The 144,179-nt window shown below is 40.2% G+C and overlaps 4 protein-coding genes and 2 long non-coding RNA genes across 8 annotated transcripts; all 6 read left to right on the top strand.

Annotated features, from left to right (window-relative positions):
• Positions 1-36,880: 36,880 nt before the first annotated feature.
• LOC308251420 (olfactory receptor 7D4-like) lies at positions 36,881-39,226 on the top strand. The gene has a single exon (XM_080674806.1). The coding sequence runs from the start codon at positions 37,550-37,552 to the stop codon at positions 38,486-38,488; it is 939 nt and encodes a 312-aa protein (XP_080530932.1). The 5' UTR covers positions 36,881-37,549; the 3' UTR covers positions 38,489-39,226.
• A 2,792-nt stretch (positions 39,227-42,018) lies between these two features.
• Positions 42,019-141,511, top strand: LOC308251435. The gene is made up of 3 exons (XR_013960923.1): positions 42,019-46,617; positions 46,857-48,228; positions 140,284-141,511. It is a non-coding gene; the product is annotated as an uncharacterized lncRNA (long non-coding RNA).
• Positions 76,743-95,079, top strand: ZNF699 (zinc finger protein 699). Of its 3 annotated transcripts, none has more exons than XM_080674787.1 (6): positions 76,743-77,168; positions 80,315-80,396; positions 81,822-81,948; positions 85,741-85,851; positions 86,260-86,443; positions 86,798-95,079. In XM_080674787.1, the coding sequence occupies exons 2-6, from the start codon at positions 80,349-80,351 to the stop codon at positions 88,251-88,253; spliced, it is 1,926 nt and encodes a 641-aa protein (XP_080530913.1). In that variant the 5' UTR covers positions 76,743-77,168; positions 80,315-80,348; the 3' UTR covers positions 88,254-95,079. The 3 variants fall into 3 exon arrangements, with proteins under 3 accessions (XP_080530913.1, XP_080530912.1, XP_080530914.1); XM_080674786.1 differs by having other exon boundaries at positions 86,795-95,079; XM_080674788.1 differs by having other exon boundaries at positions 77,128-77,168; positions 80,315-80,400; positions 86,795-95,079.
• Positions 95,232-104,026, top strand: LOC308251436. The gene is made up of 2 exons (XR_013960924.1): positions 95,232-96,874; positions 103,775-104,026. It is a non-coding gene; the product is annotated as an uncharacterized lncRNA (long non-coding RNA).
• LOC308251431 (olfactory receptor 7E24-like) lies at positions 123,110-124,039 on the top strand (the record flags this gene model as incomplete). Its single annotated transcript, XM_080674818.1, has 1 exon — positions 123,110-124,039. The coding sequence occupies one exon, from the start codon at positions 123,110-123,112 to the stop codon at positions 124,037-124,039; it is 930 nt and encodes a 309-aa protein (XP_080530944.1).
• On the top strand, positions 133,675-134,697 carry LOC308250590 (olfactory receptor 7E178-like; the record flags this gene model as incomplete). The annotated part of the gene is made up of 1 exon (XM_080673278.1): positions 133,675-134,697. The coding sequence occupies one exon, from the start codon at positions 133,675-133,677 to the stop codon at positions 134,695-134,697; it is 1,023 nt and encodes a 340-aa protein (XP_080529404.1).
• Positions 141,512-144,179: the final 2,668 nt, after the last annotated feature.

The following is a 144,179-nucleotide window of genomic DNA, read 5'->3' as shown; positions in this document are numbered from 1 at the left end:
TCTATATGTCTGTTCTTGTGCCAGTACCAGGCTGTTTGGAGAACAGTGGCTTTATAATACAGCTTGATATCTGGTATTGAGATCCCACCTACTTTGTTCTTCTTTCTCAGGATTGCTGCAGCTATTGGGGGTCTTTTTTTAAATTACAGATGAATTTTTGGAGAGTTCGTTCTAGGTCTGTGAAATATGCTGTTGGTATTTTAATGGGGATTGCATTGAATCTATAGATTGCTTTGGGTAGAATGGACATTTTGAAGATGTTGATTCTACCAATCCATGAACATGGTATGTTCTTCCACCTGTTTATATCTTCCTCTATCTTTTTTTTTCAGTGTCCTGTAGTTTTTTGCATATAGGTTTTTTACCTCTTTAGTTAAGTTTATTCCCAGGTATCTTAATTTTTTTGGTACGATGGTAAATGGGATTGCTTTTTTAGTCTCTCTTTCTGTAAGTTCACTATTGGTGTATAGAAATGCCATAGATTTCTTGGCATTAATTTTGTATCCTGCTATCTTGCTGAATTCATTTATTAAGTCTAATAATTTTTTGATGGAGTCTTTAGGGTTTTCTATGTACAGTATCATGTCGTCTGCGAATAAGGAGATGACATGATACTGTACTTCTTCTTTTCCAATTTGGATGTCTTTTATTCCTTCTTCTTGTCTGATAGCAATGGCTAGTACTTCAGTACTATGTCAAACAGGAGTGGTGAGAGAGGGCATCCCTGTCTTGTTCCTGTTCTTAGGGGAAATGATTTTAGTTTTGCCCATTGAGTGTGATGCTGGCTGTGGGTTTATCATATATGGTTTTTATGATGTTGAGGTATGATCCTTCTATTCCCACCTGGCTGAGAGTTTTTATCAAGAAAGGGTGTTGGATTTTGTCAAATGCGTTTTCGGCATCAATTGATATGACTGTGGTTTTTTCCCCCTCAATTTGTTTATGTGATGTATCACGTTTATTGATTTGCGGATATTGTATCATCCTTGCATCCCTGATATAAATCCTGCTTGGTTATGGTGTATTATCTTTCTGATGTACTGCTGAATCCAATTTGCTAGGATTTTGTTGAGGTTTTGGAGTGTTGTGATTTTATTGTCATTAGTTTCCAGAATAATTTTTTTATTTTATTTATTTTTTTAAATTTTTTTATTAAGGTATTATATGAGTACATATCTTATCATTGCCCCCCCCTACCCCACTCCCATACATGCCCTCACCCCCCAATGTAATCCGTTGGTTACTCTTATATGCATGCATACAAGTCCTTCAGTTGATCTCTTATTTCCCCCACCTCTCCCTAACCTTCCCGCTGTAATTTGACAGTCTGTTTGATGCTTTACTGCCTCTGTATCTATCTTTTTGTTCATCAGTTTATACTGTTTTTCATTATCCCCAAATGAGTGGGATCATGTGGTATTTTTCTTTCATTGACTGGCTTATTTCACTTAGCATAATGTTCTCTAATTCCATCCAGGTGCCTACAAATGGTAATAATTCCTTCTTTTTTATGGCAGCATAGTATTCCATTGTGTAGATGTACCATAGTTTTCTGATCCAGTCATCTGCTGACGGGCACTTAGGCTGTTTCCAAATCTTAGCTATTGCAAATTGTGCTGCTATGAACATAGAGGTGCATATATCCTTTCTGATTGGTGTTTCTAGTTTCTTAGGATATATTCCTAGGAGTAGGATTACTGGGTTAAATGGGAGTTCCATTTCCAGTTTTTTGAGGAAACTCCATAATGTTCTCCACAGTGGCTGCACCAGTCTGCATTCCCACCAGCAGTGCATGAGGGTTCCTTTTTCTCCACATCCTCGCCAACACTTGTCGTTTGTTGATTTGTTGATGATAGCCATTCAATGTGAGATGGTACCGCATTGTCATTTTGATTTGCATCTCTCGGATAATTAGTGACTTTGAGCATGTTTTCATGTGTCTGTTGGGCTTCCTTCTGTCTTCTTTCGAAAAGATTCTATTTAGGTCCATTGCCCATTTTTTTATTGGATCATTTATCTTCCTTTTATTAAGTTGTATAAGCTGCCTGTAGATGTTGGAGATTAAACCTTTATCAGTGATAACATTTGCAAATACGTTCTCCCATACAGTGGGATTTCTTGTTGTTTTGTTGATGGTTTCTTTTGCTGTGCAAAAGCTTTTTTTTTTTTTTTTTAATATATTTTATTGATTTTTTACAGAGAGGAAGGGAGAGGGATAGAGAGATAGAAACATCGATGAGAGAGAAACATCGATCAGCTGCCTCCTGCACACCTCCTACTGGGGATGTGCCCACAACCAAGGTACATGCCCTTGACCGGAATCGAACCTGGGACCTTTCAGTCCGCAGGCTGACGCTCTATCCACTGAGCCAAACCGGTTTCAGCAAAAGCTTTTTATTTTGATGTAGTCCCATTTGTTTATTTTCTCTTTGGCTTCCATTGCCCTAGGGGCAGTATCAGTGAAGAAGTTCTTTTGGCATATGTCTGAGATTTTGCTGCCTGTGGATTCCTCTAGTATTTTTATGGTTTCCTGTCTTATATTTAAGTCCTGTATCCATTTTGAGTTTATTTTTGTGTACGGTGTAAGTTGGTGATCTAGTTTCATTTTTTTGCATGTATCTGTCCAATTTTCCCAACACCATTTATTGAAGAGACTGTCTTGACTCCATTGTATGTTCATGCCTCCTTTGTCAAATATCAATTGCGCATAGTGGTTTGGGTCGATATCTGGATTCTCTATTCTATTCCATTGATCTATATGTCTGTTCTTGTGCCTGTTTGAGAGAACAGTGGCTTTATAATACAGGCTGTTTGGAGAACAGTGGCTTTATAATACAGCTTGAAATCTGGTATTGAGATCCCTCCTACTTTATTCTTCTTTCTCAGGATTGCTGTGGCTATTCGGGGTCTTTTTTTATTCCAGATGAATTTTTGGAGAGTTCTTTCTAGATCTGTGAAATATGCCGTTGGTATTTTAATGGGGAGTGCATTGAATCTATAGATTGCTTTGGGTAGTATGGACATTTTAATGATGTTGATTCTACCAATCCATGAACGTGGTATGTTCTTCCATCTGTTTACATCTTCCTCTATCTCTTTTTTTCAGTGTCCTATAGTTTTCCCCGTATAGGTCTTTTACCTCCTTGGTTAGGTTTATTCCTAAGTATCTTAATTTTTTTTGGTGTGCTGGTAAATGGGATTGCTTTTTTAGTCTCTCTTTCTGTAAGTTCACTATTGGTGTATAGAAATGCCATAGATTTCTTGGCGTTAATTTTGTATCCTGCTACATTGCCGAATTCATTTATTAAGTCTGTTAGTTTTTTTATGGAGTCTTTCGGGTTTTTTATGTACAATATCATGTCATCTGCAAATAAGGACAGCTTTACTTCTTCTTTTCCAATTTGGATGCCTTTTATTTCTTCTTCTTGTCTAATTGCAATGGCTAATACTTCCAGTACTATGTTGAACAGGAGTGGTGAGAGTGGGCATCCCTGTCTTGTTCCTGTTCTTAGGGGAAATGGTTTTAGTTTTTGCCCATTGAGTATGATGTTAGCTGTGGGTTTATCATATAGAGCTTTTATTATGTTGAGGTATGATCCTTCTATTCCCACCTTGTTGAGAGTTTTTATCAAGAAAGGGTGTTGGATTTTGTCAAATGCTTTTTCTGCATCAATTGATATGACTATGTGATTTTTATTTCTCATTTTGTTTATGTGATGTATCACGTTTATTGATTTGCGGATATTGTACCATCCTTGCATTCGGGGGATAAACCCTACTTGGTCATGGTGTATGATCTTTCTGATGTACTGCTGAATCCAATTTGCTAGAATTTTGTTGAGGATTTTGGCATCTACATTCATGAGGGATATTGGCCTGTAATTCTCCTTCATTGTGTTGTCTTTATCTGGTTTTGGTATTAGGGTGATGCTGGCTTCATAGAAGGAGCTTGGAAGTGTTCATTCCTCTTCAATTTTTTGGAATAGTCTGAGGAGGATAGGTTTTAGTTCTTCCTTGAATGTTTGGTAAAACTCTCCTGTGAAACCGTCTGGCCCCGGGCTTTTGTTTGCCGGAAGCTCTTTGATGACTGCTTCAATTTCTTCCATAGTTACTGGCATATTGAGCTGTTTAGATTCTTCCTGATTGAGTTTTGGAAGGTTATATTTTTCTAGGAATATGTCCATTTCCTCCAGGTTGTCCAGTTTGTTGGAATAGAGTTGTTCGTAGTATTTTTTAACAATCCTTTGTATTTCGGCGGGATCTGTTGTTATTTCACCTCTTTCATTTCTGATTTTGTTTATTTGGGTCCTCTCTCTTTGCTTCTTGGTGAGCCTGGCTAGAGGTTCATCAATCTTGTTTATCCTTTCAAAGAACCAGCTCTTGGTTTTGTTGATCTTTTGTATTGTTTCTTTGATCTCTATGTCGTTTATCTCTGCTCTGATCTTTATTATTTCCTTCCTTCTGCTTACACTGGGCTTTTCTTGTTGGTCTTTTTCTAACTCTTTGAGTTGTTGGGTTAGGTAATTTATTACCATTGTTTCTTGTTTTTTGCAGTAGGCTTGTAGAGCTATGAACTTCCCTCTCAAGACTGCTTTCGCTGTGTCCCATAGCTTTTGGATTGTAGTGTTTTCATTGTCATTTGTTGCCATGATGTTTTTTTATTTCTTCTTTGATCTCTCTGGTAACCCAGTCATGGTTTAATAGCATGCTGTTTAGTCTCCATGTGTTTGATTTCTTTGGGTTGTTTTTATTTTAGTTGATTTCCAGTTTTATGCCACTGTGGTCTGAGAAGATGCTTGATATTATTTCTATCTTCTTGAATTTGAAGAGACTTTGCCTATGTCCCAACATATGGTCTATCTTTGAAAATGACCCATGTGCACTTGAGAAGAATGTATATTCTGTGGCTTTGGGGTGAAATGTTCTGAAGATGTCAATTAATTCCACCTGGTTTAGTGAGTCATTTAGGATTGATGTTTCTTTGCTGATTTTTTGTTTAGAGGATTTGTCCAATGGTGATAGTGGGGTATTAAAGTCTCCTACTATGATTGTATTGCTGTCAATCTCTCCCTTGATATCCTCCAGGAGTTTTTTTATGTATTTGGGGTCTCCTGTATTGTGTGCATATATGTTTACCAGAGTTATTTCTTCTTGTTGGATTGCTCCCTTTAGTATTATGAAGTGGCCTTCCTTATCTCTTGTTATGTCCTTCACTTTGAGATCTAATTTGTCAGTTATAAGTATTGCTACCCCAGCTTTTTTTTCAGTTCCATTTGCCTGGAAAACCTTTTTCCATCCCTTCACCCTCAGTCTGTGTGCATCTTTTTTTTTGAGGGGGTTTCTTGTAGACAGCAGATATATGGGTCGTGTTTTCTTATCCAATCCGTTACCCTATGTCTTTTGATTGGGGCATTTAATCCATTTACATTTACAGTTATTATTGATAGGTACTTATTTGTCGCCATTTTTATTCTTTACCCCTGTGTTCCTTCTTCGCTTCCTATTTCTGTTTTTGTTTTTTTTTACAGCAGACCCTTTAGCATTTCTTGCATTGCTGGTTTGGTGGTAATAAATTCCCTTAGTCCTTTTTTGTCTGTGAAGCTCCTGATTTCACCTTCAATTTTGATTGATAGCCTTGCTGGGTACAGCATTCTTGGATTCAGACCCTTCCTTTGCATGACTTTGTATATTTCATTCCATTCCCTTCTGGCCTGATGAGTTTCTGTTGAGAAATCAGTTGCTAGTCTGATGGGGGTTCCTTTGTATGTAACTGCTCTCTTTGTCTGTCTCTCTCTTGCCGCTTTTAAGATTCTTACTTTTTCGTTGGTGTTTGCCAATTTAATTATGATGTGCCTTGGTGTCGGTCTTTTGGGGTTCATTTTGCTTGTGATTCTGTGAGCTTCTTGGATTTGTGTGTGTTTTTTCTTCCCTATATCTGGGAAATTTTCTGTCATTATTTCTTCAAAGAGGTTTTCTATTCCTTGCTCAGCTTCCTTTCCTTCTGGAACCCCTATTATGCGGATGTTGTTTTGTTTCGTGTTGTCCCAAAGTTCCCTTAAGCTCTCCTCCTGCCTTTTAATTTTTTTTTCTAGAAGTTGCTCTACTTGAGTATTTTTTCCCATCTTGTCTTCTAGCTCACTGATGCGGTCCTCTGCTTCTTCTAGTCTACTCTTGATGCTTTCTATTGAGTTCTTTACAGCAGCGATGTCATTTTTCATTTCTTCTTGGTTCTTCTTCATTTCCTCTTGGTTCTTGCTCATATTGTCGAATTTGTCTTCCATTCTTTTCAGCCACCTTATGACCATTTCTCTGAATTCTTTCTCTGGAAGGTTGCTTGCCTCCATTTCGTTTACTTCCTTTTCTGGTGATGCCTGCTTTTCTTTCATATGTGGGCTGTTTCTTTGTCTCCCCATGGTCTCCCTTCTCTGGATGTCTGGTTATGTAGTTCTCTCTCTCCTTTCAATGGTGGAGTGTAGAGCTCCTCTGAATCTGCGTGTTTGTGCCAACTGGGGACCGGTGTTCTGGGGTTCGCAGCTCTTCCGTGGGTGCCACAGTTGTGGATTCCCAGGCTTCCAATAGCTCCACTGTCCCGCTCAAGATGGCGCAGATTCCGCGTCCAAGCCCGCAGCTCCGGGAGGGGACCCAGCCTCAGTGGGGGCTGTCAGGTCAGGGGAACCCCCTCTAGCAGTCCCCCACCTTCTTCTGGAGTTTAGCTGTCCCCTAACTTGCCAACAAACACTCCTCATGCGACCCTCATCTGTTCTCTCTTTCTACTCCGGGTCAAGGCTCGGAACACTTCTGTCTATTCCACTTCCATTTTTCCTCCCTCCAGTTTCCAGAACTTTTAAAATTTCTTCTTTGATCTCATTGGTAACCCAATCAATATTTAATAACATGCTATTCAGCTTCCAAGTGTTTGAGTGTTTTGGATTGTTTTAATTGTAGTTTATGTCTAATATTATGCCATTGTGGTCTGAAAAGATGCTTGGTATGATTTCAATCTTCTTGAATTTGGCAGACTTTGCTTGTGACCCAGTATGTGGTCTATTTTTGAAAATGTCCCATGTCCACTTGAAAAGAACGTATATTCCGCAGCTTTGGGGTGAAATGTTCTGAAGATGTCAATTAAGTCCATCTGATCTAGTGAGTCATTTAGGATTGTTGTTTCTTTGCTGATTTTTTTGTCTAGAGGATTTATCCAGTGATGTCAGTGTTGTATTAAAGTCCCCTACTATGATTGTATTGGTGTCTATCTCTCTCTTGATATCTTCCAGGAAATTTTTTATGTATTTGGGTGCTCCTGAATTGGGTTCATATATGTTTACCAGGATTATATCCTCTTGTTGTATCGATCCCTTTAGTATTATGAAGTGGCCTTCCTTATTTCCTGTTATGGTCTTCACTTTGAGATCTATTTTGTCAGATATAAGTATTGCTACCCCAGCTTTTTTTTTCATTTCCATTTGCCTGAAAGATATTGTTTTATCTCTTTACTTTCAGTCTGTGTGAGTCCCTTGTTCTGAGGTGGGTCTCTTGTAGACAGCATATATATGGGTCATGTTTTTTTTATCCATTCAGCCACTCGATGTCTTTTGATTGGAGCATTTAGTCTGTTTACATTTAAAGTTATTATTGAAAGGTACTTGTTTGTAGCCATTTTTATTTTTTTGAGGCTGTGTTCCTTCTTACCTTTTTGTTTCTTCTTTTTACAGCATTCCCTTTAGCATTTCTTGCATAGCTGGTTTGGTAGTGATAAACTCCCTTAGCCTTTTTTTTTTTGTCTGTGAAGCTCCTGATTTCCCCTTCAATTTTGATTGATAGTCTTGTTGGATAGAGTATTCTTGGATTAAGTCCCTTGCTTTGCATCACTTTGTATATCTTCTTCCATTCCCTTCTAGCTTGATGTGTTTCTGTTGAGAAATCATTTGATAATCTGATGGGGGATCCTTTGTAGGTAACTGTCTGTCTCTCTCTTGCAGCCTTTAAGATTCTCTCTTTGTCAATAACATTTGCCATTGTAATTATGGTTTGTCTTGCTGTGGGTCTTTTGGGATTCATTTTGCTTGGGACTCTTTGTACTTGAGTAACTTTTTTCTTCCCCATATCAGGGAAGTTTTCTGTCATTATTTCTTTCTTTTTTTTTAAAAATATATTTTATTGATTTTTTACAGAGAGGAAGGGAGAGGGATAGAGAGTTAGAAACATCGATGAGAGAGAAACATCGATCAGCTGCCTCCTGCACACTCCCCACCGGGGATGTGCCCGCAACCAAGGTACATGCCCTTGACCGGAATAGAACCTGGGACCCTTCAGTCCCCAGGCCGACGCTCTATCCACTGAGCCAAACCAGTTAGGGCTGTCATTATTTCTTCAAATAAATTTTCTAATCCTTGCTGCTCTTCTTTTCCTTCTGGCAGCCCTATTATACATATATTATTTTGTTTTGCATTGTCCCAAAGCTCCCTTAGGCTCTCCTCCTGCTTTTTATTTTTTTTTTCTCTAGCTGCTGTTCAGATTGGGCTTGTTTCTGTACCTGATCTTCTAACTCACTGATTCGGTCCTCTGCTTCTTCTAGTCTACTGTTGAAGCCTTCCATGGTGTTTTTGATTATAGCTATATAACGTTTTTTCATTTCTTCCTGATTTTTGCATAGGTTGCTGATTTTCTCATCCATCCGGTGTATGAACTCTATGACCATTACTCTAAATTCTTTTTCTGTCATGTTGCATGCTTCCGTTTCATTTATTTCCTTACTTGGCAATTCCTCCTTTTCTTACCTCTGGGGATTGCTTTGTTGTCTCCCCATTCTGACTATCACAGAAGGTTCAGATGTCGAGTTGTGGGAGCCTGGACCGTGTACAGTGGGAGTTTTGCACCCCCCAAGTGTCACTGAAGAGCTCTGATACCAAGATGTGCAGTTGCTGTGGGTTGGTGGGAACCATGCTCGCCCTGGGCCACAGTAACAGTCGCTTAGTGTGGCCTCATGTGTGCACCTAGAATCAGGGACCCTGCCTGCGCCACGTTGAAACAGAGAACCCACTGGCATGTGCCAAAAATCAAAGTCCCCTATTGGTGCCAGGATTCAGAGGCTCCCTGTGTCCATGCTGAGAATCAAGTATCAGAGTCTCTGTTTCTTGGTGCTACCTCACACTGAGAATCAGGTCCCTGTGTGCACATGCGCCAAGAATTGAAGTCACTGGCTCTTAGTGTGAATGTACTGGGAATCAGGGATCTCAGGTGCATGTAATGAGGAATGGAGTCTAGTCACTGGTGGTCAATGCTGTCTCTTGTGTGGAGATTCAGGGTCCCCGATCTGCCCGGGAGACCGGGTTGCTCAGTTGCACTGTGTTGGCAGGAGGTCCACTTCTGCCCTGCGGTAAACAGCCATCTGTGTGTGCTTGCCCTGAATCAAAGTCAGGTGGCTCTGCCCCTTAGTGTGGGTGTGGGGTCTGCTCACGTGGGTGTGCAGTGTGGAAAACAAACTCCCTGTGTCCATGTACCCAGGCTCAAATTTAGCTCTGCCTTCCTGTGTGGGCACAGGGCCTGGTCGTGGGGAACAAACTCCCCAAGACCGCACATCCAGGTTCAAATTCACTGCAGCCTCTCTGCTAAGGTGCAGGGTCTGGTCATGCAAAACAAACTCCCTGGGTTTTCACCCCCCAGGCTCAAATTCAGTGCTATCTCCCTGTGTGGGCATAGGATCTGGTCACAGAAGACAATCTCCCCAAGGTTGTGCACCTATGCTCAAATTCAGGACTGCCTTCCTGCCTAGGCGTGGAGATGAATCACGGGAAGCAAATTCCCCGAGTTCGCAAGTCCGGGGTCAAGTTCAGTGCTGTCTTCCTGCCCTGTGTGGGCATGGGATCTGGTCGCAGAAGACCACCTCCCTACAGATGAGCAGCTAGGCTTGAATTCCGCTCAGTCTCCCTGGCTGGGCGTGGAGACTAGTCGCGGGAAACAAACTTCCTGTGTCTGACACCAAGGCTCAAAGTCAGGCAGAGTCACCACTGCTTTGTGTGTGCAGAAAGCCTTATTGTGCAGCTGGGGTCTGGTAGTTTTTATGTCGCTACCACAGGGGCAGAGGGGGAGGGGGATTGGCTTTGTGACTCACAGAAATCGGTGGCCGGGTGCCTGGAGTCCTGGTGTCCCTGGGTCTGTAGCTGTGGTGGCAGGTCTTCTACCAGAGTGGCTATAGAGTCCTGGTTTGCTTCTGAGACCAGACTGGGTGATGGCGAGGCTAGGATCCTAGTCTCAAGCAGTTCTGTTCTTCAAGATGGCGTGGTCTCTGTGCCGCCGGTGTCCTCCCTGGAATGTCTGCGGCGGCCGCGGGGTTTTGCTGTCTAAGACTGCCTGGATTGGCAGCCCCCTGGAAGAACTGCAGGGTCTAACTGTCCCTATTTCACTCACACACAGACCCACACATGTCCACACACACCTCTATTGCTCCCTCACTCTCTCACACACTCTCCCTCACTCTCTCACACACTCTCCCTCCCTACCTTCCTGCCGGTCGCCATCTTGCCTCCATAAAAGTCATCTTGATCAGTGAGTTTAGCCATGTGTAGAGGTGAGGCTTCAGCTTTATACATTATTTTTGTTTTGTTAAGAAACCAAATTGGGGGGTGGAGGTGTGCAAAAAGGGTTGATGGTGGGAAAAGGGGACATATGTAATACTTTCAACAATAAATATTTTAAAAAATAAAATTGAACAAGTAAATTTGAAGATATAATTTGGCTTAATTAAGTGATCCATGAATCAGGCTGCATCCCATAGAGCAAGTAAGGGTGCTAGGAGGGTGGGGAAGAGGAGCTATTGACAAAAGAAAATAAAAGATTATATTTGGGCCTGGACATCTTTTCTTTAAAGGAAGAGAAGGGTGTTGATATAAGAAATGTCCAAAAGTGTAGAGAATTTTTGAGAGTCTATTTGAGCCAAACTGAGGACACATGCCAGGTTGTAATATCTCAAATGCCCAGGAGAATAGATTTTGCAGATGTTGTTTTTCTTGATCAACTTTTAAACTTTCATTTTTTAAATCATTTTTTTATTTTTCAATTACAGTTGACATATATTATTATATTAGTTTCACACCCAAGTGATTAGACATTACATAACTTACTAAGTGATCATTCTGATAAATCTCACACCCTCACACCCATCTGACACCATACAGAATATTACTGACTATATTCCCTATGCTGTACTTTACATCCCCATGACTTCTGTAATAACTAATTTGTACATCTTAATCCCTTCACCTTTTTCACCCATCCCACCACCCCCCCTCCTATAAGGCAATTATCAAAATGTTCTTTGTATCTGAGTCTGTTTCTGTTCTTCTTGTTCATTTGTGGGTGTTTTTTTTTTTTTAGATTCAATTGTTGATGGACATGTATTTATTGCCATTTATTGTTCATATATTTTTTATATAGTTGTTCATTCTTTTTTTTTTTAAATATATTTTATTGATATTTTACAGAGAGGAAGGAAGAGGGATAGAGAGCTAGAAACATCGATGAGAGAAACATCGATCAGCTGCCTCCTGCACACCCCCTACTGGGGATGTGCCCGCAACCAAGGTACGTGCCCTTGACCGGAATCGAACTCGGGACCCTTCAGTCCGCAGGCCGACGCTCTATCCACTGAGCCAAACCGGTTTCGGCTAGTTGTTCATTCTTTTAAAAATGTCTTAATTGATTTCAGAGAGGAAGGGAGAGGGAGAGAGAAATAGAAATATCAATAATGAGAGAGAGTTATCAACTGGCTACCTTCTGCACACTCCTTATTGGGGATTGAGCCCACAATCCAAGTATTTGCCCTGACAGGGAATAGAACATCACCTCCTGGTTTATGGGTCAACACTCAACAACTGACCCAAACTGGTTGGGCTTGTTCATATTTTAAAATATTTCTTCTTCTTCTTAAAGAAGACCTTTTAACATTTCACATAATACTGGTTTGGTGGTGATTAACTCTAACTTTTCCTTGTCTGGGAAGTTCTTTATCTGTTCTTTAATGCTAAAAATTAGCTTTGCTGGGTAATCTTGTTGGTAGGTCCTGCTTTTCATCACTTTGAGTATTTCTTGCTAATTCCTTCTAGCCTGCAAAGTTTCTGTTGAGAAATCAGCTGACAGTCTTGTGGGAGCCCCCTTGTAAGTAACAACTACTTTTCTCTTGCTGCTTTTAAGATTCTCTCTTTGTCTTTAGTCTTTTGCATTTTAATTGTGATGTGTTGTGGTGTTGGCCTCTTTGGGTTCATCTTGTTTGGGACTCTGTGCTTCCTGGACTTGTATATCTATTTTCTTCACCAAAACTTAGGGAAGTTTTCCGTCATTATTTTTCAAATAGGTTTTCAAATCTTGCTCTCTCTTCTCCTTCCAGCACAACCATGATGAAAATGTTGGTACACCTGAAGTTGTCCCAGAGGCTCCTTACACTGTTCTCATATTTTTGTATTCTTTTTTCTTTTTGCTGTTCTGATTGGGTGTTTTTTGCTTCCTTATATTACAAATTGCAGATTTGATTCTCTACTTCATCTACTCTACTGTTGATTCCCTGTAAATTCCTTTTCTTTTGTTAATCCTCACCTGAGAATATTTTTTTTCCATTGCTTTTCAGACAGAGAGAAGGAAGGAAGGAAGGAAGGAAGGAAGGAAGGAAGGAAGGAAGGAAGGAAGGAAGGAAGGGGAGAGAGATAGAGAGCAAGAGAAAGAAAGAGAGAGAAACATCTATGTGAGATTTCACATTGACTGGTTGCCTCACGCACCCCAACTGGGGATGGGGAGTAAACCTGCAATCTAGGTATGTGCCCTTGACCAGGAATCGAATCTGTGACCCTTCAGTGCATGGGCTGAGGCTCTAACCACTTAGTGACACTGGCCATGGCCCTTGTGAATTACTCTTCATTTCTGATTAGTCCTTTTTTATGCTGTTAGAGGTTCTTACTAAGTTCAGTGAGCATTCTTACTAGTATAACTAGTGTTTTGAACTCTGCATCTAGTAGATTGCTTGTTTCCATTTTGTTTAGTATGCTTTCTAGAGTTTTACTCTCTTCTTTCATTTTGGACACATTTCTTTGTCTCCTCTTTTTGGCAGTCTTCAAGTGTTGTTTTCTATGTATGAAGTAGAGCTGGTACATCTCCTAGGCTGGGTAGAGTGGCCTAATGGAGTAGGTGTCCTGTGGGGTCCAATGGCACAGCTTCCCCCGCTGGGTATTCAATGTGCACCTTTCCCTGCCCCGTGTCATCTGTGTATACCCTCTTCTTGTAGTTGAACCTGGATTGCTGTTGACACATCAACGGGAGGGAGTTACTCCCAGGCTGATCAGCTGCAAGGAGTGCCTACAGCCACTGACCTCTAATCACTATGGGAATCAGCTGTGCAGGGCCCCACTCCACAGAGCTGCAAAGCAATCTGCAGATGGCTGCTACTTGTGCTGGGCTTGGAGGAGCCAGTTTTGCAGGATTTTTTTTTTAATGCATTTTAAATTGAGGAGGGGACTGAGGATGACTGGGGAAAGCAATGTCAGGATTTAATTATAGGATAGCTAATAAGATTGTGTGCTCTCTTGAGGGTTAATACCTCCTTCAAGGGCATGACTTCTGGTATTTCAGAGGTGTGTTAACATAGATGCACAAGGAAAATGGACAGGGCTTGCTTAAGGCCAAGGTAAATCTTTTTTAAAAAATATATTTTTATTGATTTCAGAGAGGAAGGAAGAGAGAGATAGAAACATCAATGATGACAGAGAATCATTGATTGGCTGCCTGTTGCACGTTGAACTGAGCCCGCAACCCAGACATGTACCCTTGACTGGAATCAAACCTGGGACCCTTTGATCTCCAGGCCGACGCTCTATCCACTGAGCCAAACTGGCTAGGCCCAAGGTAAATCTTTTACTAAAAAGTTACTGGTGTGGGGCATGACTACTCACCATGATCTGCCCAGTTAGGAATTTATGATCAGATCACCCTGTGAGGTTACTTTCTGTGAAATCCCTTTTTGTTCACAGTACTTGACAGTTTAATACATGGATATGCTTTTTGTTGTTGTTGTTGAACATTTAAATAATTAGGGAAACTATAGATTAAAAATATCAAAGTACCAAATATCAAAGTGCCAAATGTACACAAAACACCGTGTCTTGCCTAGCTGGTATGGTTGAGAATCAACCCATGAACTAGGAGGTCACAGTTTGATTTCTGGTTAAGGCACATGCCTGGGTTGTGGACTTGATCCTCAGTGGGGGGCATGCAGGAAGCAGCTGATTGATAATTCTCATCACTGATGTTTCTCTCTCTACCTTCCTTTCTCTAAGTCAATAAAAACATATTTTAAAACAATAACAAAAACACAGTGTCTTGTTTTTCTCCAGAGACCTTTGTGTTACCAATGGTTGTATGACCTTGCAGCCATTTTTTTTGTGTGTGTGGAAAAATACACATAACATAAAAGTTACCTTTTAACTTTTTCTGAGGGTACTTTTCAGTGGTATTAAGTACATTAACATTGCTGTGTAACCATCACCACTACCCGTCTCCAGAACTTTTTAATTTTCCCAATTGAAACTGTACCCATTAAAAAAAACTCCCCCAAACCCTAATTTCCTGTTCTTGGTAACCTCTATTCTATTTTATTTCTCTATGAATTTGATAGTTGTAGGTACCTCATATAAGTAGAATCATATAATAGTTATCCTTTTGGGTTTAGCTTATTTCACTTAGCATAAAATTTTCAAAGTTCATCCATGCTGGAGAATAGAATTTATGTCTATAGTTACTTCTATATCTTCAACCAGCAATTCACAGGATTGTAGCCAAGAGACACCCTTGTACCTGTGCAGATAGATGATGGATAGATAGATGGGCAGGTCATGGTGAATAGCCACACCCCAGACCTATAACATTTTAGTAAAAGGGTTATCTTTGCTTTATGCAAGCCCTATCCATTGTTTCTGTGCATGAGATTAACATAGTTTTGAAATAAGACATAACCACCCTTAAGAAAGCACATAATTTTGTTAATTATCTGTATAGCAATCCCTGCCTTGCTTTGCCCCCCTCCATGTAATCTTCCTCACAGTCCTTCCTTTATTTTACATTTCATAAAAGAAGCTGTAAAACTGTTATTCTGTGGAGCATTTGAGATCTGGTTTTCTGGCATGCATTGTCAGTTTGGCTCAGATAAAATCTTACAAAAATTCCCTACAGGTTAGGACGTTCTTTATATCAACAGAGTTATATACATTTTATTTATCCATTCATCTGTTGATAGGCACTGCTCAGAAAATGCCAGACAGAGACGTGATGCTGGAGAACTATAGGAGCCTTGCCTCGGTGGGTAAGGCCAGCCTTATGTCTTCATTGGTAGATTTTTGCTGCAAATATTTCTTAAGCACCTGATATGCTCCAGGAATAATTTTTGGTCTTGGGAAGAGAATGGTGAATAAAGATATGTGACTCACACTTTGAGTAGTGGCAGTATAGAGCAGGGGCAGGTACACTTTTCCTTAAAGAGCCAGAGAAGAAGTATTTTCAGGCCTATAGGGTCTCTGTTGCAACTACTTAACACTGCCAATGTAGTGCCAAAGCAGCCACAGATGGGACTTCCAGAAATAGACAGGAGTGAGTTACAATAAAACTATTTATAAAAATAGGTGGCTAACCTTTGGGCTATAGTCTCCAATCCCTAGTCTAATGCTTTCTCTTGAGAAGGAAGATTCCTCCATCATGATGACTTTATTCTCTTCATGATAAGAAGCTTAGTTCTCCTGAAGAGTGTGTCTGTGCTTGGATCTAAGGATCCCCGATTCCTGGAGGGTGTGACATTAGCTAGTTTGAGTTTTGGGTCCTGGGTACCATCAAGCACTGCTCATGGGGTCACACATGCCCGTCTGCTGAAAATGTTGGCTCTGGGGGGAGTTCCCTGTTCACGCCTTCACATTCCTCCTATGTGTGCAGGGTATAATTTCTCTAAGTCCAATGTGCTTACCTAGGCAGAGCAGGAGTTGCTGAGGAACAAGGAGAAGAGAATTCTCCAACACCCCAGTGCAGGTGAGCCCTGGGTGAAAGGAGCCCCTTTAGGGACTTTATAACATGTTATTTTGTCTGAGAGATCATCTCAGCCCACTTGGGGTGAGTTTCCTCTGGAAGTCTCAGCTTTCCTTTCTCTCCTCCTCTCTTTTCTCTCCTGCTTTTCTTTTGCTCAGTGAAAGATTTGTCCTGTTTCCTGTTTCCAAACATTTCCATCTTTGTAAATGAAATGTTACTTGAATATAGCCTTGCCTACTTGTTTGTCCATTTTCCCCCCATTCCCAAACCTCGCTTGCCTGATAGTACCCTCTACCAGACTATTAGCTACCATCTCATTTTTGACAAAATTATTTCTTAGCAAGTCACCTGACATTTTCCACCCCTTGTTCCTGTCATTGTCCAATTCTTCACATTGCTAAAATCCTTGAAGTCTGCCTTTAACTGCTTGTCTATTCTTCCCTGTCATATTGACTTCTCATGCTTAGGGTAAAAAAATTAGTATGGACCTAGTTATTTAAAAAAATATTTGTATTGATTTCAGAGAGGAGGGGAGAGAGAGATAGAAGCATCTATGATGAGAGAGAAACATTGATCGTCTGCCTCCTGCATGCTCCCCATTGGGGGTCAAGCCCACAACCCAGGCATGTGCCCTGACTGGGAATTGAACTGTGATCTCCTGGTTCATAGGTTGATACTCAACCACTGAGCCATGCCGGCAGGGCTAGCTTAGTTTTAAAAATTACCTCTATCTCATTTATTTCTTCAAGAACTTAGGTGTTTTTTTTTTTTTATTAATTTCAGAGAAGAAGTCTTAACTTAGATTTAAAACCAAAGAAACTACTGCAAAACAACCCATCTACTAGCAGGAAAAGGGAAAGGCTGTCCATGGCCCATTGCTGGTTTTCTGCAGTGGAAGGATGGGATTGCCTTGAGGTAGAAGAACAGTACAGCCACAAGGAGAGATAGTTGGGGCCAGTTACCTTCACCCAAGAGAAGTCATTTCTTAGAAGTGTCACTGAGTTATGAGTTTGGGGAACATTCTATACCAACTTCAATATTTATTCATAGGGAATTCTCACAAGTAAGCATATCCACAAATATGACTCAGAAAGAGAATATTAACATGTAATTCAGTTTTTGTTTAAATATCAGAAAAAAAGTTTGTACATAATAAGCCGTATGAATGTCATGACTGTGATAGAACCTGTGGCAGAGTATTCACGTTAATTTGAAAGAATTCAAAGAGGGTGGAAGCAGTAGGCATGCTTGAAAATGGTACCAACTTCTAATTGGGATTTTTCTTTCTTGACACTTCAGACTTTCTCTGGGGAAGAATCCTTGTGAGTGCATTGGAAGTGAGAAAACCTTTAGATTCCTCTATCCCTTAACTAATTGGTATCAACTCAACCTGGAGAGAAACTCCATGAATGTGGAAAAGTCATCAGAAGAAATGGACATTTTTTTTTTCCCCAAGAGAAATTACACCAGTGAGAAATGCAATGAATGTAAAGAATGTTGTTATCCTTCATCTCTTAAAATCTATGCTCAATCTCATGCTGGCGAGAAACCATATAAATGTTTTCAGTATGGGAAAGCTTCATCCTTTAGGACACACTTTGGAACTCACACTGTAGAGAAACTGTAGGAGTATTAATCAGTGTGAGAAATTCTTCAGATCTAGCTCAAGCTGTCATACACCAGAGGGTACACACACTTGGGAGAAACTGTATGAATGCTGTGACTGCGGAAAGGCCTTCACCAGGAGCAGTGACCAGACTGGGGAGAAACTATCTGTGTAGTGACTGCAGTTCCATCCCATGGTACACACGAGAACCCATACTGGGGAGACGCTCTACCAATGCTGTGACTGTGGAAAAACCTTCAATAGGAACTCTAACCTGACTGCCCACAGACGGGTTCATACAGGGGAGAGACGTACCACAGATGACTGTGGGAAACTTCAGTAGTCACCGATGCCATAGGAACATGTGAGAACTCACAGTGAAGAGAAGCCCTAGGAATGGAGCATGTGGGAAAGCCCTGTTGATCTCACATGTGAGTATCTTCAGCCTGGGGAAGACTTCTGCTGGGACTTCACCTTTGCACAAGGAAATTCAGAGTGGGAGAGAGAGAAATTTTATACATGTTGCAAATGTGGGATTGCTTTTTTTAAAAAAAAGTTTAATTCTTAAAAATCTTTTTTTGAGGCAGGAATCACCAAGTTTTCTCATGGAGTACAATTTCTATTGGGTACAAATTTATTATTAGCATTTCCAAACAAAAGGTGTCTCCAGGACTGGCCTCGCATTAGGAGTGTTCTGGTTCTTCTGCAGGAGAAGTTTGGTTCTGACCTCTGCTAGCCTCTCATTAGTCTCATATAGTTTATTTGCCAATGACTTTCTACATTCATTCTGTTACTTCTATGTAGAGTTGCTTATATTTTTCTAATTTACCGTCTTGAGTTGTCATGTTGGAGAGTTCAGATTCCAGATCTTTAATTCTGAGGTCAAACTACTTCTTGTTGAAGCATTATGATTCTCTCTTTACTGCTCTGGAGCTTCTTGAGGTAATGCTGTGACTTCTGTTTTAACATATTAGTCTGAATTTCCATTTCAATTATATTTGCTTTTAAATCTCCAGAGAAACTCAGCTCTTCATTTTCACATTCATTTAATTTCCTTTTTGTAATTTTTAAGAGTTTCTTACATCTGGTCATCTCTTTTTCTAATTCACCATTTTTCTTCATTTCTTGATGCAAGCTATATTGCAGAGATAAGTTAACTCAATGTATTTCAACTGTTCCTTGTCATGCTGAGACTCTGGATGGTTCCAGCAGAGTCAGCAAAGGGGGCAGAGCAGGAAGTCTTGGTGGCCCAGCAGCTCCCTGCGCACAGTGGCTACCATAGTGCCTTTCACCCCATTGTTTGGGATTGCTTATTTTTCAATCAAGTGTCTTATCCTTAAGTTAGAAATCTCATTAATTTTCAGTCTGTGTTTTTTAATATAAGCATTTAAGGCCATAGATAGCCCTTTAAATACCCCTTTAGCAACATTACATGGTGATAAAAATGATTACTTATTTTTTTGATACCTTCTTTTCATATTTATAAATGCTCTAGACACTCAGGCACAGAGTAAGAATGGTTTACATTACATTTTTCAGCTATTTTTTTATAAAGTAGGTTTTTAAATTTTAGAGAGAAGAAGGAAGAGGAGAAGGGAGAGAGAGAGAAATCCATCAGCCACCTCCTGCATGCCCTCTATTGGGGATCAATCTCACAACTGGGGCATGTGCCCTGACCAGGAATCAAACCAGTGACCTCTTGGTGGATGGGTCGACGTTCAACCATTGAGTCACACTGATGGGGCTCCAATGTGTTCTCTGATATTTTTAATTTTTTGAGTACTTGATGCCTCAAGCTGCCCCCAGGGAGTTATTGAGTTTGCTAACGTGGAGCCGACACATGGCGGCATTGTTGGCCACTGCATTTGTTGGGTCAATCCTTAAAATTTCTGTGAAGAATCTGTGAGCTTCTGCAAAGTTATTCTGACTGTGGTGAAGAAAAGCTCTGTGTTTTTTTTTTTTTAAACCATTATCTTCCCCTACAGTCCATCTAGTTTCTGTGTTACTTTCTTCACATCTTGATAATACTTTTCAGCCATTTTTAGGTCTCTAGTATGAAGGAAAATTCAGAGATTTAATGAGAAGCTTCTGCTTGGGGTGGCCCTAAGTGACATAAATTTGGGTTTAGGATTATGCTTAAAGTATCCTCTGGAATCATTTCCTGTGTAAAGGATGTGTTCCCTTTATCAAATATATCCACCAGCACATAGTCCCAGGGAGTGCATGCCTCACTTGGCTCGCACAGCTGACCTGAAACTGAGGTCTGTCCTTAAGTGGAATAGGTGAACACCCTCCCATCATGGAGGCTATCCGATGTGCCTCTGGTGCTTATTTAGGCCTGAAGTTCTTTCTGCTTCCACCTTCTAAGTAGCAATTAGTATTTCACCTGGACTGTCTCTAACTAATGCTTTCTTCTTCAGAAGCAGGCAGTTTGCCATGGAGCACCTCACTTGGCCCAGTTGGGACCTCTGCAGTTTCACAGAGGTGTACTCTGACCTGCCTGCTTACTGAATGTACTTTTTTCCATGGCCAGGACTAATGGTCAATTTTGAGATGATGATCACCTAGAAATTATGCTTGTTCTTGGAGTGATTAATTCCTGGGATTATCTGGTGCAGGCGGGCCTTCTCCACCAGGCCTTGTTTTGTAGGCAAAATTTATGTCTCCATCTGTAATTATGTCCTTGAGGACCTGGCAGTAGTCCACCTTCCATATAGCCCGATTGTCCCAAAACTTGTAGGCAAGAATAATGGCTCCCAAAGGAATCCTTTTCCAGATAGTGGGACAAATGTCAATCTTGGCATAACTCAGATGCCTTTCCAAGTAAATCAGTCCATTGCACAGTTAGCTGTTAGCTGTGTGGCTCTGAAAACAATATGAAAATATTCTGTATATAAATTTGGGTTTAGGATTATGCTTAAAGTATTATCTGGAATCATTTTTCGTATAAATGGGTGTGTTCTTTCATCAAATATATCATATGATCTACTTCCAGCTCTGTTCTTTTCTTATTTTTTGTTCCTGAGGGGTTGCACCATTCCTGGCCAGGTGGATGCACAGCATGGATGGAACAAGCTCCGATTCCATCTCTCTCCTCCCAAAATCCATTCAGATAGAGAATGGATCAGACGTTAAACTGATAAGAACAGATATCTATGCTTTATCTTAGGCAAAAGGCCAAAAAGCAATCCAGCTCTGTTTTTTATGAGGAAATATATTTCTAAGGCCACACATTGGACTATGGTTCTAAAATTAGGCTGGCTGATTGTGCTGTCATGTAGGAATATTGTTGAGCATGAGCTAGCTATACTTTTTAGTAAGGCGCACTGGAAATACATGATTTAAGTAGTTCCTCTTTTCTTGCTCATCCATTTCAGATTTGTTCAGAAAAATTGTGCTTGTCTTTGGGTGGTCAGAAGGGTTTGATTCTAAAGGTAACTCTTTGGGCATCTCCTGGTTGCTCAGATGCTGTACATAGTGGCCCTGGAAGGCTCCCAAACTCAACTTGGCAGGCTCCAGGGCAGCTGGGGCTGGTAGAACTGCCACTGAGTCCTGGTCTCCACCTCATAGACCTCAGACTCATTGTCAGGCTTCACTACTCGGAGCATGGACCCAGATTGGGGCTGGCATTGGACTTCAGACAACAAGTCAGTTTGTTCCCCATGAGGTGCCTCTGCTCCTCTCTGCTGTCACGACCTTCGCTCAGCAGTTTCCCCCTCTCCCAACAATGGCAAAGTTCTGTGCTGCACAGGGACCCTTGAACTGTGGGTCCTGGTCAGGGATTAAGGCCCAGCTGTACTCCTCTGCAATGCTACTACTGTTTCTCTTGAGTTGACTAGTCTGTAGTTAATTACTTTTTCATTAATCCTCACCCAAGGATATTTTTCACCTGAGAGTATTTTTCCATTGCTATTTAGAGAGAGTAGAAGGGATAGAGTGGTGGGGGTGGAGAGAGAGAAACATCTATGTGAGAGACACATCAATTGGTTGCCTCCTGCATGAGCCCCTAGCGGGCCGGGGATCAAACCTGCAAACCAGGTATATGCCCTTGACCAACCAGGAATTGAACCCACGACCCTTTGGTGGGTGGGCCAACACTCTAACCATTGAACACCATTGGCCAGGGCTGTGCCCTTTATTTCTTAATATGCATTTAACAGTAAGCTTGCAGAGGTCCACAAAAAATCATTCTGGTATACCTGGAATTTAATTGAATCAGTACTGGTAGAGTCAACATCTTTATGTTATTAAATCCTTTAGGCCATCAACTCAGTATCTGCATTTATTTAGGCATTCTTTAATGTATCTCAGTAGAGTTTTATATATTTTTATATGAAGGTTTGGCACATTTATTGTCAGATATCTTCCTAGGAATGCCATATTCATGTATTTCCTAAAATTATTTTTTTCTAAATGCTATACAACTGAACAATGTGGATGTTAGAGGCACTGACACCCATCTTGCACAGTTAAAAATCTAGGTCAAGATTGCCTGATATATTTCTTATAACTTTTGACTCCTCAAAAACTTAACTCCAGTTGTACCTCAGCATCTGGAGGCGATTGGTTCCAGAACCCCCACTAGATACCAAAATCCATAGATGCGTAAGTCCCTTATATAAATTGGCAAAGATTAATGCATACAGTTGGCCCATGGATTGAAAACGGTGTTTTGGTTGAATCTGCAGATGTGAAATGGGCATATAGAGGGCTGACTATATATTTATTTAAAAACTACTAAAATGTTCAAACTCAGAAGCAGAGAATACAATAGTGGGTTTCCAGAGGTTGGGCATTTGGAGAGTTATTGTTCAATGGGTATTAAGTTTAGTTATGTTAGATGTGTAATTTCTAGAGCTCTGCTGTACAACATAGTGCCTGTAGTTTACAATATAGAATTGTCCATTTCAAAATTTAAGAGGGTAAATCTCATGTTAAGTGGTCTTCTCCCCCCACACAAAAGAGACATGAGGAAACTTTGGGAGGTGTTGGATATATTTATTACCTTGATTATGGTAATAGTTTCATGAGTGTTTTCATATGTCCAAACCCATCAAATTGTATACCCTAAATATGTGCAGTTTTTTTTTATATTTCAATAAAGTTATCCTTAAAAATATTTGTGTGTAAGTGGACTCATGCAATTCAACTGTATATTAAAATGTAATTTCCTTTGTATACATATATTCTTTTAAAAATATATTTTTAATTAATTTCAGAGAGGAAGGAAGGAAGAGACAGAAAACATCAATGATGAAGGAGAACCATTGATTGGCTGCCTCCTACTCTCCTCACAATGGGGATTGAGCCCACAATCTGGGCATGTGTCCCACCTGGGAATTGAACTGTGACCTCCTGGTTCATAGATAGATGCTCAACCACTGAGCCACAAATTGGACAACCCAGAAGAAAAACTTAAATTCTTAGAAACATACAGCCTACCAAGACTGAATCATGAAGAAATAGAAATTCTGAACAGATCAATAATATGCAGATTGAATGAGTAATCAAAAACCTTCCAACAGCCTGGCTGGTATGGCTCAGTTGTTGAGCATTGACCCATGAACCAGGAGGTCATGGTATGATTCCAGTCAGAGCACACGCCCGGGTTGCAGGTTCGACCCCTGATAGGGGGTGTGCAGGAAGCCGTCAATGATTCTCATCATTGATGTTTCTATCTCTCCTCTCCCCTCCTTTCTGAAATCAATAAAAGTATATTAAAAACAAAGCAAAAAGAAAAACAAAAAATCTCCCAACAAAGAAAAGCTCAGGACCAGATGGCTTCACAGGTGAACTCTACCAAACATTTAAAGAATTAACAGTAGACCTCAAACTCTCAAGAATTGAAAAGGAAAGAACACTTCCAAATTCATATTATGAAGCTTGCATTATCCAGATACCAAAGTGAAACAGCACATAGTAGCAGAGGTGAAAGTGCAATTTCTCCAGCAGGCAACGATGTCTTCCAAGCCTTCTGTGACATCTAGTGAATCCAGTTAGTAAACCAAGAGCAGCCCAGTAGCAGCTTTCTCATTTGGGGCCAAACAATCCTGCTCACTCTCCCAGTTATTTTTATTTTTTGTTGTTAATCCTCACTAGAGGATATTTTTCCATTGATTATGAGAGAGAGAGAGAGAGAGAGAGAGAGAGAGGTGGGGGGTAGGGGGGAAAGAGAGGGAGAGAGATGTGAGAGACAAATGGATTGGTTTCCTCACACATGTGCCTGAACCAGGGCAGGGATGGAACCTGCAACCCAGATATGTGCCAGGGCTGTTCGTTATTTTAATTACTTTGGGTGAGGTATGGTGAAGCCAGTTTTAGATCAAGAGAGAAACCAGAGCTCGGCCAGTGTGGCTCAGTTGGTTAAACATTGTCCATGAACTCTTGTTCAATTCCTGGTCAGGGCACATGCCCTGGTTGTGGGCTCCATCCCCATTGGGGGGCATGCAGGTGGCAGCCAATTGATGATTCTCATCATTGATGTTACTATCTTTCTCTCCCTCTCCCTTCTTTTCTCTGAAATCAGTAACATACTTTTAAAAAATCATAGGCAACAAAATAAGATAAACTAAACCTTATTAACATTACACACTTTTGTGCAGCACAAGATAATAGAGTGAAAATACAACTCACAAAATGGGAGAAATATTTGTAAATCATATATCTGATAAGGTATTAATATCCAGAATATCTATGGAACTCTCAGAACTCAACAAAACCCAATTAAAAAATGGGCAAAGGACTTGAATACAGTAGGCATTTCTTCAAAGAAGATATACAGATGGCCAATAACATGCAAAGATGTTCATCACTATTCATTAGGGAAATGCAAATAAAAACCACAATGAGATGTTACTTCACATTTAGTAGGATAGCTATTATCCAAAAGACAGAAAATAACACATGCTGGTGAGGATGTGAAGAAGCTGGAACTCTTGTACATCGGTGGTGGGAATGTGAAATGGTGTGACTACTGTGGAAAACTCTTCTTCAAATAATTATGCAGAGAATTAGCATATAATTCAGCAATTCTACTTCTGGGTATGTATCTAAAACTGAGATCAGGGACTCAAATAGACTTTCCCCCCCTTTGTATGGAGGGCCAACTTTCAACAGATCACAATGAGGGAGCTGCTCTAGAAACTCCAGCCCAGAAGCATGTCATCTAGGAATGGTTTAGCACCAGGTTCCCACCAATGTGTGTTGCGTGACAGGAGAGCGGGCAGCCCTCTCAATAGACATTTGCACACCAATGTGCACGGCAGAATTATTCATAGTAGTCCACCAGTGCCAGACTCACAATTTTACACATTTGTTTTAAACATAGCCAAAACATGAATATTTCATAGCATTCATCACAATGGCCAAAAAGTGGAAACAACCCAAATGACCATCAACTGATATTATCACATAAAAGTAATAAAATACTGATTCACACTAAAACATAGATGAACCTTGAAAAATTTATGCTACATGACAGAACCAGTCAATGAAGGCCAAGTAGTATTTTTTCCTTTAACTTACATGAACTGCTCAGAATAAACAAATCCATGGAGATAATAGATTAGTGGAAGTTTAGGGCTGAGATGAGGAGTAGGGGGTAATGAAATTGTTCTAAAATTTATTGTAGTGATGGTTGCACAACTCTGTGAATAGAAGCACTGAATATTTCATTTTTTCAAACTGTTAACGTAAGAAACATTCAAACCTGTGAAGGAATTTTTGTGAGTTTATTTGAGCCAAACTGTGGATCAAATGCAGAGAGATCTCTACAGAGACATGATATTGGAGAATTACAAGAATCTCATTACTCTAGGTAAGGCTGGCATTGTTTCTTTACTGAGTCCTTTATGAAGTGAAAGTTTCTTAAGTACCTTTGCTGTCAAATGGGAAAACTGTGATTAAAGAGACAGACATAGTCTCTTGCTTCATGGGCCTGCGGTCTGAAGGGTCATGGGTTCGATTCCTGGCCAAAGGCATAGACCTCAGTTGCATGTTCCCCAGCTTTGGTGAGGGTGCATGTGGGAGACAACCAATCGATGTGTCTCACATCATGTTTTTCTCTCTCTCCCCTTCCTTTCTCCACTCTCTCTAGAAATCATTGGAAAAAAATATGCTAATTCTCTGCGTAATTATTTGAAGAACAGTTTTCCACAGTAGTCACATCATTTCATATTCCCATCAATGATTTGATTCCAGGTGAGGATTAAAAAAAACAAAACACAGCGGAGAGATGCCCTTTATATGTAGGACATCTGGAAAAGCCTTCTGAGATTTCTGAACGCTATAGTGTGCAAGAAATCTCACAAATGTATGAAATAGTAAAAATTGTCCAGTTGTTAATGAGTAAGTCGTAATATGCAGTGGAGGGAAACCTTATGAAGTAATATATGTGAGAAAGTTTTATTTTTGTCTTATCTATAATAATAAAAGGGTAATATGCTAATTAGACTGGACGTCCTTCTGGACATCCTTCCAGATGACCTTCTGGATGAGGCCGGGTGCCAGAGGGAAGCTGGTGCCGACAGCCGAGGGAAGGAAGGCCTACTCTTGCACAATTTTGTGCATCGGGCCTCTAGTATGTTAATATTCTTTGGTAATTTCACAGAGGCAGAAAATGTTACAAATGTTAGAATATAGGAAGAACTGTGTGTGTGTGTGTGTGTGTGTGTGTGTGTGTGTGTGTGTTGGCTTTCAACCTTTAGTAACATGATAATTCACACTGGAGAGAAATTGTGATTGTTTGGTACATGGGAAATAGTGTATCTATTTTACACTACATGTGAGAATGTACCCTGGAAAGAAGCTACATGAATATGAAAGTGTGGGAATGTTTTCTGGTACACACATATCCCTTTAGAGACTTGTAAAATATTCTTTGGAGGGATAAGCTATGAATGTGAGGAATTTTAGAAAGCTCTCAGGTACCATTCTTATTGTACACAAAAGAAATCTTCCTGGAGGAGAAGTTGAAATAAATGACATAAAAATGAGATTGCCGCCAGGCTGGTGTAGCTCAGTGGTTGAGCATCAACTTATGAATCAGGATGTCACGGTCTGATTCCAGGTAAGGACATATGCCGAGGTTGCAGGCTCAATCGCCAGTTTGGGGCGTGCAGGAAGCAGCCGATCAATGATTCTCATCGTTGATGTTTTTATCTCTCTCTCTCCCTTCCTCTCTGAAATCAATAAAAATCTATTTAAAAAGAAAAGAAAATGTGCCGAAACCGGTTTGGCTCAGTGGATAGAGCGTCAGCCTGCAGACTGAAAGGTCCCAGGTTCGATTCCGGTCAAGGGCATGTACCTTGGTTGCGGGCATGTCCCCAGTAGGGGGTGTGCAGGAGGCAGTTGATCGATGTTTCTCTCTTATCGATGCTTCTAACTCTCTACCCCTCTCCCTTCCTCTCTGTAAAAAATTAATAAAATATATTTAAAAAAAAAGAAAAGAAAAGAAAATGAGATTGTCTTTTTGTGTCTGATTCTCAAGGAAAGCACCCAGTCCCTTAATTCTCTGGTGGTTCTGTATAATAAAGTTTAATTGCTTTTAAAAAACACTCTGAAATAGAATGACTACTATATTATACTCATTTTGTATACTGTAATGGTGTTTTCATTATGCTTTAAATTTTAGGGACTTCCTCATTTATAGTATTTCTTCATTGAACTATGAAATATTTGAACATTTAATTGGTGATGTAGGGGCATTTTATAATTTTTTTGGGGTACTGCTTTCTAATGTATTTGCAAGTGAGTCATAAAATGGACTATCTGTGACATTCTTTTTTGTTTATAGGAAAATTATCTCTGGCTTTGAATGGCAATTAGTATCTAGTTGTCTCTTCACTATTTCTTGTCCTTTGGTACCTTAAAAATAGAATCTAGATTATCTCTAGGCAGTTACAAAACATTCTACTTCTCAGGTTTTCTTGGATTTATAGGAATCTGTATTTCATAGTTATGGCTAATTAGAAGTAGGCAGAAGTCATTAGTATGGATCCTGGAGAAGCTGTTAAAAAGGGGACCATCTCATACAGCTATTTGTCCTTAATTATTGCCCTTCACCCAACTCCACCCTACTGCGAAATCAGATATATTCTGGAGTTTGGATGGCAAATTTTGGGCTATAGGGACAGAAACCACAGACAAATTGGTTTGGTTAAAAAACACAGGGTCACTTTCCCTGCATTGGTATCATTGCTCAAGCTATTGGACTGCCTGTTTCTAGACTTCTTGGCACAGTGGTCGGCAAACTGCGGCTCGCGAGCCACATGCGACTCTTTGGCTCCTTGAGTTTTTAGCAAAGGCCAGCTTAGGAGTACCCTAATTAAGTTAATAATAATGTACCTACTTATATAGTTTAAGTTTAAAAAATTTGGCTCTCAAAAGAAATTTCAATTGTTGTACTGTTGATATTTGGCTCTGTTGACAAATGAGTTTGCCGACCACTGTCTTAGCACATGAGAAAAACAGCTCCTTATCAGGCTGAGCACTTACATTTGAGAGTCATCGGTGTATAGATGGTACTTAAAACCATTAGATGATTTCACTTGAGGATTGCAAGCCCCAGGGAAATTCTAATTTTAGCAGTTGGGGTCATGGGAGGAAGGGGCAAATGGATTGAGAAGTAGTTGCCTGTGAAATAGGAATAGAATTAAGGTTGGTGCCCATGACTGTGATTTGATCATGAATGTCATTGGGGACATTTTCAAAAACTAACTGTGTGGAACAGAGTGTGTAAAGTTCTCATTTAAACATCACAGTAAAGATAGCTATTTCTCTCTGACCTTAAAGTCTTTACCCCAATATTCTAGTTTTACATTGAGTATTAGATGTCTATTGCTGCTTTAATAAATTTCTGCAAAGTTAATGACATAAAAGAAGAAAACTTAATATCTTACAATTTTGGACATCAGAAGTCCAAAAAAGGTTTCACTGAGCTAAAATCAAGATGTCAGTAGGACTATGCTTAGGGGCAACTGCTTGCTTGCTTTTTCCAGCTCCTTGATCCCTCTTGTCTCATTCATTCTTCTATCATCAAAGCCAGCAACATCCATCAAAGTCCTTCCCATACTGCCATGTCAACCTTCTTCTACTTTTAAGGACCCTTGAAACTGCATTGACCCAGCTACATAATCCAGGATACTCTCCCTATTTTAAAGTCAGCTGTTGTACAATCTTAATTTCCCTTTGCCATGTAAACTGGTATTGTTTAAAGGGTTCCTGGGATTTGTCTTAATCAGGTATGATAAAGCAAGCACACCTGGAAATGACTGTCACGAAGGAAGAAGTTTATCATACGGTTTCCTAGAAACAGGAGGCACAGCAGGCCATGCAGTGGGGTCTACGTAGGGAAGCAGTGGGGCTGGTCTGGAGGCAGTGTGAGCAAGGAAGGGCAGGTGGCCATACAAGGAATAGGTGAGGCAGGGTAAGCAGGTGTACGATTCTCTAGTTCAAGTAACTTCAACAGGCTCTTGGGCACAGGGGCTGTCCCTGGATGGTCCCTGACTCTGGGATGATTAATACAGGTTGATGCTTGGAGTTTGAGAGCCCTGGATAGGAGGGGGTTTGGGTTATTGGCTCTGGATTGTTTGGTTTGCATGTTAAAGGGGTGTTCTTGGGTGAGTTTTCTGTAACTGTCTCTAAGAGTTGGTTAACCCTCCAATGTCAGCAAGGTCACCAATTTGTCAAAGCATCAGAATACAGAAAATTAAAGATGTGGTTAATACACATTTACAGGCCCCAGAATCAGGCCGTGGATATTCTTTGGAGACCATTGTTCTGCCGACCACACATCATTCAATGTTATTTTTTTACTACTTTCGTTTCCAACTTTTCTAGTCTTAGTTACTTTGATTGTGAACATTTTTGTTAAATTTTTATTTTATTTTATTTTTGCATTTTAATTTTTTTATTGATTAAGGTATTACATATGTGTCCTTATCCCCCCATTACCTTCCTAACCCCCCACACTCATGCCCTCACCCCCCTGTTGTCTGTGTCCATTGGTTAGGCTTATATGCATGCATACAAGACCTTTGGTTGATCTCTCCCCCTTACCAGGATTTAAAAGTTCAATCTGAAACATCAGCTACAGGTTAAATGATTCTATTACAAATGCAGTGTTTTTATTTTGGCTACCTTTTTTTATGCTGCTGTTCTGTGAGTTTTCCCATCTTAAAAATTTATAATTAATAGCATACATACAGAAAATAGTGTGAAAGTCCATATGTGCCAATTATAACAGAATAACAAGCCCCTGGTACCCACTTTCCAGACCCAGAAATGGAAGATTGCCTTACCCAAGGCAGTGTGGGAGAGCCTCCCTTGCTAGAGACTATGTCTGACAGGGACGTGGATATCCTGTGGGGAAGTGCTTGGTATCATCAAACACAATGAAGGGAGAGCGCTCTTGTGAGATAAAAATTGGCTGCCTCCTCCAGGGGACACAGCAGTGGAGCCTGCATGATTGCCGCACTGTGAACAAAACTTAGTAACAATGGTTGGACAGGTGCTGTCCCACTATTCTCCAGCTTTGCCTGCATCATAGAGACTTCACATTGCCCTATTCCACCCGATGAGTTTGGTCTTGCCTCCCTCAGCCTCCAGTAGTGAAGCCATGGGAATTGCTCCTGGGTCTTTTGGTGACTACTGCAGTCAGTGCAGCTCAGCCTCTTCTTCACTCTCAGCCCACACCTGCCTGTCTCATAGGCCATTCTTCCCACCTTTTCTCTTTCCTTGACTCCTCTGCTACTTCTCACATAGGTGGGTGCCTGGGGAGGGAGACTTTACAAAGGAAATCGCTGCTACTAAACAGTGTGTCTTTCCACAGGATATAACAGCGGAAAGGCATCCCTTTAGGAGAGGAGCCTTGAGGTGGGACAGAATTTTGTTCATTAGAGGTGAGGAGAGCAGGGTCAGCTTTTGTATTTGTGTTTAATCAGGGAGGACATACTCTTCACTTTGAACGTGTGCACCAGGTAACTTTGATCCATTGGCACATATCTCCTTTTACCATTACCCATGGATTGAGACCTGTCCTGTCCAGTCAGAACTATACCAATTGTATCCTCATTTGCATCTATACGAACCAATCAGAGCACTATTTGGACCAATCAGAACTGTACAATTTGTAAACTTCATTGACATAAAGTTGGGAACCTGGGCAGAAACTTTCTCTATAAAAGACAGCCTCCTCTCTGTTTTGGTGGAGCACAATTTAAGTTACTAAATCAGTGTCTTCTGGGCTACAACTCCTTTGGCTCAAATAAATGCTTTTATTTTTATTACAGTCTAATATTAACTTGGTTTATAACATACAGAAATATGCACACCTTTGGCACCTAAGAAAGTATTTGATCTTTCTACCAGTATATAATAAAAAATAAAGAACAGGTAAAGGTAAAGCCAAATTTTCAGATGACAGTATTCTCAAATGAGAACTTTCTTATGCAGACAAAGCAGAGGGTGCGATCAGTTTCCCCTCTATGTTCAGCAGAACACTCCCTCCAGGTCCGTGAGAACTGGTGGCCTGGGAGGTGGAGCAGTGTGGCTCACACAGTGGACATTCTTTTCCTTCTGGAGAGAACTCACAAAGGTGACTAAAGGTTTCTGCAGAGGGAAGCACAGTGGATGAAAACACCTCACAGACACATCCTTACCGCACTTCCCAAACCAACTCAGCACGGGAGACTGAGACTGAGTCACAAGTGGAGGGGGCCAGGCCTGTTTAAAGAGGCCTCTGGAAGACTGGGACCAAACCTGTCCTTCAATGCCCTTCTGTGCCCCAGGGCACGCCCTTTCTGCCTCACTCAGGATGGGCTCAACCACAGGGATTCTACTTCCAATCCTTGATTTCTAGACACACGATTTCTATAAACTGAAGCTACAGCACATGATTATTGTCATTGATTGAGGGTATATGCCTTATCCTGTGAATTATGCAGCCAGACTTCCTGTGTATTCTAATATCTGCACTAAATATGATCTTCCTCTTTGAAATTATGTATTGAGATGGTCCCATATTGTCTATTAAAAATTTTTAACTCTCCCACACTTCATACTTCCTTTAGGCTATGTTTTACCTCTGTTCTTCTCTTTGCTGACAAATTGTATAGGTGATTTATGTTTGGGACCTATATTTCCCCAATACTCTCTCTTCTGCCCACTTTAACTGAGTTATTTCTGCCCCTACTCCTTGATGTAGAGGTAATAAATGGGGCTCCTCCGCAATATCATCAAAGGCTTCCATGTCACTAGCAAATGTCAAGGGAAATTTTTCAGTCCCCATTTTGTTAGTCCTTTCCACAAAACCCAATGTGAAAGGGTTCTTTGATTGTAATGTATAAAACAAGGTGAAAAACTACCATTCTCTAAACTATTAACCACTCTTCAGAAAGGACCTCTTTCTCTGCACGACGCTGTGAACACCAAGTGATTCTTAAAATCTCAGATTCTTCAAGGCAAGAACATTATAGAAAGTTGGTTCCTAAGGAAATTAAACATTCCTTAGGGGACACCTTGTCACTTTTAAGTTTAACCAAGAAAAGAAAAATCCCTCCTGGAGAAAATACCTTCTGTCCCCACTGTTGCCTCAGCAGACACAATACTGGCTGAAAATTTTCCATTCTGCTATCTTTGTGCCCCAATGGAGCTGTGTTGTTTGGAGAAAGTAAAGTCAATAGAACAATTTTTTTTTAATAAGGAGCTCTGAGAATTCAACCCTTGAGATGATAATAACATGTCCCTGTTGCCCATTTCCTATAATTACTTGACCCAGCCTATATGAAAACCCAAATGGACTTTCCTGGGACAGACCTCAGAGAACAGAGAGCTTCAGTGATACCCTTAGAGAGGGTCCTCATGTCTGAGTGAGGGCTGGCCGAGTCAGAAGAAAAAGAGGAGAGAGAGTATTGGGCTTTACTCTAGAATAATGAGACTAGGAAAGTCTATGAAGGTGAAGTCCCTGTGGCTTTAAGGTACTTTAGTTTCTACTGAAACCAGTCTCTTCCAGCTCTTATTCTGTTTTCTTCTCTTTTTTGTAATCTAGAGCCTTTCTCCAATAAGAGTTATCTCTCAGAGTGTTACAGAAAACCGGAGAAGAACCAAGCAATGCTTAGAGAAATGGAGTTACATTTATTATTACACGTGGGCCCAGAGGAAAATGTCTCTCAAATTCTGGGCCCCAACATGGAGGAACTTACCCTATTTATATGTTTTTACATTCTTTGTCTCCCAAATATGGGGTTCTGTTCCGGTCCCCTTTGCAAGTTCTTAAAGAGCCCCTATGTGCTGGGGCCTTGAGACCTCAACCAAAGGCTCTACCTGGTGCCAGCACTGATAACTTCGTCCGGGGAAGGTTTAATGGCCTCTCTGAAGTGGGAGTAGTCTTATTTTCCTTATTATTTAAGCAAGCAAGCATTTACAGAAGTCAAAATAACAGGGTTAAAATTTCAAACAGCAGTTTTTATATAAGATGGATGCTTCAAGAGGATCTCCAACTGTTTCCCATCATTGTAGGCTCTTCTTGGACATTCTGTGTCCAATTATTTATTTATTAACTATTCATGGAGATCTACTGTGCATGAGGTATTGTTTGTACTGTTCCTCATGTGGCTGGATTTTTCTATTATAGTCCCTAACTCGTTTTGCAGCAGAGTGGACTTACTCATAGCACTTAATAGTTTTTATTCTCGTTGTTTAGTGCCCACAATATTTTCTCTAAATGACATAGTTGTTTCTGATGTTCAGTACTCAGCCTAATTTCTTTTCCTCATTTTACCAATCTCTTGGAATATTCAGGAGACGATTGACATTGGAATGGTTGATGTTGGAGACTATTGATTCAGGAGTGGTTGATGCTGGAGGAGACTGCTTTGGCCTGAGTTAAATTCACAAATTTAACTAAAATATTTTAGTGTTTTTGTGTAGAATAACTGTTTGCTGCAGTTTTTAAAAAAATTATTCTTTACTGGGCTAAGAAATTGTCCTGTTTCCTCTCATAGTGAGAGGCTCTGTCCTGGCTGCTAAACACAGTAATGGCTGTTATGTTTTCTCAAATGCATTTTCTATTGAGATTATGGTTATGATTCCTCTTTACTGACTTATTTTTTTTTGTTTGAGTGCTAAACAGTCTTTTCATATCTAGAGTGAGTACTAGTTGTTCATGATGTATTATTCTTTAAAAATTTATATGAAATAATTTAATTTTTCTATTTTGTGTCTACACTGAGTGGCCAGATTATTATGATCTCTGAATGCATAATAATCTGGCCACTCAGTATATATATATATATATATATATATATATATATATATATATATATATATATATATAGAGGCCCGGTGCATGAATTTGTGCATGGGTGGGGTCCGGCCTGCCTGGCCAGGGGGAGGGGACAGGGGTGGTTGGCCAGCAGCCTGCCTGCTGGTCGAACTCCTGGTCGAGGGGACAATTTGCATATTAGCCTTTTATTATATAGAATATACACGGAGTGGCCAGATTATTATGCGTTCAGAGATCATAATAATCTGGCCACTCAGTGTATATGCAGGCATTTGATGCCCTTGAAGATTGCTCTCTTTTATGTTTTATTTGATGCTTTTGGTCTCAATCTTTATTAGACGTCTACCATTTCCATGTGTTGAGCACCTGCTATGTACCAGGCACTATGCAAGTCCCTAGAAGGTAGAGATAAGCAAAACAGTCATGATGTCTTATCCATGAATAAATACAGAATTGCCAGCATGAGAGGCATTTGAAGGAATACTTCAGGATGCTTGATATATGGGCCTCACGCACTCTGTCCTCCTGAGCTCACCCTCTGTTCTCCATCTCAATGGCCCCTCAAATCCTTTTCATTCCCAACCTCACAGACTCCCAGGGCAAACATGAATTCTGTTCTCTCACCCCCAAAAGCTGGCTCTTTCCCTGTTTTCTCTGATTAACAATTACCCATCCTTCCTCTCACAGTTCAAATATTTACATTTCAGAGAAGCCTTTTCTATCCACCTCCCCAGACTAACTGGGTCCCCAGTATCTTTTTTCACTCTGTAATTAACTGCATTCTCCAGGTATTTATTTTTTCTTTCTTTTTTTCTCTAGGTATTTATAATGCTAATCTTTTATTTCTATCATGGAGAATGTAAATATTTTCATCTTAAATTTGCCTTCTTTTATTTTTTAAAATATGTTTTTATTGATTTCAGAGAGAGGAAAGGAGAGGGAGGGAAAGATAAAAATATAAATGATGAGAGAGGATCATTGACCGGCTGCCTACTGCACATCCCCTATTGGGGATGGAGCCTGCAACCCAGGCATATGCCCTGACCGGGAATCGAACCATGATGTCCTGGTTCATGGTTCAATGCTCAATCATGGAACCACTCCGGCTGAGCTGCCTTTTAATCTTAGATTGTGGACAAAAAGGGGCCACATGCCAACCTCACTAGCTCAGGGAAGGCCTGCATGGCAGCCTTGTAAACTCAGAGACCCAAAGTAACCATAAAGGATGGTCTGAAATGAAAACTTTTTAAATTAAAAAGCAGTCTATGGTGGGTAGTCATGTCCTAGGCCAGTATCTTCCCAAAGATTAACTTTGACCTTAACTGAGCCTATTGTCTTTTTGCATCTAGGATAACATACCTTTGGAATATCTGGGTAACTTCCCTTTTTCAGGACTCCTCAGGGCACAACTAATGCACCAGGGTGGTGACCACAAATTACCTCATTGTTATTTTTATCATGTTAATTATTGACTGTTGTCCCAATTATGCCCCAATTAATTATCTGTCTAGATTTAGTGAGACAAACGCAGGTGACCAGAGGTCAACAATAACAGCCTACCCTCTGGTACTTCGGCTCTAGACAGCTGAGCCGAACTGGAACACCTGAACACACAAGACAGAATTAGTATGCAATCACACAAGGTTTATTTATCTATTCCTAGTGGATCCTAGGCTCCGGCAAAGGCCACCAGGCGATGCACACTGAAAGACCGACAACGAAGACCGAGACAGACAGGCGGCCGCAGTTGGTTCAGGCTCGCACAGCAGAGCAGTCAGTCAGGGGCTCGTCTCACGGAGCAACATGGAGTCCTCCTCTATCAAGCAGGAGACGTAGACTGAAGAAAGTCCCGTGCTTATATAGCCAGTAGTAAACAATTTGTGTCTTATCGATGTGGGCCAGACGGTGTGCCTTATGCTAGGAGCAGGGCGTTTACACTTTAAGTGCTTAGGGTGTTCACATCAAGATAGTGGGGTGTTTACCAATTTGGAAGTTACAGAGTATTGCGGTCTCCACACAGCAAACATTTCACACAATAATCATTTCACACATTAGAGGGGTTTCCTTATGACCATAACATTATTATAACAACGGTTAACTATCCTGTACCAATGCTACATAAAAGAAGCATTGTGTCTATCATTGTACTTTTTATCCAATCTGAGGTTCCCCCCTCCTTTGCTTTCTCTCACCTCCCTAATCTATCACCACTGGATTTCAAGTAACCCATTTACATCTCCTCTTTTGATTGCAGTGTATAAAACAAGGTGAAAAACTGCCATTCTCTAAAGCATTATATTAATACCTTGAGATTCTGCTGTCTGGCAATTGTCGACAGTTTGGCTCAAGTAAACTCACAAAAAATTCTTTACAGGTTTTAATGTTTCTTATATTAATAGGATGGCTTGATATATAGAAATTTTGAATATTTTAAATCAAATCTATCAATGCCTTTATTTTATAATTAACTGCTGGTATTTAATGCAACACATCTTTACTCAAGAGCATGTACACTCGAGCACACACTCACACACATGCTTTGTATTGTATTTCACTGGTTTTGTGAATTTTTGTATACCAACCTAATTTATGCAGTCCACATGCTTTCTCCTTACCTGGCAGGCAGTAACTGAAAGAGGAGCCATAAGGATTGTCACTGATTAGAAGTGTGTGGTGAACAAAAGAGGTAACAGATCTTGTGTTTAGAATGATCAGAATTCCATCTTTGTTGGCTGGCCCTGTTTAAGGGGAGTATTGATTAATGATGGCCATGCAAAACAGATTTGTTGTGAGGTTAAGAACAGAAGTTCACATTTATCAGGTGTCCACTTGTATGTCACTAGAAAATTATATGCATCATCTTATTTACATCACTCATTAGTATTACAATGTAGAAAATATTTATGACTCCCATTATAGAGGGGAGGTACCTGCAGCTGAGAGAGATTAAAGAACTTTGTCAAGGTCACACATAGGAAGTTGATGGAGCAAAATTCTATTCTAGGAAGTCTCACTCAAGATACCATTTTCTGAATCACATTTCTGCACTGCACTTTGGCAGAGTTATATATCAATGATCATTGTAATAAAAGGAATAGATTATTAGTAATACTAATAGCTATAATTTACTGAGATCCTATTGTGCACAAAGGCATTTTTAATACTCACAAAGGAGGTAATAGCAGTAACAACATTTTAAGATAAGGTACTTGAGAGTTAACTGTCTCAGCAATGGGAAGCATCTAGGAATCCAGGAATTCATGTCTGTTATAAAGCTATTTAAATGAAAGAAGTATGAAGATTACCAAAGAAAAGATGTTCAATGTTTTCAATTATTTTGGAAGGGCCATATCTTAGAAGAAATTGGTTTATGTCCATAGCTTAAAGTAGAATTAGAACCAGAAAGAGATAAAAAAGATTTCTATAAATTTAAAACAGGCTAAATGATTGCATTTAAAATGAAAATGGCTACCATTTGTCTGAGTGAATCATAGTCATTGGAAGGATGTCCTCACAAAGGCGGAATCTGAAGGTGACCACCAGCTGATGTTCCAGTTGGCAGTTCTCTAAACATTTATTTGGCCTCTTTCTCCAGCAGACACATCAGCTCCATGGAAGCAAGAAACCACACAGAAATATCAGCATTTCTGCTCCTGGGTCTCTCAGAGGATCCTGAACTACAGCCCTTCCTCTTCGGAGTGTTACTGTCCATGTACCTGGTCACTATACTTGGGAACCTTCTCATCATCCTGGCCATCAGCTCTGACTCCCATCTCCACTCCCCCATGTACTTCTTCCTCTCCAACCTGTCCTCAATTGACATCTGTTTCACCTCCACCATTATCCCGAAGATGCTGATGAACATCCAGACACAGAGCAAAGCCATCTCCTACATCGGCTGCTTCATTCAGGTGTATTTTTTTATGATTTTTGCTGGAATGGATGGCTTCCTCCTGACTGTGATGGCCTATGATCGGTATGTGGCCATCTGCCACCCCCTGCACTACGTGGTCATCATGAACCCCTGGCTCTGTGGCTTCCTGGTTCTGTTGTGTTGGTTCATCATTTTCTGGGTCTCCCTCGCTCATATTATACTGATGAGGCAGTTGTCCTTCTGTGTAGGCACTGAAATTCCACATTTCTTCTGTGAACTGACTCAGATTCTCAAGGTGGCCTGCTCTGACACCTTCATCAATGACATCTTCTTGTATGTGACTACTGCCTTACTGGGCGTGTTTCCTTTTACTGGAATTATCTTTTCTTACTCTAAGATTGTCTCCTCTCTAATGAGAATGTCCTCTGCAGAGGGAAAATATAAAGCATTTTCCACTTGTGGGTCTCACCTCTCTGTGGTCTCCTTGTTCTATGGGACAAGCCTGGGCGTCTATCTCAGTTCTGCTGTGACCCATTCTACCCATTACAACTCAGTTGCCTCAGTCATGTACACCATAGTCACCCCCATGCTGAACCCCTTTATCTACAGCCTGAGGAACAAGGATGTGAAGGGGGCCTTGGGAAGGCTCTTTAGCCAAGGAGCCCCTTGCCTGTGATGGGCCACTGGCTTCAGAACAAAATAAACATTGAAGTCCCCAAAGGCCAATGTCATGTATTTCAATCTGATTCTTTTTCTTTCCTGAAACACAGGCTTCATTTCTTCTATTCTCAAAGCTCCTATGACTTTCTTTTTCTTTTTAAATTTAATTTTCAATTACAGTTTACTTTCAGTATTATTTTGTATTAGTTTCAAGTATACAGCATAGCAGTTAGGCAATTATATACTTTACAAAGTGTTTTCCCCCAATATTTCTAGTACCCACCTGGTATCACATATATTTATTGCTATGTTATTGACTATGTTCCCTATGCTGTACTTTATACCCCATGAGTATTTTGTAACTATTAATTTGTACTTCTTAATCCCATCACCTTTTTCACCCAGTCCCCCAACTCCCTCTCTTCTGACAAGCACTAGTCTGTTCTCTGAGTCTGTTTCTATTTTGTTGATTTATTTTGTTTTTGTTTCCCTTCAGTAACTCTTTTTGTCTTTTTTTTTCTCTATTTGCAGCCCATTGAGTTTTATCTTTCTTACAGCCATTCCTGAGATTTCTAACATTAGATTTGAAACACTTATATGAAGTGCTGACGTGGTCCCCGCCCCCAAATTATCCTCTCAAATGTTGATATTCTTTACCTTAATTTGGTTGTGTGTTTATTTTTCTCTGGAAGAAATGGAACAAAAATCACACACAAATCATAAAAATTGCTTACCATATTAGGACTCTGCTTGTTGCTTTACATCAGTGATTTTCAACTGCAAACATTTTTAAAACTTGCAGTACCTGACTATTTAGTCAGAGGCACTGACCTTTTTTCCCTTAGGTTGTCAAATTTAAAAAATGACAACAGCCCGCCTGGCATGGCTCGTTGGTTGAGCTTTGACCTATGAATCAGGAGGTCACAGTTCAATTCCCAGTCAGGGCACATGCCCAGGTTGTGGGCTCCATCCCCAGTAGGGGGTGTGCAGGAGGCAGCCAATCAATGATTATCTCGCATCATTGGTGTTTCTGTCTCTCCCTCTCTGAAATAAAAGGATATATTTTAAAAAACGATAACAGCCAAAAACAACAATAGCTGTCCAGTGTGAATGAATAAAAATTATACCTATTTTTTGACAAATCAGCAAGAAATACATTTTTGGTGTGCCACAGAATTTTAGTAATTAGTTTATGTGCCATAAGATGAAAAAGGTTGAAAATCGCAGCTTTACATGTATAATATTATGTGGTCATGACATTTCTTTGAGCTATTTTATCTCATTTATTCCATTTTTCAGAGAAAGAGGTTGAGATTGAGAGGGACTCTAACCTGACACTGAACCCACAGTCCTGAGCTAGCACAACTTTCCTGTAACAGTGATGAGATTTTCAACTTTAAGAGTAGGAATCTAGATTTGAAAGCCAGTTTGTTCAGGTGATTCATTTTAATATATTGCATAGACAACTCTCCAGTCTTTGCCTTTTTTCTTCCTTCCTTTCTTTTTTCCTCTCTCCCTTTCTTCTTCATTCTGTTTTATTGTATCTTTATTTCACATCATTGTAGTTTTAAGATACCCCAAGATCCTAAAACATGTGCTAATGAATACAATAGAATAAGACTTGTTGTGTCAAGTGGCTTATCTTTGGGGGAGGGTACTCTCTGGAGGTGCCATCAGGAATAGTAGTTACACGCTGTGGACTGTTGAGAAGAGTGTTGAGAGAATTGTGTTTGCAGTGAAGGGTGAAGTAGTGAAATCTGTTAAAATTGGTCAGCACTGCTCCCATGTTTTCTGAGATCCTTTCAGTACTGACTTTGTACACCAGCCTGACTGCCATGGTCAGCACCAGGTGGAACTTATTTTTCCCAATACATGATGGCAGAAGTGACAGCTCTTGATGGAGAGTCGTGGGGTATAACATTATCCTTCACACCTTAGCTGAGATAATTCTGAAGTTTGAATCTTGTGCCACTTTCCAGAATTTCCTTTCAGGATGAAAACTCAACTTGCCATAGGAAATGACACACGGTAAATTTTATTGGATGTATTTTCTTCCCTGTATCACATCTCTTCTGCCTAACCCATGTTCCATGTCCCTTGCTCCTTCCCATAAAGTTTCTTGCACATGAATCCTTGGCTCAGCTGTGCATGGCACAACTGCACATAGGGGCTCAAACACTTCGAGGATTTCCTTTCAGATTATCAGCTTTATTTTCTTAGACTGGGAAACCACTGTTCTCACTACTCATGTCTGGTAGCTTCACTACTTAATAGAAACTAGATTTATTTAAGCTCCTATGTGTAAAAAAAAACGCTGATTGGCACAGGCATGTCTTCTTTCCACGTTGGGCAATCTGTGGTGAGGAGTCAATGTTACTGGCAGCCCCTTCAGAACCACATTTTTATTCAACTTATCAAAGCTATTTTTACTGCATTTACTATGTGTCAGTCATTATTTTAGGCTCAACTGCCACAGGATTAAGAGAATCAGGGGTATGGGAAGGAGCAGGTTGTCATATTAAAACCAGTGGTCTTCATAAACCTCATTGAGAAAGTTACATTTGTGAAGATGGTGAATGATTTAGGTGAGTGTACATCTGGGGAACCAGTGCCCCAGGCAGATGGTGAGGTTAATACCAAGACCCTGAGGTGGGAGATTGCCTGGAGGCAATGTGGCTGCAGCAGAGCTAGTGAGGGGGAGCATAGGAACTCAGAGGAGGACAGGCATCAGGGGTCATCCTGTGAGGCTTTCTCTGCCACTGAAGGGCTTTTGCCTTCATTACTCTGAATGACTGAGGACTCATTGCAGAGGTTTCTTTATTTTTTGTTAATCCTCACCTGAGAATATTTTTTCCTTGATTTTTAGAGTGTGGAAGGAAGGGAGAGAGGGTGGGAGGGAGGAGAGAGAGAGAGAGAGAGAGAGAGAGAGAGAGAGAGAGAGAGAGAGAGGAAAAAGAGAGAAAATCATTGATGTGAGGGAGATACATCAATTGGTTGCCTCCTGCACACACACTACTGGGGCCAGGATTGCACCTGCAACCCTGGTACCTGCCCTTGTCTAAGAATTGAACCCAAGACCCTTCAGTGTGCGGACCAACAGTGTGGTTTGAGCAGACACATGACATGATCTAACCTAGGATTTTAAAAATCATTATGGCTGCTGGGTTGAGCATGGATTACAGGGTGTGAGGCAGCCTACTTGGAGCTGACTTATACTATCCTGGAGTAATGTAGGTAGCTAGGGCCAAGGTGGGGATAATAGTGTAAGGGTTGAGAAGCGGTCAGTCAGGCTACATTTTATTTATTTTTAAATTTCTTTATTGATTAAGGTATTACATATGTGTCCTTATTCCTCCATTATCCCCCACCTCCCATTCATGCCCCCACCCCCCTTTTGTCTGTGTCCATTGATTAGGCTTACATGCATGCATATAAGTCCTTTGGTTGATCTCTCCACCTTACCCCCACCCTCCCCTACCTTCCCTGAGGTTTGACGTTCTGATTGATGTTTCTCTGTCTCTGGATCTATTTTTGTTCATCAGTTTATGTTGTTCATTATATTCCACAAATGAGTGAGTACTTATCTTTCTCTGACTGGCTTATTTCACTTAGCATAATGATCTCCATCTCCATCCATGTTGTTGCAAATGGTAAGAACTCCTTTTTTTACCGCTGAGTAGTATTCCATTGTGTAGATGTACCACAGTTTTTTAATCCACTCATCTGCTGATGGGCACTTAGGCTGTTTCCAAATCTTAGCTATGGTGAATTGTGCTGCTATGAACATAGGGGTGCATATATCCTTTCTGATTCGTGTTTCTAGCTTCTTGGGATATATTCCTAGAAGTGGGATCACTGGGTCAAATGGGAGTTCCATTTTTAGTTTTTTGAGGAAACTCCATACTGTTCTCCACAGTGGCTGCACCAGTCTGCATTCCCACCAGCAGTGCACCAGGGTTCCTTTTTCTCCGCATCCTCGCCAGCACTTGTCATTTGATTTGTTGATAATAGCCATTCTGACAGGTGTGAGATGGTACCGCATTGTTGTTTTGATTTGCATCTCTCTGATGATTAGTGACCTTGAGCAGGTTTTCATATGTCTCTTGGCCTTCCTTCTGTCTTCTTTCGTAAAGTGTCTATTTAGATCAGTTGCCCATTTTTTGATTGGGTTGTTTATCTTCTTTTTGTTAAGCTGCATGAGTTCCCTGTAAATGTTGGAGATTAAACCCTTATCATTGATATCATTGGCAAATATGTTCTCCCATGCAGTGGGCTTTCTTGTTGTTTTGTTGGTCTCCTTTGCTGTGCAAAAGCTTTTTATTTTGATGTAGTCCCATTTGTTTATTTTCTCTAGTTAGGCTACATTCTAAAGGTAGAAGCAAGAGGATGTGGGTGTGAGAAAAAAGAGAGACACCAAGAATGTCTCTAGAGTTTGAGGCCTGAACAACTGGAAGAATGGAATTGCATCCATTGAGACAGGGAGGGCTATGAGTGGAGCAAATTTGGAAGGAAAGGAAACATTAGAAGTTCAGATTTTGAAATGTTCAAATTGAGATATTCCAAATTGAGAAATATAAGGTTCCACTTATATTAGATAACTATAGCAGTCAAATTCATTAGACCCAAAGGTTAATATAGATTATCAGGAGATTAGAGGAAGGAGAATGGGGAGTTAGTATTTAATAGGTACCAATTTTTGTTTGGGGGAGATGAAAAATCTCTGGAAATGGATAGTCATGATGGTTGCACAACAATGTAAATGTACTTAAAGCCATGGAACCGTACACTTAAAAATAGTTAAAATGGTAAATTTTAGGTTATGTATATTGTACCACAGTGAAAAGTATGGAGATGTTTGTTTGACATTTCAGTAGAGTCTGCAGTTTGTGCTATGGTCTGTACTGAAGGTAAAAATTGGAGGGTTATAGACATATTTAGCTTTGAGGCCTGGAAGATGGTTGAGATCCTCAAAGGAACAAGTGTGAATATGCAATACCATGGACAGAACACAGGGGCACCCCGAGAGGAGGAACCTGCAAAAGAGACTGGGCAGGAGAACCCAGTGACTTAGCAGGAAGGTTGCTCTGAAATCTAAGTGGAGAGTTTATCAGTGAAGATAAATCTTCTCAAGAAGAGGTGTGAACTCTTTACGAGGCATATGTCCTTCCAGACAGAGCCAGAGTTGTGCACTGCAAATATAGAGACCATTTGGTCAGAGGAACCTAGGTTTTGTTGAACATGTTTTACTCCCAATGCCATGGAAGTCTGGCAGAGCTCCAGGTGTTGTAAAAAAGCTTCCATAAACATTTTATAAAGCAACCTTTAGATTATTTCCCTAGTCTCCTCCAGTGACTACCATCTTTCCATAACCAGGAAGGACACAGACACATTGGTGACAGCCCAGGTGATCTTGTCTTTGCTTCTTATCTACTCTCATATGGAATGATTTATGCCAGTGGTCGGCAAACTCATTAGTCAAGAGAGCCAAATATCAACAGTACAACGATTAAACTTTCTTTTGAGAGCCAAATTTTTTAAACTTAAACTTCTTCTAATGCCACTTCTTCAAAATAGACTCACCCAGGCCGTGGTATTTTGTGGAAGAGCCACACTCAAGGGGCCAAAGAGCTGCATGTGGCTCGCGAGCCGCAGTTTGCTGACCACGGATTTATGCAAACCCCAGAAGTTCTGGATTTATTACTTAAGTCTAGTTATCTAAAATTTAGCTATCAGTGGGGCTGCTTCATAATATTTGGGTAAAAAATCAGTGTCCTTGAATGACATGGGTTTGAACTATGGGTGTCCATTTATATACAGATTAATACCTGTACTATTTTTAGTCTTTGGTTAGGAGTCTGTGGATGTGAAGAGCTGACTGTATGCACTGATCTATACCATTTTATATAGGGAACTTGAGCATCCACAGATTTTTGATTGCACAGAGAGTTGGTGCCTATAACCCCTGCATTGCTCAAGGGTCAACTGTAATTATAAAGCAGTCTTTTTAGAAGACTGATCCATCCATTTTATACAATAAATATTTACTGAGAACCTACAATGTTTTAAGGACTAGGAACATGGTTGTGAAGTAGTCTCTGTTGTCATATAGCTTACTCTCCAGTGGAGTAAAAAGTAAGTAAAGAGGTGAATCAATAAATACAGTTCAATTGTGAAAGAAGCTACGGAAACAAATAAAGTAATATAAGGCAGGGAATCAAACAGATATTTCCGTGAACATGCACTCATTTTACAGCAGCAATACTGACAATAAATAAAAAGTGTAAACAACCCAGGTACCCATCAGTGGGTGAACGGATAAACAAAATGTGGTATGAACATAAAACAGAATACTATTTAGCCTTAAAAATGAAGGAAATTCTTACACATGTATAATGTAGATGAAAATATGCTAAGTAAAATAGGATAGTCCCAAAACGACAAATACTGTATAATTCCACTTATATGAGGTACCAATAGCAGTAACATTCACAGAGATAAGAAATAGAGTGGTGATTGGCAAGGACTAGAAGAAGGGAGGAATTGAGGAGCTCATGTTTAATGGGTAGAGTTTCAATTGGGAAGATAAAAAAATTCTGGAGATGGATGGTGGTGATGGTTGCACAACAAAGTGAATGTTCTTTTAAAAAAAATATGTTTTTACTAAGTTCAGAGAGAGAAAGGGAGAGATAGAAACATTGATAGGCTGTCTCCTGCATGCCCTCTACTGGGGATCAAGCCCACAACCTGGGCCATGTGCCCTGACTGGGAATCAAACCAGCAATCTCCTGGTTCATGGGTCAATGCTCAACCACTGAACCACACTGGCTGGGCTGAATGTTCTTGATGTCAAACCAATAGAACTGTATGCCTAAAAATACTTAAAATATTTTATTTTATGTTATGTATATTTAATCACAATAAAAAAGATGCAATAGAACAAAATAACAGAGCAAGATTGTGAGATTTCTTTCAGATAATATTTTCAATATTGTTATAAAATAAGACAATGGCTGGGATTTTTTAGATAAAAATTTTAACATTAGTTCTCAAGAATCTATTAGCAATTCTAATCCATGACAATATTGGCATTCTGGTCTATAAAATTATTTGTGAGTAGCTGTCTCATGTCCTGTGAGATTTTTAAGAGGTTCCTGTGGACTACTCACTAGATGCCAACTCTGTAATGTTACAACCAGAAACATCTCCAGACATTGCCAATTGTCCTGCAGGAGCAAACTCAGCCTGATTGAGAACCACTGGAAACAACTGCATGGGTGCCAGAGTTAATGGTGTAGCTTTTACAGTGATGGTAATAAAAGGAAAAGCAACATTTTAGGGAGGATAAAATGTCAGTTTAATTTTGAGTTGAGGTGTTTACAGGACCTATTATCTCAGAGGTCAATTATATTGGTCTGGTGTCCATCAGTCTGCATGGGTGGCAGTGTAAATAAAGTAATTGTATAGAATGAGAAGTTGCTGCTGCTTTGGGAATTGTTAGTTAGACAAGCTGATGCTTGGCTGAATCTTAACCAGGATTCTTCAATTATCAGTTATAGGGCTTCACTGGATATATGGTCTCATTGGAAACCTATGCCATCACAATATTAGCCACCACCGTCATTCAATAATTATTTGTATAATTATTCCATCTCTTCTGAATGTTCTGGGGAATTTACACTATCACTTTTCCCTTCCTTATCCAGTTTTTTGTTGTTTTTTTTCCAAAGTTTGCATGCGATATTATCATGTCTAATGTCATGGGAATCTTCTACATTCACCTATCTTTCAATGAAAATGAAACATTTTTCTTTGGGTATTGTTCCAAATTTTTGGATATTTTGGCTATTAATGAGAAAACCATAGGCCTAAAATGGGGTCACTTGTGTTAAGACCTTGATAGTTAGATTAGTAGTAGTAAGGTAATCTGCATGATAAAGGCTCCTGCAGTTCCCTTCTCCCAAAAAAAGATGGCTTGGCTTAAAATATCTCACCCCCTTTTTTTTGCTAATGACTCATTTGCCCCATTTTCCTAATAAAAACGTCCACTTGTACAACCCTTCTGGTTGGATGGGATGCTGGCTGATTCCTTTATCACTCAATAAAGCCAATTAGTTCTTCAAATTTACTTGGTGGATTTAAAAATAGGTCTAGCCGAAACCGGTTTGGCTCAGTGGAAAGAGCATTGGCCTGCGGACTGAAGGGTCCCGGGTTCGATTCCGGTCAAGGGCATGTACCTTGGTTGCGGGCACATCTCCAGTGGGAGGTGTGCAGGAGGCAGCTGATCGATGTTTCTCTCTCATCGATGTTTCTAGCTCTCTATCCCTCTCCCTTCCTCTCTGTAAAATATCAATAAAATATATTAAAAAAAAAACGTTTAAAAATAGGTCTATACTTTCTATTTCCACTCTTCAACTCATCTGGCATCTTTCTGCCTCCATCACATTTTTTCTCCTTGAGGTCAGCAGTGATACCATGTACCCAAGAAATACTAAGGGATATTTTCAAAATGCTTGATTTTACAGTAGCAATGTCACTAATGAAATTGTCACTGCAATGTCTCTTTCTAGAAATAGGGACCTCTCTCATTCACTTCAATTTTTTTTCTATCTGATTCTGAGGGTCCAGGGTCCTTGTAACATTTAATACATCCCACAGGAAGAAATTCTTAACTTTGAAACCAACAAGAAAAGAATTGAGATGCTTAAATTACAATGCCAGAGAAATGAGAGAAAAAGACAAAATAGCCTGTTAATAGCTGTGGGCCAGCTCTGACAAAAGGCTGCCCACATTCCTGTCTGTCTGTTGGAACTTTAGATTAACTTCCATATGGCTAGTTCCACTATTAAACAAAAGAGAGAATAGCCAGGCACCATTGAACCCCAGGAGCCTCCACTTATCTATGCACGCACTTTCTAATCTGTTGCCCACAGCCAATCCAGAGGAGCGCACACTTCCTTGCTGATTCTGTGCCTATCCCACAACTGGCCCAGGACTAAAGTAGATTTATCCATTTTATTTTTTTTTCAAATTTTTATTAAGGTATTATATGTGTACATATCTTACCATTGCCCCCACCCCCACCCCACTCCCATACATGCCCTCACCCCCCAATGTTTTGCATCCGTTGGTTACTCTTATATGCATGCATACAAGTCCTTCAGTTGATCTCTTATTTCCCCCACCTCTCCCTAACCTTACCGCTGTAATTTGACAGTCTGTTTGATGCTTTACTGCCTCTGTATCTATCTTTTTGTTCATCAGTTTATAATGTTTTTCATTATCCCCAAATGAGTGGGATCATGTGGTATTTTTCTTTCATTGACTGGCTTATTTCACTTAGCATAATGTTCTCCAATTCCATCCAGGTGCCTACAAATGGTAGTAATTCCTTCTTTTTTATGGCAGCATAGTATTCCATTGTGTAGATGTACCATAGTTTTCTGATCCAGTCATCTGCTGATGGGCACCTAGGCTGTTTCCAAATCTTAGCTATGGTGAATTGTGCTGCTATGAACATAGGGGTGCATATATCCTTTCTGATTGGTGTTTCTGGTTTCTTAGGATATATTCCTAGGAGTGGGATTACTGGGTCAAATGGGAGTTCCATTTTCAGTTTTTTGAGGAAACTCCATACTGTTCTCCACAGTGGCTGCACCAGTCTGCATTCCCAGCAGCAGTGCACGAGGGTTCCCTTTTCTCCGCATCCTCGCCAACACTTGTCGTTTGTTGATTTGTTGATGATAGCCATTCTGACAGGTGCGAGATGGTATCACATTGTCGTTTTGATTTGCATCTCTCAGATAGTGACTTTGAGCATGTTTTCATGTGTCTCTTGGTCTTCCTGCTGTCTTCTTTCGAAAAGATTCTATTTAGGTCCGTTGCCCATTTTTTTATTGGATCATTTATCTTCCTTTTATTAAGTTGTATAAGCTGCCTGTAGATGTTGGAGATTAAACCTTTATCAGTGATAACATTTGCAAATATGTTCTCCCATACAGTGGGGTTTCTTGTTGTTTTGTTGATGGTTTCTTTTGCTGTGCAAAAGCTTTTTATTTTGATGTAGTCCCATTTGTTTATTTTCTCTTTGGCTTCCATTGCCCTAGGGGCAGTATCAGTGAAAAAGTTCTTTTGGCATATGTCTGAGATTTTGCTGCCTGTGGATTCCTCTAGTATTTTTATGGTTTCCCGTCTTATATTTAAGTCCTGTATCCATTTTGAGTTTATTTTTGTGTATGGTGTAAGTTGGTGATCTAGTTTCATTTTTTTGCATGTACCTGTCCAATTTTCCCAACACCATTTATTGAAGAGACTGTCTTGACTCCGTTGTATGCTCATGCCTCCTTTGTCAAATATTAATTGCGCATAGTGGTTTGGGTCGATATCTGGATTCTCTATTCTATTCCATTGATCTATATGTCTGTTCTTGTGCCAGTACCAGGCTGTTTTGAGGACAGTGGCTTTGTATTACAGCTTGAAATCTGGTTTTGAGATCCCTCCTACTTTATTCTTCTTTCTCAGGATTGCTGTGGCTATTTGGGGTCTTTTTTTATTCCAGATGAATTTTTGGAGTGTTCTTTCTAGGTCTGTGAAATATGCCGTTGGTATTTTAATGGGGAGTGCATTGAATCTATAGATTGCTTTGGGTAGTATGGACATTTTGATGATGTTGATTCTACCAATCCATGAACATGGTATGTTCTTCCATCTGTTTACATCATCCTCTATCTCTTTTTTCAGTGTCCTGTAGTTTTCCACATATAGGTCTTTTACCTCCTTGGTTAGGTTTATTCCTAAGTATCTTAATTATTTTGGTGCGATGCAAAATGGGATTGCTTTTTTAGTCTCTCTTTCTGTAAGTTCACTGTTGGTGTATAGAAATGCCATAGATTTCTTGGCGTTAATTTTGTATCCTGCTACATTGCTGAATTCATTATTAAGTCTGTTAGTTTTTTGATGGAGTCTTTTGGGTTTTTTATGTACAATATCATGTCATCTGCAAATAAGGACAGCTTTACTTCTTCTTTTCCAATTTGGATGCCTTTTATTTCTTCTTCTTGTCTCATTGCAATGGCTAATACTTCCAGTACTATGTCAAACAGGAGTGGTGAGAGTGGGCATCCCTGTCTTGTTCCTGTTCTTAGGGGAAATGGTTTTAGTTTTTGCCCATTGAGTATGATGTTAGCTGTGGGTTTATCATATAGAGCTTTTATTATGTTGAGGTATGATCCCTCTATTCCCACCTTGTTGAGAGTTTTTATCAAGAAAGGATGTTGGATTTTGTCAAATGCTTTTTCTGCATCAATTGATATGACTATGTGATTTTTATCTTTCAATTTTTTTATGTGATGTATCACATTTATTGATTTTCGGATATTGTACCATCCTTGCATTCCTGGGATAAACCCTACTTGGTCATGGTGTATGATCTTTCTGATGTACTGCTGAATCCGATTTGCTAGAATTTTGTTGAGGATTTTGGCATCTACATTCATGAGGGATATTGGCCTGTAATTCTCCTTCATTGTGTTGTCTGTACCTGGTTTTGGTATTAGGGTGATGTTGGCTTCATAGAAAGAGCTTGGAAGTGTTCCTTCCTCTTGAATTTTTTGGAATAGTCTGAGGAGGATAGGTTTTAGTTCTTCCTTGAATGTTTGGTAAAACTCTCCTGCGAAGCCGTCTGGCCCCGGGCTTTTGTTTGCCGGAAGCTCTTTGATGACTGCTTCAATTTCTTCTATAGTTACTGGCATATTGAGCTGTTTAGATTCTTCTTGATTGAGTTTTGGAAGGTTATATTTTTCTAGGAATATGTCCATTTCCTCCAGGTTGTCCAGTTTGTTGGAATAGAGTTGTTCGTAGTATTTTTTAACAATCCTTTGTATTTCGGCGGGATCTGTTGTTATTTCACCTCTTTCATTTCTGATTTTGTTTATTTGGGTCCTCTCTCTTTGCTTCTTGGTGAGCCTGGCTAGAGGTTCATCAATCTTGTTTATCCTTTCAAAGAACCAGCTCTTGGTTTTGTTGATCTTTTGTATTGTTTCTTTGGTCTCTATGTCATTTATCTGTGCTCTGATCTTTATTATTTCCTTCCTTCTGCTTACACTGGGCTTTTCTTGTTGCTCTTTTTCTAACTCTTTGAGTTGTTGGGTTAGGTAATTTATTACCATTGTTTCTTGTTTTTTGCAGTAGGCTTGTAGAGCTATGAACTTCCCTCTCAAGACTGCTTTTGCTGTGTCCCATAGCTTTTGGATTGTAGTGTTTTCATTGTCATTTGTTGCCATGATGTTTTTTTATTTCTTCTTTGATCTCTCTGGTAACCCAGTCATGGTTTAATAGCATACTGTTTAGTCTCCATGTGTTTGATTTCTTTGGGTTGTTTTTATTGTAGTTGATTTCCAGTTTTATGCCACTGTGGTCTGAGAAGATGCTTGATATTATTTCTATCTTCTTGAATTTGAAGAGACTTTGCCTATGTCCCAATATATGGTCTATCTTTGAAAATGACCCATGTGCACTTGAGAAGAATGTATATTCTGTGGCTTTGGGGTGAAATGTTCTGAAGATGTCAATTAATTCCACCTGGTCTAGTGAGTCATTTAGGATTGATGTTTCTTTGCTGATTTTTTGTTTAGAGGATTTGTCCAATGGTGATAGTGGGGTATTAAAGTCTCCTACTATGATTGTATTGCTGTCAATCTCTCCCTTGATATCCTCCAGGAGTTTTTTTTATGTATTTGGGGTCTCCTGTATTGTGTGCATATATGTTTACCAGAGTTATTTCTTCTTGTTGGATTGCTCCCTTTAGTATTATGAAGTGGCCTTCCTTATCTCTTGTTATGTCCTTCACTTTGAGATCTAATTTGTCAGTTATAAGTATTGCTACCCCAGCTTTTTTTTCAGTTCCATTTGCCTGGAAAACCTTTTTCCATCCCTTCACCCTCAGTCTGTGTGCATCTTTTTTTTTTGAGGGGGTTTCTTGTAGACAGCAGATATATGGGTCGTGTTTTCTTATCCAATCCGTTACCCTATGTCTTTTGATTGGGGCATTTAATCCATTTACATTTACAGTTATTATTGATAGGTACTTATTTGTCGCCATTTTTATTCTTTACCCCTGTGTTCCTTCTTCGCTTCCTATTTCTGTTTTTGTTTTTTTTTTACAGCAGACCCTTTAGCATTTCTTGCATTGCTGGTTTGGTGGTAATAAATTCCCTTAGTCCTTTTTTGTCTGTGAAGCTCCTGATTTCACCTTCAATTTTGATTGATAGCCTTGCTGGGTACAGCATTCTTGGATTCAGACCCTTCCTTTGCATGACTTTGTATATTTCATTCCATTCCCTTCTGGCCTGATGAGTTTCTGTTGAGAAATCAGTTGCTAGTCTGATGGGGGTTCCTTTGTATGTAACTGTCTGTCTCTCTCTTGCCGCTTTTAAGATTACTTTTTCGTTGGTGTTTGCCAATTTAATTATAATGTGCCTTGGCGTCGGTCTTTTGGGGTTCATTTTGCTTGGGACTCTGTGAGCTTCTTGGATTTGTGTGGGTTTTTTCTTCTCTATATCAGGGAAATTTTCTGTCATTATTTCTTCAAAGAGGTTTTCTATTCCTTGCTCAGCTTCCTTTCCTTCTGGAAACCCTATTCTGTGGATGTTGTTTTGTTTCGTGTTGTCCCAAAGTTCCCTTAGGCTCTCCTCCTACCTTTTAATTTTTTTTTCTAGAAGTTGCTCTACTTGGGTATTTTTTCCCATCTTGTCTTCTAGCTCACTGATGCGGTCCTCTGCTTCTTCTAGTCTACTCTTGATGCTTTCTATTGAGTTCTTTACAGCAGCGATGTCATTTTTCATTTCTTCTTGGTTCTTCTTCATTTCCTCTTGGTTCTTGCTCATATTGTCGAATTTGTCTTCCATTCTTTTCAGCCACCTTATGACCATTTCTCTGAATTCTTTTTCTGGAAGGTTGCTTGCCTCCATTTCGTTTACTTCCTTTTCTGGTGATGCCTGCTTTTCTTTCATATGCGGGCTGTGTCTTTGTCTCCCCATGGTCTCTCTTCTCTGGGTGTCTGGTTATGTAGTTCTCTCTCTCCTGCGTTGATTTAAAGGCACAAAATACAGCACTACCAGGTACAACACACAAGGCACTGAACAGAAATGTATTCATGATATTAATAACCTCCAATAAAGGTGACCACCAGAGAAAGGCAAATTAGGGGATAGGAGAGAAAGAAGAAGAGGAAAAAGAAAGGAGTGTCAAAATGAAATTGGGAAAAGGGAAAAAAAGAAGAAAAAAAAAGTAAGAGAGACAGAAAGAGACTAAGAGAGAAAGGGAAACAGACTATATATATTTGGGATAAAACTCCTATATAACAATCACTTATCCCAGCAAATGCCAGCATCAAGTACCTGGGGATTAATACAAACTACAACACCAACTAATATTGAGTGAGGCAAGGGAAAACAGAAGCACTAAACAACCAAAAAAATAAACAAAAGAAGAATAAGCAAAACAATCTCACAAAAAAGCATAAAAATTCAATATAATCTACATTCAAGCGAACAACAACAAAAGGACAGAGAGAAAAACAATTTTTTGGATAGTTAAGACAGCGAAGAGAGAGGTGTGTATGGACTTGGAGCAAGGTATTGGAGATTAGATATATAAGTAGGGTGAAATTTTAACAGGGGGTAAACAGAAAGAATAGGGAAAATCTAAAGCAGGAAAGGGGTAAGATAAACAGGACACGGAAAAGGGAAAAGTGAGAAAGAGAGTGATGGGATAAAGGTAGAGTTGAGATAGAGTAAAATGATGCTAAAGGAAAGATAAAAATAGAATGTAGAACATTAATCCCAAAACAAAATGAAGAGAAAATAAAATGACACTTAAAAAAAAAAGATAAAATAGCAGTAGTAATAATACAGATTGCAAATAAAAATGTAATAATTAAAAAGGTAAAATCAAGTGAGGAAAAAAGAAAAAAAAATAGTTTCTTGAGTAAAAGATGCAAAAAATGAAAATAAAAAAATAAAAAATAAAAATAAAATGTGGAGTAGTGAAGGTCATTCACTTCCTCTGTTGTTCTGTTTGGCACGCCTGTTTCTCAGTCCGGACAGTATTGCAGTTCCCTGCGTTCCACTGCTCTTCAGTGATGTAAGCCAGTCCTGATTTTAAGCAGGCGGTGTGTCTTAATTCGTATTCCTTTATTTTTGATTACACAAGAGTCAATTTGTGATTCAGCCCCTGGGTGGCAGTGTTCATGGATTGACTTCCGGGTTTATCTATGGCCTCTCTAGGCAGTGTTAGAGCCTTCTTTCCCTGTGGCACTCACTACCGGTTTGTGGGAGTGGGCTTCCTCAGAGCTGGCTCTCCGATGGTCACTCCCCGCTCCAATCCCCAGGTTCCAGAAAAACAACTTTCCCCTGCAGTCTCCCAGGGTGTCCCCAACTGGGTGATCCTATGTATTGGGCTTAGTAATCAGAAGCAAGAGTTTCATGAGGAAAAATCCCAAGTGTGCGCACTCCATGGCTGCGCGTAAGTCTAGCACACCCCTGAAATTCTTAGGGTGTCCCTGCACTTCAGATCAAAATGGGTTGCTTTTTAGTGAGCCCTTCTGTTAGCAGCTCTGAGGACCCCCTTCCACATTCACAGATCACGCCAGCCCTAACAGCCACGGATTTTTCTAGGCACAGACTTCCCTGGTCCTCCAGCTCCCGCAAAACGCGCGTTCCTCTCTCGCGCTGGGACCAGAGACCTCACCTTATCCTAGGCGAAATCTGACCTTTCCGTGGTGGAGTGTAGAGCTCCTCTGAACCCGTGTGTTTGCGCCAATTGGGGAGCGTTGTTCTGGGGCTCGCAGCTGTTCCGTGGGTGCCACAGTTGTGGATTCTCAGGCTTCCGATAAGCTCCACTTTCCGGTTCCAGATGGCGGAGACTCCGCGTCCAAGCCCGCAGCTCCGGGAGGGGACCTGGGAGGGGACCCAGCCGCAGTGGGAGCTGCCAGGTCAGGGGAACCCTGTCTAGCAGTCTCCCACCTTCTTCTGGAGTTCAGCTGTCCCCCAACTTGCCAACAAACACTCCTAGTGTGACCCTCAGCTGTTCTTTCTTTCTGCTCCGGGACAAGGCTCGGAACACGTCTGTCTATTCCGCCGCCATTTTTTTTTTTTTTTTAGATTTATCCATTTTAGCATTTTATGTGTTGGCTCCCTCTCTAAAGACTTACATTTTTTGGTGAACTACTTGAGGGTAAGTTGTGTGGACCCTAAGAAAGAAGATACCTACTAAGATGGGCTCCTGGTGGCTTAACTGGGCTTAATTTTTTTAAACAGAGCCTAGCAGCCATTTCTATACAGAGTCCTCTCACAGAAACCACACTTTAGGGAGAAGCCCACATTAAGCTGCCTGCCTCTGCACTGGACTGCCTTCCTGTACTGTGTTTCTGCAATCCAACCCTCATACAGTTCCTGCAGTCCTATTTCCACCAATAGGACTGATTTTTTCCCATGCAATAGGAGCTGTGCAGCCATATTCATTAACATCTTCACTGACCAATCAGAACAGCTCCCTTGTGACCAATCAGGGCAATGCTTTTTAGACCAATCAAACTGCAAGGATTTGGAGTCCTCATTTGCATGAGGGTGGATCAATCAAGGACCAGGGACAGGGACTTCTATGTAAGTCAACTCCCCTCTGCCTCTGGGAGCACACTTCCCCATTCCCCTGAAGACAAGACTGTTTCCCTTGCTGGAGCTAAAACTGGGAAAGTGTCTCACTGGAGTAGAGCAGAGAATATCTGCACAGGGGCTGAGTGAGGTAGAACAGAGAAGGACAGAGCTGCCTAGCTAAAGCAGGACCTTGCCCCAGGGCCACCAGCCCCAGGGCTTCTTCATAGCCATGCTGTCCTCCTGCTTCATAATTGAGGTATAACAGTAGTAAGGTATTCCACAGCTGTGCTGTTTCGCGATGGAGCTGTTTTGTACTGAATAAATTTTCCTTCTTTGCTATACCCCAAACTGGGAATTCCTGTTGGCATAATGGTACCAGCAACCATTGGTTGACCAGGAGATAAGGTTTGTAACGATACAGATTTAATAAACAGAGTAAGATTTATCTATCAGATAAATCTATTATACTTGATAATTACAGAATATACATTGTTCTCAACTATACTTGAAGGATTCATAAAACCTGGCCACATAAGAGATCTATCAATTGAGAGTGAAATCCGTTGTAATAGAATCTTCCTACAAGAGTGGTTTAATACAGTTTGGAGCTTTTTTTTTTTTTCATGTTACATGAAGTCCAGAAATAAGCAACCCAGGGTTGGTACAGCTAAATACTATTGTATGTCCTTGCTGTATAATCAGTAGCCTATGACTGCCATCCTTTGGTTTATTTCCTAAGAAAGAAGGAGAGATAAGATAAATAGAAAATGGTAACAGTCGCTGCCAGATGAGATGCTCCCATTTCCATGGGTTTCTTTAAAACCCAGGAGCAGCTCTCACTCTTTCTCATTGGCCAGGACTGTGGGCTCATGGGCACTCATAGCTGCAAGGAAAGCTAGATGATTCCTTAACAAACTGTCCACACTGCCAACTTGAACACAATTGTAGTTCTGTTACTTTAAGGAAGGAAGAGAGCAATGAATATGGGACAGCAACTGGTTCTATCGGACACATTAGGCCACAAAGCAAATCTCCAACTATTTTCTATCTGAATATATGTCATTTAGAATCTTTATCATGAAGACCATATATTGAGTGCACAATGTAATTAAATTAGAAATCTATAACTAAAAGATAATTAAAATATGCAGAGTTTTCACATTAAAACACATTTCTAAATCTAAGACATCTTGATGAGAATTGGTACTAAATTACAATGAAAACATTATCTATCAAAACTTTTGTGATGTAAATCAAGGGAAATTTAGAATGCTACATTACATTTAATACTCGATTAATGAGTTGTCTAACTCTAAGGATGAAACACTCACTGATAAAGACAACCACAGAACTGTAACACTTACAAGGTTGCTCCCTATATAAGGTAAGTTGAGAGTTGTGCCTAAAGGCTTTCACCATTGGTCACAATGAGGTTTCTTTCCAATGTGAGTTCTAGAGTGAGGAATGAGGTGTGAAGGACCACTTAAAGCTAGCCTGTAGTCATTTAATTCTTAAAGTTTTGCCCAGTATGTATTCGCTTATGCATTATAAGGTTAGTGCTGGTGCTGAATGCTTTTCCACAATGAATACATTTATAGGGCTTTTCTCCTGTGTGAGTTCTCACATGTATCTGCAGGCAAGAGGAATTCCTAAAGGCCTTCCCACATTCTTTACATTCATAGGTTTTCTCTCCGGTGTGCATTCTCTTGTGCACAATAAGATAAGAGCCTGTGCTGAAGGATTTTCCACATTGATCACACTCATAAGGTTTCTCTCCAGTGTGAGAGCGTCGATGTTTCTTAAGGGATGACTGATCAATAAAGGATTTCCCACAGTCGCTGCATTCATAGGGCTTCTCTCCAGTGTGGGTTCTCATATGTTTTTGGAGGGAGGAAGGAACAGTGAAAGCCTTGCCACATTCCTTACAGTCATAGGGTTTCTCTCCAGTGTGAGTTCTTTTGTGCACATTAAGATGAGAGCTCTGGCTGAAGAATTTTCCACAATGATTACATTCATAAGGCTTCTCTCCAGTGTGTGATCTCACATGTTTCTTAAGGGAAGAGTGAAAAATGAATATTTTCCCACAGTCACTACATTCATAAGGTTTCTCTGCAGTGTGAAGTCTCACACATTTCTGAAGGGACAAGGGGCCAGTAAAAACCTTCCCATGTTTACCACATTTGGAGCTTCCCTCCTCAGTACATGAGTTTTTGTGCACACTAAGGGAAGGTCTTTGTCCATAGTCACTGCATTTGCAGAGTTTCTCTCCAACAGGTTTTTGCACATGTACTGAAAAGGAAGAGTGTAAGCTGAAGGACAGAAGACATTGATTACATTCAGAAGATTTCTCTCCTGTGAGAGTTCTTGAGTGTTCCCTACAGGATGACTCTAGATTGAAAACTCTGCCACAGTCAATAAATTCAGAAATGTTGTCTTCAGAGTGAGTACTCATATGACTCCTAAGAGTTAAGAAATGGTCAAAATCTTTCCTGTATTCTTTATATTTGTAGCATTTCTGTCCCTTGCAATATCTTGTACAAATAAGGTGACAGTTCTTTCTGAAGAATTTTCCACAGTGACCAAATTCCAAAGGTTTCTCACCAGGGTGAGTTGGTGCCTGTTGAATAAGGAATAAGAGGTGACCTAAAGCTTTCTTACTTTCATTACACTTACAAGAATTTGTTTCCATGTGGAATCTGCCACATATAAGTACATTGTTATGAATGACATTTTTACCAATTATATGGCATATGTACAATTTTTGCCCTAGTAATTCCTTCAATTTGAATGAGCTGAATGCTTCCCAAGGCTCACTGTATTCATTCCAATCAAAGGGCATCCTAAATACAGAGTTTCTGTAATCGTGAGTAAGGAATAAATGAATTATGTATTAAATACTTAAAAACAAATCACATTTAAGTAAATGTTTATTCTTTGGTATTCTCTTTGAAGTTGCTTACTGTGAGGCAGGAAGTGTTGAGGTAGGATTGGAGATTTCTCAAATTCTGTGAGATTCATAAAGTCTTTGCTGAGACAGCTCTCTGTCACTTTCAACTGTCTCTCCTTGTATGGGTGCTGCTGCTGTTTTAATTTACTGAAATTCACAGACTTCTCATAATATAAAAAGCCATCCCTAGTAAGTCTTACCATTTTTATGCCATTAGAAGTTTTTTCCCCAGGAACATTCTGCATAGGAATTGCATGTTTTGATTTAAGTTGAGTAGCCCAGCCTGAAACTGAAGGAGGAAAATTTTTATAACTATTGGGAGAAAAAGTAGAGATGAAAGAAAAAAGAAGGTAGGTACTCTATGGATTGGTTTTCAAATAATAACACTAAATATAGAAAGAAATATGTGAAAGAGAAGATGAAACCAATGACCAGAGTAACTGACAGGAACAAGCAATAGAAATGGGTGGTATTTTACTTAGAAAGAATTCTGGAGGTTTGAGACAACAAAAGAGCGTATTACCTGGAAATCAAAGTAGGGAGAACTGAACAGAAATTATTCAAGGAAATGTGAAATTGAAAGAGGAATTAAGTCTGGCCAGCACGGCTCAATGGTTGAGCGTGGACCTATGAACCAAGAGGTCAAGATTCTTAGGGCATATGCCTGTGTTGTGGGCTCAATCCCCAGTGTGGGGTGTGCAGAAGGCAGCTGATCAATTATTCTTTCTCATCATGATTAGTTCCTATCTCTCTCTCCCTTTCCCTTCCTCTCTGAAATAAATTAAAAAAAATTTTTTTTAAAGAAAGAGGAATTAAAAGTCTTTCTTTGAGACCAAATCAGAACAGGAATGAGTAGAAATATGTTGAAAGAAGGAAAGCCCACAAAATGACCTCAGCGTCCTTTTCCCACATTGACATTCCCAAATGCACCACCCCTCCCAGTTTTATGGCTGCTCCACACAATGACTCCCCTCTGCTTGGGGCTCACCTGAACAGGCCCCTTGGAGAATTCTTCTCGTCCCTGGCCTCAGTTCTTCCTGTTCCACCTCATTGATCAGACTGTATTTGCAGAGATGATACCCTGCTAGTGGAAAAGACGTGATTTTGGGGCACTGTGAAGGAGGCAAGAAATATTTCCATAAAACTGATTCCAATACTCTGGTCTGAAGTGGCAAGTGCAACTTTAGGAGCAGCAAAACAGATCAGATCAGAGATCTTTCACAGGGCCCCAAAACAAACACCACATTCCATGTCCCTCATGGGACTGACCCTTGAAATCCAAGGCCAAAATCAGACATACAATGCAAATTACCTAAATCTTTTAATGACAGAGAAAATGAAGCCATGAGACTGCCCCATAAGGGCAGGAACCACCCATTTGGGGTTCGCCACATATTGTTATTCTTTTCTTATTTTAAAAAAGATTTTTCTTTATTGAGTTTTAGAGAGAGGGAGAGAGAGAGAGAAACATCAATGTGAAAGCGAAACATCAATCAGCTGCCTCCTACCGGGGATCAAAACCCAGGAATCAAACCAGCAACCTTTGGTGCATGAGAGGACACTCAAGCAACTGAGCCACACTTGCCAGGGCTTGTTATTCTTTTCACAGATCCTGGAACACGATATATGATCAACTATTTGCTGCATGAAGAGATGAATAAATGAGGGCAACCTTACCCACGGAGGCCAGGTTCCTAAAGTTCTCCATCATCACATCTTTGTACAGGATTTTCTGAGCAGAGTTCAGTAGTGCCCACTCCTCCTGGGAGAAGTCCACTGCCACTTCCTCAAAGGTGACCAAGTCCTGAAATATCACACACATTCTGCCTTAGTCAACCATTCTTCATCCACTGAACCAGGAGAATGGTGAGAGGCTTCCAGCACTGGGGAAGGATACTCAGTGCATAGGAAGCTCAGGCATGCTTTGGAAGCCTCTCATTGTCTGCCCCAGAACTCAGTTCTTGGAACTCTCCTCTCTCACTCTCACTCCCTGGACCATCTCATTCAAGCTCATGGTTTGACCAGCTTTTCTAACACACAGTTGACTTGATATTTCCACATTTAGGTTCTGAAGACCCTTCCAAACTTATTCAAGATCTAGTACAGATTGAGTGTACAACAGGATGAGAAAACATATTTGGAAAATGAACAAATGTTTCCTCTAGTGAAAAATCTCTCTTTTCCTTCATAGCACCCCACAGTATATAAAACATACTCAACCTGGAGGACTATCTGGAAAAAAATTAACAAATGTTGTAGTAATAGAAGCCTTTCCTAAGGCATTTGCTCTCCATTCTAAGAAGCCCAGAGAACTGGGAAAGCCTGAGGCCGGCCCAGTAGGACTGGGAAGCTGTGGGTCATGGACAAAAGATGTGTCCTTTGGGAACAGCAATGTGTTCCTTTTGTGTGTGTGTGTGTGTGTTTTGAAAGAGTATAATTTCCCACATACCTGTGACCAAGATGTCAGCAATCCTGCACCCATTCTTCCCTTTCTGTGTCTTCCTCCTCACCTGGCAGAGGTCTGAGCAAGCAGAGCTAGAGAAAAAGAAAGAAGCCATGAGAGTCTAGGCCTGAACAAATAAACAGTCAACTGTTATAGACCTGCAACTTCCTCACACTAGCTTCAGAGTGACCACACACACAGGCACATATACATACACACAATTTGCTCTTAAGATTTTATCTCCCTATCCAAGAACAATTAAGAATTGGGAATATAGTAAATATTTATTATTTATTTTTCTTTTTAAACTTTTTCCTAAACTGAACCACGAAAAAATGCCTAGAGTCAGTAACAACTCAAGAGCAATGAGCCCCTCTAGTGTCAAAATGCTTCTAAATGCCATTTGCCTATGAAAGAAACTAGGACTTATTTGGGAAATAGCTGAGTCCAGTGTAAAACAGGAGATGTTCGCGATGATCCTGGAACATCTTATACCAGAAATCAAGGAGCCTCTCAAAGATTGATGGGGTTACCCCATTTCCCTTTTGCAATTAATAAAGATCTTTTTAACTAGGGGATAATTTAAGACTCCATAAATAAGCTGAAGAACTTTATAAATGAAGGATTGAGCTGACACCAGAATCAACTGATAAATCTTAACATCACAAAAGAGGCATCTGGATATCATGTGAATTCTGACATGATGCAACAAGAAACAGCAACAATTATAGAATATTTTTGCCCCCAAAACACATAATATGACAAATCCTTTAACCTAATTAACAGTTTATGAAAAAGGGGAAGAGGAGAAACTCAGGGACATGTTAAATGACATCTGAGGAAACAATTAGCCAACCCATTTTGGGGTAGAAAGAGTACAGGAGAACTGTTACTGATAAAGACACGTAAGCACTCACTGCAACGTGTGTACCTTAAATCTTGATTCCAACAACACCAATTGTAAAAACACATTTTGAGACATTTGGAGTGAACTGAACACAAAGGGTACATGATACTGGTAAAGAAAAAAGTAGCCCCTGACATCCAGTTATGTTCAGTATAAAGGATTTAACAACAGCAACAGCAGACAAGGCCACTCTGTAATCCTGTCTGAGCACAGACAAAACATAAACATTATCCAGGCCTCAAAAAGGATCTTGCCTTGGCCAATTTTGCTCAGTATTTAGAGTCTTGCCTTGGGGACTGAATGGGTTCCATTTCCCGTCAAGGGCACATACCTGGGTTATGGGTTCAATCCCAGCCATGGTGGGGGGTGAGAGCAGGAGGCAACCAATGAATGTGTCTCCCTCATGTCTGTTTGTTTCTCTCTCTCTCTCTCTCCCCCCCCTCCGCCCCCGCACTTCCTCCCTTCCATTCTGCCTGGAAACCAATGGGAAAAAATATTCTCGAGGTGCATGTGGGAGGCAACCAATTGATGTGTCTCTCACATCGATGTTTCTTTCTCTCTCCCCACCTTTCCCTCCCTTCCTTCCACTCTGTCTGAAAATCAGTGGGAAAAAAAAAATCCTTGGGTGAGGATTAAAAAAAATTCTTTGGGTACACTGGTTGAAAATCGCTGCTCTCTCTATATAAACTGAATAGCCCTAAAATAATTTAAAAAATGAACTAGATGGTGATGGTTGCTTGATATTATGAATATAATTAATGCCATTGAATTGTATGTTTTAAAATGGTTATATTGGCAAATTTTATATTTTTTACCATAATAAAAATGTAAAAAATTAAATAATCTGGACTGTGCTGACCCCCTCAGAGAGGCTCCAGGTCTCTCCAGCCCTAAATAACTCACTGACCAAAGAGAAAACACCAGACTCAGAGGTTTTAAAAGTCAGTTCTGCTACTCAAAAAGAGAATTCCAGGGATTGGACACACTTATGAAGATTCTGGCTATTTACACTATACTTCAATATACTTGGTTATCTATGATTGCCTATTACTAATTTTTAGTAGAGGCAATAATATCTTATACAATTTACAAGACAATAATTAGGTGTTTGCTCAATTAATATTTGACAAAGGAGGAAAGAGCATACGATGGAATAAAGACCGTCTCTTCAATAAATGGTGTTTGGAAAATTGGACAGGTACATGCAAAAAAATGAAACTAGACCACCAACTTACACCATACACAAGAATAAACTCAAAATGGATAAAAGACTTAAATGTAGCCGTGAAACCATAAAAATCTTAGAAGAAACCATAGGCAGCAAAATCTCAGACATCTCTAGTAGCATTATGTTTACCGACACATCTCCTAGGGCAAAGGAAATTAAGGAGAAAATAAACAAATGGGACTGCATAAAAATAAAAAGCTTCTGCACAGAAAAAGAAACCATCAACAAAATGAAAAGAGAACATGGGAGAACATATTTGCCAATGATATATCCGATAAGGGGTTAATTTCCAAAATATATAGGGAATTTATACAACTTAACAAAAGGAAGACAAACAATCCAATAAAAAAAAATGGACAAAGGACCTAAATTGACACTTTTCAAAAGAGGACATACAGATGGCCAAGAGACATATGAAAAAAATGCTCAGTCACTGATCATCCAAGAGATGCAAATTAAAACGACAATGAGATATCACCTCACACCTGTCAGAATGGCTATCATCAACAAATCAACAAATGACAAGTGTTAGCGAAGATGTGGGAAAAATGGAACCCTAGTACATGTTGGTGGGAATGCAGACTGGTGCAGCCACTGTGGAAAACAGTATGGAGTGTCCTCAAAATATTAAATATGGAACTCCCATTTGACCCAGAGACCTCACTTATAGGAATATATCCTAAGACCAGAAACACCAATCAGAAAGGATATATGTACCCCTATGTTCATAGCAGCCCAATTTACAATAGATACGATTTGGAAACAGCCTAAATGTCCATCAACAGATGAGTGGATAAAAAAGTTGTGGTACATTTACACAATGGAATATTATGCAGCTGTAAAAAAGTAAGAACTCTTACCATTTGCAACAGCCTGCATGGACCTGGAGAGTATTATGCTAAGTGAAATAAGCCAGTCAGAGAAACATAAGTATCATATGATCTCACTCAAAAGTGGAATCCAGTGAACAAAATAAATTGATGAACAAAACAAATTCAGAGACACAGAAGGATGGAACAGACTGTCAAATTTTAGAGGGAAGGCAGGGGAGGGTGTGTGTATGTGAAGAGATCAATCAAAGAATTTGTATGCATATATGCATAACCCATGGACACAGACAATAGGGTGGTGAAGGCCTGGGGCAGGGGTTGGGGGCGGGCTAGAAGAGGTCAACAGGGGAAAAAAGAGGATATATGTAATACTTTTAATAATAAAGATTAAAAAAAAAAAAGAATCACATATGCCTTTCCCTCACTTTGGAGAACTTTTCCCACTGTCTTCAGCACTTCTCTTTGTTCCACCTGAAAGATCAGACCAGGTGTGCATAGTTGATGTCTTCCTCTCACTGAAAGATCCTTCATGTTAAGAATATGGAAAGGAATATCAAATACTTTCATAAATCACGGGCCAACATTCTGCTCTTCAGGGATATCAAATATTGTTGGTATAACTTGAGAAACAACAAAATTTTCATGTAACTCTACCACACCAGTAAACTTACAAATGAAACTAAAACTTTCAAAAGCAAACACCTACTCTCTCTCTCTCTCAATATACTTAAAAAGAGTTGCTGGTATTTGCCCTGAAATCCAGGCTCAAATTTGTATATACATTTTTGAGGTCTTAAGCCTTTTATCCATAGAGAAAATAAAGCTAGTACAATGAACAGATCTTCATTTTCATGAGAAAGCCGCTTGAGAGTAAGGTCTATAAAAGCAGAAACAATGTCTTCTCTGTCTACCAGGGCATTCCCATTATCAGTAGAGTGCCTGTAATAGAGTCACTTAAGAAATATTTGTTCCAGAAAAAAATTAAATGAAGAAATGGTACCAGTCCTACCTACTGCAACCAGATTCTCATAGTTCCCCAGCACCACATCTCTGTATAGGTTTCTCTGAGTTTAAACTAGCAAAGTCCATTCCTCCTGGTTGAATTCCACAGCTACATCCTCAAAGGTCACTGTCACAAACGTTCTAGCATCAGGCAATTGCCTAGATCAGTGGTCGGCAAACTCATTAATGAACAGAGCCAAATATCAACAGTACAACGATTGAAATTTCTTTTGAGAGCCAAATTTTTTAAACTTAAACTTCTTCTAACGCCACTTCTTCAAAATAGACTCACCCAGGCCATGGTATTTTGTGGAAGAGCCACACTCAAGGGGCCAAAGAGCCACATGTGGCTCGCGAGCCGCAGTTTGCTGACCACAGGCCTAGATCAATATTCACTGGAGAAAGAAGGAGACCCTATGCCTTGTGGGAAACCACCTATTATCTTCACTAGCAGAGAGGTGTGGACAAGGAACCCGGAAGGCTGGTGACCCTTGAGTCCTGGCAAAGGTCAGGGCTGTACAGCCACTGTTTAGTCCAGACAATGGTAGCTGAAGCAACTTCCCTACTAGATAGTCATGTAAATCCTTACTGATAAGATACTCTGTCTGTTACTGGAAATTGCCTGCCTAAGGGCTATAGGTGTATCCCAAATTGAATAAAAGGATGGCAAGGCCTGAGCCCAATGGGAGTCCTTCCTCTTGAGTTGGGCTCCTGCCTGGTCCCCCAATATTTCCAAATTATTATTTCTTCTTTCATCTCTTTCATTTGCGTGCAGCCCCTCTTCCAGAGCCCGAACCCTGAACCACGTGGGATGTGGGATGTGGGACTACAATGCCTGACAGGGTTCCATGTTCTTCCATCATCATCTTCCCCATGGCTCAATGGGCCTCATGCTCCTTCTCTCTACTTGGACATATTCAATAGCAATCTCACACAGCTCTAAGAGCATTTCTTTCACCTGAATGGATGTAATTATCTCCCACGACTAAACTGTGACCCCTTCTGGTCTTATTTTTCTCTATTGACAGGATTTAGCATAGTCCTGAACATACATTACAGACATACTAAATACAGGTAAATGAATCAATATTTCCTTTGTGTGTCCTCAGAATCACAAATTCTGAATAGGCATGTCCACTCTCTCACTGTGCATCATAACAGAATTAGAGCACATAATCAGCATGGATGAGAATCAGACTGAACTAGTAAATACTGGGATAACAGTATCATTTCCCTATGTACTCTGTCAACCACATGAGAGGCCCTGAGACTTGAGAAAATTAAACTGGGGACTCAGTCCCTAAGCAGGTCCTATTTGTATTAAGAAGCTCCATTCGAGCCCTAGCTGGTTTGGCTCAGTGGATAGAGCGTTGGCCTGTGGACTGAAGGGTCCTGGGTTTGATTCCAGTCAAGGGCACATGCTCGGGTTGCAGGCTTGATCCCTAGCAGGGGGTGTGCAGTAGGCAGTCAATCAATGATTCTCTCTCATCATTGATATTTCTATCTTTCTCCCCCTCACTCTTCCTCCCTGAAATCAATAAAAATATGTTTAAAATAAAAAAGAAGCTCCATTCCACTAGAACAGTGGTTCTCAACCTTTCTAATGCCACGACCCTTTAATACAGTTCCTCATGTTGTGGTGACCCCCAACCATAAAATTATTTTCGTTGCTACTTCATAACTGTAATTTTGCTACTGTTATGAATCGTAACATGAGGCGAACCTGCTAGTGGTTCTCAACCTGTCGCGACCCACAGGTTGAGAACCGCTGCTGTAGAGCCTAACAGTAGCAAAATTACAGTTATGAAGTAGCAACGAAAATAATTTTATGGTTGGGGGTCACCACAACATAAGGAACTGTATTAAAGGGTTGAGGCATTAGAAAGGTTGAGAACCACTGCCCTAGAAGGAAACATGTCTACCTAGTAGGAAGAAGTATGTGTTTTAATAAAGGAATACATTTCCTATTTACCTGAGAATAATGTGTCAGACATCCAGTGATAATCTTTTCCCCCTCGGACTTCTCTTCATGAAGACAGAAAAAGTCTGAAAAAAGACAACCTTGAGAAGAAATGAAATCTGAAAACTTAGGCTGCCCCCTCATTGATGTTTTTCTCTCATCAATGTTTCTATGTTCTATCCCTCTCCCTTCCTCTCTTGCTAAAAAAATCAGTAAAAATATAAAAACAAACAAACTTAGGCTGCCTAGTTTCCACACTCATAAGCCTGGTAGCACCATTTCACACTAATTCTAAATGGATGGACCCACACATACACATTTGGATGGACGGATAGACAGACACATACACATACACATACACATATAGCTCCCATAAAATGCCCAAACAGCCCATCTCATCTGAAATCAGAAAAGCAGTTTTGGATTTAATAAATAAGAGGAAGAATTTAATAATCCCATTTTACAGAAAAAGAAATTAAAATCCAGGGAGGTAGAGTTGTTTGCCAACAATGATAAAACTCATCAATTAAGTAGAACCTCTCATAAAAATACTAGAGGCCTGGTGCAGGACATTCGTGCACTGGAGAGGGGGGTCCCTCAGCCCAGCCTGCACCCTCTCACAGTCTGGGACCCCGCAGGGCATGTCCGCCTGCAGGCTTAGGCCCACCCCGATGGGTCCTTAGCACTGCTGCAGAGGTGGGAGAGGCTCCTGCCATCACTGCTGTGCTCACCAGCCATGAGCCTGGCTTCTGGCTGAGCAGCGCTCCCCCTGTGGGAGCACACCGACCACCAGGGGGCAGCTCCTGCATTGAGCGTGTGCCCCCTGCTGGTCAGTGTGCGGCATAGCAACCGGTCATTCTGCCGTAACAGTCGCTTAGGCTTTTACTATATAGATACATACACATCCATCCTTCTCAAATCCCAGAATTTAGGCATTCTTATCTGCTTAATCCCCTGCTCCTAGAAAGCCTAGAAGCAGAACTGCTTAGATCCTGCACAAGACAACTGTTCATGGACTAGAGTTAGATCTCTGAAAGGAACATCACAAGGACTTACCATAAGGAGAAAGATCAATGGCCAGCATCCTGTGAGTCTGACAGAGGAACCTGCCTGAACACTTCTTGTTCCCAAAGTCTCTTTAAGAGAGTATGTTTCAAACTCAATTCCTCTTGATTAAGTAGTAATGGGAAGTCTTGCCTCATACCTTCAATCTTTAGGCAGCAGGCATTACTCATCTGTCATAAGCAGAAAATGAAATTATATATGTGAAAGCCATTAAAAACTCCATAGTACACCATCTGAATATAAATAATTGCCATTTACAGAGTACCCAATGTGTGCCAGAAACATTTGATAACTCATCTGATTACCACCATTGAATAGTTGAGGCAATTTTATTCAGACAGGAATAGTAATTAGCCCAAGATGACCAATTAGGAAGTGGTGAGCTAGGGTTTGAATACATATTACTCTGTCATAAGGATCTGAGGCTCTGGACAATGTTGTATAATTTTGAATTCTGAGTGGCTAAAGTCAGTCATGCAGGTGCTGCATGCCTACATTATAGACCCCATTAAAAACCTAAACACCAAAGGTTAGGCGCTATAGACTAAATGTTAAATGTGTGTGTCTCAACCCTCCTCCCCAATTCATATATTGAAACCTAATCTCCAGTGTGATGATATTTGGAGGTGGGTTTTTGAGGTCATGATTAGTGGGATTACTGCCCTTATAAAAGAGATCCCAGAGAGCTCCCTTGTCCTTTCTGCCATGTGATGACACTACAAGAAGACAGCTATCTATTAACCACAAAGTTAACCACTAATCTGCTGACGCCTTGATCTTGGTTTTCCCAGCCTCTAGAATGCTGAGAAATTTGTTGTTTTAAGCCATCCAATCTACCACATTTTTGTTACAGCAGTCCAATTGACCAGACGTACATCAGGTGAGATTCTTTGGCTGGCAATCATTGACTATAATATCCTATATAATAAAGAGGTAATATGCAAAAAAAAAAAGAAAAAAAAAAGATGTTATATGCAAATTGACCCTCACACCGTCGCACAAGATGGCCGCCCCCATGTTGTCAAATATGGCTGTCCCCATGTGGTCAAAGATGGCCACCACAAGATGGCCGGCAGGGGAGGGCAGTTAGGGGTGAACGGGCCAGCAGGGGAGGGCAATTGGAGATGACAAGGCCTGCAGGGGAGGGCAGTTGGGGGGGACCAGGCCTGCAGGGGAGGGCAATTTGGGGTGACTGGACTGGCAGGGGAAGGCAGTTGGGGGTTACTGGGCCAGCAGGGGAGGGCAGTTGGGGGCGATCGGGCCGGCAGGGGAGGGCAGTTGCGGGCAATCAGGCTGGCAGGGGAGCAGTTAGGCATCGATCAGGCTGGCAGGGGAGTGGTTAGGGGGTGATCAGGCTGGCAGGCACGCAGGCGGTTGGGAACCAGCAGTCCCAGATTGTGAGAGGGATGTCTGACTGCCCGTTTAGGCCCGATCCCACAGGGGTCCCAGATTGGAGAGGGTGCAGGCTGGGCTGAGGGATACCACCCCCCCCCCAGTGCACGATTTTGTGCACTGGGCCTCTAGTAGTAAATGAAAGAAAAGTCCTAGAATATGATGTGATACTGCAAAAGAAAAATGTATAGAAGGGAGAGTTGGAAGGAAAGCTCCTATTCACAGAAGACTGCCAGCTAAAGAATGAAGGAATGACAGAATTTGAAAAAAACACACACATTTGTATCCCCTAATATAAAAAATAGGTTAAAAAAACCCACTAAAAACAGGTTAAGGCAAAAATCAACAACTGATGCTAAAACCATTGGGTAAAAGGCTTTGGAGAACAAAGTGTCACCCATGGATTACCACAGAGAAAAATGTGGCTTAGCATCACTAATAAACAGCGGGACAACTGGCATTTAAATGTCTCCCAATGTGATGAAGTACACATCACCTAGGAAACTTTCAAGTCTCTAAACCTGTGCAGTACAACTTGATAGCCATAGGCTAGCAGTCAGTGGTTGGCAAACTCATTAGTCAACAGAGCCAAATATCAACAGTACAATGATTGAAATTTCTTTTGAGAGCCAAATTTTTTAAACTTAAACTTCTTCAAAATAGACTCGCCCAGGCCGTGGTATTTTGTGGAAGAGCCACACTAAAGGGGCCAAAGAGCCGCATGTGGCTCATGAGCCACAGTTTGCCGACCACGGGGCTAGGCAATGCAACCAAGGAACTGAATTTTTAACTTTATTCACTTTTAATTCAGTTACTAAAAAACTTTTCAGTATGTCTGAAACAATCTGAGTTTGTAAATCTACTTTTTTCAACAGTAAATTTTATAAAATCTAAATACAGATTAAGAATTTCCAATGAAAATTTAGCATCCACATGAGGTGTGCTGTAAGTGTAAAATACACGCTAGATTTCAATCAGTTAGTAGAAAAGAAGTGTAAAAGTTCTTAAAAGCTCTATTAGCCCTGCTGGTTAAGCATCCACCCACCAACCAAGAGGTCACTGGTTGGATTCCCATTCAGGGCACATGCCTGGGTTTTGGGCTTGATCCCCAGGAAGGGGCGTGCAGGAGGCAGCCCATCGAGGTTTCTCTCTCATTGATGTTTCTATCTCTCTATCCCTCTCCCTTCCTCTCTCTCTCTCTAAAATCAATAAAAACATTTAAAAATAAATAAATAAAAGTTCTATTAATAATTTTATATTGACTACATTAGTTATTAATTTAATTAATACTTTTCTATTGATAACTGGGTATGTTGGGTTAAATAAATTCTCATGTATTTTTAATTTTTCTAATTTGGCTTATAAAAATTTTTTAAATTACATTTATACCTTGCATTGTATTTGTATTACAGAATACTGCTCTAGATCCAACATGTACTTCACAAGAATTCCAAGAGGCAGACAAGTTAAAATCACAGCAAGACAGCATTGTATCAGAACGCAAACATCTTACAATACAGGGGTTGGCAAAAATAGGTTTATAGTTTCAGTAGGGAAAAATACATGAATGTTATGATTATTACAATAGCTTTATTAACTCAAAAGAATGCCACTGACAACTGTAAGCCTACTTTTTACAAGCCCTGTATAACTCTCCTGGAATCTTCAACAATCAAAATTAAATTTTAAGAAACGCAGGGAAATGTTTTGGGTGTAATAAAGACATTGAAAAACAAAATGCAATGTGTGAATCTTGTTTGGATCGATGCTAGCTCAAAAAAACCTGACTGTTCTTATAGATACTTCTGGGAAACCGGAGAAATTTGATTTTCGTGGGTGGACAATGGAGTTTTGTTCCATTTTAAAAGGAGACAGCCCTCGTTCTTAGGAGCTGCATGTTTAAGGGTGAAGTGAATGTCTGCAATTTACCACTAACTGGCTCATCATCACAAGTATCTATATCAAGAATGACAAGTGAGACAAATCTTAACAATTAGTGAATCTAGATCAGCCGTGGGCAAACTACGGCCCGCGGGCCGGATCCGGCCCGATCGGCTGTTCTCTCCGGCCCACGGAGCCTAAAGAGCGGAGGGTTCTCTTGCTCTCCCCTCCGCTCCTTCACCAGCAGCAGTGTTAACATGGCAACGTGGGGAAACACTGGGCAGCTCCTTCTTCTGAGTGGGCGGATTTATATCCACCCATTCAGTAGAAGAAACAACATCTCAATCTTCCAGAGGCTCCTTGTAATGCCCACGGACACGTGCCCCGACATCACCCTGGGAATGCGTAGACATGTTATCGTGGTGATGTAGGGAGACACGCCCCTGGAGAGCACAGTATCAGAGCATTAGCTAAAAAGGAGACCAACAACACTGTTCCCACTGAAGTTGATGTTTTAAAGACCAAAAACCTTTCAACCCAGTCTACATTGCCATCTACATCTACGTCCCGGGCATAATTTGGAAGTTGCACTAAAGAAAATGTTTAATTTACTGTTTACACATTTTGTTCTTTTCTATTTGTTTTAGTTTTAAATTATTTTATTATATGTAAGTTTCATTTGAAAGGCTTTTGTACCTTTCCTTTGTTAGGCAATTTTATTTTGCCTTTGCCATCTTCAATATTAAGGTATGTTATTGTGCTATGATTCCTCCATTTTTTGAAGTTTCAAATTTTAATAATTAGTGTTTACATTCTTGTTAAAATGTTTGAAATGAATAAAACTATTGAAATAAAAAAAAGAGAGACCGTACACTTTTATGTAATGATGTTTACTTTGAATTTATATTAGTTCACACAAACACTCCATCCATGCTTTTGTTCCGGCCCTCCGGTCCAGTTTAAGAACCCATTGTGGCCCTCGAGTCAAAAAGTTTGCCCACCCCTGATCTAGATCAAGGGTTCACCTGACGCTACACGCAGATTTTCCTTCAAATAAGAATTTCTAAATGAGAACAACCCGCCTGTCCAAACTCATAAAACTCGGGGTTAATTCAACCTCAACTCTTGTTAACAGCAGAAGTCAGCGCGCACCATATATTTTTCCAGAGACGCCCCCACTTTGAGGCGTTGGGGGTTCTGAGAGGAGCAGACTTGAGATCGGAGGCAGCCGCCCACTGTTCCTGTGGTCAATGCGCTATTTACAGTCTTTTATTCACCCACGTGCCCCCTAACAACCTGGAAAGGTTTCTCTTTCCACTGGAATGTAACTTACCAAACTGCAATAACGGACACCCACGGTCGGAACAATTCCACGGAGGGCGCACCGGGACCCGACGGAGTGCCCGGCTGCTGGGGACAGGGCACCCTGAGGCCGAAGTCAGTGATGCGAATGACGGAGGTGCTTTTCCTTCTGAGGAAAGGGCACAAAAGGTGATTGATTTGGAGGCTTTTGTAAAGGGGAGGGGGCCGACCCGCCCGCCCGAAGCTGCTGCGGGGACCCCGCTGGCTGAGCTCCTCCGAGGGGGAATCGCCCTGGAGCGCCCCCAGGAGGCTCGAGGGGTCGGGTCAGAGCGCGCGAGTCCAGCCCCCTGTGACCCCGCCTACCCTTACCTCAGACACCCGCCCGAGCGCAGTTAAGATGGCCGTCGCTTCGTGCGCGCGCGCGCGCACGCGCACGTGCACACGCACGCTCGCTCGATTTCCGCGACCGACGTAAGGGGCGGAGCCTCGGAGGTTTGGACCCACCCGGGAATCGCCGCTTCCCACTCGCGGAGGTGCTGTAGAGCTAGGTGTTTGACCTGGAAGGTGTGGCTGTGGCCAAGGACCCCTACGGTGGTTTATTTTCTTCCCTAGCCCATGCCTCTTACACGTCTTACATGAAAAAACAATTGTTTTGTAGACGAAAAAGTAACATCACTAGATGTTTCATCACTAAAAACTTACTAGGAGTGGAGGGAGAAGAAACGATTGCAACCCGGTGCATGCAAATATGGCAAGCCCTGTGGCCTGCATGCGAAGATGCAGGGGTATTTATTGAAGGAAGGGAAGGGAAGGGGAAGTTAGAACCGTAGAACTTTATTATATAAACCGTTCTTTCTGTAGGGTTCTCCCAATGACAGTGCGAGAACTTCCATAACCTTAGCTCTTCCCATGGACCCGCCCAATTATGTTTCCTTAAAGTTCCATTTTGTCTTTATCAATTTCACAGTTTGCTGCATACTTAAATGCATCTTCCTCTTCTTGGCACCATTGTTGCTAAACTTTCCCCATGGAGATGATGGATACAATCACTACACAACTGCATAACCTTTTAATAAATTCACTGTTGGTGATTCAGCTTTTCAATGTAGCTTTTTAAAACATTTGTCTTTATTGTTGATACTATTACAGATGTCCCCTTTGTTTTCACCATTGACCCCCTCCAACTGGCACCTGCCCTTCCCAGGCTTTCACCATACTGTTGTCTGTATCCATGGGCTATGCATATATGCATATGTTTCCAGGTTAATCCCTTCCCCCTGCTACCATCACCACCTCCCCAGACTGGCCTTCCCTCTGAAATTCCTCAGTCTGTTCCATGGTTCTATGTCTCTGGATCTATTTTGTTCATCAGTTTATTTTGTTCATTAGATTCCTCTATGAGTGAGATCATGTGATACTTATCTTTCTCTGACTGGCTTATTTCGCTTAGCATAATACAATGTAGTTGTTAGGGCTGATCAAATAATTCAATCGACACCATCCCGCCCCTCCCTCCCCCTGAGAACTGACCTTTAGGCCACTTCACAAGGACATTCCACTTGCTTAGACCACATTCCACTTGCTAAGACCATTATCTCTCCCCTCTGGACTTTCCCAGAATCTGGACCTGCACAGAGAATTCTCCGCCCAGAAAAGGCCCGCCTAGAGTCCTTTAAAACCTCTGACTCCCCATGTTTGGTTGCTGGTGCCATTTTGGGGCTCAGACCATCTGGTATCTAGATGACCTAATAAATTTATACTCCCTTACCACTTTGGCCTCGTACGTTCCTCCTTTGGCGACCCTAAACAGTGATTTAGCTTCCTCTCTATGATTCGCCTTACCTGGGAAGGGAGCTGCAAACTGCAGTTAAGGTGACAGGGATCGAGCGTTACAGTATCTCAGTCTGGAGTTTCAGATACTATATTAGAGGAGAAGAGGTGACCCTAAATTTAAATCTGAGATGTGAGGCCGAGGCTACTGTCCAGAAGCAAGGGGGAGATTCTTTAGCTACCGGGTTTTGAAAGCAACTGGAATGCCACTAGGTCTCTGATTTTCATTATGTTCGAGTTAAAAGTATAAGAGCTTAACCATTAATTTTAGATACTAACAGAAAAAGAAAAGTTTATTATAATTTGGGAGAATTCTCTTTTTTCCCCTTTAAAAATATTTTTTATTGTTGATAGTATTACAGATATCTCCCATTTCCCCCCCTTAGTTCCCCTTCTCCCAGTCCCTCCCCCCTCGTCTTCACCACCCTATTGCCCATGTCCTTGGGCTATGCATATCTATATATATAAAAGGTTAATATGCAAAGTGTCCCCTCAGGAGTTCGTCTGGGAGACCGGGAGCCTAATCGCTTGATATGACATGCTCTGACCACCAGGGGGTGGCACGGAATGAAGGAAGGCCCCAGCCGGCAGCTGGAAGACCCTGATTGGCCCTGATCACTGGCCAGGCCTATGGATCCTACCTGTGTACGAATTTCATGCACCGGGCCTCTAGTAAGTATGTAAGTTCTTTGGTTTATCTCTTCTCATCCTCCCAATCTCCACATTAAAGTATAGCCCCACATCGGGTCTTATTTTATTGGTGATTCATTTTATTAGACTCCAAAAATAAGTGAGATCAGGTGATATCTGTCTTCCTCAGATTGGCTTCTCAATAGTAGCCTTGAATTGGTCAAAGGCTAACTGTGCAGTGACTGCCCACAGCAGATATCCAGGTGTGTCATTAATCATGTCATAGAAGGAGGCAGATTATTTAAGTTGGTAATGCAGTTCATAATAAGTCTTTTTTAAAAAAATATATTTTATTAATTTTTTACAGAGAGGAAGAGAGAGGGATAGAGAGTTAGAAACATCAATGAGAGAGAAACATCCATCAGCTGCCTCCTGCATACCTCCTATTGGGGATGTACCCGCAACCAAGGTACATGCCCTTGCCCGGAATCGAACCTGGGACCTTTCAGTCCGCAGGCCGACACTCTACCCACTGAGCCAAACCGGTTAGGGCCACAATAAGTCTTGAGAATCCTCTAAGTTGTCTTGGTAAAAGGGGAGGAAATTTTGAATGGCTGTAATTCTCTGGTGTGAGAGACTTGCTTCCCAGGGTTGTCATTGACTGGTGAACCTGCAGTCTGATTGTATTGTAATTTATCTTCATAAACGTTATGTCATTATATAGCTAAAGTTTTCCAGAGATAAAGAGATTCCTGTTGAGAAGAGGTTAGATCAACTGAACATAAAAGCAATTCATCTACATCTAGAATTAAGGTAGAAGAGGGAGGTTGGAAGTCAGGGAGATTATGTCACATTATTAATCTTTGAAGTTCTGTTAATTTTCTTGTATTCTCTCTAATATATCCCTTGACAAAAGCAGGCTGAACTTGTTAAAAACAAACAGAAATTCCAAGGAGGGTAGCTAAGCCGGAGGTCAGGAACCAGATAAGAAACTGAAGGACCACAACTAAGAAACAGGTTTGCACTGGAAATATCCAAGATAGCGCCTGAAACCCCTTCCCCAAGTGACCTCTTGACAAACTTTTCTTCATCAGCATACTGAAAATCACACTCAGCGGTGGAGATTTCACACTAAAATAAAACATGAAATGCATGGCTAGGCATGTACCCAGAAAGTTTGGGAACTGCGCATGCTCCCTGGGAAATCCCAGAACTGAGATCTCCTCCCTTGAAAATACCTACGTTCCCAATTCCCCAGAATTAGGCAGAAGGGATTTTTAGAGCTTTAGCTCCTTCTCCATTCCTTGGCCAAAGAATAAACATTCTGATCTGCTTTACCAAACACAGTTTTGTTCTATTGGTACGAGCTACACTGGGCAGAACCTGCAAGAGGTCGGTGACAATTATGGCTGAGAACCTGAAGGAAGTACGAAGGGCCTTTAGTGAACACCGGTAGCATAAGAGCGCAGGTGTATTGTTCTGGCATATGAAAGTGAAAAGGTATTGGAAATACAGATGTAAAGGAATAGTAGAGGAGGTTGAACAGAGAGTCCTACTACTGTGAAGTGTGTTGATTTTAGAGGTAAAAAGCCAGAACAGCATCAGGGTTAGGGGCCACAAGAAATGTGGGCACACACTACGATTTACAGACCTTAAGGTTTTTACAAAACAATATGCACTCCATTTTTTAAGTAGAGGACAGGAGTGTTGCAGAGGCTGGCACATTCTAATGAAGGGACTGGCTGGATGGAAGGGAGGTCTCAAGGATCGGTATAGGCTTACATTTTGTGTCCTGTTCTCCAGGTCTGGAGAGGCAGGATTGGAGGCCCTACTTGGCCCCTAGCCCTCGGGTCTACCTCAGTCCCGCCCCTCGGCCTGGCCCCACCGTAAGCCCCGCCTCTCTGAATATTCAACTAAGCCCGCCCCACTGACCGGGTCTCGCCCCACGGACCTGGTCCCGCCCCACCGACATCCAACCCCAACTCCCGCGCTGATCCGGTCCCAGGACCCAACCGTGTCTCTTCTGGGAGGAAATTGGCAGTTCGCCACTCGAAGCTGGAAGCATCACCGCCCCGCTCCCCACCCCTCCCTGTCCCTCCGCCTTTTGTACCCCCATTTCCCAGCTCCTGAGCCCCCGCCTCCTTTGCTGGGTGCAGCGCAAAATCCGGAAGCTAATGCTTGCTTTTGCGCGTGCGCGAGCTGCCGGCCTTGTCTCCCCGCATCCTCCAGGCGGCGGGGGTCAATTTTCACCTCAGCCTCCGCGGCCTCCCCCAGGTCCCCAGCGTCGGAAGCGGAGAGCTCGGCCTTGGGGAGGCCAGCGATCACAGGGTGGCTGCCGCCAGGACCCGCCGCCCGGGCCTCCCATCGCCGCGCCTTTTCCGGAGCCTGGTCCGCCCCGCTCGCGGCTGGTTGCGCGTCCCTGACTCACTGTATCGGGAACTCTGGGCTGGGTCCAGCAGTCGGAGTGAGAGCAAAGTAGGTTGGAGAATCACCTTCTTCTTTAATTCTCCTCCAAAAGCGTCCTTTGCTCTCTTTCCAAAAAGGAAAAGCATCCCTGCCATTCGGGTCACGGGACGAGAGCCTCACCTCGTCGTCTCTGCGCTGGTCTGTGGATTTCGGCGGCTTGTTCGGTGAGCACGGCTGACATTTGCCTCAACTACGTCCCCACCTCTTCCCTCCTAGTGCAAGAGAGAGTATTAAACCTTAATTTTACCCTGCCGATGGCATCCGTTTGCTACCTTATATTTAATGTATGTGCTGCCGAAGCGAGCACAGCTACATTATATTCAGGTGCATAAAAGTGAACTGATTATTAAACACCCTTATAATCCTCCGCGCCGAATGCAGCTATACATTTCAATCATCTGTAGACTGTTTTTGAATTTCACACACAAAGTGTGTTCAACTGTCAGTTTCAGCCTCCCCCACCCCCCTTGAACCTTGTATTTCTTTTTCACTTTATTGTACTGCCAGGACCTTCATCCAGTTCAATGTAAAATAGCATGGAATTTGTATCCTTTCCCCATTTCTGATCCCAGAGGGAATTATTCTACCCTTAAGTAGGATGTTTACTGTAGGTATTTGTGGATTTTTTTCCTAGTAAAACTCGTTCCCTTCTAGTTCTGGTGGGTTAAATTGTTATCACCAATGAACATTAATATAGATCAATCACTAGTTTGTATCTAGTAAATCAAACTGTGTATGATCTTTTCTGTTAATGTGGTGAATTCTATTAATTGATGATTCCATTTTCATCCACATTTTATTCTTAGGATGAAACGAACTTGGTTTGTGATTAATATCTTTATTTTTCATTTATTGACTATACTAATATGTTATTTGCACTAATGTGTATGATATCTTTTTTTTTTTTAAGTTGTATTTTTCTGGTCTTGGAAATACTGGAGAAAATAGTCCCCCCCCCCCCATGGAATTTTGAATATTTACTTATTTGGTGAGCCTGTTGGTAAAACAATTTGTAACTTTTATTTCTTATGTGGGTATGTTTTAAATTGGAGATTGTTTTCTTTAATGATTGGATATAATCAAGTTCTGTATTTATTTTAAATAATTACTAGAAAATTGTATTTCTCTCTCTCAAAATTTATTCATTACCTGTACGTTTTCATATCTCTTCCCTTAGTTTTTGTTTTGTTTTGTTATAATCTCCCTGGTAACATCTGTAATTGTGAGTCATTCATAACTTCCTTTATCTGTGCCCTGTTGTTTTTAGAATTGCCATGGGTTTGTCAACTTCATTAGTTTTCAAAGGACAGATTGCTACCTTTTCTGATTCTGTTTATTAGTTTTTTTAAGTATCATTAATTATGCCTCGTTTTCACTTTTCTTTCTAACCCTTTACGCTATTCTTTTCCCAACCTTTTAAGTCAGTAGTTAGCCTATTGATACTGATTTTTCCTTCTCTGGGAATTGATGGTATTTATAACTATATAAATATATATACCACACCAGCTATGGATTTCCATTGTTATCTGAAACAGTTATTTTAATATTCTGCTTCTATCCTGCCATATAGTAGCCTTGACTCCCTAAGTGGTCGGCAAACTCATTAGTCAACAGAGCCAAATATCAACAGTACAACGACTGAAATTTCTTTTGAGAGCCATATTTTTTAAACTTAAACTTCTTCTAACGCCACTTCTTCAAAATAGACTTGCCCATGCCGTGGTATTTTGTGGAAGAGCCACACTCAAGGGGCCAAAGAGCCGCATGTGGCTCGTGAGCTGCAGTTTGCCGACCATGGCCCTAAGATAAGTATGTGTGCATCTCCTTATCCCTACAATGCACTGCATTTTTATATAGCATATACCACCACTTGACATTTTGTTAATTTACTGCCCTCCCTTAAAAAAATTATGAAGTCCATGCGCTTCAGTATTTTTCTGTTTTGTTCAGTGCTGCATCTCCTGTGACTGCATGTAATAGGATCAGGGGAAATATTACATAAATAAATATGCAATGAAGGAGCAGGCACTTGGGGCCTTAAGAGAAGCATCCTTGCTCAAGACATAGGTCTTAGTCAAGAGAAGGAGCTCAAAGATAAAACCTTTGAATAGACTACTTCATTTGTCTACTCTGCACAGTGTATCCAACAGGGTTCCAGGCCAGACCCTGATAATGTTAGGGAATAAGGGCCTCACTAACAACTAGGATGTAAGGTATACGTTCAGAAATATACTCATTGGCCATTTGGACTTGAGATAAATAGACCTGCATACACACCCCGAGAGAGCAGCTTTCTAATTGGGTAACATTGAGTGGTTAATTGACTCTAAGATTCCTCAGCTATAAATTAGTTGTAATATCTGATTTTCAGAGTTTCTATGAAATATAAATAATTTCTTTGCAAAGATGTGGGCATCTCTTTGCAAAGTCATTCTCACATCATGGTTGCTCACATGGAACATATTATAGTAAAATCTGTGGTTGACTATTCAGTTTTTATTGGCTTTAAAATACATATGTGATCCACTGCAGTGGAAGAAACAGTTGTGTTTTCATTATTTGAAATTTGTGCAACAGCACTGTAGATATTACTATCAGAGATGACACACATTCCTCACTTCACTTAAGTATTATTTTCTGCTTCCGTACAGGCAGCATTTAGCATGAGGATTAGAGCATGGTTGTCTTCTCTGCTTCCTGTGTGTGGAATTTAGTTAGTTGATTCTCTCATAAATCAGGTTTCAGGGATCCTGCAGCCCCTGGGGGGAAGGTCCAGTGATCAGGGGTTGAGCAGTAATGCCTGTTAGCTTGCCAAGGGGTGCAGAAGTAAGGAATATTGGGAACAGAGCACCCAGAAGTCTGGTATATTAGTCTGTGCTTTCTTGGAATTTGAGACAGAGTGTATATTCTTAGGATATTCTTAAGGTTGAAGGTATTGCCTGGAACTTTTTATGCTTTTCATTATCATGGGCAAATTGATTTTAGTATTAGCTAGGTTTTTAGAGTTCAGTTAACTTACTTGTAAAATGGGACTATTAACCTTTTTTTTTTTTAAAAAAAAAAAAAGGCCAACAAGAACTAGAGCATAGTTTCTAGCTCTACACAAGGTAACGTTGCTCCACTTTCTTACAAGATCAGCGTGTGCTTGCTTGGGTGTCTTGGGTGTATGCATGTACATGTGTGAGTATTGTGTGTGTGTGTGTGTGTTTTGGGTGGAATGGTAACTCATAATGTGCTGCAGCATCCAAGCTCATGAGTGTGCAAATTGTGGGGAGATCTAAATTGTGATGTCTTTTTTCTCTTGCCTCAGCTATAACTTCTTAATAGTCTGCCTTTCTTCATGAATGGATGAAGAAAGAAGAGCTGCTGAGTCACAGAAAAACATGACACAGGTAGGTAAGAGCTAATAATTCTCCAAAAGAATATTCCTATTTCACCAGTTCATCGGTCTGATTGTTTAGAACAGGGATCAGCAACCTGTTTCTTTGTTGGGCCACATAGTATGTTAGGCTTTGAAGACCTGAGTTTCTGTTGGCACTCAACTCTGTCACTGTAGTGTGATAGCAGCCATAGACATGATATAAACATGTTTGATTGTGTTCCAATAAAACTTTACTTACACAAACAGGTGGTAGGCTAGATTTAGCCCCAGCCTAGAGTCTAAGAAAATATGGCCAGCTGGGGGCCTGGGTTGAAATGTTGTGCTGTCTGCGGGCTTCTCGGCCTCTCAGGTTTATGAAAATAAAGGAAAGCTCCCTTTCTCTCAGTGTGTTTTTATTCATTAAAACCTCATCCAGCCCTAAGCAGTTTGGCTCAGTGGATAGAGCGTCGGCCTGCGGACTCAAGGGTCCCAGGTTCGATTCCGGTCAAGGGCATGTACCTTGGTTGCAGGCACATCCCCAGTGGGGGGTGTGCAGGAGGCAGCTGAATTGATGTTTCTCTCTCATCGATGTTTCTAACTATCTATCCCTCTCCCTTCCTCTCTGTAAAAAATCAATAAAATATATTAAAAAAAAAAACCTCATCCAGATTTGACCCTTCGTTTCATGTTGTGCTGATTGCTATAGTGCAGTGGTCGGCAAACTTAGTCAACAGAGCCAAATATCAACAGTACGACGATTGAAATTTCTTTTGAGAGCCAAATTTTTTAAACTTCTTCTAACGCCACTTCTTCTAACGCCACTTCTTCAAAATAGACTCGCCCAGGCCGTGGTATTTTGTGGAAGAGCCACACTCAAGGGGCCAAAGAGCCGCATGTGGCTCGCAAGCCGCAGTTTGCCGACCATGGCTATAGTGGGAGAGAAGGAAGCAGGTGAAATTGTTTCTCACTTAACATTGTTGGTAGGTTCTGCGACTTAAAGCAAAACAACGGATACGGAAAACAGTTTCACCATAGATTGATATAGATGAGTTAAGTTCTCACAGAATCTCCTCATCATTATAACAAAATGAAGTCATTTGAGGACCTGCTGTATTTAATTTTTAGACCAGTTATCTCATTTTTGCTATATGCCCTGGACTGTTCTGGATCATTATAAGATTGGAATTGTTTACCAATGAACCATGGGGAGATAAATTGAGTGTTTTAGAAGTTTCACTCAGTCTGGGAGATAGGATTTGATCAGTCAGGAAGGATGTGTGGGGAGAAAGATCTGATGGCTGAGTCCAGGGGTTGATGTTAGGAGACCATAAAATCTTTAGAACTTCCCATGACTGGATTCTCAGTTCCTTTCCCCTGTATTGTCAGCATCATCCATCCTCCTGAACACATTTGGGGAGTTGATACCTTTCTGATCAGAATATGTGGGATTTTTCAGGACTCAGTGGTCTTTGAGGATGTTGCTGTGGACTTCAGCCAGGAGGAGTGGGCGTTGCTGGATTGTGCTCAGAGGAGCCTCTACAGAGAGGTGATGCTGGAGAACTTCCGGAACCTGGCCTCGCTAGGTAAGAATAGCAGCATTCCTTTATTTGTTGTTTAGAAAATAAATCTAACAACTCAACCTTATTCCTTACGCTAGGATTTGGGCTAAAGAATTGGAATTCATTGGTGAATAAGGTAGATATGGTCACTGACCCCAAGGAACCTGTAGTCTAGGGCAGTGGTCGGCAAACTGCGGCTCGTGAGCCATATACGGCTCTTTGGCCCCTTGAGTGTGGCTCTTCCACAAAATACCATGTGCGGGCGCGCATGTACAGTGCGATTGAAACTTTGTGGCCCATGCGCAGAAGTTGGTTTTCGGCTCTCAAAAGAAATTTCAATCGTTGTACTGTTGATATTTGGCTCTGTTGACTAATGAGTTTGCCGACCACTGGTCTAGGGGCTTCACCATGAAAATAAACATCTGTGTGCTGAACTGACTTTTTATTGTGGTTGAAAGTGTGGGCATATCTAACTGGTTTGGCTCAGTGGATAGAGCGTTGGTCTGTGGACTAAAGGTCCTGGGTTTGATTCCAGTCAAAGGCACATGCCCAGTGGGGGGAGTGCAGGAGGCAACCAATTAATGATTCTCTCTCATCATTGATGTTTCTATCTCTCTCTCCCTCTCCCTTCCTATCTGAAATCAATTTTATATATATATATATGTATATGTGTGTGTATATATGTATATGTGTGTATATATATGTATATATGTGTGTATATATATACACATATATATGTGTGTATATATAATATATATGCATATGTATATATACATATACATATATAATATATATACACATATATATGTGTATATATATATTATATATATATATACACATATATATGTGCCATATATATACACACAAATCTATGCCATATATATATAATATACATATGTATTATATATATATATATCTATATATATATACCTGTATATATATATAGATATATATATATATGGCATAGATTTGAGGGGTCTCTTAGGGACCCAGGGAGGTTTATGGTTTGGGACCTTTTGAGAATTTGCTGCCATCAATGCCCTTTTCTAAAAGACCACCGGCAACATACCTAACGTTAAACAAGTTGGGTTAGTTACTCAGTGCTTCAAGGGAGAACACATGACATAGGGAGCTGTGGGATGTCATAGTAAGAGGGTATTAGAAAGTACATATTATAGGATTTAAACTTTGGTTGAGTGATTTGGGGAGGGGTCTATGCAAGCAGGCTGTATTAGTTTACTGGGCCTTTTGTAACAAAATACTACAAACTGTATGACTAAAAACAAAAGAAACCTATTCTTTCACGTTTCTGAATCTGGAGGTCCAAAATCAAGGTGTCAGCAGGGCCTTGCCCCTTCTGAAAGCTCTTTGGAAAAAATCCTGCCTATCTCTTCCTGGCTTTTGGTGGTGGCCAGAAATAAATCCTTGGTATTCTTGACTTGCAGATACATTGCTCTGATCTCTGCCTCCGTCTTCTCTCTGTCTCTAAGTCTCTCCCTCTGTATAAGGACACTAGTTATTGGATTTAGGGCCCACCCTACTCCAGTATAACTTCAGCTTAACGTGATTATATCTGCAATGACCCTATTTCCAAATAAGGAAGCATTCTGAGGTTCTGCACACGAATTAAAAAAAACAAAACACACCCACAAACATTTATTTATTTTTAGAGCAGTTTTAGGTTCACAGCAAAATTGAACAGAAGATATAGCGATTTCCCATATACCCCTTTACTCTTACACATGCACAGCCTTCCCTGCTACCACTATCCCCCATCAGAGTGGGTTATTTGATACAATTGATGAACCTGCATTGACATATCCTCATCACGTGAGTCCATAGTTTACATCAGGCTTCACTCTTGGTGTTGTACCTTCTATGGTTTGGACAAATATATGATGACATACCCACTGTCATAATATCATACAGAGTAGTTTTACTGTCCTAAATCCTCTTTGCCCGGTCGATTCATCCCTTCTTCCCTTTTAACCCCGGGCAAGTATGGATGTTTTTACTATGTCTATAGTTTTCTCTTTTCGAGAATGTCATGTATTTGGAATTATATGGTATACGTGTATGTAGCCTTTTCACATTGGCTTTTTTCAGTTAGTAACATGCATTTAAAATTCTTTTATGTCTTGACAGTTCATTTCTTCTTAGCACTGAATATAATATTCCATTGTCTTGGTGTACCAGCATCTATTTATCCATTCACCTACAGAAGGGCATCTTTACTGCTTCTAACTTTTGGCAATTATGAATAAAGCTTCTGTAAATGTGTGTGCAAGTTTTGTTGGGACATGTTTTCAACTTATTTGGGTAAATTCAAAAAAGCAGGATTGTCTGATCTGTGGGAATGTTATGTTTAGTTTTATAAAAAAAAAACCCAGCCTGTCTTCCAAGGTGGCTGCACCATATTGCATTCCCACCAGCAATAAATGAGAATTCTGATGTTCCACATCCTAACCAGCATTTGGTGTTGTCAGTGTTTCAGATTTTGGCCATTCTCATAGATGTATGGTGGTATCTCATTGCTTTTTTTTTTTTTTTAAACTATTTTTAAAAGAAGATATTTTTATTGATTTCAGAGAGTAAGGAAGAGGGAGAGAGAGAAATAGAAACATCAATGATGAGAGAGAATCATTGATCTGCTGCCTCCTGTACACCCCCTAGTGGAGACTGAGCCTGTAACCTGAGCATATGCCCTTATCAATTCTTCCTTTTGTAGATGATGCCTTTGGTGTTGTATCTAGCAAGTCATTGCCAAGCCCTAGGTCATCTAAATTTTTCTCCTATTATCTTTTAAGAGTTTTATAGTTTTACATTTTAAATTTAGGTCTGTAATCAATTTCTGTGAAGAGTATAAGGTTTGTGTCTGGATTCATTTTTTGGATGTTAATATCTAGTTCTAGTCTTTGTTAAAAGGACTATTTTTTCTCCATTGTATTGCCTTTGCTCCTTTTTTAAAAAATCAGTTGACTATTTTTATGGGCCTATTTCTGAACTCTATTCTGTTTCATTAATCTATTTAGACATGGATTAAAAATAAATTTTTTTCGGTTAATTTTCACATGAGGATATTTTTTTCATTGCTTTTTTTCAGAGAGAGTAGAAGGATGGAAAGAAGGGGGGGAAGCAGAGAGAGAGAGAGAGAGAGAGAGAATGTAAGAGAGACACATTGACTGGTTGCCTCCCATATGGGGTGGGGTGTGAATCTGAAACCCAGGTACATGCTTTTGAACAGGAATTGAACCCATGACCCTTTGGTGTGTGGGCCGATGCTCCAACTGCTGAGCCACACCGGCCAGGGCTGGTGAACACTGTTTAACCCACTTGGATTGAACTCACTTGGGTAGATTGGATGCTAATAGAAAGTGGGGAAAATTCTATTATTGGGTATTTTGTGGGTGGCATAGTGCCTGTCCTTAGACTAAATTTTTGCCTGTCCTTAGACTAAATTTAGAAATGGTCTTATTTCATTTTACAATGGTGTCAGAGTAACCTTGTCTAAGATTGGTATTCTGTGAGATTATTTGTGTTCAGCAGGAGAACAAAATGTCCTGATTGTAAGTAGCAGACCAACTTCTAGTAATACTGAGGATTAGGTATGAAAGTCAGATCAGTTCTAGACATCAGAGGCTATGTCACAACTCCACCTCCCCTTAAAAATTCTTTGGACAAACATTTTGTTGTAATTAAATTCACTCTTGCCCCATCTTTATAGTATCAGAAGACTGAAGTTTTGCCTTGTCTAATGGAAATGTTTATGGTTCCTCATTGTTTTCTTTCATGTGATATGCCTTTCTGCATTAACAGGCTATCCACTACATACACCCTGTCTGATCTTCCAGTGGAAACAAGAGGAGGACCTGGAGATATCAAAGAGAGGAACTATTCATGGGGAGCACCAGGAAGGCAAGAATTCTTGTGAGAAATTGTCCTGGTTGGGGGATATTACATTTGGAAACATAAAATAAAAGCAAAATGAAACTTTTGTCTGAGAGGCAGATTTTCCACAGACACCATTGATTATTGTTATGACATTTTATTAGTCCTCTCACACTTTTTTTGTTTTTGGAAAAGACATTTCTCTTTGTAAGTTAGTATTTGGTCATGTACATTTTATCCAGTTCCTTTTTGTTTTATTTTCCTAATAATACTCTATTCATGTTACCATCAGTCTCAATCTTCATGGAATTATTTTTTAGTCAGTTGCTTACCATATTGACCCTTGTGCTTATTACCAAAGTCTTGAAACAGCCATAGTATCAAAGTCTTGAAATAGCCATAGTGCCAAAGCCCTTTGCTCATAGGTACCTTTACCTTTTGTTTCAGGTTTGGAGACTCAACTTAAAAGTAATGAATCAGTCACTTCACAAGATATTTTTGGAGAAAAAGCATCCAATCAACAGAGAATAGAAAGATTCAAACAGCATGATTCCTGGTCATCCATTTTATACAAAAACTGGGAATGCCATTGCATTGATTATAAGAACAAAAACCCCAAGAAACATTTGAGGTGAGTGCCATTCATATAAAAGAAAGTGATACCTCAGAAGAGAATCTTAAAATGTCATGAAATTTAAAAAACATGTACATAAAACTTGGTCAAAAATTGTGATTTCATAAAGAATTTTCACAAGATATTCCGCCCCCCCCCCCCCCAAATGAGACAGATCTTCAATGTTTGACAGTTGTAAGCAATTATGAGAAAAATCCTATTAATAAAAATTCAGTGATAAATATTGGCTATTGTAGAGCCCTTTGTGAGAACTTTCAGCTTATAACTTGACAGGGCAAAAACATTCATAGTTACTGAAAATGGTAAAAATGTATTTATTACTAATAATGTGCTTTTTATTTTTGAAAGAAGTAATATGGTGGAGGACATCTATGAACATAACGAAGAAAATCAATGTGGACAAACGTTCAGCCAAATTTCAAATCTTAATATGCCCAAAAGAACTACTGAGATAAAATCCTATGAATGCCATGAATGTAAAAGGGTCTTCACGGATCATTTATCCCTTAAGAATCACATCGGCTCTCACACTGGAAGCAAACCCTATCAGTGTAAGGAATGTGGGAAAGCTTTCCATTTTCTCGCTTGTTTCAAGAAGCATATGAAAACTCCAAGAGAAGAGAAACCCTATGAATGTAAGGAGTGTACCAAAGCCTTTGGCTGTTCTTCATTCTTTAGGGCACATATGAAGATTCACACGGGAAAGAGAAACTATGAATGTGAGGAATGTGGAAAACACTTTAGCTGTTCTTCATCCCTCACAGAACACAAAAGAATCCATAGTGGAGATAAGCCTTATGAATGTAAGGAATGTGGGAAGGCCTTTAGTTGCTCCTCCTCACTCTCCAAACACAAAAGAATTCATAGTGGAGATAAGCCATATGAATGTAAGGAATGTGGGAAGGCCTTTAGTTCTTCCTCTCACCTTATAATACATATAAGAATTCATACTGGAGAGAAGCCTTACGAATGTAAAGAGTGTGGAAAGGCCTTCAGTGAGTCCTCAAAACTCACTGTACATGTCAGAACACATACAGGAGAGAAACCATATAAATGTAAGGAATGTGGGAAGGCCTATAATTGTCCCTCCTCCTTAAGTATCCATATGAGAAAACATACTGGAGAGAAACCCTATGAATGTCTGGAATGTGGAAAAGCCTTCTATCTTCTAACTTCCCTTAATACACATGTGAAAAATCAAAGTAGAGAGAAACCGTATGAATGTAAGGAATGTGGAAAAGCCTTTAGTTGTCCCTCATCCTTTAGAGCACACGTGAGAGATCACATTGGAAAGATACAATACGAATGTAAGGAATGTGGGAAGGCCTTTAGTCGTTCCTCATCCCTCAATGAACACTTGAGAACTCACAGTGGAGAGAAGCCTTATGAATGTAAGGAATGTGGGAAAGCCTTTATTAGTTCCTCCCACCTTACAGTACATGTAAGAACTCACACTGGAGAGAAACCTTATGAATGTAAGAAATGTGGAAAAGCCTTTATTTATCCTTCAGCTCTGAGGATTCATATGAGAACGCACACTGGGGAGAAACCCTATGAATGTAAGGAATGTGGGAAAACCTTTCGTCATTCTTCATACCTAACTGTACATGCCAGAATGCACACTGGAGAGAAACCGTTTGAGTGTCTGGAATGTGGGAAAGCCTTCAGTTGTCCCTCATCCTTTCGAAGACATGTAAGAAGCCACACTGGAGAGAAACCATATGAATGTAAGGAATGTGGGAAAGCCTTTGTCTGCCCTGCCTACTTTCGAAGACATGTAAAAACTCACACTAGAGAAAACATATAAATGTAAGCAGTATGGGAATGTCTGCAAAGCTTTTCAAATCTTAGGAAACATATGAGATCTCACACTGTGGAGACATCCTCTAACTAAGAAAGGAAATTGTTGCTCATCTTTATGAAGACTTGAGAATTTACAGCTGAGTGAAACCTTTTGTAAACCATGTGGTAATGCCTTCATGAATATCACATTTTATTGTTCAAAATTCATAAGAAATAAGTCTATAAGAAAATTCATACTAGAAGCAAAGATCAGTGTCTTACCCTTAAAGTGGAATGTTGGCTCACTGATTTCTGGTTTTTAGTTACTTAATTTAAAAAAAATGTTTAAATTTATTTATTGATTTTAGAGAGAGGAAGGAACAGATAAATATGGATTTGAGAGAGAAAGATCAATTTGTTGTTCTATTTATTTATGTATCCATTAATTGATTCTTGTAGGTACCCTGACTGGGGATTGAACCCACAACCTTGAGGTTTCAGGACAGTGGTCTAACCAGCTGAGCTACCTGGCCAGGGTTCTGGTTTTAATTTTCTGATATGAATATTTAGGGTAATAAATTTCCCTCCAATACCTTTTAGCTCTAATATGTTTTATTCTGAGTTGCTTTTATTTTGGTTCAGATGTAAATGTTATTTGCATTACTAAGTCTTGAAGTGTATTTTTTCACATGCAGACAACATTGGTCCTTTTTTTAAAAATTAGTTTCTAATAAACTCTCGTTCTCTAAGTGTGCAGTGATTATGGTATGGACTCTTGTATTTGCAATTTCTCTTAAAATTTTCTTTTGTAATTGGTAATTTCATTTTGATCTAGTACAACAGATTCTGGGAATTGCCTCCTCAATATTTTCCCCCCTTTTAATAAGAAACTACTGCTTGTGAAATTATCAGTTTTTACTACTCAAAGCCTTTTCCGACTAATAAGTAATTTCAGCAGAAATTAGTAAGTGTGAAGGTCTTGAAAGAAGTGTCTCATCTGATATGTAGTTTCTGTATTTTGTTCTTTGTCCTTGCTCATGGCTGGGAATTGGACCCAATGTTTTCAGAGTAAAAAAATCCTGTGACAAGAAAGCTCGAAGCAAAGCTGGTTGGGCTGGCTTCTGTGTGTTAATTTGGGCAGGCTGGGACTTCATTTCCCAGAATCACTTCCTTATGCATTTCCAGGTTATAGTTGTCTAAAATAGTTTGTTTGAGAATTAGAAGGCAGAGGATAGAATCCCTTATTTTTAGTTTAGTGGGACCATGAGACAGGGAGACAGATGCATAGGTGCCTGTGGGCTCTAATTTCCAGTCATTTTCCTAATTATTGGTCTTACCAACCAATATTGGTTCAAATGGAATAGTGAGTGCTTAAGTTACCTAACAAGCAGCAGTTCCATGAACATCTCTGTAAGTTTCTCTATCATGGCCGTATACAGCGTCTTAGATTTTGGGGCAAGTTTTAGCTTTATCATTTTGCTGATTTATTACTGTCCTCTGGCACATCAACTGTTTCTATAGAGTTGGCCCCAGTTTGGAGCAGCACTGTTATCTCTGTAGTCCAGTCCCATTATGTCACTCTGCCCAAAGGGAAAGATACATTTATGTAAGTTGATTGTGGTCTCAAAACAAGAAGAGCAACCACAATTTTGACTTTTATTACAATTTATTAGGATTGCTTGTCCTTGATCTTTATATATATGTTAAAATACAATATGTACAGTTATGTGTTTGGCTTTTCTCAACATAATGTCTCTTTGCCTTCTAATTGTTGTTTTGGCAGACTTACACTTATTTCTCTTGGTAAATGCTTTGCACGTGAAAATAAGATTAGTAAATCAAAGGGTAAACTTCATGTTTAGTTTGGTAGGTATTCTGCTTTTTCAAATATGTTTATTCCACCTATAATTATAAAATCAATGCATGAAAATTCTAATTGTTCCAAATATCTGGCAAGCACTTCCTAATTTTAGCAGTTGAGTGGAAGTTGTGGTAATATTTTTTTCTTTCTTTTAAAAATTGTTGACAATATTACAGATGTCCTTCACCCCCCCACCCCCCGCCTACCCCCATTTACCCACTTCCATCCAGCCCCCACCCCTTCCTCTGGCCATTACCACACTGTTGTCTGTGTCCATGGGTTACGCACATATGTTCTCTCATTCAGTCCCCCCTTCCTGTTCCCTCTGACAGCTGTCAGTTTTTTCCATGTATCTACGCCTCTGGTTCTATTTTGTTCACCAGTTTATTTTGTTCATTAGATTCCACATATAAGTGAGGTCATGTGGTATTTGTCTTTCTCTCTGGCTTATTTCACTTAGCATAATAATCTCCAGGTCAATCCATGCTATTGCAAAAGGTAAGAGTTTTCTCTTTTTTACAGCTACATAGTATTCCATTGTGTAAAAGTAACAGCTTTTTAAGAAAAGATTTTTAAAAATTGATTTTTAGAGAGAGGAAGGCAGAGGGAAAAAGAGAAAGAAACATCAATGTGAGAGAGAAACATTGATCAACTGCCTCCTGCACATGTCTCCCCCCCCCATCTCTCCCTTTGCCATCAAGGATGGTGCCCACAACCTGGGCATGTGTCCTGACCAGGAATCAAACTGGCAACCCTTTGGTGCATGAGTTGATGTCCAATCAGCTGAGCCAAATTGGTCAGGGATACCACAGTTTTTTTTATCCACTCCTGATGGGCACTGTCCAGATCTTGGCTATTGTAAATAACACTGCTGTGAACATAGGGGTGCATATATCCTTTCTGCTTGGTGTTTTGAAATTCTTAGGATATATTTCCAGAAGTGGGATCACTGGGTCAAAAGGCAGTTCTATTTGTAATTTTTTGAGGAAACTATACTGTTTTCCACAGTGGCTGTACCAGTCTGCATTCCCACCAGCAGTTTATCAGGTTTTCCTTTTCTCCACATCCTCATCAGAACTAGTTGTTTGTTGATTTATCGATGGCAGCCATTCTGGCTGGTGTGAGGTAATACCTCATTGTATTTTTAATTTGCTTCTCTCTGAGGATTAGGGCCAATGAGCATTTTTCATATGTCTATTGGTCATTTGTATATCCTCTGGAGAAGTGTACATTCAGGTTCTTTGCCCACTTTTTAATCTTATTGTTTGTCTTCTTGGTGTTGAGTTGTATAAGTTCTTTATAGATATAGGAAATTAACCCTTTATCAGATGTATTATTGGCAAATATGTTCTACCATACAGTGGATTCCCTTTTCGTTTTGTTGATAGTTTCTTTTGCTGTGCTGAAGCTTTTTAGTTTGATGTAGTCCCATTTGTTTATATGTTCCTTTGTTTCTCTTGTCCTAGGAGATGTATAGGAGAAAATACTGCTATATGAGGTGTCTGAGATTTTAGTGCCTATGTTCTTCTAGGATTTTTATGGTTTTGTGACTCTTAAGTTTTCTATCCACTTTGAATTTATTCTTGTATATGGTATAAGTTGGTAGTCTAGTTTCATTTTTTTTACATATACCTGTCCAATTTTCCCAGCACCATTTATGGAAGAGACTGTCTTTACTCCATTGTATGTTCTTGCCTCCCTTGTCAAATATGAATTAACCATAGAGATGTGGGTTGATTTCTGGGCTCTGTTCTGTTCTATTGATCTGTATGCCTGTTCTTGTGCCAGTACCAGGCTGTTTTGATGACAGTGACCTTATAGTATAGTTTAATATCTGGTGTTGTGATCCCTCCAGCTTTATTTTTTCTTAAGAATGCTGATGCTATTTGGGGCCTTTTTTGGTTCCATGTAAAGTTTTGAAATATTTGTTCTAGGTCTGTGAAATATGCGTTGGTATTTTAATAATAATTGCATTGAATCTACAGATTTCTTTGGTAGTATGGACATTTTAATGATGTTTTTCTTTCAGTCCATGTATAGGTGTGTTTTTTCTCCTTGGTAAGTTTATTTCTGGGTACTTTATGGTTTTTGTTGCAATATAAAATGGGTTTTCTTAGTTTCTTATTCTGATAGTTCATTACCTATAATAATAAAAGGACATCATTCCGGATGTCCTTCTAGATGAAGCTGGGGCTGGAGTGAATCCGGGTTCTGGTTGCCTGTTGGCGGCTGCAGGGAAGCCTCCTGGTTTTCAGGTGCCGCAGGGAAGCCGGTGCCAGCAGCCGGGGGAAGGAAGGCCTACTCTTGCACAAATTTTCATGCATCTGGCCTCTAGTTGTATAAAAAGGCTACTGAACCCTGGCCAGGTGGCTCAGTTGGTTGGAGCATTGTCCCATACACCAAAAGGTATGTGTTCAATTCCTGGTCAGGGCACATGCCTAGGTTGTGGGTTCAATCCCCCTTTTGGGCACATATGGTAGGCAACTGATCAATGTTTCTCTCACATCGATATTTCTCTTTCTCCCATTCCTCTCTCTCTAAAATCAATAAATCATTTGGTGAAGATTAAAATAAAATAAAAATGCTACCAATTTCTGAATATTAATTTTGTATCCTGCTCCTTTGCTGCATTCATTTATTACAGTGATTCTCAACCTTCTTAATGTCATGACCCTTTAATACAGTTCCTCATGTTGTGGTGACCCCCAACCATAAAATTATTTTTGTTGCTACTTCATAACTGTAATTTTGCTACTGTTATGAATCGTAATGTAAATATCTGAAATGCAGGATGTATTTTCATTGTTACAAATTGAACATAAAGCATAGTGATTAATCACAAAAACAATATGTAATTATATATTGTGAAATATTTATTTCTAATTACAAATAAATGAAATTTTGTTTTGAATCATGGTGTAGCCTGGTTAACAGTCTTAATATAACAACAGTAAACTACATTGCTACATTTTGCGACACTATGTGTAAAAAGCCAACATCAGTGCGAAGGTTGAGATTGCTTCTTTCTCACCAGATCAGAAATTCTTGGGGCAGTCTTTGCAAGAGCACAATAAAGATCATCTTCCACAACAAGTCTACTTCTGTATTTAGACTTGATAACCAACAAGCTGGAAAACCCTGTTTCACAAAGATATGTTGTTGGAAATGGAAGAAGAAGACGCAACACAGTCTCAGACAGAACAGGATATGACTGCAAACACTTGATCCAGACTTTTGTAACTGGCACTGTAGAGAAATCAGTTCTCAGTGCATCACTGTTAATAAGTTCAATGAACTCCTCTTGTGCTGTCTCAGGAACATCTTCAACTTTGACTGTGAATGGGCTTCTGGCAAGTGCAAATGGGGTGTCAGGTAGATTTGGAAAGTACAATGAAATTTCGTCTGCAAGGATGTGCAAGTGTTCTTTTATAGAAATTATCATCGTAATCCTTTTGTCTGGTTCAATGTCATGTTCCTCAAAGAAAGTAGATAAGGTAGGCAACATGTAAATTTTATTTTTATCCAATTTTTTTTTGCCAAAGCTGAAGTTTCATTTGCAATAATCGGATCTTTTCAGACAAATAGAGGCATGTTGCATTTGGTCCTTGCAGTGATAAATTTAACTCATTCAAGATGGCAAAGATGGCAACCAAGTAAGCTATTTTCTGCAATTCACTTTTATCGCTGAAAAGTGCTTCGAACTGTGGTCTTGCTTTCTGATTAAAAAACGTTTTGAGTTCATCATGAAGCTCAAAAACACGTTTTAAAACTTTTCCTCTCGACAACCATCTCACTTCAGTGTGAAATAGCAGAGCATTGTTTGGCGCATCCAACTCATTGCACAGTTGCGAAAACAGTTGACTGTTTAAAGTGCTTGCCTTTACAAAATTGACAGAACTTATGACGCTTTTCATTACTTCTTGTAACTCTTGTGGCAGTGTCTTCGTTGCTAATATTTGCCGATGAATCATACAGTGAGTTCTGATGACTGTTGGTGACTCATTCAGTACCAAACATTGAAATCCAGATCGACATCCTAGCATAGCTGAAGCACCATCTGGGCAAACACCACAAACCTTTTCCCAAGAGATCTTATGCTCTTTCAGAAATGAACCGACTGAGTCAAATACATCATGTGCAGTAGTTGTCGTTTCAAGAGGTTTGCAAAAAAGAAACTCATCTTTAAAGTCGCCATCAAGTCACGTAAACCAGTAACTGAACAGTTTGCAACAACTGTAGATTCATCAAGCTGGATACTAAATATTGGAAGTGAAGCAGATTTAATTTCCTGGATTACCTGATCAAGAATATCAGCAGACATGTCATCTATTCTTCTGTGGACAGTGTCGTTAGATAAGGAAATTGCACTCAATTTCATAACAAATTCGTCTCTGATCATAACTCGAACAATGTCTTTGGCCGCTGGCAACAGTAAATCCTCAGCAATGGTGTGAGCTTTCATAGTTCTGGTGATTCTGAGTGCCACCAAATATGAAGCTTCAACAGCTGCTACATTTTGTTTCTGGTACTTGCCACCAGTGTCAAGTCTGGCTTTCTTGAGTCCATCAGCTTTGCTTCTAAAATAGTTGGTATCCTTGCCAGCAAAGCTCAGATGCTTGCTATCAAAATGGTGTTTTAGTTTGTTCGGCTTCATAGATTCAGCTGATAGAACTTCACAACAAATAACACATTGTGGATTCTCAATTCCTGCTGTAATTATTGAGGTAAAACCATACTGTAAAAAATCCTCACTATATTTTCTTAATGTTCTCTACATGATCCATTGTCATGGGATGGTTTGCTAATGAAAATAATATATAACAATAGCTTTAATAATTCAAAAGATGATACATGGCATAGTTCAGTCAATACAGTTCATTAAAGTTTCCTATGATTTACCATGCTCCGTGTTGTTTTTTACATACCTGTTACTATCACAAGGGGGCAGTATTCACATCAACCACAGGTGAATATAAAAAGATCGATCAGCATCCAGATTAAGTTCCCATGGTACAGATTTTTTTTTCCAGTAGTTGATGATTTTACAGTACATGATTTTACATTTACCCAGTAATTATAATTCATGAAGTGACATTTTACCTCCAATACTGCTGCTTTCCACACAGTAGCTGCTTTTAACAGAGTAGCTGCTTTCAACACAGCAGCTGCTTTCTACACAGTAGCTGCTCTCTACACAGTAGCTGCTCTCTACACGTGTGTGACTGGTCCGCATAAGTACATTATGGTGCCAACCCTGTCACATACACCTGTATTTGTATGGGGTGTATGTGATGGGGTTGGCGTGATGATGTCATCACGCCGGGTACTCATATGTGGGCATATCTGCATGTGGGCGGACCCGCCTGGAGACGGATAGAGGAGAGGTTTCTCAGTTCCTAAGACCATCAAAAATATGTGTTTTCTGATGGTCTTAGGTGACCCCTGTGAAAGGGTTGTTCGACCCCCAAAGAGGTCGCAACCTATAGGTTGAGAACTGCTGATTTATTAGATCTGGTAGTTTTTTGTTGGAATCTTTAAGGTTTTCTATGTACACTATAATGTCATCTGCGAATAATGACAGTTTTAATTCCTCCTTTCCAATTTGGATGTCTTCTTGTCTGATCGTTGTGTCTAGGTCCTAGACTCTAGGACTTCCAATACTATGTTGAATAAGAGTGGTAAAAGCAGACATCCCTGTCTTGTTCCTGATCTTAAGGGAAATGCTTTTAGATTTTGCCCACTGAGTATGATGGCTGTAGGTTTTTCATATTATGGCCTTTACTATGTTGAAGTATAGTTCCTCTGTTGCCACTTTGCTGAGGATTTTTATCATAAATGGGTGCTGGTTTTTGTTTTGGTTGTAATTTATATTTACTTGACATGTAATGATACTGAATACTTTTTTATGTGCTTATTGGCTTTTTGGATATCTTTAATGAGGGCATCTGTTGAAGCATTTACCCATTTTTTTTTTTTATTTGAAGGGTTTCTTTCTGGTTACTTGTCCTTTATTGTATGTGTGTCTATCTCTATAGTTACATACATATACATGCCATATATTATATATATATATGTTATAATATGTATATTACATATACATATATTGCAGGAAACTTTTCATAGTCTCTGGCTTGTGTCTTCACTCTTTTCATATTTGTTAGCTATAAAGGGATTGGTTTGATTACTGGAAAGTCCTTGGGTATTACTGGTTTCAGGCATGGCTAGATCCTGGGGCTAAAAGAATTATCTGGATGAATTCTGTTTCAGTATCTTGCTGTACATCTTGCTGTATTCACTATTTTTCTTGGCAGGCTATCTCTCTTTATAGTGGGCCCCAGAAGATTCAAGCTACTTTCTTTCCAGGTTGGATTCTCAGGGAGAAGAGAGTGATAGTCATTTGGAACAATTTCAATATGATTACTATAATTGAAGCTTATTGGCTCACTTGCCCACTGTTATCCAATGGAATGTAAAACTCCAATTTGTTTAGACTGGCTCCTACACTCATCCAGAAACCAGAGTAGAGTCTATATTTGCCTTCTCTAGTCATCATTTGTTTCTATATTAATTTTAGAATCTCCTTATCAATTTTAAAATAAAACTGGAACCATGCTTGGAATTGAATTGATTTTATAGAATAACCTGAATGATTTTATGGAATAACCTGAATGAAATGTACAGCTTTATAATATTAAGTCTTCCAAATGATAAATGTAATATAATTTTCCATTTACCTGGTCAATTCTTTAAATTTTTTCTTTAAATTCTTTTAACTGTGTTTTGTAGTTTTATTTATTATTTTTTCTTCAAATTTTTTATTAAGGTATTATATGTGTACATATCTTACCATTGCCCCCCCCACCCCACTCCCATACCTGCCCTCACCCCCCAATGTTTTGTATCCGTTGGTTACTCTTATATGCATGCATACAAGTCCTTCAGTTGATCTCTTATTTCCCCCACCTCTCCCTAACCTTACCGCTGTAATTAGACACTCTGTTTGATGCTTTACCGCCTCTGTAACTATCTTTTGGTTCATCAGTTTATAATGTTTTTCATTATCCCTAAATGAGTGAGATCATGTGGTATTTTTCTTTCATTGACTGGCTTATTTCACTTAGCATAATGTTCTCTAATTCCATCCAGGTGTCTACAAATGGTAGTAATTCCTTCTTTTTTATGGCAGCATAGTATTCCATTGTGTAGATGTACCATAGTTTTCTGATCCAGTCATCTGCTGACGGGCACCTAGGCTGTTTCCAAATCTTAGCTATTGTAAATTGTGCTGCTATGAACATAGGGGTGCATATATCCTTTCTGATTGGTGTTTCTGGTTTCTTAGGATATATTCCTAGGAGTGGGATTACTGGGTCAAATGGGAGTTCCATTTTCAGTTTTTTGAGGAAACTCCATACTGTTCTCCACAGTGGCTGCACCAGTCTGCATTCCCACCAGCAGTGCACGAGGGTTCCTTTTTCTCCGCATCCTCGCCAACACTTGTCGTTTGTTGATTTGTTGATGATAGCCATTCTGACAGGTGCGAGATGGTATCGCATTGTCGTTTTGATTTGCATCTCTCGGATAATAAGTGACTTTGAGCATGTTTTCATGTGTCTCTTGGCCTTCCTTCTGTCTTCTTTCGAAAAGATTCTATTTAGGTCCGTTGCCCATTTTTTTATTGGATCATTTATCTTCCTTTTATTAAGTTGTATAAGCTGCCTGTAGATGTTGGAAATTAAACCTTTATCAGTGATACCATTTGCAAATATGTTCTCCCATACAGTGGGGTTTCTTGTTGTTTTGTTGATGGTTTCTTTTGCTGTGCAAAAGCTTTTTATTTTGATGTAGTCCCATTTGTTTATTTTCTCTTTGGCTTCCATTGCCCTAGGGGCAGTATCACTGAAAAAGTTCTTTTGGCATATGTCTGAGATTTTGCTGCCTGAGGATTCCTCTAGTATTTTTATGGTTTCCCGTCTTATATTTAAGTCCTGTATCCATTTTGAGTTTATTTTTGTGTATGGTGTAAGTTGGTGATCTAGTTTCATTTTTTTGCATGTATCTGTCCAATTTTCCCAACACCATTTATTGAAGAGACTGTCTTGACTCCGTTGTATGCTCATGCCTCCTTTGTCAAATATTAATTGCGCATATTGGTTTGGGTCGATATCTGGATTCTCTATTCTATTCCATTGATCTATATGTCTGTTCTTGTGCCAGTACCAGGCTGTTTTGAGGACAGTGGCTTTGTAATACAGCTTGAAATCTGGTATTGAGATCCCTCCTACTTTATTCTTCTTTCTCAGGATTGCTGTGGCTATTCGGGGTCTTTTTTTATTCCAGATGAATTTTTGGAGAGTTCTTTCTAGGTCTGTGAAATATGCTGTTGGTATTTTAATGGGGAGTGCATTGAATCTATAGATTGCTTTGGGTAGTATGGACATTTTGATGATGTTGATTCTACCAATCCATGAACATGGTATGTTCTTCCATCTGTTTACATCTTCCTCTATCTCTTTTTTCAGTGTCCTGTAGTTTTCCGCATATAGGTCTTTTACCTCCTTGGTTAGGTTTATTCCTAAGTATCTTAATTTTTTTGGTGCGATGGAAAATGGGATTGCTTTTTTAGTCTCTCTTTCTGTAAGTTCACTGTTGGTGTATAGAAATGCCATAGATTTCTTGGCGTTAATTTTGTATCCTGCTACATTGCCGAATTCATTTATTAAGTCTGTTAGTTTTTTGATAGAGTCTTTCGGGTCTTTTATGTACAATATCATGTCATCTGCAAATAAGGACATCTTTACTTCTTCTTTTCCAATTTGGATGCCTTTTATTTCTTCTTCTTGTCTCATTGCAATGGCTAATACTTCCAGTACTATGTCAAACAGGAGTGGTGAGAGTGGGCATCCTTGTCTTGTTCCTGTTCTTAGGGGAAATGGTTTTAGTTTTTGCCCATTGAGTATGATGTTAGCTGTGGGTTTATCATATATAGCTTTTATTATGTTGAGGTATGATCCTTCTATTCCCACCTTGTTGAGAGTTTTTATCAAGAAAGGGTGTTGGATTTTGTCAAATGCTTTTTCTGCATCAATTGATATGACTATGTGATTTTTATCTTTCAATTTGTTTATGTGATGTATCACATTTATTGATTTTCGGATATTGAACCATCCTTGCATTCCTGGGATAAACCCTACTTGGTCATGGTGTATGATCTTTCTGATGTACTGCTGGATCCGATTTGCTAGAATTTTGTTGAGGATTTTGGCATCTACATTCATGAGGGATATTGGCCTGTAATTCTCTTTCATTGTGTTGTCTTTATCTGGTTTTGGTATTAGTGTGATGCTGGCTTCATAGAAGGAGCTTGGAAGTGTTCCTTCCTCTTGAATTTTTTGGAATAGTCTGAGGAGGATAGGTTTTAGTTCTTCCTTGAATGTTTGGTAAAACTCTCCTGTGAAGCCGTCTGGCCCCGGGCTTTTGTTTGCCGGAAGCTCTTTGATGACTGCTTCAATTTCTTCCATAGTTACTGGCATATTGAGCTGTTTAGATTCTTCCTGATTGAGTTTTGGAAGGTTATATTTTTCTAGGAATATGTCCATTTCCTCCAGGTTGTCCAGTTTGTTGGAATAGAGTCGTTCGTAGTATTTTTTTAACAATCCTTTGTATTTCGACGGGATCTGTTGTTATTTCACCTCTTTCATTTCTGATTTTGTTTATTTGGGTCCTCTCTCTTTGCTTCTTGGTGAGCCTGGCTAGAGGTTCATCAATCTTGTTTATCCTTTCAAAGAACCAGCTCTTGGTTTTGTTGATCTTTTGTATTGTTTGGTCTCTATGTCGTTTATCTGTGCTCTGATCTTTATTATTTCCTTCCTTCTGCTTACACTGGGCTTTTCTTGTTGCTCTTTTTCTAACTCTTTGAGTTGTTGGGTTAGGTAATTTATTACCCCTGTTTCTTGTTTTTTGCAGTAGGCTTGTAGAGCTATGAACTTCCCTCTCAAGACTGCTTTCGCTGTGTCCCATAGATTTTGGATTGTAGTGTTTTCATTGTCATTTGTTGTCATGATGTTTTTTATTTCTTCTTTGATCTCTCTGGTAACCCAGTCATGGTTTAATAGCATGCTGTTTAGTCTCCATGTGTTTGATTTCTTTGGGTTGTTTTTATTGTAGTTGATTTCCAGTTTTATGCCACTGTGGTCTGAGAAGATGCTTGATATGATTTCTATCTTCTTGAATTTGAAGAGACTTTGCCTATGTCCCAACATATGGTCTATCTTTGAAAATGACCCATGTGCACTTGAGAAGAATGTATATTCTGTGGCTTTGGGGTGAAATGTTCTGAAGATGTCAATTAATTCCATCTGGTCTAGTGAGTCATTAAGGATTGATGTTTCTTTGCTGATTTTTTGTTTAGAGGATTTGTCCAATGGTGATAGTGGGGTATTAAAGTCTCCTACTATGATTGTATTGCTGTCAATCTCTCCCTTGATATCCTCCAGGAGTTTTTTTATGTATTTGGGTGCTCCTGTATTGGGTGCATATATGTTTACCAGAGTTATTTCTTCTTGTTGGATTGCTCCCTTTAGTATTATGAAGTGGCCTTCCTTATCTCTTGTTATGTCCTTCAGTTTGAGATCTAATTTGTCAGATATAAGTATTGCTACCCCAGCTTTTTTTTCAGTTCCATTTGCCTGGAAAACCTTTTTCCATCCCTTCACCCTCAGTCTGTGTGCGTCTTTTTTTCTGAGGTGGGTTTCTTGTAGACAGCAGATATATGGGTCATGTTTTCTTATCCAATCCATTACCCTATGTCTTTTGATTGGGGCATTTAATCCGTTTACATTTAAAGTTATTATTGATAGGTACTTATTTGTCACCATTCCTATTCTTTACACCTGTGTTCCTTCTTCGCTTCCTATTTCTTTCTTTTTTTTTTTTTTTTTACAGCAGACCCTTTAGCATTTCTTGCATTGCTCGTTTGGTGGTAATAAATTCCCTTAGTCCTTTTTTGTCTGTGAAGCTCCTGATTTCACCTTCAATTTTGATTGATAGCCTTGCTGGGTACAGTATTCTTGGATTCAGACCCTTCCTTTGCATGACTTTGTATATTTCATTCCATTCCCTTCTGGCCTGATGAGTTTCTGTTGAGAAATCAGTTGCTAGTCTGATGGGGGTTCCTTTGTATGTAACTTTCTGTCTCTCTCTGGCCGCTTTTAAGTTTCTTACTTTGTCGTTGGTGTTTGCCAATTTAATTATAATGTGCCTTGGCGTCGGTCTTTTGGGGTTCATTTTGCTTGGGACTCTGTGAGCTTCTTGGATTTGTGTGGGTTTTTTCTTCTCTATATCAGGGAAATTTTCTGTCATTATTTCTTCAAATAGGTTTTCTATTCCTTGCTCAGCTTCCTTTCCTTCTGGAACCCCTATTATGTGGATGTTGTTTTGTTTCGTGTTGTCCCAAAGTTCCCTTAGGCTCTCCTCCTGCCTTTTAATTTTTTTTTCTAGAAGTTGCTCTACTTGGGTATTTTTTCCCATCTTGTCTTCTAGCTCACTGATGCGGTCCTCTGCTTCTTCTAGTCTACTCTTGATGCTTTCTATTGAGTTCTTTACAGCAGCGATGTCATTTTTCATTTCTTCTTGGTTCTTCTTCATTTCCTCTTGGTTCTTGCTCATATTGTCGAATTTGTCTTCCATTCTTTTCAGCCATCTTATGACCATTTCTCTGAATTCTTTTTCTGGAAGGTTGCTTGCTTCCATTTCGTTTACTTCCTTTTCTGGTGATGCCTGCTTTTCTTTCATATGCGGGCTGTGTCTTTGTCTCCCCATGGTCTCTCTTCTCTGGGTGTCTGGTTATGTAGTTCTCTCTCTCCTGCGTCGATTTAAAGGCACAAAATACAGCACTACCAGGTACCACACACAAGGCACTGAACAGAAATGTATTCACGATATTAACAACCTCCAATAAAGGTGACCACCAGAGAAAGGCAAATCAGGGGATAGTAGAGAAAGAAGAAGAGGAAAAAGAAAGAAAGAAGAAGAATAAAAAAAGGGGGTGTCAAAATGAAATTGGGAAAAGGGAAAAAAAGAAGAAAAAAAAGTAAGAGAGACAAGAAAGCGACTAAGAGAGAAAGGGAAACAGACTATATATATTGGGGATAAAACTCCAATAGAACAATCACTTATCCCAGCAAATGCCAGCAACAAGTACCTGGGGATTAATACAAACTACAACACCAACTAATATTGAGTGAGGCAAGGGAAAACAGAAGCACTAAACAAACAAAAAAATAAACAAAAGAAGAATAAGCAAAACAATCTCACAAAAAAGCATAAAAAATCGATATAATCTACATTCAAGCGAACAACAACAAAAGGACAGAGAGAAGAACAATTTTTGGATAGTTAAGACAGCGAAGAGAGAGGTGTGTATGGACTTGGAGCAGGGGATTGGAGATTAGATATATAGGTAGGGTGAAATTTTAAAAGGGGGTAAACAGAAAGAATAGGGAAAATCTAAAGTAGGAAAGGGGTAAGATAAACAGGACACTGAAAAGGGAAAAGTGAGGAAGAGAGTGATGGCATAAAGGTAGATTTGAGATAGAGTAAAATGATGCTAAAGGAAAGATAAAAATAGAATGTAGAACATTAATCCCAAAACAAAATGAAGAGAAAATAAAATGACACTTAAAAAAAAAAAAAGATAAAATAGCAGTAGTAATAATACGGATTGAAAATAAAAATGTAATAATTAAAAAGGTAAAATCAAGTGAGAAAAAAATTAGTTTCTTGAGTAAAAGATGCAAAAAATGAAAATAAAAAAATAAAAAATAAAAATAAAATGTGGAGTAGTGAAGGTCATTCACTTCCTCTGTTGTTCTGTTTGGCACGCCTGTTTCTCAGTCCGGACAGTATTGCAGTTCCCTGCGTTCCACTGCTCTTCAGTGATGTAAGCCAGTCCTGATTTTAAGCAGGCGGTGTGTCTTAATTCGTATTCCTTTATTTTTGATTACACAAGAGTCAATTTGTGATTCAGCCCCTGGGTGGCAGTGTTCATGGATTGACTTCCGGGTTTATCTATGGCCTCTCTAGGGAGTGTTAGAGCCTTCTTTCCCTGTGGCACTCACTACCGGTTTGTGGGAGTAGGCTGCCTCAGAGCTGGCTCTCGGATGGTCACTCCCCGCTCCGATCCCCAGGTTCCAGAAAAACAACTTTCCCCTGCAGTCTCCCAGGGTGTCCCCAACTGGGTGAACCTATGAATTGGGCTTAGTAATCAGAAGCAAGAATTTCAAGAGAAAAAAGCCCAAGTGTGCACACTCCGTGGCTGCGCGTAAGTCTAGCACACCCCTGAAATTCTTAGGGTGTCCCTGCACTTCAGATAAAAATGGGTTTCTTTTTAGTGAGCCCTTCTGTTAGCAGCTCTGAGGACCCCCTTCCACATTCACAGATCACGCCAGCCCCAACAGCCACGGATTTTTCTAGGCACAGACTTCCCTGGTCCTCCAGCTCCCGCAAAACGCGCGTTCCTCTCTCGCGCTGGGACCAGAGACCTCACCTTATCCTAGGCGAAATCTGACCTTTCCGTGGTGGAGTGTAGAGCTCCTCTGAACCCGTGTGTTTGCGCCAATTGGGGAGCGTTGTTCTGGGGCTCGCAGCTGTTCCGTGGGTGCCGCAGTTGTGGATCTGTTTTGTAGTTTTAATTGAAGAGGTATTGAATACATTTATTTAATTTACTTCTAGGTATGTAGTATGTTTTGCCTTGTAAATATTTTTATTTTCTTTTTTTGTTTTTCAGGCTAGCACATAGAATTGCAATTGCTTTTTGTACATTGATCTTTTATCCTGTGACATTTATAAATTTAATTATTTATTCAAGTATTTATGGCTTATTTTAGATTTTCTGTGTGTACAATCCTGTCAATAACAATAAAAAATTCTAAACTTTATCTTTTATTTTTCTTGCCTCATTGCTTTATAGTGATGTATAGATATGATGAAAATAAACATCTTTGCCTTGTTTCTGATCTTAGGGGACAGTGTTCCATATTTCACCCTTCAGCATAATAACAGCTCTTGAATTTTTCATAGTTAATGGCATCTTTTAGGCAAGCACTATCTTTTCAACCATCCATATCATATGGGCTCTCTATGTTATGGAAGGAATGTTAAAAGGAAGGAGAAAATCCAGTCAATAAAATATGAGAGTGCTTGTATCTTTGAGTAAAAACATATGGCACATTGTTATTATATACACTAGAGGCCCGGTGCATGAAATTCATGCACTGGGGGGTTGTCCCTCCACCCAGCCTGCACCCTCTCCAATCTAGGACCCCTCAGGGGATGTCTGACTGCCAGTTTAGGCCCGATAAACCAGCAGTCAGACATTCCTCTCACAATCCCAGACTGCTGGATCTCAACTGCTTGCCTGCTTGCCTGCCTGGTTGCCCCTAACCACTTCTGCCTGACAGCCTGATCACTCCCTAACCATTCCCCTGCTAGCCTGATCTGCGCCTAACTCCCCTGCTGGCTCGATCACCCTAACTGCCCTCCCCTGCTGGCCCGGTCGCCCCCAACTGCCCTCCCTGCAGGCCTGGTCGCCCCCAACTGCCCTCCCCTGCAGGCCTGGTTGCCCCAACTGCCCTCCCCTGCAGGCCTGGTCCCCCCAACTGCCCTCCCTGAAGGCCTGGTCCCCCCCAACTGCCCTCCCTGCAGGCCCAGTCCCCCACTAACTGCCCTCCCCTGTAGGACTGGTTCTCCCCTACTACCCTCCCCTGCCGGCCTGGTCACCCCTAACTGCTCTCCCCTGCCAGCCATCTTGTGGCAGCCATCTTTGACCACATCTTGTGGGGCGGCCATCTTGTGTGAGGATGTGAGGGTCAATTTACATATTACCTCTTTATTATATAGGATATTGATTGATAGTTTGATTTGACCAAATAGCTACGGTTTATTGAGTGATTACTATGTCAGACACTATTTGAAGCACTTTATAGCTTTAATATATTACTCTTCACAAAAAAACATTGAGATAAATGCTTTCATTATCTACATTTTACAGATGAACAAAAAGAGGCAGAGAAACAGCTTGCCCAAGGTCACGTATCTTGTGAGTAGCTAAATCTGTGTGGCTTCAGAATTCACATTTTACCTACCACATATTATTATTAAATAGAGTAATTTGTGGAGATAATATCTGTTGCACAGCAATAAATGCTGACATTTTTTAGCTTCAATATTAACTTAAAGTACAACTTCTGAACAGTAATTTGTAATAGTTAACATTTAAAAATATTTACCACGTGCCACATACTCATGGATCCTCTTTTCTTAACACAAAAACTTAAACTTTAGCCCTGGCTAGTGTAGTTCAGTTGGTTGGAGTGTCATCCCACACAATGAAAGGTCTCTGGTTTGATTCCCCATCATATCACATGCCTGGGTTGTGGGTTCAGTCCCCAATTGGGGATTATGTGAGAGGCAACCGATCGATGTTTCTCATTCTCTCCCTTTCTCCAAAATCAATAAGTATATCCTTGGGTAAGGATTTAAAAAAATTAACTGCAAAATTTAATTTTATAAATTGACTGCTTCTGATTTCCAGATGAATGTCTTCCTTCAGTAATCCTCTCATTTTCTCTCCCCCTCCCCCGTTTTGATTTTTTTTGTGCCAAAAAATGAAACAAAACTCTCCTTCCCCCAAACGTTCAAGTGTACAGTACAATGTCAATCATGTACACATTGTTAGTACACATTGTTAGCAACAGATCCCCAGACTTCCTCTTTCCCATCCTTCATGACTAAAACTATACCCAGCCAACAACAACTCCCCACCACCCCTTCCTCTTATCCTCTGGTAATCATTATTCTACTTTCTGTTTCTATGAGTTTAACTACTTTAGATGCCTCATGTAAATGGAATCATGTAGTATTTGTCTTTTTTGTGACTTATTTTACTTAGCATAATTTTATGAAGATTCATTCATGTATATGGCAGCATTTCCTTTTTTAAGGCTCAATAATATTCCATTCCTGTATGCACCACATTTTTTAAAATCCATTCATCTGTGAATGGATACTTAGGTTGCTTCCACCTTTTGGCTATTATGAATAATGCTGCAATAAACATGAGTGTGCAAATATGTCTTCTCCTCTCTGAGCCTCAGATTTTTAATAGCAAATTTGGATCTTCACTTACCTTCCAAATAGGACTGCCAGATTTATCAGGAAAAAAACAACAACAACAAAACATGCCCAAATTGGAATTTCAGAAAACAGTGTATTTGAGACATACTTGTACCAAACAATTTGTTGTTTATCAGAAATTCAGTTTTCAATGGGCATTTTGTATTTTATCTAGCAACTCTACTTCTAAGGTCATTATGAAGATTAGACATAATGTGATAAAATCTATCAGCCATATGGCAAGTTTACATCAAATATATCTATTTTTATAACTTCTATATGTTTACATTTAAAATAAGAATCTCAGAAATTCAAAATTAATTTGATATTGCTATCTTTATGATCCTGGAAAAGTTTAAGCTGTGATCCTGAGCACTTCACCTAACTGTGGGAATCCTTTTCACATCCCGCATGGTTCAGGGTTCCAGGTTCAGGGTTTGGGTTATGGAGAAGGCCGCACACAAATGAAGAGACTAGAAAAGCATTAATTTGAGAATATTGAGGGCCAGGCGGGAGTCCACCTCTAGGGGGAGGACTACACCCTGCTCTGGCTTTGCTATCTCTTTTATTAAGGTTATGGGATACACCCATATCCTTTAGGCAGGAAATTCCAATAATAGCCAATCAGCAAGAATTTACATAAGAGTAACAGGTGGAGGCTGCTTCAACTACCAATATCTCAACTAAACAATGAGTGATTAGCTCCGACCTTTCAGAGCAATTAAGGTTGACCAGCCTTCCGGATTCCCTTTCCACATCTCTCTATTAGTGGGACAGTGATCGGTTTCCGGCACCTAACTTCTAAGTTTATTACAAAGTAGGATCTTTGGGTTAAGACTAGGGTGCCACCTTGTTTTCATAAATAAAATTGTACTGGAACACAGCCTTGCTCATTCATGTATGTGTTGTTGATGGCTACTTTTGTGCTATGATGACAGGGTTGAGAAGTTATAACAAAGACCATATGGCCTACAAAGCCTAAAATATTTACTACCTGCTTCTTCACAGGAAAATTTGCTGACCCTTTCTTGATGTTATTGGGGTCATTGTTCACTTTATGGGGTTATGCTGAGGAGAAACCAATGTATGTAAAGTGCTTAGGGCAGTGGCACATAGTAAAGCATCAATGAGTGGAAGTTGTGGTTATCATATTAAGAGGCCAAAGGAAAAAAAATACACAAAATTTCTAGAGATGTTAAAATGGCATTTGGGCCCTAACCGGTTTGGCTCAATGGATAGAGCATCGGCCTGCGGACTCAAGGGTCCCAGGTTCGATTCCGGTCAAGGGCATGTACCTTGGTTGCGGGCATATCCCCAGTGGGGAGTGTGCAGGAGGCAGCTGGTCGATGTTTCTCTCTCATCGATGTTTCTAACTCTCTATCCCTTTCCCTTCCTCTCTGTAAAAAATCAATAAAATATATTTAAAAAAAATGGCATTTGGTAAATTATAACCCATTCCAGATTAGAAATATTAACAGAATAAGAATATAAAGAACAAAATATGTATATTAAACTAGAACTAGTATGAGGTTTAATGCAGGAAACTTGGAATCATGTTCATCATAGTGAATAAAGTTATAAGTTCTTTCTATCACTATTATATTTCTACTAGTAGAAGAGGTAACCTCTGCATTAGGACAGAAACATAAAAAAGGAAAGAGACCACAATAATGAGTAATTTCAGATAATATGATTGTACTCATGGAAAACCGCTAGAGCTACTCTTAGAATAAAGAAGAGTTCTAGAAAAAGAAAAAAATGATTAAAAAGCATGAGGTAGTTTAAGGGAACTTTGGGAAAATGCATCACAGGGGTACAAGAAGTAGAAGAAATTGATTGGGATGGAGATAGGTGTGAATAAATAATGACAGGAAACTTCCCTACCCTGGTGAAGGAAAAAGTCACACAAATTCAGGAAGCATAGAGGATCCCAATCAAGATAAATCCATAATTAAAATGGCAAAGGTTAAAGACAAAGAGAATCTTAAAGGCAGCAAAGGAGAGGTATATGGGAACTCCCTATAAGGGAGTTCCCATTAGGCTGTCAACTGATTTCTCAACAGAAATGCTCTAGTCTAGGCCAGAGGGAATGGCATGAAGTATGTAATGAAAAGCAAGGATCTTAAACCAAGCCTACTCTATCCAGCAAGGCTATCATTTAAACTTGAAGGTGAAATAAAGAGCTTTCTAGACAGAAGAGGGCTAAAGGAGTTTATTGCCACCGAACAAGCATTGCAATAATTGCTAAAGGGACCGCTGTTATAAGAAGAAATAGAAAGGAACAGAGGCATAAATGGTATAAATAAGTACTTATCCTACCTAATAAAAGAGTAATATGCAAATTAACCATCACTCTGCTACATTCACAAACCACGCCCACCAGCCAGTCAGGAGCGAGTATGCAAATTAACCCAACCAAGATGGCTGTGGCCACGAAGCAAACAGAAGGCTTGGGTTGCCCCTGGCAATGGAGGAAGCCAAGCTTTTCACACACACTGGCCAGCCCAGGCCTCCACTCAAGGCTACAAAGTATCAATTATAGAAGATAAATAAATCCCAACAAAAATGTCTGCAGCCACGGAGCGAACAGGAGGCTTGGGTTTCCCTGGCGATGGAGAAAGCCAAGTTTGCACACACTGCTGGCTGGCCAAGGCCTCCACTCAAGGCTACAAAGTTTCAATTATAGAAGATAAATAAATCCCAGATACCAGGGCCTACGCTTGGGTCTCCAGGGGGCGTGGCAGGCCTGAAAACCACCACAGGCCCCTCGTCCAGGCTGCCCCACATCCCAAGGTAACCCTCACCCTGATCCGGGACACCCTTCAGGGCAAACCAGCTGGCCCCCACATGTGCACCAGGCCTCTATCCTAGCTAATAAAAGAGTAATATGCAAATTGACCAACACTCCAACACACAAGATGGCTGCCCCCATGTTGTCAAAGATGGCTGCCACCATGTGGACACTAGATGGCCACCACAAGATGGCCAGCAGGGGAAGGCAGTTGGGTGGGACCAGGCCTGCAAGGGAGGGCAGTTGGCGGTGATCAAGCCTGCAGGGGAGGGCAGTTTAGGGTGACCAGGCCAGCAGAGGAGGGAAGTTGGGGGTGACCAGGCCTGCAGGGAAGGCAGTTGGGGGGGGCAGGCCTGCAGGGGATGGTAGTTAGGGGTGACCAGGCCAGCAGGGGAGGGCAGCTGGGTGGGACCAGGCCTTCAAGAGAGGGCAGTTGGCGGTGATCAAGCCTGCAGGGGAGGGCAGTTTAGGGTGACCAGGCCAGCAGAGGAGGAAAGTTGGGGGTGACCAGGCCTGCAGGGAAGGCAGTTGGGGGGGGGGCAGGCCTGCAGGGGAGGGTAGTTAGGAGTGACCAGGCCTGCAGGGGAAGGCAGTTAGGGGTGACCAGGCCTGCAGGGGAGGGCAGTTGGGGGCAAACAGGCTGGCAGGGGAGCAGTTAGGCATCAATCAGGCTGGCAGGGGAGTGGTTAGGGGGTGATCAGGCTGGCAGGCAGAAGCAGTGAGGGGCAATCAGGAAGGCAGGCAGGTGAGCAGTTGGGTTCCAGCAGTCCTGGATTGTGAGAGTGATCCCAGATTGGAGAGGGTGCAGGCTGGCCTGAGGGACACACAACCCCGTGCACGAATTTTGTGCACCAGGCCTCTAGTCAATAATTACCTAAAATGTAAATGGATTAAATGCTCCAATCAAAAGACACAGTAACTGAATGGATAAGAAAACATGACCTGGCAAAATGGGCAAATTCCTAGACACATACAATTTTTCAAAACTCATCTAGGAAGAATCAGAGAACCTGAATAGGCCAACAACAACAAATGAAATTGAAACAGTTATTAAAAAACCTCCCAACAGCCGAAACCGGTTTGGCTCAGTGGATAGAGCGTCGGCCTGCGGACTGAAAGGTCCCGGGTTCGATTCCGGTCAAGGGCATGTACCTTGGTTGCAGGCACATCCCCAGTGGGAGGTGTGCAGGAGGCAGCTGATCGATGTTTCTCTCTCATCGATGTTTCTAGCTCTCTATCCCTCTTCCTTCCTCTCTGTGAAATATCAATAAAATATATTAAAAAAAAACCAAAAAACAAAAATCCTCCCAACAAACAAAAGTCCTGGACCGGATGACTTCACAGGCAAATTATAAACATTCAAAGAAGAACTAATACCTATACTTTTGAAACTATTGCAGAAAATTCAAGAGGAAGAAAGACTTCCAAGCTGTTTTTACGAGGCCAGCATTATCCTAATTGCAAATCCAGATAAAGCCACTACACAGAAAGAAAACTATAGGTCAATGTCCTTGATGAACATAGATGTTTAATCCCCAATGAAATATTAGGAGATAGGATCCAACAATACATTAAAAAGATCACATACCATAACAAGTGGGATTTATTACAGGTATGCTAGGTTGGTAAAATATTTGCATATAAATAAATGTGATACAACATTTAAATAAAATGAAGGATAAAAACACATCTTTTCAGTAGATGCGGAAAAAGCATTTGACAAAATACAAAACCCATTTATGATAAAAACTCTCAGCAAAGTGGGACTACAGGGACCATACCTCAACTAATAAAGACTACATAAGAAAAACCTAGAGCCAACATCATACTCAATGGGCAAAGATGAAAAGTGCTTCACTTAAGATCAGGAGCAAGACAGGGCTGTCTGCTTTCACCACTCTTATTTAACATAGTACTGCTAGTACTAGCCACAGCGATCACACAAGAAGAAAAATAAAAGGAAGAAGTAAAATTGTCATTATTCATAGATGACATGATACTGTACATAGAAAACACTAAGGACTCCACCAAGAACTACTGTATTAGATTTAAGAAATGAATTTGGCAAAGTATCAGGATACCATATTAATATCTAGAAATCAATGGCATTTTTATACACAAGAATGGACTGTCAGAAAATATAAAGAAAAATCCCATTTATCATTGCAACAATAAAAAAATAAAGTACCAAGGAATAAACTTAACCAAGGAGGTAAAAGACCTGTATGCAGAAAACTATGGGATGTTGAAAAAAGAAATAGAGGAAGATACAAACAAGTGGAAGCATATACTGTATTCATGGATTGGAAGATTAACATTATAAAAATGTCCATACTATGCAAAGCAATTGATAGATTCAATACCTAGTAAAATAGCAATGGTATATTTCATGATGCTAGAACAAATATTCCAAAAATTTATATGGAACCAAAATACCTCAAATAGCTGTTGGAATCTTGAGAAAGAAGAAAAAAGTTGGAGTGATCATAGTACAGATATCAAACTATATCACAAAGCCATTGTAATCAAAATAGCCTAGTACTAGCACAAGAATAAACATGTAGGTTAATGGAACAGAACAGAGAGCCAGAAATCAACCCACTTCTCTATGGTTAATGTATATTTGACAAAGGAGGCAAGAGCATACAACAGAATAAAGACTGTCTCTTCAATGAAAAGTATTGGGAAATTGGACAGGTATATAAAAAAAGAAAGAAAGGAAAGAAGAAAGAAAGAAATAAGAGAGACCACCAGCTTATAACATACACAAGAATAAATTCAAAATGTATAAAAGAGTTAAATCCTAGAGGAAAACAGGCAGTAAAATCTCAGGCATCTCACAGAGTAGTATTTTCTCTTATACATCTCCTAGGCCAAGAGAAGCAAAGGAAAAAAAAACAAATGGGACTACATCAAACTAAAAAGCTTCTGCACAGCAAAAAGAAAACATCAGCAAATTAAAAGGGAGCTCACTGTATGGGAGAACATATTCACCAATGATACATCTGATAAGGGGTTCATTTCCAAAATATATAAAGAACTTATACAACTCAACACCAGGATTACAAATGGGAGGTGGAGCAGGGTGTAGAGGTTCAACTGGGGGAAGGGAGACATCTGTAATACTTCTTTTTTAAAAAAATATATTTTATTGATTTTTTACAGAGAGGAAGGGAGAGGGATAGAGAGAAACACTGATGAGAGAGAAACATCGATCAGCTGCCTCCTGCACACCCCCTACTGGGGATGTGCCCGCAACCAAGGTACATGCCCTTGACCGGAATCGAACCTGGGACCCCTCAGTCCGCAGGCCGACGCTCTATTCACTGAGCCAAACCGGTTAGGGCTGTAATACTTTTTAACAATAAAGATAAATTAAAAAAATAGATAGCGACCTGAAGAGACACTTCTCCAAGAGGACATATATATGGCCAATAGACATGAAAAAATGCTCAACGTCACTAATCCTCAGAGAGATGCAATTTAAACTGCAATGAAGTATCACCTACACCTTCCAGAATGGCTACCATTAATAAATCAATAAACAAAAGTGCTGATGAAGATGTGGAGAAAAGGGAACCCTAGTACACTGCTGGTGGGACTGCAGACTGGTACAGCCACTGTGGAAAACAGTATGGACTTTCTTAAAAAAATTAAAAATGAAACTGCTGTTTGATCCTGCAATCCCACTGCTGGGAATATATCCTAAGGTTTCTGAAACACCAATCAGAAAGAATATATGCACCCTAATGTTATTAGTAGCATTATTTACAATAGCTAACATCTGGAAACAGCCTAAATGCCCATCAGTAGATGAGTGGATAAAAAAGCTGTGGTACATTTACACAGGGGAATAATATGTGGCTGTATAAAAGAAGAAGCTCTCACTCTTGCAACAGCATGGGTCAGCCTGGAGATTATTATGCTAAGTGAAATAAACCAGTCCAAAAAAACCCCCCAAAAAACAACAACAAAAATAACAAAAAAGAAAAGAAAAAAAAGACAAATATCACATGATCTCACTTATATATGGAATCTAATTAACCAAATAAACTGAGGAACAAAATAGGACTAGAGGCATGGATACATGCAATAGAATGACAGATCTCAGAGGGGAGGCTAGAGGACTGGACTAGATTAACCAAAGAATATATATATGTATAAGCATAGCCTGTGAACACAGACAAAAATGTGGTGAAGGCCTGGGGTAGGATTGGGCTGGTTGGAGGAAGGCAAAGTGGTGGAAAATGGGGGCCATCTGTAATACTGTCAACAATAAAACAAAAAGAAGAGTGCTAGATAATGGAAATATACAATTTAATTGTGTTCTAATATGCCAATACAAATCAATTAACAATAAATGAAAACAATGATATTACTTAAATTAGCAACAAAAAAAGTACTAAGGAATGAACTCCATAAGAAATGAGCACTCATATTAAGAAAAGCATGAAACTTTTCTTGCAGACATAAACATGTTCAAATATGGAAATATTTTCATATTCTAGCATGGGAAATGCATTTCAGAAAATCAAAATAGCAAGTGAGATTACAAATTTTTAATTGATTTTTAGAGAGGGAGGAAGAGAGGGGGGCACAAAAAACATTGATGTGAGAGCCAAACATCAATAAACTGCCTTTTACACGCCCCCTACTGGGGACTGAACCTGCAACCCAGGCATGTTCCCTTGACCAGGGATCAAACCAGCAATCTTTCAGTGTATGGAATGACATGCAACCACCTGAGCCACACTGGCCAGGGCAGCAAGTGAGTTTTTAAGTGGAAATAATAAATCTAATCTTTACAAGGAGAGTCTTACTTTTGGATAGGTGACTAGTGGCAGGCAAGTGAACTTCCCCCTGGGATGGCATAGGGCTCAGAAGTAATTGACCTGGACCAAGGACACTGACTCTTTCCTCCTGTGGTTCTCTAAGGTCGTGAAGTCTTCAGGGAATAGAGATCATGGACCAATTTGGTTAATTAAGAAGACTGTGCATTGAGTGCTCAAGGGCATACTACCATAAATAATTAGTCTGTGTCTCCAGCCTTTCAGGTTTCCAGTCCCTGTCTAGCTGGCTTCACACCTGTGCCTCTTCCTTTCAGAATAGTAATCTCCATCAGGAGGTCTGGCCCGAGTCTGTCTTTCTGCCAGTCTTGGGGACAGAGCCTCAGCCATCATTGCTCACCAGGCAGAGGAGGACTGGCCCTCCTTGGTCATGCACCAGAAGAATGGCAGCTCAGCCCAGTGAGTGCCTTGGGAGACAGTGGAGGGAGAGGGGCTGGGGAACACCGTTTGTTTATTGTCAGGACAAGCAGGACATTTGGGGTAGACAGGTGGTAGGGCACTAAAATGCAGTTTCTATTCTAAGCACTATGAAGTTTATGTTCTTGGTTCTGGTGGGAGTCCAAGAACTTTCATTCAGAGTTCTGCTTTCCTCTTACAATAGTTTTAATTCCTGTAGAAATGACCCCCATGATGCAGAAAACAGGCCTCTCTAGACTGTCCCCTAAGCCCTAGCTGGTTTGGCTCAGTGGATAGAGCGTTGGACTGTGGACTGAAGGGTCCTGGGTTCAATTCCAGTCAAGGACATGTACCTTGGTTGCAGGTTCACTGGCCCTGATTGGGGTGTTTGTAGAAGGCAACCAATCGATGTGTCTTTCTAACATCAATGTTTCTCTCTGTCTCTCCCTCTCCCTTTCATCTCTCTAAAAACCAATGGAAAATATCTTTGATTTAGCATTAACCATAAATAAATAAATAAAAAAACAAATAAATAACAAGATCCGTCCCCTAAGTACTCCAAAATGTGAGGTGTTGATGATGATGATGATGATGAGGAGGAGGAGGATGAAGACAGTAAGCCAGATATCATGAATGGTGACTGAGGACTTCCTAAGAGCCAGGCTCTGAGCTGAGTGTTGTACAGCTTCTTTCATTTCATCTGCATAATCATCCCCAACAAAGAGGAATGCACATTATCATCATTTTACAAAAGAACAAAGGAGCACAGCATTTAAATATAACTTGCACTTGGTTATGTGGTAAAATAGGAGTGAATTCAGGTTTGAATCCAGGCATCCAGACTGTAGACACAGAACACATAATCAGTATTCTCTGCTTCCAACCCAACCTTTATTTAACTTGTCAGGTCACTCCAGGCAGAGACCCCCTGTTCACTGTCCTCTTTCCTTTGGGGGTTCCTGGTAGACCCCAGCAGAGAGCAATGGATGCCCCTTGCTGCACTGATGAAAAAAAGCAGGATAGCTGAGCTCAAAGTGGGGATCATAGAAAAATTAGCAGATTATAATTAGGGCAGATCTTGCTCCTGCCCCCACTCCTTAAACTTTTTTCTTCCTCCTTCATTTCTGTACCTTAGCCCTCTCAGTCTCCAGAGAGATATAAATTAAGGGTCTTTAGCTCTATTATTAGGAAACTAAAACCAGTTAAAAGATGTATCTTAGCTGTACTTTTGGTAAAGATGCCTGAACTTCTGTGTTCATCTTTCTGAAGTGTCAGGAAAGAGAGTGAAGAAATTTATCACATGGGCAGTTGGAGACAGGCAATTTAGTTTAATTTTGTCTGCTCCATTTATTATCTTGTGCAATATGGAGCAAGTTCTGGGTATCTCTGAACCTCACCATTGTCATCTTAGTTGATCCCTAGTTGTCACAACTGCACTGCTGCAAGGATGAAACAATATAGTGGAAAGTACATATGCAATTATATGTGTGATGAATGTATAGAGAAAGGAAAAATACATTTCAAATATCATTATTAATATCAACAGGCTAGCTTTATGCACTTTGATTAAAATATCCTGTGATTTGATGGTATGAGCTTACCTGGATCTCTGACAGGACATTAAAAAACATATTTCTACAGATTTCAGAGAGGAAAGAAGAGGGAGTGTTAGAAACATCCATGATGAGAGAGAATCATTGATTGGCTGCCTCCTGCACACCCCCTACTGGGGATCGAGCCTGTAACCCTGGCATGTGCCCTTGACTGGAATCGAACCCGGGACCCTTCAGTCCACAGGCTACCACTCTATCTACTGAACCAAACCAGCTAGGGCTCTGACAGGATATTTTATTTAGTGCTTGTACAAGTAGATACTGAGTGAATGGAGGGAAATGACTGAATCTCATTAATTTGTGATTCCTGAGAGCCTATCCTGTCTTTGGCACAGATTAGCCAACAAAAACAATAAAAATCCCATTAACTGGATCCTTAGTTTACACCAGCACAGAGTAGGCAAAAAGGCTTCCACCCACTGGGTGCTTTTCTGCCTGTCCTTTCATCCCGTTCAGGAATATTCTATAGGACTAGAGACATGATGCAATAGGGACTATGTATATCTATGACCTGAACTTCCTGTGAACCTATTATTTTCCTTTTATAAGACATACATCATTCAATTGCCAAAACATTCTGGCGATTTTAAATACTGAACGATTTCAAAGGACGGGAAAGGGGAGGATCAATCTTACGTCATGGACTGAGACACTTTTAGGATTTCACATTTAGGATGCCAAGTCATTCGTGTTCAAGTTTCCTGGGACAAGAAAGGCTTTGGCCTCTCTGCCATGTAATTAAATAAAAGTCATTAAATATTTCTTGAGATTAAATGTATCAATAACCTGCTACTGCAAGAATAATTTAATTCTGATTTAAATGCAATAGCTGAATATATTAATTGCCAAACTTCTGGGGGTATTAGTCTCCCCATTTGTAGGTAAAAAATTCCATCAGCGAGAGGTTGAGGTATCTGCACACACTCTAAATTTACTGTGTGAAAAATGTGGGACTCAAACTTTCATCTCCTGACTCCTGTCCCAGGACCCTCTCCCATCCACTAGACATGAACAAATATGTTTTTTCTCAAGTCTGTTTTGTCTAGGATGAGGAAACAGAGGCAAAATAATTGATTTCTCCTATTGGGACTCAGTGAGGTCATCTGTGAATAAGGGGATGGACTAAGTGATTCAGAGGGGTACTTCTGAAACATGCATATTGTGGTTTATAGGGTTTTCTATAAACAGTACTGTTTTTTCCATCTCACTTAGGAAATCTAAGATATGCGAGCATTATTTCCTCTACAAGTTGAGAATTTCATGTGCTCTATCATGAAATGACTATTACTAGACAGACTTCGAGGACATCCTGGTTCTATATCTCAGCAATAGAGTAGGTGATTGATTGTATTTGATTTTTTTTGGAGAAAAATTTAGGCAACTAATACTAAAATTCAATGTGTACTCATTTTTACAATGCAGACAATTATAGTTCACACACATCTATCTTATAGACATTCTCACTTGTGTGATTTGGACAGGTGAAACAATTTGCATAGGATTGTTGTTATAATGAATTAAAAATAAAATGAAGTCTATTCCTCTGGCAGTATTATACATTAGCTTAAATGTTTAAACTAGATACATGTACCTCATAGAAAGATTTAAAATATTAAGTTGTTTTTTTTAAATCTGAAGTTTTAATGAGAACATTTCAGGGACAACATGTGTAGTATGACACTTTACAACTAAATTTTCAGGAAGACTGTTTATGAGTACAAAATCAATCCTCACGCCATGGAAATATTGGCAAGAAAATATACCCACCAAATCACTGACAATGGTTGACTTTGTAGGACAGGTATGCAGGGGAATAGGATAGAAATAAAACAGAAATTTTATTGGTAATATTTCAAATCTCTATAAAATATAAGTTCTGAAGCAAATATTACTGAATGGTCACATTTTAAAAATGGTGAGTGGGTATAATGATAATAATAGATAACATTAATGAAACTTTGCTAAGTGCCTGGTAATATTCTAACATAATGATTCTCAACTTTGGCTGTACATTAGAATTACATAGAAATTCTTATTTAACTGATTCTAGGCTTAGGTAGGGCACCAGTATATTTTAAAAGATCCATAGGTAATTATAGTGGCCAATCAGAAGTGAGACTCACTGGTCTATATTAATTTAATTTAATTTCTTGCAACAACCCCATAAAGTAGGTTCCATTTTTATCCCCATTTTGTAAATGTAGAAACTATCCAGGCTTTTGCTATATTAGTTTATGTGCTTTCCTCTTTTGCATTTTTCTCAAATTAAATCATATTGCTACCTGCCAGGAGAAAGGGAGTTTCAAGTTGTCTTCAGGGAGCTGGTTTAAAGAGAATTGTACTAGTAATTCCTGTTAGTAGGAAGGATTGACATAAAAAATTCTCAACTAGACTTAAAAAGACTGAGTTTTAGACATAGCTTTGGGACTTCCCTTGGGTGTAAAACCCCAACTGTAAATAAGATGGTTGATTTGATGAGAAAACATGCTTCAAAAATTTTAGAATTAGAAGCATGTTTAAACAGTTTAACCAAGCACTACATTATGGAGAAAAGCAAAGCAAAGAGCAGTTTCAAACACAAAGACTCCCTGAGATTGTATAGTGTGATATACATAACCTGCCTGAAAAGCCTAGGTGTAGGATTAATATTTGAAAATACTTTTTTGCATCTTTTAAAATATTTATTTATTAAATTGATTAGGGTGACATTGGTCAACATGAACATATAGGTTTCAGGTGTGGGTTTCTATGTTATAAGATCTGTATATTGCATGGTGTGCCTGTCACCTAAAATAAAATCTCCTGTCACCACATATTAGAACTCCCTTCTTCCCCACCCCCTCTCTCTGGCAACCACTATACTGCTGTTTGTGTTTACAACTTTTAGTTTTATATCTCACATATGAGTGAAATCATATAGATCTTAGCTTTTTCTGACTTATTTTACTTAGCATGATGTTCTCAAGGTTCATCCATGTTGTTGCAAATGGCATTCTTTCATTCTCTCTTATGGCTGAGTAGTGTTCTATTGCGTATATGTACCACATCTTCTTTATCTAGTCCTCTGTCATGGGACACTGGTTGTTTCCATGTTTTGGCCACTTTGAATAATGCTGCAATGAACCTAGGGGTGCATATATCTTTGCGAATACATGGTTTTGAGGTTTTAGTTATGTACACAGGAGAGGGATTGCTGGATCGTCTGGTAGCTCTATTCTTAATTTTTTGAGGACTGGCCATACTGGATTCCATAGTGGATGTATCAGTCTATATATGGACAGATAATTTTTGACAAAGGAGCTGGAAACACACAATGGAATAAAGATAGTTTCTTCAATAAATGTTGTTGGAAAAACTGAAAAGTCACATGCAAATGAATGAAACTGGATTGCAGTTTGTCCCCATGTACAAAAATGAATTTAAAATGAATCAAAGACCTAAATATAAGACCCAAAACAATAATTACAAAGAAGTAAGTATAGGTACCAAACCTATGGGCCTTGGCCATAGAGGACATATTATGAACTTGACCCCAAAGGAAAGGGAAGTAAAGGCAAAAATAAATGAATGGGACTATATCAAACCAAAAAGCTTCTGCACAGCAAAAGAAACTGACAACAAAACAAATAGCCAGCCAGATGGGAGATGATATTTGCAAAAAGTAGCTCCGACAAAGGTTTAATTTCCAAAATATATAAAAAATTCCTAAAGCTCAACAACAAACAAACAACCCAATCAAAATGTGGGCAGAGGACCTGAAAATTCACCTCTCCCAAGAAGTCATACAAACAACCAATAGATATATGAAAAGATGTTCAACCTCACTAGCAGTTAGGGAAATACAAATTAAAACTACAATGAGCTACCACCTTACACCTGTTAGAGTGTCCATTATCAGCAGGACAAGCAATAATAAATGTTGGAGAGGTTGTGGAAAAAAGGGAACACTCATTCATTGCTGGTGGGAATGTAGACAGGTACAATCACTATGAAAAGACTTTTAAAAGAAAACACAGCTCTAGCCGGTTTGCCTCAGTGGATAGAGGTCAGCCTGCGGACTAAAGGGTTCCAGGTTTGATTCCTGCCAAGGGCACATGCCCATGTTGCGTGTTCAATCCCCTCCTTCCCCCAGTAGGGGGCCTGCAAGAGGCAGCCAATCAATGATTCTCTCTCATCATTGATGTTTCTATCTCTCTCTCTCCCTTCCTCTCTGCAATCATAGTAATAAAAAATATATTAAAAAGAAAAAAAAAAGAAAACACATATTTGAGTGAGCCCTTACTTCCATTGAGGATGGATATTGGGGAAAACGAAATGATAATAAAAATCCAGGATGATAACTGTCACATAAAAATTGCAACTGATTAATTATTTTAATTTAGAATACTGGTAATGATATAAACATATATAAATATTTTTTTAAAATAAATCTTTATTCAGATTATTACAATCGTTTCTCCTTTTTCCCCCCCTAGCTCCCCTCCACCCAGTTCCCCCCCCCACCTTCTGCCCTTACCTCCCCCACACTGTCCTCATCCATGGGTGTATGATTTTTGTCCATTCTCTTCCTGAACCCCCTCATACCCCTTTCCCCCTGAGAATTATCAGTCCACTCCCTTTCTATGCCCCTGATTCTATTATATTCACCAGATTATTCTGTTCCTCAGGTTTTTAATTCACTTGATTTTTAGGTTCACTTGTTGATAGATATGTATTTATTGTTCATAATTTTTCTCTTTACTTTTTTCTTCTTCCTCTTCTTAAAGAATACCTTTCAGCATTTCATATAATACTGGTTTGGTGGTGATGAACTCCTTTAGCTTTTTCTTGTCTGTGAAGCTCTTTATCTGCCCTTCAATTCTGAATGATAGCTTTGCTGGGTAGAGTAATCTTGGTTGTAGGTTCTTGCTATTCATCACATTGAAAATTTCTTGCCACTCCCGTCTGGCCTGCATAGTTTCTGTTGAAAAGTCAGCTGACAGTCGTATGGGTGCTCCCTTGTAGGTAACTAACTGTTTTTCTCTTGCTGCTTTTCATATTCTCTCTTTGTCTTTTGCTCTTGGCATTTTAATTATGATGTGTCTTGGTGTGGTCCTCTTTGGATTCCTTTTGTTTGGGGTTCTGTGCACTTCCTGGACTTGTAAGTCTATTTCTTTCACCAGGTGGGGGAAGTTTTCAGTCATTATTTCTTCAAATAGGTTTTCAGTATCTTGCTCCTCTCTTCTTCTGGCACCCCCATAATTCTGATGTTGGTACGCTTGAAGTTGTCCCAGAGTCTTCTTACACTATCTTCAACTTTTTGGATTTTTTTTTCTTTTTGCTTTTCCGGTTGAGTGTTTTTTGCTTCTTTGTATTTCAATTCTTTGACTTGATTTTTGTGTTCCTCTTGTCTGTTTTTGGGTCTCTGTATAATATTTTTTATTTCAGTCAGTGTATGTTTAATTTCTAGTTGGTCCTTTTTCATATCTTCGAGGGTCTCGTTATATTTATCTGCCTTTTCTAGGATATTCTTGAAAAGCCTTATAACCGTGGTTTTGAATTCTATATCCAGTCGTTTTTTTTCCTCCATTTCTTTCGTTTGTGATCTGTTTCTTTGATGCCGCATTTTCACTGCTTCCCTGAGTTGGTAGGGTAGATATGTGTGCTAGGTTTCCTATATGGCCCAGTGGGTCGGCCTCCCCAGTTAACCTGAGGTGGACACTCTTGGTGCACCCCTTTGTGGACTGTGTGTACAGCCTTGTTGTAGTTAAGTCTTGATTGTTGTTGGTATCACTGGGAGGAATTGACCTGCAGGCCAGTTGGCTGTAAGGATCAGCTGTGTCTATGCTGGGAGAAGTTCGGTGTTGGAGACAGCCTTATAGGATTAGACTTGACAAATTGCAATAGCCTCTGTGCTCAGCTTGGATGGGGTGGAGTCTCAGGGCGGAGCAGACAGTCTTGGCTTCCAGTCAGCCTTGCCCTTGCGCGCGTGCGTGCCTGAAGACCTCTGCCTTTCCCGACTCCCGAGTCTCCACCCGAGAGTCCAGATTCCCCCCCGTAAGAGCACGGGTCCCCAGGGGCTCGCCTGGAACTGGAGTTCAGTGCAGTCAGAATTGGGTTTCAGTGCAGTCAGGAGCTTCAGACTCCCTTCTGCTAGGGAAAGCCTGTGGCAACCTCCGCAGCCTTTGTGCACACTGGCGCGCACGCCTCCGAAACCCTGACTGCCGGGGCTCCCCCGGGTCTCCCCGGGTCTCTGAGTCTCCGGGTGCCTTTCTACCAGACAGTCCAGACTCCCCTTGTATGAGCCTAGGTCCAAGGGTTTTCGCCCAGGACTGGGGTTCAGTGCAGTCAGAACTGGGGTTCAGTGCAGTTGGGGGCTTCCTTCCCCCTTCCGCCAGAGAAAGTCAGCCAGGCTCTCAGCCGCCCTTCCCTCTGCACGCACAAAGACCCTTTGCTGTACCTCCAATTCTCTGTGAGCTTTTCTCTTTCCTTCTCGTTGTAGAATTTTCACTCAGCCAGCTTTCCTGTGGTTCTGGATGGTGTCCGTTCTGTCTTTTAGTTGTAGTTTTGAAATTGTTGTGCGAGGCAGCAGTTTAGGTGCTTACCTATGCCATCTTGGTTTCTCCATGTATAAATATTTTAAATGGAAGATTTTTTGGCACAGTATTTGGGTATATTAAAGCATATTTGCTTCCCAGTGTCTTTGAACTGAAGTGATTTAAATAAAATTTTATTGATTGATTTTAGAGAGAGAAGGGGGAAAGAGCGAAACATCATTTTGTTGTTCTAATTATTTAAGAATCCATTGGTTGACTGTTGTATGTTTCCTGACTAGGGATTGAACCTACAACCTTGGTGCATCAGGATGATCTCTAACCAACTGAGCTACTTCCCAGTGCTGGAGTGATTTCTTTCAAGGGAGAAAGATATTTCTTATTCCATATATTTCCTTCAGTAGGAAGCTAATATTTAATGTGTTCATGACTTTATTAACTGTATTAACTTTAAGGTCTCTAAAGTAGGTATACATAGAAACAGGTAAATACCCAAGATATCAATGAGGAAAAATTACTATGAGGTAATGAGTTTGCCACCGCTCCTTAAGTATAAATGCTTTACTTTGATTTGACTGAATTCAAAGTATAGACTCTGCACTGGTTGCCTGTTTAGTTGTTTTATTACTCTAAGCATCTTTCCTTTTTTAGGAGGTGTCTCAGCCCCATGGAACTCAAGAATCTAACACGTGTCTCAGAATTCTTCCTCCTGGGTCTCTCCGATGACCTGGGACTGCAGCCTCTGCTCTTGGGGCTCTTCCTGTCCATGTACCTGGTTGCTGTGTTGGGGAACATGCTCATCATCCTGACTGTCAGCTCTGATTCCCACCTCCACACCCCCATGTACTTCTTCCTCTGCAACCTGTCCTTGGCTGACATTTGTTTCGTTTCTACCACTGTTCCAAAGATGATTGTGGACATCCAGACTCACAGCAGAGTCATCTCCTATGGTGGCTGCCTGACACAGATGTCTTTTTTTATCCTTTTTGGATGTATGGATGACATGCTTTTGACTGTCATGGCCTATGACCGGTTTGTGGCCATCTGTCACCCTCTGCACTACTCAGCCACCATGAACCCACACCACTGTTGCTTCTTAGTTTTGGTGTCATTTTTCAGCAGCCTTTTGGACTCCCAGCTGCACAACTTGATTGTATTACAATTTACCTCCTTCAAGGATGTAAAAATGTCTAATTTCTTCTGCGATCCTTCACAACTCCTTCATCTTGCCTGCTTTGACACCATCACCAAAAACATAATCATGTATTTTGTTGGGTTCATCTTTGGTGGTGTTCCAGTCGTGGGGATCGTTTGTTCTTACTATAAAATTGTTTCCTCCATTCTGAGAGTTCCATCGGTAGGTGGGAAGTATAAAGCCTTCTCCACCTGTGGTTCTCACCTGTCAGTTGTTTGCTTATTTTATGTAACAGGTATTGGAGATTACTTTGGATCAGCACTGTTGCCTTCCCCCAGTAAGGACATGGTGGCCTCAGTAATGTACACTATAGTCACCCCCATGCTGAACCCTTTTATTTATAGTATGAGGAACAGGGACATTAAGAGTGCCCTATGGAGGTTATACAGCAGAAAAACCTAATGTGAATACCTCTGCAATCCTTTTTGGAGTGTGATTGGTAAAACTAACAAAACCAAACATGTAGACCAGCAAATTCTCTTTTTTTGGTCACATTCTTTTTTTGTCTCATGCTTTTCATTCCTCTCCATGCTTCACATATGAAGTTTGCATCTTTTGATTTGTCTTTAATTGCATTGGCAGAATATTCTGGGATCCTTTGTACATCATAATAAATGAATGAGAGGTTCTCCTCATTGATTCTGATATCCAGGTGAAATGCACAATTTTCTTAGTATATACTTAAACTTTACCTCTTTCCCCATAGTTTTAGAGTATTTCCACACAAAATTTGCATCTGTCAAATATATGTATTAAGGTTATTTCTGAGGATGCAGTTCACTGGTTTTCAGTTGTGGGTTTTATTGGAATGTGCTGGGCGTTCTATAAACACTGGTGACTGGGTCTGTTGGAGGAGTTCGTCAAGAAGATGTATGTAACTGCCAGTGGACCCAAGAGCTGGATTGTGGAATCAGAGACCCCTAAGCCTCTCTCCTGTCTTTGGATTGTTCATTTCACTTGCCTACCCTGAGCTAGAAGCTAGCCTTAGGAGACTATCTGGATGACTATATGACTGAATGCAGTTGGATTGTCAAACATCAGAGGGAAGGCAGGGGAGAGTGGATGGGGGCGGGGGGCACTGAGGTGGGGGAAGAGATCAACCTATGAACTCATATGCATATATGCATAATCCATAGACACAGACAATAGGGTGGTGAAGTTTTGAGGGGCGTCGGAGTGTGCAATGGGGGGAAAAAGGGACATATGCAATACTTTCAACGATAAAGATTTATTTTTTAAAAAGGCCTTTACTCTATATAAATGGTTAAGATTTGGTGCATATTGAACACATTCCTAGAAATGTACCATCTTCCAAAACTGAATCAGGAAAAAAAATCTGAATAGACAGATTACAAATAATGAAATTGAAGCAGTAACAAGAAAACTCCCAACAAAAAAAGATGTCTCAATAAATTTAAGAAGTTTGATATCATATCAAGCATCTTCTCTGACCATAATGGTATAAAAGTAGAAATTAATTACACACACAAAAAAAGAAAAACAAAGAAAGACATGGATGCTAAATGTTACTAAACAATGAATGGTTTACAGTGAGATCAGGGAGGAAATAAAAAGATACCTGGAAACAAACAGCAAAAGCAGTCCCAAGACATAATTCATAGCATTACAGACATATCTCAAGAAATAAGAAAAATCTGAAATAAACAATCAAACTTTACACTTACAGGAACTAGAAAAAGAACAAAAAGCAAAGCTCAAAGTGAGTAAAAGAAAGAAAATAATATAGAGTAGAGAAGAAATACATAAAATAGAGTCTTACAAAATACAAAAGATCATTGACACCAAGTGCTGTTTTGTTTTTTTTTTGCAAAGATAAACAAGATTGACAAACTTTTAATGAGACTTATCAAGAAATAAAGAGAGGACCCAAATAAAGAAAATCAGAAATTAAAGAGGAGACATATCAAGTTACTCCACATAAATACAAGGGATACTAAGAAAATAGTATGAACAACTATATCTGAACAAATAAAACAATCTGGATGACATGAACACATTCCTAGAAATGTACAATTTTCCAAAACTGAAGCAGGAAAAAAATCTGAATAGACAGATTGCAACTAATGCAATTGAAGCAGTAACCAAAAACTCCCAACAAACAAAAGTCCTGGACCGGATTATGTCACAGGTGAATTTTACCAACCATTTAAAGAAGAACTAAAACCTATTCTTCTCACACGATTCTAAAAAATTCAAGAAAGAAGACTCCCTAGCTCAGTGGTCGGCAAACTCATTAGTCATAGAGCCAAACATCAACAGTACAACGATTGAAATTTCTTTCGAGAGCCAAATTTTTAAAACTTAAACTTCTTCTAACACCACTTCTTCAAAATACACTTGCCCAGGCTGTGGTATTTTGTGGAAGAGCCACACTCAAGGGGCCAAAGAGCCGCATGTGGCTCGCGAGCCGCGGTTTGCTGACCACTGCCCTAGCTCATTTAAAGAGGCCAGCATTATCCTGATTCCAAATCCAGATACTGTACAATGAATGAAAATTATAGCCAATATCCTTGATGAACATAGATGCTAAATTCCTCAACAAAATATTAGCAAATGGAATCCAGAGACACATTAAAAAGATTATGCACTCTAAGTGGAATTTATCCCAGGGATGCAAGTTTGGTACAACAGTCACAAGTTAATAAACCTGGGACATCAAATAAACAGAATGAAGGATAAAACCACCTGATCATATCAATAAGTGCAGAAAAAGCATTTGATGCAATGCAGCACTCTTTTATGATAAAAAACTCAGTAATGTGGGAATAGAGGAAACACACCTCAGCATAATAAAGGCCATAAAACCAAAAGAAAATTTGCCATAGCTGTATGATTGAGTTAGTTGGAGCATTGTCCCATACACCAAAAGGTTGCAAGGTCGATTCCCAGCCAGGGTACATACCTAGGGTGTGGGTTCAGTCCCTGGTCAGGGTGCATGCAGGAGGCAACCAATTGATGTGTCTCACATCAATGTCTCTCTCACTCTTTCCTGTCCTCTTTCTCTAAAATTAATAAAAACATACCATTGGTGAGGATTAAAAAATAATAAAGGAAGTTTTACCTCTTATGACAGAATGGATGAACCTGGAGAGTATTTTTTTTTAAAAAAATTTTATTTTATTTTTTTAATTATATATTTTTTAACCTAGAGAGTATTATGCTATGTGAAATAGGCCAATCAGAGAAAGAAAACTACCATATTATTACACTTATATGTGGAATCTAATGAACAAAATAAAGTAACAAAATGGAAATAGACTCATAGATTCAGACGACAGACTGACAGCTGTCAGAGGGCAAGGGTTTGGGGGCTTGGGTGAAAAAGGTGAAGGGATTAAGCCTAAAAACCCCCTCATAGACACAGACTACAGAATGATGATTACCAGAAGGAAAAGAGTGTGGGGGGCAGTAGATGAGGATAAAGGGTTTCAGGATAAAAGGTGATGGAAGGAGACTTGACTTCGGGTTGTGAGCACACAATACAATATACATATAATACTATCTAATAAAAGAGTAATATGCAAATTAACCATCACTCTACTACACCCACCAGCCACACCCACCAGCCAATCAGGATCAAGTATGCAAATTAACCCGACCAAGGTGGCTATGGCCACGAAGCGAGCAGGAGCCTTGGGTTTCCCTGGTAATGGAGGAAGCCAAGCTTTCTGCACACCCTGGCCGGCCCAGGCCTCCACACAAAGCTACAAAGTTTCAATTATAGAAGATAAATAAATCCCAGATACCAGGACCTCCGCTTGGGTCGCTGGGGGGCGTGGCTGGCCTGCAAAGCATCACAGGCCCCTCACCTGGGCCGCCCCACACCCCAAAGGAACCCCACCCTGATGTGGGACACCCTTCAGGGCAAACCAGCTGGCCCCTACCCATGCACCAGGCCTCTATCCTATATAATAAAAGAGTAATATGCAAATTGACCATCACTCCAACACACAAGATGGCTGACCCCATGTGGTCAAAGATGGCTGACCCCATGTGGACACAAGATGGCCACCACAAGATGGCCAGCAGGGGAGGGCAGTTGGGAGGGACCAGGCCTGCAAGGGAGGGCAGTTGTGGGTGATCAGGCCAGCAGGGGAGGGCAGTTGGGGGTGATCTAGCCTGCAGGGCAGGGCAGTTAGAGGTGACCAGGCGGGCAGAGGAGGGAAGTTCGGGGCAACTGGGCCTGCAGGGAAGGGCAGTTAGGGGGACCCAACCCTGCAGGGGAGAGCAGTTGGGGGGGACCAGGCCTGGAGGGGAGGGTAGTTAGGGGTGACCTGGCCTACAGGGGAGGGCAGTTGTTGGCGATCAGGCCAGAAGGGGAGGGCAGTTGGGAGGGACCAAGCCTGCAAGGGAGGGCAGTTGGGGGAGATCACGCCTGCAGAGGAAGGCAGTTAGGGGTGACCAGGCCAGAAGAGAGGGAAGTTGGGGGTGACTGGGCCTGCAGGGAAGGGCAGTTTGGGGGACCCAGGCCTGCAGGGGAGAGCAGTTGGGGGGGGCAGGCCTGCAGGGGAGGGTAGTTAGGGGTGACCAGGCCTGCAGGGGAGGGCAGTTAGGGGCAAACAGGCTGGCAGGGGATCAGTTAGGCATCAATCAGGCTGGCAGACAGAAGTGGTTAGGTGCAATCAGCAAGGCAGGCAGGCAAGCAGTTGGGAGCCAGCAGTCCTGGATTGTGAGAGGGATGTCCAACTGCCGTTTAGGCCCGATCTTACCGGGATCTGGCCTAAATGGGCAGTCGGACATCCCTCAAGGGGTCCCAGATTGGAGAGGGTGCAGGTTGGACTGAGGGACACCGCACCCCCCCACCCCCGTGCACGAATTTCATGCAATGGGCCTCTAGTGTATTATAGAATTGTACACTGAACCCTAGCTAGTTTTGCTCAGTGAATAGAGCATTGGCCTGCAGACTGAAAGGTCCTGGGTTTGATTCTGGTTAAGGTCACATGCCTGGGGTGTGAGCTCAATCCCAAGGGGCGTGCAGGAGGCTGCTGACCAATAATTTGCATCATGGATGTTTCTCTCTCTCCCTCTACCTCCCTCTCTGAATCAATAAAAATGGAATTTAAAAAAAGAATTGTACACTGAAACCTATGTAATTTTGGTTAATCAATGTCACCCCAATCAATTTAATTTAAAAAATAGAAAATGGAAAGAGGGGATGACTACAGCCCTACATTCAGAACACAGACATCTGTGAAACCCCCCATAGGATTTTTAAGAAAATTGTCAATTTGGTATATCAAAATAGATGGTTGTCTAAGTAACAACATGCATAAATTCCCCAGAAAAAGTAGAACTTTGATTGTCTTTCTAAATAACAAAGAAAAACATCTCAACACATAAAATTCAAAACCCAAAGCTGGACTATGGACAAAAAGAGGAAGTTCCTCTTTAGAGAGATAAATATTAAATGAGAAAATAGAAATGGTATCATATTCTTGGTATAGAAAACATAATTATCCCTCCATAGAATGGTTAATTCAATGAATGGGCAGACATACAAGACACACATTGCTGCTTTTCAATTGAAAAACATTGTTTAAATTTATAAAATTCCAGCAACTTGGAAGTGAGAAGTACAGGGGAACTTTCTCCTGAGAAGAGGAAGGCCCCAAACCTTAAAAAATACATTCCCTTTTCCTCTTCTATTAGTAACAGCAAGTCCTCAGAGACTGGGTAACCTGGACCCATTTGACTAATTATGAGCTCTGTGCATTGAGCTCCCAGGGCCATGCAGCAATAGATAACCAGCTGTGCCTCCAGCCCTTCAGGTTCCCGTCTCAGTCCAGGGGGTTTCACATCCGAGTCTTCTCCTCTCTCATCCACTGCATCAGGAGCCCATGACTAACTCTGACGTCCTGCCAGTCTTGATGGAACCTGAACCTTCATTGCTTGCCAGGCAGGACTGGGGCAGTGGATTCCCACTCCTTGGTCAGACTCCAGCAGAGACAGAACTGCCCAGTGAGTACTGTGGAGGCGATGGATGGAGAGGGACTGTCAGGAGCATTTCTTTTTCATCATTAGGACAAACAGGGGAGTTGGGACAGACAGCTGGGAGGGCACCAGTATGGAACATTTCAGATATTTTTGTCCTTAAAAGGGTAGAATCTGAATAGCTGGAGGGAAACATCTGAGTGACATTCATTTCTGATCCCCAGGGCCTATCCTCTGCTTAGCAGAGAACAACAGTCTCTGCTAAATATTGAATAGACTCTTCCTTGGGTCTCAGAAACAGAGTATGGGTGACAGGGCTTCCACAAGCCCAGTGCTTTCTTTCCAGTAATTTCCCTCCTTTTAGCAGTGTTTCCTGGGGTCAGCAGAAATGAAACAGTATTTGTATGTATCTATGTCATGGGTTTTCTAAGAAACCTATCAATTTCCATTTAATAGTAAATACAACATTTAATATAAATATTTTTATATTTTTATTGATTTCAGAGAGGAAGGAACAGGAAGAGTGAGATAGAAACCTCAATGATTAGAGAGAATCATTGATCAGCTGCCTTCTGCACATCCCCAACTGGGTATTGAACCTGCAACCTGGGCATGTACCCTTGACTGCAGGTGGAAGCTCTATATACTAAGGCAAACCGGATAGGGCATTTTGTTTGTGTTTTGTTAATCTTCCTGCGTGGGGAGAGGCATTTTTCCACTGACCTTTTAGAGAGTGGAAGAGAGAGGGAAAGACAGAGGGAAACATTTATGTGAGAGAAACACATTGATTGATTGCCTCCTGCATGCATCCTGACCAGCCCCGGCCCAGGGAGGAGCCTGCAACCAGGATACAAGCCCTTGACCGGAATCAAACCTGGGACCCTTTGGTCAGCAGGCTAACACTATATCCACTGAGCCAAACAGGATAGGACTACAACATTTAAATATAAAGAGAAATTGTGGAGATTTTCATAAAAGTACAAAATATTGAAAAGAGAAGGAAGAGAAGGGAAGTAAATCTTTTTGTGTGGACTGAGACACATTTCAGGATTTCCTCTCATTCCATGAACAAATTACCTGGGACAGGATAGGCTTCTACCTTTCTCTGGCGTATCACAGAATAAAATGTCGTCCTTCAGCCTTTCCTGGGATTGATTTTCATCAATAAGCCCACTCTTTCAATCTGATTTAAAGACAATTGGGTGTCACTCATTTGCCAGAGATGGCTGTTATTCTCCCATTTCTATGTACAGAGAGGTGAAAAGATTTACTCACACATCCCACTTAGTGGGTGACAGCTGTGGGACTCAGACACAGGCCTCCTGATTCCCAGCCCAGGGCTCTGTCCCCTCCACTGCAGCACAGTGATTGTTTCTTTCCAAACAAGCGCACCACCACCAATTCCTTCTGTTGGGATTTGGTGAGTTCATCTGTGGTTTGAAGGGACCTTTATTGCATGAATGTTGTGGATCATAGGGTTTCCCAAGGATAGTAACGCATTTCTCAGCATATTTGTAAAACCGAGATATGTAAACATCATTCCCTATACAAATGCGCATTTTCCTGTGGCTCTATCATGAAGACTATTGGTAGTCAGACTTCAAGGAAGTTTCTAATTTTATACGTTGGCAATCAGAGCATGTAGTGGATCTTGTCTGATTTTTCTATTGGGAACGCAAGTGTCTCGGTAATTAATAGTAAAATTGAACACATTAATGTTACAACTCAACCAATTATCTTTTTTGAATATATCTTTAGAAAATTCTCACTTGTGTGATAAGGAGATGGGCTTAAGAATTTTCTTAGCCTAGTCTTAATTTAAAAAATTAAAAATAAAATGAAGTTTACCCCGTAGATAATACTGAGCATCATTCAAAGTGCTAAAATTGATGTATGCATTTCACAGGGAGACTTGAAACGCAATGCTGTGGTAAATGAGAACTCAGGGAACAATATGAGTAACATGAGAGCATTTAGATAAGTTTTCAGGAAAATGCTATGAGTACAAAGCTCAATGCTAACATTATAAAAACTTTGAAAGGAAAATGCATTCATCAAATTCATGACATTGTTTGCCTTTGGACAACTGAAGTGCAGAGAAAGATTAGGCAGAATCGCAACATACCCTTAAGTTTTATCAATAATAACTATGAGTTCAATAGCACATATTATTAAATATTCATATTTTAATATGGGTAGTGGGAAAACTATTGATAATAATTGATAACATTAATACAACATTTACTAATAACCTGGCAATGATTCTCTACCCTAGCTACATGTTAATATGCCCAAAGCACTTATGTGTAGAAATTCTAATTTAACTGGCTCTAGGTTATGGCCAGCCAATCATTAAGTTTTAAAAGATGGAAAAGTAATTATAATGATCAACTAGCATTGATAACATATGTTTAGGTATTTTATATTTATAATTTAATGTTATTTATTTTTTTAAATATATTTATTTATTTTTTCTTTTTTTACAGAGAGAAAGGGAGAGAGAGAGCGAGTTAGAAACATTGATGAGAGAAAAACATCATGATAGAGAAACATAGATCAGCTGCCTCCTGCACACCCCCAACTGGGGATGTGCCCACAACCAAGGTACATGCCCTGGACCAGAATCGAACCTGGGACCCTTCAGTCTATAGGCCGACACTCTATCCACTGAGCCAAACCAGTTAGGGCTTAATGTTATTTCTTACAACAATCCTATTAGATCAGTTTAATTAATATACCCCTGTTACTGATGAGCAAGCTAACCAGGTGTTTGTAACAGCTGTTTTTGTTCTTTTCCCATTTGATTTCCCCCAAAGTACATAACTTTTTTTGATGCAAAAATAATTTTTTATGATATAGTGAATCTAAAGTTTAGGTAGTATTACAAAATGGAAATGATCAGTTATATACATAGGGATCTAGCATGTCACACAAAGGAATAACTATTTTGACAAAGTAATACTTCTGTTTTAACCTGAGTTGCCTTCAGGGACTGGTTTAGGAGAAATGCAGTCCGCCTAGAAGAACTGACTTGGGAAGCTCTTAAGCTGGCATAAGAAAGCCAACTTAAGGTGTAAGGCCTTGTTTGGTCCTAAATTTTTCAAATGTTCATTGGAGGGTTGGTTTGGATGAGAAGTCAACCCTTCACAAATGCTTCTGATTAGAGACATATTTAAGAAGTACCCATCCACTACACACCAAAACAGTAAAGTGCAAAGTCAATCTCAGATGTTTCTCTTGGATTGTGTATCACTGATAGAAAATAACCTTCTCAAGAGAAAAGTAAGTACACTGTATTCGTGAAAGTTAGTTATTACTTAATCATTGGTGCATTGTAAATTACTATCATCTTCAGGATCAGTGATGCTGTATGATTTTGTGCATTTAACAAAATCATATTTTTCAAAATGTGTAGTCTACCAAGGCCAAATATTTATATATGAGTTTTATTTGAGGGGACTTTGATCAGACAATCTACACATTTGAGTGAGCACTTATCTCCAAGGAAGATGGATGTCAAAAAACAAAAAAACAAACAAAAAATGAAAATCCTTAAAGATATTTGCCATGTAAAAATGCTGTCTGATTATTAACATTTTATGGTAGGTTAGAATAGAGTTAATGTGGTTTTAGGTCTTCTAGACTATATTCCAAATTAAGAAAATTTCTTACAGTGCATTTGGATGAGATAAAGTACTTACAACTGCTTCTTAGTGTCTTTCAAATATAATGATGTTTGTCATATACAAGAATATTTCTCATTCCATATTTTTCCTTCAAAAGTAGAAGGCTGATATTTTGTTTTGTTCATGGATTTATTATCTCAAAATGTCCTTTCTTCTCTAATATTCTTTGACTCAGTGCCTCTAAAGTGTCTATAGAAATAGATGAATAGCCCAGACACCAATAAGCAAAGAGTTCTAAAAAGAGTTAACAACTCAGACATGTTGCTGAAGGTAATGAGCGAGGAGGGTATGTGGTCCTCAAGTGAAACTATTTGTGAATCGTTTGAATCCAAAATATGGATGCCTCTACACTTGTTTCATTTATTTAGCACTTGTTTAATTTATTTATTCTTTTTCAAAATGTGTCCTATCTGCGTAGAACCACAGAATCGAACACATGGCTCAGAATTCTTCCTCCTGGGACTCTCAGATGACCCAGAACTGCAGCCTCTTCTGTTTGGGCTGTTCCTGTCCATGTACCTGGTGAATATGCTCGGGAACCTACTCATTATCCTGGCTGTCATCTCTGACTCCCACCTCCACACACCTATGTACTTCTTCCTTTCTAATTTGTCCTTGGCTGACATCGGTTTCAGCACCACTACAGTTCCCAAGATGCTGCTGAACCTCCAGACACACAGCAAGTCCATCACTTATGCAGGCTGCCTAACTCAAGGTACTGTTTTTACTCTTTTTGGTTGTTTGGATAATATACTCCTGGCTGTGCTGGCCTATGACCGGTTGGTGGCCATTTGTCAGCCCCTACACTACTTGGTCATCATGAGCCCTCGCCTCTGTGGCTTGTTGGTCCTGCTGTCATTTTTCATCAGCCTTTTGGACTCCCAGCTGCTATACTTGATGGTGTCACAACTTAGCTTCTGTGCAGATGTGGAAATCCCTCATTTCTTTTGTGACCCTTCTCAACTCTTCAACCTTGCCTGTTCTGACACCTCCACCAATGACATAGTGATCTACTTTATTGGAGCCATCTTTGGTGGTGTCCCGCTTTCATGGATCCTTTTCTCTTACTATAGAATTGTGTCATCTATTCTGAGGGTCCCACCATCAAGTTCAAAATATAAAGCCTTCTCCACCTGTGGCTCTCACTTGTCAGTTGTTTGCTTATTTTATGGGACAGGCCTTGGTGTGTACCTCAGTTCATCTGTCTCATCTTCCCCACGGAAGGGTGCTGTGGCCTCAGTGATGTACACTGTGGTCACCCCAATGCTGAACCCCTTCATCTACAGCCTGAGGAACAGAGACATCAAGAGTGCTTTATGGAGGATGGTCAGAAGAATAGTCTACTCTATACCTGTGCTATCATTTTTGGTTCATAGACTGGAAAAAGCAGCAAAATCAAACATGTGCAACAAGAAATTCTGATTCTGCAGTCACATTGTGCATATGTACCTATATGGCTCTCTGCTTTCTGCTTACACAATTTATCTTCTTAGCACAGCTGTAATGAAATTGGGAGATTGTTTTCGACTCCCTACTTAAGTAATAGCCCCTCCAGGATTATATGCCCTTCTCACTTTCCTTATGCATTAACCAGAACTCTTGGTCATGAGCAGTCTTGTTTCTATTATTAAAAATATCATAGCTCTCTCTTTGTTGTTATTTATTCTTTCTGTACTTTCTTCATGATTCTTTTCTATTTATCCATATTTTTGCTCATTCATGGTCTTGTTCATATTCTTGAGAATAATCAGGACTTTCCTAGGAAAACTGGATGTATAATTCCCAATTTTCCTGATAGTTTCCCTCCATTCTATCTAACATCTCCATCAATTACATGAAAGGACAAATACTGTATAATTCCACTTATGTGAGGCACCTAAAGTAATCAGATTCATAGAGACATGAAGTAGAATTTTGGTTGCCAGGGAATAGGGCGTTAGTATTTAATTAGGAAATAAAGAGTTTTATTTTGCAAGGTAAAAAGAGTTCTGGAGATGAATGTTGGTGATGGTTTCACAGCAATGTGAATGTACTTAATACTATTGAACTCAACACTTAAAATGTTTAAGATGGTAAATTTTATGTTAAGTGATTTTACCACAATAAATCAAAAGATATCCTTTTAGTTATAAGGGACATGTTGTCCCAACTGTTGGGTGTGTCACTTAGCCCTCAGTATTAGTCCACATAGGGATCTGCCTCAGCTACAGAGAGCCACCATAACCAAGGTCATGCCTCCTTCTGAAGTGGCTCACATGCCATGATATTTGGCATCTGGTCACCAATATCAGCCAACTCTAAAGGTTCATGCTCAACCCAGATCTTCCTGGTGATTTTAGGAGGCCTTTGATGGGCTTCAACTTGACTTGACTTCATCCACTGCCCTTCCTGTTACAAAGAGTTTGCATAACCACAGAGTCTGAGGGAACAGTCCCTGCAAGACTGTTTTGACTTAAGACACCAGCCACAAGTTCCGAAGTGCCCAAGGCCACCCTCACTTCATACCAGTAAGCCACAAACTCAGGGTCTCCCTCACATTCAATAATTTGCTCCAGTGATTCAGAATGAGGACATTTCCTCAGGTTGAAGAATTCACCAGCATGAGCAATGGAACTCAGGGTAGTGCTATACATATGGTCACAGTTTGATTACAGCAAAGGAATACAAATTAGGACGCGTGAAAAGAAGATATACATAGGGAATATCTGAAGCATCCTCTATGTAAAGCTTCTTGTCTTCTCCTCATGAGGATTTGATCCATTAACTCATCCTGGTCACAATGTGACATATTACTCAGAGTATTGCCACCAGGTAGCACTCCTGAGCGTCTGTGTCTAGAGTTTTTATTGAAGCTTTGTTAGCTAGATGTGATAAATTGAATTATTGCCCATTTGGTTGAACATAATTTCCAGCTTTCCCCCACAGGTTGACTGATAACATTTGGCTTAAAGCCCCACTCCTTGATTTTCCTGGTTAGTCTTTTTGGCATGACCAATCCTCATCTTGAATCTCTCATTAGCATAAAATATAACATAAGGTTAATTGGGCCCACCACAACTAACCAATCAATCCTATCACTTGAGAAATTTAATGGTTACCCTCAGGCCTAGGATTAAAGGCCATCTCTCTGTCTCTCTCTTTTTTTAAAAAATAAATCTTTATTGTTCAGATTATTACAGATGTTCCTCTTCCCCCCCCCATAGCTCCCCTCCACCCAGTTTCCCTGCCACCCTATGCTCTTACTCCCAGCCACTGTCCTCATCCATAGGTGTAAGATTTTAGTCCAATATCTTCCTGCACCCCTCACGCCCCCTTCTCCCTGAGAATTGTTATTCCACTCCCTTTCTGTGCCCCTGATTCTATTATAGTCACCAGTTTTTTCTTTTCATCAGATTTTTTATTGACTTGATTTTTAGATTCACTTGTTGATAGATATATATTTGTTGTCACTTTGTTGTTCATAATTTTTATCTTTACCTTTTTCTTCTTCTTCCTCTTCTTAAAGAATACCCTTCAGCATTTCATATATCCTGGTTTGGTAGTGATGAACTCCTTTAGCTTTTTCTTGTCCGTGAAGCTCTTTTAAAAAAAAAAAATTTATTGATTTTTACAGAGAGGAAGGGGTGGGATAGAGAGTTAGAAACATTGATGAGAGAGAAACATCGATCAGCTGCCTCCTGCACACCCCCTACTGGGGATGTGTCCGAAACCAAGGTACATGCCCTTGACTGGAATTTAACCTGGGACCTTTCAGTCTGCAGGCCGATGCTCTATCCACTGAGCCAAACCAGTTAGGACCTGTGAAGCTCTTTATCTGCCCTTCAATTCTAAATGATAGCTTTGCTGGGTAGAGTAATCTTGGTTGTAGGTTCTTGCTATTCATCACTTTGAATATTTCTTGCCACTCCCATCTGGCCTGCATAGTTTCTGTTGAGAAATCAACTGACGGTCATATGGGTACTCCCTTGTGGGTAACTAACTGTTTTTCTCTTGCTGCTTTTATGATTGTCTCTTTGTCTTTTGCCCTTGGCATTTTAATTATGATGTGTCTTGGTGTGTTCCTCTTTGGATTCCTCTTGTTTGGGGTTCTCTGCGCTTCCTGGACTTGTAAGTCTATTTCTTTCACCGGTAGGGGAAGTTTTCTGTCATTATTTCTTCAAATAGGTTTTCAATATTTTGCTCTCTCTCTTCTTCTGGCACCCCAATAATTCGGATGTTGGTACGCTTGAAGTTGTCCCAGAGGCTCCTTACACTATCTTCATATTTTTGGATTCTTTTTTCTTTTGCTTTTCTGGTTGGGTGTTTTTTGCTTCCTCATATTTCAAATCTTTGACTTGATTCTTGGGATCATCTAGTCTACTACTGAATTTCTGTATATTATTCTTTATTTCAGACAGTGTATGCTTAATTTCTGACTGGTCCTTTTCCATTTTTTTTGGCATTCTCATTAAGATCCTTGAAGGTCTCACTAAGTTCCTCGGAGGTCTCACTAAGTTCCTCGAAGGTTTCTAGAAGATGCTTGAGTAACCTTATAACTGTGGTTTTGAACTCTATATCCAGTAGTTTGCTTTCCTCCATTTTTTTAATTCGTGGCATGTTTCTTTGTCTCCTCATTTTGGCTGCTTCCCTGTGTTGATAGAGTGGCTTTGTGTGCTAGGTGTCCTATAGGGCCCAGTGTCTCAGCCTCCCCAATAACCTGAGGTGGAGACTCTTGGTGCACCCCTTTGTGGGCTGGGTGCACAGTCTTGTTGTAGTTAAGCCTTGATTGTTGTTGGTATCACTGGGAGGAATTGACCTCCAGGCCAATTGTCTGTGAGGACCCGTTGTGTCTGTAATGGAAGAACTGCTGTGCTGGAGACACCCTTATGAGGCAGGACTTGCCTCAGTGGGTCTTTGGTGCTCACTGATTCTGCCTCTTGAGTGTGTCACTTATGGATGTGAGGAGCTGAAATCTGGTATTGTCTCACAATGACCACTAGGTACACTGGCCCCTGGATCTCCAAGGAGGTGCAAAGTCAGCCACTGCTTGAGGCCACCCAGCATGAGCTACAGCAAGAATTGCAGATTTCTCCTCTTTGTTTGGGGTTTGGAAGTTTTGGAGCTCTATGACCCAACTGCAGTTTGTTAGGTTAGGCTGCGAAAGGACAGGCCATTCATATGCAAAAGCCGCTGTGCACAGCTTGGGTGGGGTTGTAAATTGGGTGGGGTGGGGTCTCAGGGAATCACCAGGGTGGAGCAACCAGCGATGGCTGCCAGTCAGCCGTCTCCACGTCTCCACATCTCCTTGTCTCCATGTGTCTGTGTCCCTCGCCCCCACACAGTAACAATGATCCCTGCAAGCACCCTCGCTTTCTGACCCCAGTCCAGTTTCTCTATGTAGGAGTCTGGGTCCCCAGAGTCTCACAGGAAATTGGAGTTCAGAGCAGTCGGGAGCTTGTATCTCCCTTCTGAATGAAAAAAGACAGTGTACCCAGTTGCCAGCCCTTTTTGCGCACCTCCATACCTCTGCTGTCCCGTGCCTCTGCACCTCCTACCCAGTCTCAATGCGCTTTTTTCTTTCCTTCTAGTTGTAGAAGTTCTACTCAGCCAGTTTTCCCATGGTTCTGGATGATAGGCGTTTTGTCTTTTAGTTGTAGTTTTGGTGTGGTTGTGAGAGGCAGCACGTACAGATGTTTACCTTATGCCACCATCTTGGCTTCTCCCATATCTCTCTTTAAGTGAGGCCAAATTCATAACTACACATTTGCTTTACCACAGGTGTTGATTCTAGGAGCACTGCCTGCTAAACATCTTGCATGCTAATTGCTGTTTCAACGTCTGCTTGGCAAGGAAGTGAACTTGGGATATCTTCTTACTAATAAAATTATTTTGGGGAGATTTTAAAGACAATTCCAAGGTAGTTCTTTTTTCTTTTTTTTAAATTTCTTTATTGATTAAGGAATTACATATGTGTCCTAATTCCCCCATTACCCCCCATCTCTCATTCATGCCCCCACCCCCCTGTTGTCTGTGTCCAATGATTAGGCTTACATGCATGCATATAAGTCCTTTGGTTGATCTCTCCCCCTTATCCCCACCCTCCCCTACCTTCCCTGAGGTTTCACGTTCTGATTGATGTTTCTCTGTCTCTGGATCTATTTTTGTTCATCAGTTTATGTTGTTTATTATATTCCACAAATGAATGAGATCATGTGATATTTATCTTTCTCTGCCTGGCTTATTTCACTTAGCATAATACTTCATATTTTATTTTATTATTATTTTTTTTTTCTTTTCAAATTTTTATTAAGGTATTATATGTGTACATATCTTACCATTGCCCCCCACCCCCACCCCACTCCCATACATGCCCTCACACCCCAAAGTTTTGCATCCGTTGGTTACTCTTATATACATGCATATAAGTCCTTCAGTTGATCTCTTATTTCCCCCACCTCTCCCTAACCTTACCGCTGTAATTAGACACTCTGTTTGATGCTTTACTGCCTCTGTAACTATCTTTTGGTTCATCAGTTTATAATGTTTTTCATTATCCCTAAATGAGTGAGATCATGTGGTATTTTTCTTTCATTGACTGGCTTATTTCACTTAGCATAATGTTCTCTAATTCCATCCAGGTGTCTACAAATGGTAGTAATTCCTTCTTTTTTATGGCAGCATAGTATTCCATTGTGTAGATGTACCATAGTTTTCTGATCCAGTCATCTGCTGACGGGCACCTAGGCTGTTTCCAAATCTTAGCTATTGTAAATTGTGCTGCTATGAACATAGGGGTGCATATATCCTTTCTGATTGGTGTTTCTGGTTTCTTAGGATATATTCCTAGGAGTGGGATTACTGGGTCAAATGGGAGTTCCATTTTCAGTTTTTTGAGGAAACTCCATACTGTTCTCCACAGTGGCTGCACCAGTCTGCATTCCCACCAGCAGTGCACGAGGGTTCCTTTTTCTCCGCATCCTCGCCAACACTTGTCGTTTGTTGATTTGTTGATGATAGCCATTCTGACAGGTGCGAGATGGTATCGCATTGTTGTTTTGATTTGCATCTCTCGGATAATTAGTGACTTTGAGCATGTTTTCATGTGTCTCTTGGCCTTCCTTCTGTCTTCTTTCGAAAAGATTCTATTTAGGTCCGTTGCCCATTTTTTTATTGGATCCTTTATCTTCCTTTTATTAAGTTGTATAAGCTGCCTGTAGATGTTGGAAATTAAACCTTTATCAGTGATACCATTTGCAAATATGTTCTCCCATACAGTGGGGTTTCTTGTTGTTTTGTTGATGGTTTCTTTTGCTGTGCAAAAGCTTTTTATTTTGATGTAGTCCCATTTGTTTATTTTCTCTTTGGCTTCCATTGCCCTAGGGGCAGTATCACTGAAAAAGTTCTTTTGGCATATGTCTGAGATTTTGCTGCCTGTGGATTCCTCTAGTATTTTTATGGTTTCCCGTCTTATATTTAAGTCTTGTACCCATTTTGAGTTTATTTTTGTGTATGGTGTAAGTTGGTGATCTAGTTTCATTTTTTTGCATGTATCTGTCCAATTTTCCCAACACCATTTATTAAAGAGACTTTCTTGACTCCATTGTATGCTCATGCCTCCTTTGTCAAATATTAAATGCGCATAATGGTTTGGGTCGATATCTGGATTCTCTATTCTGTTCCATTGATCTATATGTCTGTTCTTGTGCCAGTACCAGGCTGTTTTGAGGACAGTGGCTTTGTAATACAGCTTGAAATCTGGTATTGAGATCCCTCCTACTTTATTCTTCTTTCTCAGGATTGCTGTGGCTATTCGGGGTCTTTTTTTATTCCAGATGAATTTTTGGAGAGTTCTTTCTAGGTCTGTGAAATACGCCGTTGGTATTTTAATGGGGAGTGCATTGAATCTATAGATTGCTTTGGGTAGTATGGACATTTTAATGATGTTGATTCTACCAATCCATGAACATGGTATGTTCTTCCATCTGTTTACATCTTCCTCTATCTCTTTTTTCAGTGTCCTGTAGTTTTCCGCATATAGGTCTTTTACCTCCTTGGTTAGGTTTATTCCTAAGTATCTTAATTTTTTTGGTGCGATGGAAAATGGGATTGCTTTTTTAGTCTCTCTTTCTGTAAGTTCATTGTTGGTGTATAGAAATGCCATAGATTTCTTGGTGTTAATTTTGTATCCTGCTACATTGCCGAATTCATTTATTAAGTCTGTTAGTTTTTTGATGGAGTCTTTCGGGTTTTTTATGTACAATATCATGTCATCTGCAAATAAGGACAGCTTTACTTCTTCTTTTCCAATTTGGATGCCTTTTATTTCTTCTTCTTGTCTAATTGCAGTGGCTAATACTTCCAGTACTATGTCAAACAGGAGTGGTGAGAGTGGGCATCCCTGTCTTGTTCCTGTTCTTAGGGGAAATGGTTTTAGTTTTTGCCCATTGAGTATGATGTTAGCTGTGGGTTTATCATATATAGCTTTTATTATGTTGAGGTATGATCCTTCTATTCCCACCTTGTTGAGAGTTTTTATCAAGAAAGGGTGTTGGATTTTGTCAAATGCTTTTTCTGCATCAATTGATATGACTATGTGATTTTTATCTCTCAATTTGTTTATGTGATGTATCACATTTATTGATTTGCGGATATTGAACCATCCTTGCATTCCTGGGATAAATCCTACTTGGTCATGGTGTATGATCTTTCTGATGTACTGCTGGATCCTATTTGCTAGAATTTTATTGAGGATTTTGGCATCTACATTCATGAGGGATATTGGCCTGTAATTCTCCTTCATTGTGTTGTCTTTATCTGGTTTTGGTATTAGGGTGATGCTGGCTTCATAGAAGGAGCTTGGAAGTGTTCCTTCCTCTTGAATTTTTTGGAATAGTCTGAGGAGGATAGGTTTTAGTTCTTCCTTGAATGTTTGGTAGAACTCTCCTGTGAAGCCGTCTGGCCCCGGGCTTTTGTTTGCTGGAAGCTCTTTGATGACTGCTTCAATTTCTTCCATAGTTACTGGCATGTTGAGATGTTTAGATTCTTCCTGATTGAGTTTTGGAAGGTTATATTTTTCTAGGAATATGTCCATTTCCTCCAGGTTGTCCAGTTTGTTGGAATAGAGTTGTTCGTAGTATTTTTTAACAATCCTTTGTATTTCGGCGGGATCTGTTGTTATTTCACCTCTTTCATTTCTGATCTTGTTTATTTGGGTCCTCTCTCTTTGCTTCTTGGTGAGCCTGGCTAGAGGTTCATCAATCTTGTTTATCCTTTCAAAGAACCAGCTCTTGGTTTTGTTGATCTTTTGTATTGTTTCTTTGGTCTCTATGTCGTTTATCTGTGCTCTGATCTTTATTATTTCCTTCCTTCTGCTTACACTGGGCTTTTCTTGTTGCTCTTTTTCTAACTCTTTGAGTTGTTGGGTTAGGTAATTTATTACCCCTGTTTCTTGTTTTTTGCAGTAGGCTTGTAGAGCTATGAACTTCCCTCTCAGGACTGCTTTCGCTGTGTCCCATAGATTTTGGATTGTAGTGTTTTCATTTTCATTTGTTGTCATGATGTTTTTTATTTCTTCTTTGATCTCTCTGGTAACCCAGTCATGGTTTAATAGCATGCTGTTTAGTCTCCATGTGTTTGATTTCTTTGGGTTGTTTTTATTGTAGTTGATTTCCAGTTTTATGCCACTGTGGTCTGAGAAGATGCTTGATATGATTTCTATCTTCTTGAATTTGAAGAGACTTTTTCCTATGTCCCAACATATGGTCTATCTTTGAAAATGACCCATGTGCACTTGAGAAGAATGTATATTCTGTGGCTTTGGGGTGAAATGTTCTGAAGATGTCAATTAATTCCATCTGGTCTAGTGAGTCATTTAGGATTGATGTTTCTTTGCTGATGTTTTGTTTAGAGGATTTGTCCAGTGGTGATAGTGGGGTATTAAAGTCCCCTACTATGATTGTATTGCTGTCAATCTCTCCCTTGATATCCTCCAGGAGTTTTTTTTATGTATTTGGGTGCTCCTGTATTGGGTGCATATATGTTTACCAGAGTTATTTCTTCTTGTTGGATTGCTCCCTTTAGTATTATGAAATGGCCTTCCTTATCTCTTGTTATGTCCTTCATTTTGAGATCTAATTTGTCAGAAATAAGTATTGCTACCCCAGCTTTTTTTTCAGTTCCATTTGCCTGGAAAACCTTTTTCCATCCCTTCACCCTCAGTCTGTGTGCGTCTTTTTTTCTGAGGTGGGTTTCTTGTAGACAGCAGATATATGGGTCGTGTTTTCTTATCCAATCCGTTACCCTATGTCTTTTGATTGGGGCATTTAATCCATTTACATTTAAAGTTATTATTGATAGGTACTTATTTGTCGCCATTCCTATTCTTTACCCCTGTGTTACTTCTTCGCTTCCTGTTTCTTTCTTTCTTTCTTTCTTTTTTTTTTTTACAGCAGACCCTTTAGCATTTCTTGCATTGCTGGTTTGGTGGTAATAAATTCCCTTAGTCCTTTTTTGTCTGTGAAGCTCCTGATTTCACCTTCAATTTTGATTGACAGCCTTGCTGGGTACAGTATTCTTGGATTCAGACCCTTCCTTTGCATGACTTTGTATATTTCATTCCATTCCCTTCTGGCCTGATGAGTTTCTGTTGAGAAATCAGTTGCTAGTCTGATGGGGGTTCCTTTGTATGTAACTTTCTGTCTCTCTCTTGCTGCTTTTAAGATTCTTACTTTGTCATTGGTGTTTGCCAATTTAATTATAATGTGCCTTGGTGTCGGTCTTTTGGGGTTCATTTTGCTTGGGACTCTGTGAGCTTCTTGGATTTGTGTGTGTTTTTTCTTCCCTATATCTGGGAAATTTTCTGTCATTATTTCTTCAAAGAGGTTTTCTATTCCTTGCTCAGCTTCCTTTCCTTCTGGAACCCCTAT

The sequence above is a fragment of the Plecotus auritus genome (genome assembly GCF_963455305.1).
Source record: "Plecotus auritus genome assembly, chromosome: 6".
Lineage (NCBI taxonomy): Eukaryota > Metazoa > Chordata > Mammalia > Chiroptera > Vespertilionidae > Plecotus > Plecotus auritus.
This window is presented reverse-complemented; position numbering and strand designations above follow the sequence as displayed.

Coding starts and splice junctions, on each gene's coding strand:
- LOC308251420 (XM_080674806.1), top strand. CDS start 37,550: ATGGAAGCAAGAAACCACACAGAAATATCAGCATTTCTGCTCCTGGGT.
- ZNF699 (XM_080674786.1), top strand. CDS start 80,349: ATGGATGAAGAAAGAAGAGCTGCTGAGTCACAGAAAAACATGACACAG. Junction 80,397..81,821: donor CACAGAAAAACATGACACAG/GTAGGTAAGAGC, acceptor GGGATTTTTCAG/GACTCAGTGGTCTTTGAGGA. Junction 81,949..85,740: donor CCGGAACCTGGCCTCGCTAG/GTAAGAATAGCA, acceptor CTGCATTAACAG/GCTATCCACTACATACACCC.